We start from the raw sequence: 136,958 nt of genomic DNA, 5'->3' as shown, positions 1-136,958 counted from the left end.
CTGCTTAACGCTGTTTCACTTAGCACTATAATGCTCATTTTAAATTGATACCTGATTTCACTTGGCGCTCAGCAAGTTTTGTAATGTTCACAGTCACCATCTTGGGTCATTAAAAACACTTGCAGTCACCACCCTGAATTCTCAAATACTTTCAGTTTCACTTAATGCTTGTTTTGCTTAACACTTGTTTTTTCAGGAAGTAATTAAGAGTGCTAAGCAGGGGTTGCCTGCATTTGGTACCTCATGCAGTGAGGGGTCAAATTTTCACCAGATCAGCCATTTTTTAAGCTGTTTGCTACTGTGCATTTGTGTTTGGTCACAGCTATAAACTGCTTTTTTTGGCCAGATCAGGTGAAAATACAGGCAGTCCTCAGACTTAAGATGCTGTTTTCAGGAACTGTTTGTGTCATAAGTCAAGGCATTGTAACTCAGAATTTTCCTCATTTAATTTCCACCAATTTTCTCATAAGAAACAATGTTATAAATGGGGGATTGGTTTCTGAACTGAGGCCTATGCCTTATTTTCACCAAAAATACCCCAGAATTTTGTACCTAATCAATTCTAGATGAGTAATATAGCTACATTAATGTATTTATATTGTAAATAGCAATCATTGATTTGGAACAACTTCTTTGAGGTGACTGGACTTTTTGAAGGACTCTTGGCTGGAGTCATCTCAGGAGTCTTGGCTGCAGGTTTTTCTGGAGTTTTCTCTGCTTTCTTAAAGTATCCAAGGAAGTTTGGACAGATGAGCGAGGCAGCGAACTTGTTCACTGGTGTGGTGTTGCATCAGATCAAGCGTTGTAAACTGACATCATAAAGTTGAAACAGGGTGTCAATTTATAAATGTTGTAGGTGCAAAATGTTGTAACTCGAAATGTAAGTCAAGGACTGCCCGTAGTTGCTTTAGTCTGCACTTGGAGACTAATTCAGAGCCAGGTGAGCTTTGGTAGGCTACAGTCTTACTCTGATCCGATGAATGTCCTTGCAAAGAGAACTAAATAGAAAGGAATAAGGAATTTAAAGGAAGGTTGGGGAAATGAAGGAGCACTGCCAAGAAGAGGCAAAAGGGATAAACAAAGCAGTTAACACAGGAGAGACATAAGAGTTATAAAAGCTAGTCCAGGAAATGGGGTAAGAATCCAGAGTCTCTGCTGAGACCATACTTAACACAATCCAGTCTGTAGATGATTTCTTGTTCCACAGTGTTGCATTCAAGTTGGTTTTAGAGTTTCATTGTTTAAGAACAGCCTCTGTGAGATCACAGATGGAACGTCTGGGGTGGTTACAATGTTTTGCCACAGGCTTTTGTATTTTACTATTTCTATTCCTTTCTGTTTATTACCCCTCCTCTGCAAGTCCATTCATAGCTTCAGACCAAGTAAGCTATAACCTACAAAACAGGGGCGATGCATAGGGGGTGCATGTGCACCCTCTACAAAAAGGCACTGCTGAGCGCCTGCAGGCAGTCACCACTTGCCACCCTGCTACTGACACAGCTGGTGGTGTCTGTGGGTGGTCAGCAATTCCCCACTGGCCGCTGCCGCCACTGCCAGCAGCATCTGCAGATGACCACCTACCCCAACAGCGCTGGCAACAACTCAGCTGCTCTGCCCACTCAGCTACTGGGGCCATGCATCGTTCATGTTACAAAAGTTCATGCTTCTCTGAATAGGTTAGTCGATAAGATGCTATGTTGCCTTATGTTCTACCTAATATGTGATAGCCTAGCTTAATATGGTTAGTTACTGAATTAACCTATTTAAACTAACAGGTGACTAACATGTTATTGCAATGCAGGCCATCTGAAAGAAAATTTGACCCATTTTACACAGGGCTATTTATTGTTTCATTTCATTTTAAGGTGATTTTTAGTTAAACTAGTTCAATCTGGGGGCATAAAAAAATTACCAAAACCTCAAGTAATCAACTGAATAAACTTTAACTCAAACTTGGGGGGGAACCCACCTGCAAAGTTTTGGGGTTTTTTTCTTTCCCAAAATTAAAACAGTAATTCAAGTTAAAATAGCACAGGCTACTTTCAGGACTTAAACATAAAATAACAGCTTCACTTAACTAAACTCCTAGCAAATCCCTTCTCTTATGCAAGTTCTGAAACCTAGACTAAGTGATATGTGTAGTTTCTACCCTGTCCTGTTTCCCAGGACTCACTGTTTGGGAGATCAGGAAGGTACTTACTTCACCTAATCTTAAAGGACCTGGTCCTGAGGCTGTAATGTAGTTCATCCGTTGGTTTCTTAATCACTGGGGATCCTGGTTTTCTGTGACAAAAATATCCAAAATTGTCTGATTTAAAAAAACCCAAATCTACATTTTTCTGTTATTAAAATGATACAAACTAAATTAGTGGTATTTAGTTTTAATCGTGGAAAAATGTGGATTGGGGCAGGGGGGTTAAAATCAGAAAATATTGATTTTTTTATTTTTTTTTTTTTTAATCAAAGAAAACCAGGATCCCTGCAATAATCACTGCTGTTATCTTTGGACAGACTCCTCCTTCTGTCTGTGTCCAGGTATTTATTATTTGTCCTGAGGCCACATTATCTACAAAAACAAAACAGGAATTGGGTAATACAACTTAAAAGACTCCCCATATGACAGCCATAACTGCAGTGTTGCTGATGAGCACCCTGTGGCAGAGAAAAGACACTCACCTTAGAATATACTTACCAGAGGACACTGCGTGGTCTGAACAGTGGCAGGCAACTGAGCTGGCAACATTGAATCACAAGGGGGAAACCCCAGCCCCGGCCTGGGCACACTTTATGAGCATATGCCGATGCCGATTGAGTGGGCGAAACCTGAGTTGGGAGATGAGAACAGTCCAGAGGGAAACCCCAGAGGAATTGGAAGCGAGTTCCTGGGGTGAGAGAGAGAGAAGCGCAGGCACAGAGTGCCCCGGCAAGGGCAACTGGTGGAAGCCCTATCAAATGCTGGCTTGGAGAAGCCAGAGAACTTACCTGAAGTACTGCCCTGGCAGACAGGACTGGACGACAGGATCTGGGATGACGAGCCTAAAAGAGAAAACATAAGAGAGCATTAGAACCACAAGTAAATGGGGCACTGACCCATAGTAGCTGTTTGCTCAGCTCCTTTACTACTCCACAGAGTGGGGACATCATGGACAAGGGCACATACTCCACTTTTGCAGAAAGACTGCTCATTTATAGTTTTGTTTTGGGACATTGTGTTTTGCATGAACATGGGCCAGCAGTGTAGGGATGCAGTCAGGAAGGCCAACTGTACCTTGTCATGCATCCACAGATGCATCTCAAGCAGGTCCAAGGAGATGATAACCCCACTCTGTGTGGCACTGGTCAGGCTGCAGTTGGAGTACTGCGTCCAGTTCTGGGCGCCACACTTCAAGAGGGATGTGGACAATATGGAGAGGGTCCAGAGGAGGGCCACTCGCATGATCAGGGGGCAGCAGGGCAGACCCTACAAGGAGAGGCTATGGGGACCTGAACCTATTCAGCCTCCACAAGAGAAGGCTGAGGGGGGATCTAGTGGCCTGTTACAAACTAGTCAGGTGGGACCAGCAGACACTGGGGAAGTCCCTGTTCCCCCGAGCACTGCCAGGAGTGACCAGGAATAATGGTCACAAGCTGGCAGAGGGTAGATTTAGGCTAGATATCAGGAGGCACTACTTCACTGTCAGGGTGGCTAGGATCTGGAACCAACTTCCAAGAGAAGTGGTGCTGGCTCCTACCCTGGGGGTCTTTAAGAGGAGGCTAGATGTACACCTTGCTGGGGTCATGTGGCCCCAGTACTCTTTCCTGCCATGGCAGGGGGTCAGACTAGATGATCCACTCAGGTCCCTTCCGACCCTACAAACTACGAAACTATGAAACCTATTGGACAAGGAGCTTCAATATCAGGTTAGCCTTAGGCAGGGTGTAGGGGAGGCGCAGCCCCAAGGAATGGCACCAGGTCTGGCTGAGGACCGAAGTTAAAGGGTATGAGACCTGTCCATTGCCTAAGCAGCAAGTGTTAGCACATAAAAACCTAGGATTCTGGACTAGCCCAGGGATTGACACGACACCTTGTTTGATGAATGACAGAAAGGCTTTATTTACTACAAATATTTAAAATCAAGTCAAGTAAGCCCAAACCAAATCAGTCCCATAATTAGCTATAATGTGATGATTTCTCATCAAACAGGCGATGAAGAGGCTGTCTGTTTCTCTTCAACTTCTTGAGTAAGTTGGGCGCATCAGCAACTGGTGTTAGATTTCTCACTCTCGAAGCGCACGTACTGTTTGCTGTTTTACTGCCTTTTTATACCCTTAGTTTAGCATCTTCAAAGCATTCTTTTAGTTGTGTAAATCAAGAGAGAGTCCCAAGCAATAATCAACTGGAGGAACCTGCTTATTACTGGTTATCAGAAATTTCTAATCGGAATGAATTACCTTCTTCAGTAATAAGAGGTTATCCAGTTTGGAACATATCAAGAAACTGATTAACAGCCCGGAAAAACATACTAAATCAGGAGGAGACATCTATCACGTATGGAGAATGTATCTTCCTGCATGTCCCAGGAAAGGAGAGGGAAGAGATAATAATAAGTACTTATTGGCAGCAGGAGATGCAGCACAGCAGGGGCAGAAGGAAGAGCCAGTGTGGCTTGTCAGCTGCTTCTTTATTCAATTAAGGCCGGCCGGTGACGTCAGCCACAAGCACTGGCCAGCAGGGATAAAAATGGCGGCTGATGCCGCGGAAGGGAAGGAAAGAGAGAGTAGCAGGGAAAAGGGGCTACAGTTGCCACAGAGGAGGGAGAGAACCTTCCCCATGAGGCCCACAGAGCCTGACAAGCTGGGGGCGGACCGAAGCAGTGTGAGACAGAACATCCCGCTGGAAGCGAGAGAGGAAAGGTGGGTGAGCGGCAGGCACCCTGGACTCGAAGGAAGACCCAGAGATGAGTCAGAGGCTCGAGGAGATCCCAGGTGGAAGTACTGGGATGACCAGGGTGAGAGAGGAGCCATGCTGAAGGGGAGAACCCTAAGAAAAGCTCTAGGGGGGTTACAATCGGGGCGGGTACCACTGCCAGTCCTGGCTGGGTCAACAACAGAGTGGGACGAAATCACGGAGATGACAGGTAGCAAGGGAAGCAAAGGAGCGGGGTGTAGCCACGTTAGGAAGTGGTTCACCATTTAATGTTTTGTTGATGATTTTCTGTTCTGTTGCCCCGTGTGAAGAGGTTGAGGAGTAGAGGGTATAGTGAGTATCCCTGAGGAACGGGGCTGAGGGAGAGCCTTGGAGACTTTCTTTGTTTCCCCAGCAGAAGGGGTGGAGATAGGGGAAGTAGAGAGAGCAGGCCCACGTGGGCAAACCGTCGTAACAGGTGACAAGCAGCAGGACGCAACTCCGCAAGAAGGGACAAGGCCGACAGAGGAACAACATACACAAGGGTGCGATAGGCCGGGGGGTAGGGGTGGCGGAGCCCCGTGAATGACCTCCGGGTGAACTGTGGGCCACCAAGCAAACCTGACGACCAACCCCATCCACTGAAGAACCAACAAGTCATGGCGGAAGAGAACCGGGAAGGCGAGTCGAGGAGGAGACACCTGCTAGGTCAAAGATGCGAGCCCAGAGAACGCCCCACGTTTGCCACCAGGGCGAAGGTCGCTCGAGAATGGATATTTGAAGCCCGGCAGCCACACTGCACATAAACACAAGTTAGTCGCAAAAGAAACATTTACCATACTAACTAATCAAGGATAGACATTTCATATGGTTACACACCAGACAACTAAGAGTCTGCCTGAAATTATCCTGAATATAGCAAGATAAGCTGGAAGAGATACTTCATTATTTCTTCTCAGCTGGCCTTGCCATTAACTCACATCCTCCTGCAATATGCAGTTAGCATTACTATTCTGTATTTTAACTTTTGTGAGTAGGCCCAAGTTTAGCATGAGTTTCAGAGTCATCAGCGAGTATGGCTGGTCAGGGGGTGCACCAGCACTCTCAGAGGGTGCACGTGCACCCCCATGCACCCCTATGCATTGCCACTGTAGAACAGCATAATGTAGTCCCATCAGCCTTTCTTTTTGGAAAGGCAGGTATGAAGTTTGAAGTTTCTCTATGGTTTCCATGATCAGCTCAGGTAAAGTGTGTCAGCGTGATATAGTCTGATGACCTACACTGTATGAAGGCATTCAGTCAGGGCTACAGAAAGACAGCATCATTAAAATGTCACCCTGAGAGGTAAGCTCAATAAAAATTCTGTCCCCATGTGATAAAATGGGAGATACAATACTTTGCCACAACTAGTTTGTCTTGAGGCTTTTTTTATTGTTTCCATGTCTGATGCAAGAAAAGCATTTAACTGTTAGTCTGAAGTCAGGTAGAAGGTTGCCTTAGACAGTAACTGGTTCAGGAAGGCATGAGCTTTTATGTGCAACAACCTGTTTGGTCAGATGCTATACAAGAGTCCTTTAATAAATCTAAGTGTCCTTTCATAGCATCTGATGAAGTAGGCTCTTGGGAATGAAACCTCATACCTCTCTGAACCTGTTAGACTCCACCCATATTTTACACAAGAAATAATTTTCTCCTCCATTTCAGTAGGTTTGTTTGGCTTCCTTACCCTTTTCTCTGGCTTCTGGTTGTCTTTTATTTTTCTGCTGCTCTGCCCCATTCCCATTCCTGTCTGTCACAGCTAGTCAGTTCACTGTGATAGAGCATACAGGAAGCACACACAACAACATAAGCAAGTGCTGTTTTCTCAGATGAGATGAACCATGTATAACTGAAGTGGACAACTGCCATTTCGAAACAGATCTATCAAAACCAAGAAGCTGGAGCTGGCTTAAAGTCAGAAGGGCTGAAAGAGGCTGTTTCATTTGCACCTCACTCCAGGCTTTGAGAAAACGTGCAGAGACACATTTCTTGACAAGCTTTCCAATGGCTGTCAGGGGAAGAAGCAAGAGCACAAATGGTCAGTGTTTATTGGGGTAACATCACTCAAAAATCATAACAGGAATGTATGGAAAAGCCAGCACTTCATTCAGAGGCAACTGCAAAAATGAGGACAGACATTAGGTACCACGCTTCTGTAGTCTGATGTGGTGAGCACCTTTGGTGCCTGCCACTTTAAGGGCTTGCACAGGCTGTGAGGAGACTGCAGGTGTGAGCAGACCCTATCAGGCAGTCACATGACAGCCAGGAGGCTGCCTGATTGGAGTAAGCTTGGAGCAGCCTCAGTAGAAGAGGAGTAGGGCTAGCAGTTGCTGCAGGGGTGTTGCTGGGGTAATACTGCCTAGCTTGAGATCTGCTGCTCCCAGAACACCTGGAGGAGACGAGTAGGAACTATGGGGATGGAGGATGTTCCTGGTCCTGGGGCGTGCCCTGGAACTACACCTTGCTGGGGTTAGATGGAGAGTATGGGGTGCGGGAAAGCCTCAGCCCCCACTGCCTTGCAGATATCCTGTGGAGGGAAAAGGTAGGGGAGCATACCCTGAGAGAAAAGCACAGGGCCCAGGCTCATTGAGTTGACAGACACCTGAGGCCTGAGTGGGTCATAGCTGAGTTGGGGGCCCAGGTACATCGACAGATTCCTGAGGCCTAAGGCATGTAAGGCCCAGAAGCCCCAGTGAGGGGGACAGAGTAGTGGTCCCAATGAGGGGGCATGAGCGAGGCCCCAGTGAGGGGGAATGAGGCCCAGGCATGTCTAAAGGCACCTGAGGCCAAGTTGGACCCCAGGCAAAGTGCAGCCCAGTTAAGTAGCCAGGGGAGTAATAATGGGTAGTTATTTGGATGCTATCTGTGAGACACAGAACAAGGTAAAGGGAAGGTTGGAGCCGTGTATTACACACTTTGCATCAGGGCATTAAAATGGGCAGCCTCCCACCTAGGAATATCAATTCAATTAATAGATTCATAAATTGTAAGGCTGGAAGGGACCTTGGAAGATCATCGGGTCCAGCCCCCTGCACCAAGAATGAAAAGTAACTGGGGGTCAGGTGACCCCAGCAAGGTGACTGTCTAATCTCCTCTTGAAGATTTCCAGGGTAAGTGATTGCAGCACCTCTGGAGGGAGCTTATTCCACAGTCTGGACACCCTGACCGTGAAGAAGTTTGTCTTACAGTTGAGCCTGAATTGGTCTTCTAGGAGTTTGTGGCCATTACTCCTGGTTTTCCACTCGGGTGCCCTGGTGAACAGTTGCTCATTAAGCCCTTGATGTACTCCCCTAGTGTTAGCAGTAAGCTGCTACCAGGTCCTCTCTCAGCCTTCCTTTCTTCAGGCTGAAGAGTCCCAGATCCCTCAGCCTTTCCTCGTATGTCTTGCCATGTAAGACTCCGATCATATGGGTGGCTCTTCTTTGGACTTTCTCAAGCTTGTCCATGTCCTTGTTAAAGTGTGGTGCCCAGAACTGGATGCAGTACTCCAGCTATGGTCTCTCCTTGGTTTTGCTGGAGATGTGTTGTTTGATGTGTGCCAGAGTATTATTTTCTTTACTGGCTACAGCATCACATTGCTGGCTCATGTTCATACTGTGGTCTGTTATTATGCTGAGGTCCCTTTCATTCATGGTGCTAATCAGTTTGGTGTCATCAAGGCTGTAGGTGTGTTGGGGGTTGCTTGTCCTGAGGTGTAGTTTACATTTCTTGATGTTGAACTTCATCAGATTCTGATCCACCCAATTTACTAATCTGTCTAGGTCCGCTTGTATCCGTAGCCTATCTTCAAGTGTGACCATGCTTCCCCATAACATGGTGTTGTCTGCAAACTAGACCAGTGAGCTCTTCACCCCCACATCCAAATTGTTAATAAAGCTGTTGAAAAGTACTGGTCCAAGCACCAACCCCTGCGGGACACTGCTGCCCATTTCTCGCCAGGATGACACAGATCTGTTCACTATGACTCTCTGGGTCCTATTCTTCAGCCAGTTTCTCAGCCACCTGACTGTCTGGCAATTAAACCCATAATCCTCCAATTTTCTCAGGACATCGTGGGATACTAGATCAAAGGCCCTTTGAAAGTCAAGGTATACAATGTCAGCCTGCTCTCTTTGTCCAGCTAGTGAGTTACCTGGTCATAGAAGGAAATGAGGTTGGTAAGGCAAGACCTTCCCATGACAAAACTATGCTGGCTGTCATTCAGAATCTTACCTTCTGCAAGCTTATCACAGATAGACTCTGATGAACTTTTCTAGGATTTTCCCTAGGATGGAAGTTATGCTGATTGGCCTATAGTTACCTGGGTCCTCCCTTCTGCCCTTCTTGTGGATGGGGACAACGTTGGCCTCTTCCAGTCCTCAGGGACTTCTCTAGAGCATCATGAGTTGTGAAAGAGTTTCACCAGGGGTTCTGCAATGACTTTGCCTGGCTCCTTCAGGACTTTTGGATGAAGATCATTTGGTCCTGCTGACTCCTTTATGTCTGTGTTGCAGGGACACAGGATTGGGCAAGGGGGAAGCCTCACCCACAGGCAGACCCCAGACAAAGGAAAAAGGGAAAAAAAACCTTACCTGTCGCAGGGCTCTGGAGAAGAGAAGAGGTGCACCAGGGAAAACCGCCCAAGCTGTTTATAGACCACGCTTATCTCCAGCTGGTGCCTAGTGATGTCATGAAGAGGTGTTACCTGGCGAAGATAAAAGGTTTGCAGGAAGGAGGAGGCCAAGTGCTGGAGGAATGGTGGGGGACTGCCGGGCAGAATACATCCAGCCGCTGCAGAGGGCGGACGGGCCACAGCAGTTGGTGGCAGCAGAGGCTGCAGGAGATCCCCATGCCAGAGACACCTGGCGGAGATCAAAGGGGCTGGCAGCAGTGGTGGCATCAGGGTCTGCAAGAGATCCCTGTGCCGGAGAAGACTGGTGGGGATCATAGGAGCTGGCAGTGAGGCCGGCAGTGGCAGCAGCAAGAGCCAGCGAGGGAGCTCCTGCCAGAGGCAGTGGGTGCCGAGACCCTGGAGTGGAGGCGGAGCCAGGAGAAGATAAAAGAAACCCCGGCTGGGGTGAAAGTGCAGGTCCTGACTCGGGATGTGCTAGCCTAGGGGCATTAGCGGCAAAGGGAGCACAGGACTCTCAGCCCCGTGGTTGCTCCTTTTTCCTTTTTTTCTCTATATTTCATTTTTCCCCTCAAGTCCCTTTTTTCTTTTCACTTTGGGTCATTCCTGTTGGGTGAGGTTTTCTGGTGGTGAATGTTTCATTTGTGTTTTCCTCTCTTGGTCTGTTTTTAGTTCTCTGCCTAGAGCAGGTTAATCTAGTACACCTTACCAGGTTTGGGGGATTAGAGACCCCAATTGAAGAAGAAGGACAATGTGTGAACGCGGCAATGACCGGCAGCATCTGTCATAGAACACACAGGGCATCAAAAGAATGTCCCCAGACCCTCTGGGTCTGGTCAGAACCCAAGGCATCTGTATGCAAAGGAGGAGGACCCATGAGAACCGAGGAAGACATCAACAGGGGCTAGCTGCAAAAGATCCTGAGGCTTGTCTTGAAGGTTGGCTTATGGCTGGGGTGTAGGGGAGGTTGGAGCCCTGTGAACATCTGCCAGGACACGTGAGAACTCTGGAGACATGCTCAAAGGGGACCCCCTTCACTGAAGGACCATCTGAAGTTGTGGCAGGTGAGTTTAGGAGACACCCCAAAGGTGACTGAGAAACTCTCCAGGGTCTACACAAGGCTCCTTGGCGCATAAGACAAGTTGTCTGGGCAAAGGCGGCATGGGAGCAGATCATCGAGCTGAGATGGGCACAGTCTGGTTTTGTTTTTTTTTTAAATTGGTCATGCACCAATTCTACAGCAATAGTAGGAAGGCGATTTATTCCTACCATGCTCATCCTGTACTCTACCTGGCATTGTTTTCCCCTTGGTCCAGTGAAAGACCAAGACAAAGTAGTCATTCAGGAGTTCAGCTTTCTTCTGGATGCCAGTAACCAGCTCTCCTGAGTTGCTGAGCAATGGCGCCACACTCGCAATTAAATCAAAGGTGTGGCAGGTGAGTTAGGTGGGCAGACTGCCTTGGATAGGTGGGTGGGCCGACATTGTGACTGGTCCTGGGAATGGCCCCCTGTCACACCTAAATAGGTTTTTCATACTGGGGAAAAGGAAAACTGTTTCACAACCCCATTCACTGTAAAGCATGGTGGTATAGTATTAATTTCTGAGAAAAGAGACATGACAAAATATATACTGATTACCCAGCAAGCTCAAAGCTCTCAGCACTCCATGTCCTGAATAAGGTAAGAAAGGGACAGTAGCAGAACTCATGTCTTTATCCAGCAAAACTCCCAAGGAGAAAGAAAAGGGAAACATTATATATTGGGCCTTTTAAGCTATGCTGATGACTTGGAACAACCCTGTTCAGTTAGCAAGGCATTCTGGGGGTTGTAGGTCCTAGGGATCTGGAGGAGTAGGGAGCCTGTACAAGCAGGGTATGTTGGGAGAGGAGAAATACGGTATATGAACCACTTAGTTTCAAAGTGGTTGATCAGGCTAGTGAAAAATAGAGTTAAAAAACAAACAAACAAACAAAACATTGTGCAAAAAACCCCCACCGGACCAAAAAGCTGTGGGCACAGACAGCATGTAATTTTTATGAGCAACTGGACACCTAGAAGTGCTCTACAGCTGTGCAATAACGTGCGCAGCTGCAGAGCACTTTTGAAGTGGCCAATTGCATGAAAAATTAAGCCTCCTTAAATCAAGTATTGGATGAAGGTGCCCTGCTTTAAAGTGTCTTAAGTACCTTGTGTTCACTAGGATTCATTTTTCACATGATTGACACTGTCATCAGGGAAGGAGGGGGGGAAGGGCAGAAGGACAAGCCAGCAGCAGCAAGCAGCTCTTTCCACAAGCTGCCAACTTGCCTGGCCTGAGCTTGAGCTGGGGGAGGGGCATGGATCGGAGCCCCCCCACAGCTCCTGGCCTGAGCTGGAGGGGGAGGAGCTGGGCTGGGCCCACAAGGTAGGGGTCTCCAATCCATGCCCCCACCTCCAGCTCAGGCCAGGCAAGCAGGCAGCTTGTGAAAGGAGTAGCATGAGCTGCTGGCTTGCCCCTCCCTGCCTGATTAGAGCCCTGGAGCAGGGGGGGAGAGGAACTAGGGAGAGAGGCTCCTTGACTCATTAGGCAGACTTGATTTGTTTTCCCCCCCACCATCCAACAGGTAAAGGTCTGCTAGGTTGGGGGGTGCTCTGACTCATGCTGCTTAACATAAAGCACCATGAGTTAGTGTGGGGGGCCTGAATGTCTATCAGTGCCCTGTGAGTTGTTGTCTCCTGTATTTTTCTGCAACAACAGTTAAGGCTAAGTGTTTGGTAGTGTGAATTTTTGCTTAACTAACTGGGGAGGGATTGGCATGGCAAGAGAAATTAATTAAAATTATGTAAATTTGTTTGAATTGTTAGCTTAAAAAGGGAACAATCAGATTCTGAAGTTGCCTAAAATATTCTTCATTTTATTTCTCTAAATGATATTTTAGTTTTGATTCTAAGCAACTTTTTATACTAAAAATATCCTTTAGTTTAAAAACCTGCCATGTTTTGACATTAGAACCAAACATCTCATTTTGGTGCAAATGGAATACAAACTTGGACTTAAAACATTTTATTTAAAAGTTTTCAATATACCCCTAGTTTAAAGGTTTTCTTTTAGCTTAACTAGATGTTCCCCCTCACCCAGCATTGCCAATAAAACAGAAACCAGTGTTTATTACAAATGTTTAACCCTTCAGGAAAAAAAAGGGAAAGGGTGTATGGTATATGTGTTCCTCCCCAGATGGTGCATATATATACTCTTTAACACTGTTATAACACTCTTGGTTGTGGTGTTCTGTAACTGTGCCATCTCCAAGTAACGGGAATAAAAGTCAATAACAAGGAGGCAAACAGAAACAAGCCAGTAAGTTGGCTCCCAGCAACTGCCATGGATAATCTGGTAATTCAGTCATAAAACATGGCTCTACAGAGACTGGTCAGTGTTGAGCACAAACCTTCTAACTAGCCACCCAGTTTTGTTTGTCATTACTGATGGAGAGCCAAGCTATCTGACGAGCCTTGGCTTGACATCCTGTACCCTAATGAGCTTCATGAATCTTCTCTAGGATCTCCTGATGTAGAATGGAAGGTATCAGTACTCTGTTGTAGAACGTGGCTAAATCCCTGACAACATGGAGATTAAGTTTCTCTTGCCAGCACGCAGTCTTTGAATCTTACTTAGGGCCATCCAGTGCTTCTTTATCTTTTGACAGAAAGGAACAGCTTCTTGAGCTTCCTGGATCCTCATCTGTAATGAAACAGATATGGGTATCTCCTCTGCAATAAGTTCCACATAAACAGCAACATCTTACTCTTGGCAGAGTTTTTTCTGGAGACAGTGATGCCCTAGAAAGGCTATCAGCTGTCTGTAACTTTTCCAAGAATGTATACAATATTGTTGGTAAATTTCAGCATCCTGAGGCAAAACCTCTGAATTCTTAGTGGGAGTTTATCAAGAGGTTTGTCTCCTTACAGACAAGTGGCTTATGATCCAGCCAAGCCAAAAAAGAAAGTTCTGAGTTGCACACATATCCATGTAACTGCTAGTGCTTCTTTTTCTATTTGTGCATAATCGAGTTTCAAGTGGAGCAAATGCTCTTGACACAAAGGCAATAGGGACTCAATGGCCAGCTTCCTGACATTGCTGCAACACCCCCCTAAGTCTTCATAGGATGAAACATCTGCTGCAGTAGGTGTTTCCCTTGTCAGATCATATTGAGCTAGTATTAGGCATGAGCTGAGTATTGATTTGATCTCATTGAAGGGTGATTGTTGTAGTGGAACACATAGCCATATGTTCTTGTCACTTAAAAGCTCTCTTAAAGTTTTTGTTATTATTGACAGGTTTGGCACAAGATGGTCCACATGTGGCCATTCCTAAAAATCTGCATAATTCTGGGACATCCTTGTGTTCTGGTAACCCCTTAATAGCTGCAACTTTTGCTGGATCTGGTTGGATTCCTACTGCTACAATCCAATGTCCCACAAGCATGAGCTGAGAGGTAGCAAAAGTGCACTTTTCATCATGTGCAACTGGCTTCTTGGAGTTTTCTAAGTGTTGCATCTAATCTTGTATCATGTTGTGCTTTGGGGGTTCCAAAAGCCAAAATGTCATTTGCATGAAAAATAATACCTTCTAGGCCCTCCAGTATCTGTGACATCTGAAGGTGAAAGAATTCAGGAGCTGATGAGATCCCAAAAGTCAACTGTTTAAATCACTATCATCCAAGTGGAACAATAACAGCTGTTAGTTCGGACAATTCAGCACCTAAAGGAATCTGACAGAATCCTTCCCTAGCATCCAATTTTGTGAAGACCCTGGCTTCTGCAAGTTGAACCAAGGTGTGTTCTACAGAAGGATGTCTGTAAACACATGAAAGCATGTGTCTTTCTCAGCCTACATATTTGTTCAACTATGTGAGGTCAACACATTGTAATCATAACACTGGGTTTTGGCACAACCACCATCCCAGAACACCAAGAAGTAGGTTCTTCACTCTTTGTGATTACTCTCATTCCTTCCATCCGCTCTAGTTCTTCTTTTATTTTGTCAGTTAGTGGCAAGGGTATTTGTCTTGGTATAGTTAACGCTTGTGGGACTGCAACAGCTTTTAGATGCATCTTATATTCACCTAGCATTTTTCCAACACCTGAAAAAATGGATGGGCATTTGGTCCTGTAGTACTGCTTCATAGATTTCTGGTCCAGTATTTCATCCAGTCAGCTGACAAGCTGTAGTGCCTGTATGGCCAGTAAGCCAAGCAAAGGCACAGCAAGATTATGGATCACAGATCTAGTGGTCTATATAGTTCTCCACTTCAGTGTCATTTTTGGGTTGAAGGATCATAGTACTTTGAGGGTAATGTCACCTGGTCCCTGTAAACTTTTATTAGGAGGAAAGGATCCCATCCATATGTTGGCTGGAGTATCAGCTATAGCTTAAACTGCCACTCCTGTATCAATTGTAAATGGAATTGACTGTCCATTGAACGCTATTTCTGTCATCCAGACTCCTGGGTCTGATGAAGTCTCTGTCTGTTCTTCTAATAACATGGTACAATCCTCTGAGTCCTGTTCTGTGACTTCATGGACTCCTGTGGTTGAGCAACAAACTGAAGTGTAATGACCTTTATTTTTACATCATTGACATATCTCTTCCTTAGTAGGACACTTAGCATAATCATGTCCATGGATTTTACCACACCTGCAGCATTGGCCCCCTTTTCCACTTGGTTGTTGCTGTGGGCCCTCTCTCTTTGTTCATCGTGCATGTCAATTCTATTTATTTTTGGTCATAGCTTCTTGACAGTATGCATTGCATCAATATTGCCTGATGCCTGATAGGGCTTGGAATCTCTTCTGAGTTCCCTTTGTTGCTGCTGTAGAAGTAATTGGCTTACTTGACTAGAAAAACAGACAAAGACCAGAACTGCTGATACTGCTTAATTCAGTTAAATGTTCTGAGATAAGGAATCCTGCACACCTTGGGTTATCCTTAGACTATCTTGATATCTTGCCCTGTGCATAGATAGTTTGTTTAAGTAAACTTCCTAAATTTCTGTGTAATTTACTATTGTTTTGTTTCTCCAAGGTGTATTGTTTATCTCTTTCTCTGTCTTAAGTATAAATACGCTTGTAACCTTAGAGAGTCTGAGAAATCCTTTGAAACAGACAAGTGGGTGATTCCCCTTGCTGTATGGAATTCTCCCTGTGATCACAGTATAGCCTTAAATAAAGAAAAGCTGGCTCTGTCAGTTCTGATTCAACCACAGCGCGAAGTTTGATTTCTTCCACACTGCTTAACTAACTCTGGTGGGCTTATGTGACAGCCTTCTGGAGTGTTAAATCAGGGTCCAATTGTAGTCTTCGTGAGAGCTCTTCATTGTGAAGACCCACAACTAAGTGGTCCCTAACTAGTTCTTCCTTGAGCTCTCCAAATTCACAAGATTCAGTCAATGTATGCAAAAATGCAGTAAAGCTATCCACAGGTTCTGAAGGCTCCTGTTTACATGGATTAAATCTAGCTCATTCATAAATCACACTACTTTTGCCCCAAAAATGTTAAGATAGTGTCTCAACCACAGCAACATATTGCTTTTTTCTTTGCATTCATAAGAGGCATTGGGCACGTCTACACGTAATACTAATACTATATTTCTGTAGCAATGTGCTATGGCGATGTAACATCTGCTGGCAAAAAGTGACACCACAGCAACATTGCTGTAGTGATGCACTCCCTCATTATAGTGTGTTGCTATGGTGATGTAGTGCCTAAAAATAACTGTGCATGGTGTGCACGGTACAGGATGGGCTGTTACTGTGCAGTCTTTTAATATTTCTAAAAGGAAGTACTAAATGACTGACAGGGCCAGCCACCCGCCTCACTTTCCTGCCTTGCCTTGATGTAATAATAGTGATGTGTTAATTAGGCAGGAGGCTGCCCATTTTGAGCCCCAATGTTTAGGAGGGTATGCACAGCTCCATTCCATACCTATACTGCAGCCTAAGCCTCACAGATGGCATCTCAGGCAGCTACACTCAGCTGTACCCCTTCAACCATTAGCTGTGATCCCTCTCTGGGACCTTTGGCTCCCCCTTCAGCCAGTCGGGAGCCTGAGCTTTGTTTTGACCCGTCTCTGTGTCCTGGCCCCAGCATTGACCAGTCAAGTCCCTCAGGGCAAGCCTTGCCTGCTTTTACCTTCACAACTCTGCTGGAACAAAATGAACCACAGGTGTCTTCAAGCTCTCTCAGGTCTAGGATTTCCCCAGATAGGACTGTGTGGGGGCTGGAGTTTATTAGGCACCCTGACCCACCTTTCACCAGGGAGGTAATTGGCCTGGCATTTGAAGGGACTGCCACGCCACTGGCAGTCCCACCAGGCCTCCTTTCCTTGGCAGAGTGTAGTTTTAGGTTATGCCCAAGTCCTATGAGGCCTCTAAACCATCCCCATAGCCTCACCCTTACCTCCAAGGCATTCCTCGCACAGCTCAGCAGAGAGGTGTTTCTCCTCTGCTCGCTAATCATGAACTGCCCTCAGCAAGCTAGCTGGGACTTAAAATGACCGCCCTCATCAGGCACCTGCCCCTCCCTGGCCCAGTCCTTAAAGTGGCAGGCACTACCAGTGCCCTGTCACAATGATGACACAGTAACCTCAGCACCATAGTGGCACGTGTAGACATGCCCAGTAATAGAATTTCATCAGCCAAATTCTCTCATTGAGATTTACTTAGTACTTACTTGGTAAGGTTCAAACTTTTTGTCTAGATCTGACACTTCCCTGAAGCAGTTAAAACATTTGATCCATCTAGGCCACATTCCAGGGGACTAGAAATCAAGCCATTCTGGTGGTGTAACCTTAACTGGCTGCACTGTCTCTGTAGCTAGCCTCTGCCCTGAGCTGGACTTAGCTGCTGCTGGAGCTTGGTCGGTCATTTGGGAATCACCCAGTTGTTGACTGATATTTGGGTTCTGATTGGTGGCAGGATTCAGCTACTTCTGATACCATGTACTCTCTCGGGAAGAGGCAGGGAGATTTTTTGCTCTCAAAAGGGCTTTATTGCAACAGCTAACACCCCCCCCCCCCGCCCCCCCAAGATAGCTGAGAACTTCCTGTTGATGTCCTCATGTCAGCCCTCAGGAACACAGTTAACCCTTACTACTACAGCAACAAAGGGCGGCTGCAGTCAGGGGCAATCCAGGAAGGCATGGAAGAAAGTCTCCTCCATCTTGCAGAAAGGGCAGGCCACTGATCTCACTAAGTCAGAGAGAGAGAGAAACAGAGTGTGTGTGTGTAGTTGGCAATCATAACTGCAGAAAAGCTTGAATACAAATAAACATTAAACAGTTTCATTTAACTCTTGTGAATGCAATTGTCTCTCTAGCCTTTTTTTTAACATTATCATGTCCTCAGATTTTATGGTGTGCTTCTCTCCTGAACTATCTCCTACCTCATTATCCATGCTTTCAGTATCTCATTTGATGGATTCTTCTCCCTCCTAGGATTTTTCTTTGGCCTGAGGGGCATATAGTCTTACCTCCAAGCCTCTACTGTAAACTTCTCTCCTCCTTTGAAATACTTTCTCTGGGGACAGTAACTACTTGGTTGATTTACATTATAATTCCTGTGCATTGACTTGTTGCTCTAATAACCTGGTGTTGGGGCAATACTGTAGTGGGCCATGGGGCCTGGTGGCCCTACATCATGTGAGACTGGGCCATGAGGACACAGACTCATACAGTTCTGGCATTCAGGGAAGGTCACCCAATTCTTACCCAGTCTTAGTGATGAATATCTTTGTCAGGAGGTGGTCTATTCTGTTGCGTACAGTCCCAGATGTGCCAGGTTCAGTTCTTCCTTGGGGCTCCTACCTCCCCTTCACCCTGTCCAAGTGCCATCTAGTTGTTGCAACATGTTGTACCCTCAGCTCTCAATAGGCAATCTCCTTCTCTTCTTGGCACTTATGGGCCTGCATTTGTCCACCAGACGGCATCATGGCACTGCTAGGCCATAGGTTCTGTCTTGGGTAGGGTTAAATTTTGTGTCTCAATTTGAGGGAAAAATAAACCTCCAATAAAGACAACTCAGTAATGCATATTAGAGCTTTTACTTGAATCCAAGATGCAGGGTATTTAAAAAAGTACTTTTATTTTTTATTTTTTATAATGTATTCACTGGAATACAGTAATTTTAGATTTTTTTCACATCTTCTTTATTACCTGAGTATTTGTTTAGACCATATATTAAAATATAATAAAATGAATGCAACATGTAGGCTGATGAAATGAGTACTAAGTCAGCTACCCAATCTGGCTTCTCCTTATGGGCTCTTGCTGCCCTACCACGCCCCGAGTGCACCTGGCTCCGGTGGGTCCTCTGCGGTGACTTTCTTTCCCCGCACTCCAGTTCCGCCGCCTCCTGTCTGCCACCAACCTCCTGGCGTTGCCGCCGGCTCCTTGCCTCCGGCTCCTCCAGCTCTGGCTCCTCATTCCTCCTCGGCTGCCACGGGGTCTCCCCTTCCTCTTCCTCTGTTGGCGGACTTCCCTTTCAGGGCCATCCACCCCGATCTTTGCAGCTGCCGCCGCTTTTATCTTTGCCAGCCGGCGTTCTCCGCTGACTTCACCGGCCAGCTGCAGCTGTATAAAAAGCCGGCTCACAAGCCGCGCGGCTTTCCCTGGCGTGTCGATTCCTGCTGCTGGTAAGTTTTCGGGGTCACCCCAGCCCCCGGGACATAACCCCCCTGCCAGCTGCCTTGTGGCGGTTCCCCCAATCGTGCGTGTTCATTACCTGTGTTTTCCTGCCGGGTCGGTACCTCTTGTCATCTTGTGTCCGGGGCCTGCTCTTCATAACACCTGGACAAGAAATCCGCAGTGATGTTAGCCTTCCTTGGGCAATATAAGATATGGAATTTAAATGGCTGGAGAGCTAAGGCCCACCGTGTAATGCATGCATTCTCTACCTTTGCTGCATTAAATGGCACGTGATCCGTTACTAAGGTAAATGCTCTGCCAAGGAGATAATACCTAAAATACTCAACCCCCCATTTGATCGCCAGGCATTCTCTTTCAATTGCTGCGTACCTGGTTTCTGCGGGCAATAATTTACGGCTGGCATATGCCACCGGCCGATCTACTCCCGCATCACACTGGGTCAATACTGCTCCTATTGCTACCTCGGATGCGTCGGTCTGCAATGAGAATGGTTTTTTAAAGTCAGGGGTGTGTATAATCACCTCCTCACACAGTGCACGTTTTAAGGCTCGAAACCTTTGTAACCAAGCTTCTGTCCACCGTACCCCACCTTTTGGTGGGCCCTTTAGCGCCTCGAACGGAGGTGCGAACACTTCCGCAAACTTGGGCACAAGCCTTCGATAATAGTTTATGAGCCCTAGGAAGGACCGTAACTGTTTCATCGTTTGGGGAGCTTGAAATGAATGAATGGCCTGGACCTTATCCTGTAATGGTCGCATGGTTCCCTGTCCCACAAGAAACCCCAGGTACTTTGTATACTTGTGGGTGATTGCACATTTCTGGGGTGTTGCTGTCAGGCCTGCCCCCTTTAGCTCCTGTAAGACTGCCTGTAAAGCTTGCAGGTGTTGGTCCCAAGTTTGCGTAAAAATGACTATATCGTCGATATACGCTGCAGCATATCGCTCGTGAGGTGCCAGGAGTTGTTCCATTAGCCTTTGGAATGTGGCTGCCGCACCGTGCAACCCAAATGGCATTTTTATAAACTCATATAACCCCCACGGGGTCCCGAATGCAGTCTTGGGGCAATCCGCGGGTCTCAGGGGAATTTGCCAATACCCCTTGGCTAAGTCTAAGGTTGTGATACATCGTGCAGCTCCAATTCGTTCCACTGGCTCAACTACTCGCGGCATAGGGAAGGCATTGAATGTTGCTACATTGTTCAATTTGCGGAAATCCACACAGAGCCATAGAGACCCATCTGTTTTTCAGATAGGAACTAGAGCGCTCCTCCAGGGGCTCTGTGATGGCCGTATTACCCCTAAAGTCAGCATCTTCTCAACCTCGGCCTTCACTTCTTCATTCCAGTGATATGGCAGTGGCCGCCATCGATCTCGAACCACCACCCCCAGCGGGGTATGGATGGCGTGATGTGTGCCTCGTACCCATCCGGGTTCCTCAGAGAACACATCCTTGAACTCCCTCAGAACCCTCTCTACTTCCACCCACTGTGATGGCTCCAAGTCCCCATTCACTTGGATCGCTCCCGTGCCTTTACTATCTTTGATATTCCGCTCCTCTTCTTTTCTATCAAAGGTTACCCAGCCCTCCGGTTGTCGCCACTCTCTCAATAAATTAATATGGTAGATCTGCTTTGCTTTCAAATGTCCCGGGCGGTAGACTTCATAGTCCACAGGCCCCACTTGCCTTATAATCTCGAACAGCCCCTGCCACTGCGTTAATACCTTACTAGTGGAGGAAGGCAATAGGACTAATACCTTCTGTCCTGGCCGGAACTGTCTCTCCTTCACGCGAGTGTTGTACCTGGCTTTTTGCTGTTGTTGGGCTTGCTTCAGGTTCCCTACCGCCAGTTCTCATGCTGTCTGCACCCGTTGCTGAAATGCCTGTTGGTATTTCGACCAATTGGGGACGGTCTCCGGGCTTTGTTCCCACTCCTCCTTAAGGATTTGCAAAAGCCCCCAGGGCTGATGCCCCAGCACTAACTCAAATGGGGAATATCCTAGGGACTGTGACGGGGCATCTCACAATACAAATAGAACCAGCTGTAGCAACAAGTCCCAATGGCGTGGGTCCCCTTGAATGCACCGCCTCAGCACCCTCTTCATGGTCCCGTTTAGCCACTCAACTAACCCATTCGTTTGCGGGTGGTACACTGACGTTTTGAGCTTGCGGATTCGTAACGTCTGACAGACTCCTTGCAACACCCCCGACGTGAAATTCCGTCCCTGGTCTGTAAGGATCTCCTGGGGAATCCCCACGCGGGATATCCACTTCACCAATTCTTCTGCGATACGCAGCGCTGTCACTGACCTCAGGGGTACGGCCTCGGGATGCCGTATAGCGTAATCCACAAAAACTAGGATAAACCGGTAACCATTGCTGCTCCATGGTAAGGGCCCAACCACGTCCATTGCTATGCGCGAGAAGGGTTGATCTATAATGGGCATGGGTTGGAGTGGGGCACAGGGAGGTCTATCTTCCTGGGTTTTCTGGCACACCGGGCATTCAGCGCACTGCTGCGCAATGTCCCAGTTTCGGCCAATAAAACCACCGCGCGATTTTGTCCAAGGTCTGCTCCCAACCCAGATGTCCCCCCATGGGCGTGGCATGGGCCAGGCACCACACAGCCCATCTACATGCCTGTGGCACCACCAGTTGGACCCGCTGTTCCCATTCCCCCTTGCCTGAGGTTATCTGATAGAGAAGGCGATGTCTCACCTCAAGGTGGCCTGCCGCATCCACCGTTGTCGACGCTCGCTGGTCCCCCTCCGTCGCTCTGTTCCACAGTTCCTGCAACTCTGGATCTCCTCTCTGGGCTTCACGGAACTGAGGTCCACTGATGGTATCTCTCCATTCTTCCCTGGAACCATCCTCCTCCTCCTCCATCAGCTCGGTCTAACTACTCCCATCCCCAAGCCAACCTTCCCGAGACTTCTACTTCCGACGTGCCACTTCCACGTCTTGCACCCTGTCTAACACCTCGTATACAAAGGGACCCAGTCCCGCCCCAGCAGCATCTCACATGCAAGGCGCAGTGTTAACCCGACCACTAGCTCTCCTTGGTGCTCCATCACCCTCACCTGGGCCCTAACCTGGTGTAGGACTTGGGTGTCCCCTTGAAGGCAGGACACTCTCACCGAATCCTCTTGCCCGACGTCACCACCACCTGACATCACCTGACACAGGTCAGCCCTAATTACCGACTGGGCACAACCTGAATCTAACACAGCCCACACCGATTGGCCTCCTACCCATGCCTGCACCACGGGGCGCTCCCACACGGGACTCTCCTTCGCCGCCCCGAAGCTGCAATCCATCGGCTGTCTCCTACTCCAGTCTCTAGGGAATTCCTTCATCCCCTTGGGCATCCCCAGTGTATCACCTTTCCCCAAACCACGCATGGGACACTCACCCATGAAGTGGCCCCCTTTCCCACAGTGATAACACACCATATCACAGCTTTGAGACCAATACCCCGTCTTCCTACTCTCGGTGTCTCTCGCTGCCGGCATGCCCCGCACAATGCCCCTCTCTTCCTGGGGGTAGCACCATTCCGAGGTCGCAAAGGCTTCCGCCACCTTTAAGGCCTCTTCGCATGTCACTGGAGCATATTGCCGGACCCATTGCTGGGTTCAGTCATCCAAATCATTAACGAACTGCTCCAGGATGACCTTGTCCACCAAAGTCGCCATCATACAAACCGATAAGTTGACCCACTTAGGTCACGCAGACTTTGAAGGAGTACCCGAGGTCTCCTTTCTTCCGGTGCCTTGCGAGCTCGGAAGAGCCGCCGGAAGAGTTCCGGGTTCAGCTCCAGGCGGTACAGTATTGCTGCTTTCACCGCCCCATAATCTTGGGCCTCTTCCCGATTTAGGGACCTGTACACCACCTGGGCCTTGCCTACTAGCAGCGCCCCCAGTTGACTGGCCCACAGCTGTTTATCCAAGCCCATTGTAATGGCATGCCGTTTGAACGCCTCTATGAAAGCCTCCGGGTCATCCTCCGCCGACATCTTCAGCATCCCCAAGGCTGCTGAACCCTGCTGGGCCAGCCACCTCTGTTGTGACCCCACAATTTGGGTTAAGGCCTGCAGGTTCTAGGCCATCAAATCAGTGGGGCCCATTTCGGCTGCCTGCATCTCGGGTATCCCCAAACCCCCGGCTCCTGGCCAATGCACCAGAATCTGTACCCGCCGGGCTTTGCTCCCTCCTGAGGGTAAAATGGATGTTCTTTCACCTCGTCGCTGCCCTGCTCTCGCCTGCCACGTCTTGATGGATCGTCAATGGAGGGGAAGTTGTCTGACGGGTTCTCTTTGCCCGGGTCCACCCGACGGTTGTACACGGGGCTTCAGCCACCCCTGCACCCTGGCCTTACACCACCTTCTGTTGCTGGCCCTGAGGAAGTGGCACATGGCTCCTCTTGCCCCACTGCTGCCTTCCTTTGCCCCTTTTCCCTATCCTCAGAGCGTCGAGCCTCTATAGTTATGGATCTGGCTCCAGACCCTCAGTCCCTAGGATCTATGTTTCTCAATGGGCTTGGGCATCCGCAGTCCCCGCGATGGCCCCGCCCCGATCTGGTTTCTCCTTATGGGCTCTTGCTGCCCTACCACACCCCGAGTGCACCTGGCTCCGGTGGGTCCTCTGTGGTGACTTTCTTTCCCCGCACTCCAGTTCCGCTGCCTCCTGTCTGCCACCAACCTCCTGGCGCTGCCGCCGGCTCCTTGCCTCCGTCTCCTCCAGCTCTGGCTCCTCGTTCCTCCTCGGTGCTGCAGGGTCTCCCCTTCCTCTTCCTCTGTTGGCAGACTTCCCTCTTCAGGGCCATCCACCCCGATCCTCACAGCTGCCGCCGCTTTTATCTTCACTGGCTGGTGTTCTCCGCTGACGTCACCGGCCGGCCACAGCTGTATAAAGAGCCGGCTCACAAGCCGCGCAGCTTTCTCTGGCACGTCAGTTCCTGCTGCTGGTAAGTTTTCGGGCTCACCGCAGCCCCCGGGACACTATTGTTGCTAGTGTCATGCCTTTGTGGGAAAAGTAGAAGAAAATTTTAGTCAAGAATGAATGTAACAGAAGTGAGAAAACAGAAAAATGTCAGGAAAATGAAGGTCTAAGGATGGGAGGCTCACAATCTTGTGAGCCTCCAAATCAAATACTTTTCCTAGAGCTGTAAATGAGAGAGAACACAGCTTGACATAAAGCTCTATTCTGAAAACTGATATTATAGCAAAGCCAATTTTAGTTTTTGTTCTCTATCAGAGATGTTCAGTTGACAAGAAAAGTACTTCTTTTCTACTGGTTTTAGGCATTAGGCATTTACAGAACTTATAAATAAGCCTTTGTCCCCAAGAATTAAAGTTGCATAGCTCAAATCAGGCTTCCACTTACTTGTGAGCAATGGTTATACCAAAACTGCTCCTCCTGAATCATTTATTAAATGTGATCGCACAGTTGAGTGAATCTGTAGGGAAATTAAATGATGGACAAGAAAATGGAATCTTACTCATTTTCCCAGTGCTGATGGTTCTGCAATACTGTGATAAGTGAAGAGCTAGAGAAATCCATCTTTGACTGAAGTCGGTAGATCAGCACTCACTGGAAGCAGGCCTGATGAGTAAGCTGGTACCATTCTTACAACCACTTCTAAGGACTGTTAGTGTAGGAGGAGTGGTAATATCAGCTCTAGCTATTTGAATGAAACAGTTGTAACAAGTAAATACTCATGACCCTGATATAACTAAAAGCTGAAGAAAATTACTTTAGCCAATTGAAGAAACATAGATAATGTTAATGGAAATTAGATCTCTATGGGAAGTGAGAGGACTCAATAATGCATATTTGAATTTCAGAACTCCATGAAATAACGAAATAATATTTTTTTAGCAGGACCATGGCCCAGGAGTGGCCACAATGCCCCCTGGTGGCCACACAGCCTCTGCTTTCCCACTCTAGCTCCTTTGGAGGACCCTCCCATTTCCTTGTCTGCCATGCCTTGATGGTACTATTGTGATGTTAAGGGAGGTTTTCCTACAGTCCCAAAGTATTGTACTTTGGCTGGCTGGTACTCCTTGTACCTAGCTGGCCCCAGTCTTGCCCCTTGGGCACTAAGTTATGGCCCTCTAGCTCTATCAGTACCATAAGGCACCAGTTTCCTTAAGGGCTATATTCATGGCCTCCTCCTTCCTGGTAGCCATGCTCATGCCTTGTTACTTTAAGTTTTCTACTTGACCCTCTGGTCCATCTATCAAACTCCAGTTGGCCTGTTGAGCCCCTGGCCCTGGCAAGCCCTTTCCCTGGGCTTCTGGCCCTAGTACCTGTCAGCTTATCATGCTCCAGGGCTGGGAAGGCTCACTCCTTTCCCTGGGCTGTTGGGCCTAGTTTAGCTTCTGCCTCTTGCACTGGGTTTTAGCCCTCTCTGCTTAATCCTGGCATGGCTTCCACCTCACTGCCATGGCCTTAGTCCTCCTGACCATAGCCTAGTCTCCCCCATCCCCCACCTCCAGGGCCCCTAACCGCAGGCTAGGCTGCTTAAGTTCACTGACAGCCCTCAGCCTTCTGGGTCCCTGACCCTTGGCTAGGCTGCCTGACCCTGGTCTTAGCTTTCCCAGCTTCAGCTGAACGTAGTACACCAGCCTTAACAGCCTGAGTCCCTGGTCCAAGGCTAGGCTACCTGTTATTGAGTGCCCCTCCAGACATCCCTCCATGGTCTCCACACCTTCCCTGTAGCCACAACCCAGTTCTCCAGTATAAAGCTCAAAATACAACATAAATGCAATCAAGCTGCTTCAAAACAAAGTTTCCTTCAGGGTTAATGTTGCCCACAGGCCATACCTCCCTTGGAGCCCTCTCATCTCAGCTCCCCTATATGGCTCAGTTGCCTACCTGTCTTGCCTTCTCTTGTCTCTGGCAGCCCTTCTCTCCTGGAAGCTCCTGTCCCTGCAGCATGCAGGAGCAGACTGCCTGCTTGTCCTCTTGAAGCCCTACCCCTTCCTGTCTATGGCTTTCCAGTCACAAGCAGGGCTCCCACTTGGGGCTGACGGTCAATCTGCCCTCCTCTGATGCAGCAGCCAGTTGCTTGCTGCAGCAGCCAAATACTCTTCCCTCTTAAAGTGACAGGGGTCTTGGCCCCTGTTACAATTTTAACCACTTAAAATAAAACATGTTAAGTCTCCTGTTCACACTGCAAGGGGACAGGGGATGAAAAGCTGCACTCCATGTGTATAAAATTTTGTTTTTCTGATGCATAAATAAAAGTATCCTGCATATTTCTTTGAGGTATCCAAACCCCTATGAATACATTAAAGGAATATAGTTAACGGAATAGGCCTGCTTGCATGGTAGGGCAAACTTGCAACTTTGGTATTGCCCCTAACATGAGTTCCAGTCCTGCACACACACCTACTTAACTCACGGTACCTGGCACATTAATGGGTTCAGAAAATGACAGCTTGTACTATTACAACTGACAGGTGTATTATGCAGATTGAGTATTACCAGGGTGGGACCAGTTTGACTAGAACTAGACTAAGTCAGAAGAAGTTAATTTAGGTTAATGTTGTGGTGAAATCATACCCTCCTTAGTGGCCCCCAAATTTTATTTAGTTACTTAATGCATTTGTGATGTTATCAATTACAGGCTACAGGGGGACTGTGCCGTACCAGTTTTATGCGGGACAGAGCACAGCATGCAGTGATCAGTCGGTAAATTCTCCTTAGTAGGTGGTATGGGCACAGTAAGATCACGGACACTTTAAAGTTCTTAAAAATCACACCTCTGACCATCAGGGCATTTATACACATACTTGCTGGTCCTGCGATGCACCAGAGATCTGCCACTTTGGAGCCAACTCAGTCGAATCTGCTTTGCATGCGAGTTGTGTGCTGCATTGTGTGCAGTTGTATAAACAGCATAATGCGCATCAGCATGCAGAAAATGGCAGCAATGCACTTTTGAACTAAAGCACCTTCTATGTGTTTTAGTTCAAAAGTGCGCTGCCACCATTTTCTCAGTGCTGATGCACATTTTGCTGCTTATACAACTGCAAGCATCATAGGGCCAGGCACTTTTCAACGTGCCCGGCACTGTGGCATTTATCTGTGTAAAAATGCCTTCAGATTCTTTGCTCATTGTAGATTCTGATACTATTTTGATAACCGAGTCATCAAGGGCCTTGTCCAAAACTCTTTAAAGTCAATAGGAAAATTTCCTGTGACTTCAAAGGCTTCTGGGTTAGGCATCAAGATCCAATAGGTGACGACCACATTTAGGTATCAAAGATTTGACTCTGCATTACACTTAGGCTTCTGTCCTTTTGTGACTTGTTCTACAATTAGGTCAATACTTGTGGCTGGGATTGATGGCTATAAAAATCAGTAACTTACTGGATTTTTATGCCACTGTGACCCTAACTGTTGCTTTTGTTGAGGAGATCAAATCACAGAAAAAAAATCAACATATTTTTGGCTGCATTTACAGTTTTATTTGATAACATGATAGTGGTCTTTGATGGAGAATTCCTACTAAATCTCCAACATAACTAATGATGCTTTTACAGAAGATCTGGGCATATTTATGTTCTTGGATTCTTATGTACTTGGAAGCATATATTTGGCAAAACAATTTAGAAGATCCCTGGGTGCTGCTGGGACAAACTTCCTTCAGCCAGGCTTCAGTCCAGCAAAGCACTTAGTATGCACTTTACTTGAAACATCTGAGCAGTCCAGTTTTATCTCTATGGCATGTACTGCACAAACACTTGAGTGCTTCGCCTGATAGGGACCTGAGTATCTCTGCTGTGATGTAACCTGTCCTTTCTGAACTGTAGGTCAACTTGATTCTGGATAGTAAGGTATAGAATGCATTTCACTAGACAGTTTTCTTCATTCATCCCTTCTCATTTCTAAGCTTGTTCAGAGATTTCATAGATTTCATAGACATTAGGGCTGGAAGGGACCTCGGGAGATCATCGAGTTCAGCCCCTGCCCAAAGGGCAGGAAGTCAGCTGGGGTCATAGGATCCCAGCAAGATAAGCATCCAATTTACTCTTGAAGGTGTTCAATGTAGGTGCTTGAACCACCTCCGCTGGCAGACTGTTCTAGACCTTGGGGGCTCGGACAGTAAAGAAATTCTTCCTTATGTCCAGCCTGAAACGGTCTTGCAGGAGTTTGTGACCGTTCGACCTCGTCATCCCTTGGGGCGCTCTGGTGAACAAACGTTCCCCCAGATACTGGTGGTCACCCCTGATAAACTTATAGGTGGCCATCAGATCACCCCTGAGCCTACGCTTTTCCAGGCTAAAGAGCCCCATGGCTCTCAGCCCGTCATCGTAAGATCTGTTTTCCTGACCTCTGATCATGCGCGTGGCTCTCCTCTGGACTCTCTCAAGCTTCTCCACATCCTTTTTGAATTGTGGAGCCCAAAACTGGACGCAGTACTCCAGCTGCGGCCTCACCAAGGCCAAGTACAAGGGGAGAATGACGTCCCGGGATTTGCTCGAGAAGCATCTATGGATGCAAGCCAGCGTTTTGGTCGCTTTACTAGCCGCAGCATTGCATTGCAGGCTCATGTTCATCTTGTGGTCAATGATGACCCCCAAGTCTCTTTCTTCTGTAGTGCTTTCCAACGTAGCACTGCTGAGCCTATAAGGAAGCTGCAGGTTTTTCCTCCCAAGGTGGAGAACCTTGCATTTTTCAGTGTTAAACACCATCAGGTTCTCATCTGCCCATTTGCTGAGCTTGTTTAGGTCAGCCTGGATCACCCACCTATCTTCTGGCATGGATGCTTTGCCCCAAAGTTTGGTGTCATCGGCGAACTTGGCCAGTCCACTCCTGACTCCAATGTCCACATCATTAATGAAGATGTTGAACAGTATGGGTCCAAGGCCCCCTTGGCCTGAGAAACCAGCGTTCCCCGACGGCAGGCCCACTGCACATGCACGCAGTTTAAAAGGGCCCGCCAAACAGGGAAAGAAAAAAAAAAAAGCTCAGGCTCCGGAGTGGTGAGAGATGCGCGGGTGAAGCCTGCTCCGCCCCCGCTCCCCCGAAGCCCCCAAGACACCCCCTCAGCAGCCGCAGAGCCCCCTGCCGACCCCCAGCACAGCAAGAGGTAAGTGGGCTCGTGGTGGGAAGGGGTTAACTCCTCGCTCCCTGGGAGGAGGCGGCTGCGTGGAGCTGGGCCAGGTCAAGCCCCCGCCCAGGCCCCTACTTGGCCCAGCCCCCCAGGGAGCTACGGGACCAGACCTGCGCGAACAGGCTGCGTAAACAGGTGCTCGAGTTAGCGCGGAGTCTGCGCAGGAGAGTGAGCGGGAGGGCACGAGACCCTGCCTGCGACCCCCGCAGAGTAGTCAGCCCCAGCCGTAGCCAGCCTACCAGAGGGATGACACGCATGGGCACGTGCCGCACCCCGAGGGTCCCCTCGGGCTCTGCGGCCCCCCCATCGGGCACCTCAGAGACGGCCACCCAGATGGAGCCCATGGTTCCGGGCTCCATGCAGACGAAGCCCCTGGCTCTTGGCTGCGGGGGCTGCCTGTCCCTTTTTCAGGCTCTGGGGCCCGGGAGCATGGCCACCTCCCCTTGCGGGGTCTGCTCCCTACTGGGGTCTCTGGCGCGCCAGCTGGAGGAGCTCCAGGCCACAGTCCAGAGACTGTGTGCCATCAGGGACTGCGAGCAGGAAATAGACTCCTATTGCCAGGCCCTTCTCCCCCGGGAGCCACAGGATAGAGCACTTGTGGTTAGATAGATAGATAGATAGCTGGTGTTTCAATCTATCTAGCTATCTGTTAGTGGTGTTTTATTTTAATCACAGAAAAATGTGGATTTGGGGTTACTTTTTTAAAACCAAAATTTGAGATTTTTTTTTTTAAATCAGAGAAAACCAGGATCCCTGATGAAGACAAAGCCAGCAGTCTTCAGCAAAATGGAGATGTTGAAACCTACCTGTAAGTAGTACCCCCCATCTGTGGACATGACCCTTTCTGCAAAAGCACATTATAGCATATGAATTTCATCAGATGTAATACTTTCTAAGTATTTTTATTCATGGAAGCATTTAAAAGCAAGGAATAGCAGAATTGATGGAAAAGTTCTATGTGACCTTCTTCCAGCTAGTAGCAAAGATATAGAACTGGTTTGTATCCAATATGTAGTATTATGTAAAGCTATTAAACTATCCAGGATTTACAGAGATGGTTCTGAATTTTAGGATTGTATGTTGGTGTCCCTAAGGGCTCTATGAAATGGGACCTTCTTCCGAAATTTTAAAACTTGTTCCTCGATTGGGATCTGGCAGTATCCTGATCAGAAACAGCATTAGGGTAGGTAAGCTATCTAATAACATGTCGTCCAGCTGGTCAGGACCACCCAACATTTCAGTAGCAGTCATCAAAGTGACCAGCAGCATTTAATTTCACACCTACTGTTAGCATGGCCATTTGGTAAAATTAGGGCCCCCTCCCTCCCCTACCCAACCAGACAGAACAGATCCAGGAGCAGGTTTTATCTGCTGAACTTTTGTGGCACAATGTTGTCTGACGTGTTGGGAATACAATTACTTTACTTCTGGTTTGGGAGATAAATGTGAGCCACCTCTTGAACCAGAAATAACATTGGGGTTGAGACACAGTGCTGCCCCTCTGCCAGCTAAGTTGCCTTTCCTCAGCCCTGTGTGACCATCACTATTAACTCTGCCAAATGAGGTAGATCAAATCAAAAGCATCATAGCAGTGTTCACACAGTACTATGCCCAAGCTGATTAGCTCAACCTTATAGCAGAATTAATTATTCTGTTTGTGGTGCTGTACTCTAGTTCTGTTACTCTGTGGAGTGTCTGTGATTTAGTCCCAGTTTTTTTCCCCCGGAAGTCGGTTGCTTTTAAGTTTTGGGATAAAGAAGTGGTTAATAAATGATGTGCTCAAAGGAAAGTTAAATAACAAAGAATTGTGGTCAGAGTCGAAAGGAGTTCTTGTGCAAGTTACCAATCTGATGACGTACCCAAGTGACATCTTAAACAAACAATTTTTAGGGGACTTCCATCGTAACACTGCACAAGTGGTATTTCTAGTATAGCGAACATTGATAGATAGTTTGGGGTATCATGTAGCAGTTCAGTACCTGAGTTGTTTTTGCTTAAGTGTGCTGCTCCTACAATGTTTGGCTATCAAAAGCACAGCAACGGGGAAATACTGACTTTAAAAACCTGCAACCTTTTAAAAGCAATCCAAAGACCCTCAGTTAAGTTTTTGAATCCCTCTCCTGTTCCATCCCACTAAAACCTTTCCCAAGCCTCTGCTTATTTCTTATGCCATTCATGCCCACAACTACATTAATCCCATTCATGTACTAGGGATAGATTTTTTAAAAATAACATAAACTCTATTCCCACATGCTATTTTGTCCCTTGCCCAATCCCACCCAAAACATTTATTTCCTCCACATCCACTAGCAGGGCCTGTGGGTCTCTGTGGTATTGCAGCTCCATTGCAGGATTCTATATGCAATCCTTACATTTCATTTAATCTCAGATTATTATAAGAATCTAGTCACTGCATTTAACTGGAATAAAATCTATTTTATATAAAAATAAAATACAAAAGTAAAATGGGAAGCTGCCATCCTGAAATTTAAAACAAAATCATAGAATTCTGATTCCATCTAAATACATGCAAATATGGGGCCTTGCAAAGTACTTAGACAAGGAAACTTAAGTGACATTATTTCTACAAAATTTAGATTTTATTGATCATAATAAAACACACACTTTTAATGCTTATTTTCCTTCTCAATAAAGGGGAGGGATGCAGTTTTTTTTAATTTAAACACCAAAATGTTAGAAAGAATTAAGAAAGAGTTGGCAACTGAGTAGCACAGAAGTTTTGAGAGAGTGTGTTTTTTCAACTGGAATTGTTTCTTTTCATAGATAATCTTCAAAGTTGCTGAAGCCTTGCCCAAGGATGAATCAATGGACACTGAAGCTGTTATTTCTTTTAGAGAATAGCAGGACCAGTCTCGTGTCTTCTCTCATTGCCCAAATTAGTAAATACATGTAAATACAGAAGTTTTACTCTCCTTATTTATCTGATTTTGGCTCAGATTTCGGAAGATTGGATGAATGTTAGTTTTGCCAACAGCAGCACTAGAGGCAGGAAGAGTTCAAAATGGACAGTAAGTTAGACTTTCTTGAATACGGGTAGTGACCCTTTTCTTTCTATTGGAAGTATGAGTAAGATTTTCTTTTCTGACTTCTGCTGTAACTTGCTCCAATTGTAGGTTTTGGTTAGGTTTGGCATAGCTCTTACCGAAGCAACTTATTAAAGATATTACTTTGGTTTACTAAATAGCACCATCTACCCAGAGTAAAGACTGTAACAACGAGAAAAGAAAAGCAAGCTAACCCCTGACAGGACTTCTCTAATCCCTAACCATATACAATATACATGCTACCTTCAGACAGTTTCAAAATATTCTAAGCAAAGAATGTTGTGATGGGGTGTTTAGAAATTAGGGCAGAGAGGAGAAATAGTGGAGGAGAAGGTAATATAAATACCTGTCAAAAGCATTTCCCTGACATGAGCATATTAAATTTCTGTGGCACAAATTCCCTGGGCTGCTCAGTATGAAAAAGCACAGAAGAAAGCCTGTTTAATCCACTATCCTATTTGGCCTTGATCAATGGCAGCTACTGTTAAGAGAGAATTGCTAGAATCCCAATGACTAGGAAATGAAAAGTACTCAGTCCAGAGAGGCCAAGTTTATAAATGTTGATGGGAACATTTGGCGTATGCAAGGAATTTTATCCCACCTAAGGTCTATGTACTTATGATGAGTAAAAGTACATCCTCACTCTTGGAATTCTGTTAGATGATGACTACAGAAGCACAGCATAATTAATTATATGACACTTAGTAAAAACAACATTCCTCTTTTCAGTTTATGACCTTCACCTGTATTTTGTGGAGACATAAATAAAAACAAAGTCCTTGTAAAACCACAAGCAGAGAGAGGTAGTTGGCTTTTAGTCTGAATCAGGCAGAAGACAGGATAGATTTATACCCTATAATCCAGGGGTGGGCAAAATATAGCCTGTGGTCTGGATTAGGCCCACCAGGCCGTTCTATTTGACCTGTGGGGCCCTTCCAGAAAATAATTATTACCGGCCCTTGGCTGCACCTCTGAAAGCTGACAGGAGGCTGGCTTTCAGGTCACATGCCATGGGACCGGGCAGGCTCTGTGTTTCCACCTCCCTGGGCTCTCAGCACTCCAGCTGGGAGTCCCATGTGGAGGCACCAAGCACAATGGTGTGCAACTGGACAACTGGTGAGTGGGGAAGGGAGCTCCTGCCTGCAGTGCCAGAAGCCCTGCGTGGAGGCATGGTGTCAGCTCGGCTTGGCCTGGCAGCATGCACTCCTGGCTGCAGCGTCAGAAGCCCCACATGCTGGCATGGAGCTAGACCAGCTGGCTTGATGGTGCATAGCTTCTGGAAGGAGAGCTGGGAGCTGCAGCTGGTGGCATGGAGCCTGCCCAGCCCAATGGCATGTGCATATGTGGGGGTGCACCGTTGGGCTGGGCTGGGCCACTCTATGTCTCCATGTGGGGCTTCCAGTACTCAAATGGAGAGATGCGCATGGAGGCATGGAGCCAGCACGACCCAACCCAGTGGCACACACCCCTAGCTGCAGTGCTGGAAGCCCCATATGCTGGTACAGAGTCAACCCAGCTGGACCGATGCAGCATGGCTCCCAGAGTCAGGAGCCCCAGGAGGTGGCATGGAACCTGGCTGGCCCAATGGCACATGGACCAGAAGCCAAGGAGAATCGTGTGCCATTAGGCCAGGCTGGCTCTGTATGTCCACATGTGGCTCCCTGCTGGAGTGCTGGAAGCCCCACATGGAGGCATGGAGCTGGCCTGGCCTGGCCTGGCCTGATGTTGCGCAGCTCCCACCTGTAGGGCTGGGAGCCCCACATTCTGGCATGGAGCCAGCCCGGTCTGGCCTGAAGGTGCACCCCAGTGGTCTTTAGGCTAGATATCAGGAAGCACTACTTCATGGTCAGGGCTGCTAGGATCTGGAACCAATTTCCAAGAGATGTGGTCCTGGCTCCTACCCTGGGGGTTTTTAAGAGGAGGTTGGATGAACATCTTGCTGGGGTTGTTTGACCTCAGTATAGTTTCCTCCCATGGTGGGGGGTCAGACTAGATGATCTACTCAGGTCCCTTCCGACCCCAGAAACTATGAAACTATGGTTCTGTGCCACCACTTGCAGCTCCCGAGATAGCCAGAGCTGTGTGCCACCAGGGGGCTTTGCCTGCCGCAGGACAGGAGTACCCCAAGGGCCTGCTGCCCGTTGTTGCTGCTGCCACCACCGGTGGAGGCTGTGCACAATGGTGGGGGGAACCCTACACCTACCCACACACACTTCCACCCCCTCCACAGACCCTACCCACAAACCCCACATTCACCCACACCCCTTCACAAAACCCCCCACAAACCCCTTACCCCCCCCACACCCCCTCTCACACCCCCACGCACACCCTACACACAATATATAAAAGTAAGACTTTATTTTGAGTTATTATGCAACCACCTCTATACACTATGCAAATGCATGTAAATCAGGACAAAACATTTTTTGAAATAAAATTAAAATATAGTAGATGTTTGATTTTTAGTATATTATTTGTTTTTTTTTTCTAGTTCCAAGATGGCAAACTTTTGGAGGCAAGGTAAGGGACTTATGGTAGCAAAGGTCAGGGGTTGACAGCTCACCAAAAGTCATTAAAGGGCCCTCCAGCCAAAATAACTGCCCACCCATACTATAGACTAATGAAATCACAGATCTACAGCATGAGCTTTTGTGAGCCTGAGCTTACTTCCTCAGATGTGATGTCATCATCAGCATATGATGACGTGAACTTGGGCTCATGAAAGCTCAGTTGATACAGTCTCCGATTTAGTTAGTATCTAAGGTACAAATCTACTCTCCCTTGTAAGTTGTTATTTTTTAAGCTGCCTTCACAACACCGCTACTGCAGCCAGTCTCAATTTTTTTTTTCTCTTCTCAGAAGGAAGTGCACCCAGGCTTCTAATTACTTTAGGTCTCTGTTTCTCAAATCTTTTTTCTGCTATCACTTTTTGGAGAGGTGTTAGTGGATCAGAAGGTAGGTGCCTTGACTTAATGCCAGCGACCACCCTGGCAACCAACCAAAAGATAGAAGAAATGGAATGGTGTCACCACCCTAGCCTCTCTACATATTATACCAGAGAATATGGCCCTCTATGTTCATCCTTCTCTCATACCTCCTATAGGTTGCCATGAAAAAGTGAAGGAGATTTGGGGAAATATACTAAAATGCTAACCAGGATGGATTCATGTGGAGCTGCACAGTGCCATAGCAACAAAGTTTGGCGCCTGGGGCAAAGCCCACAGTGGTAGCCTGCCCTTGCCCTCTGCTTAGATCTGGGGGTCACACACTCCCCCACGCTTGCTGGGGGGGTACATGCAGTGGCAGGAGCCACGCTTTCCCCCATCCCCGCACCCTCCCAAATGAGCCACTTGTGGCTCCATCCTGCCCCAACCCCTATTGGCACCTCTTTGCTTTGGCACCCGGGGCGGTCATCCTGCTTGCCCCCTGCCCTGTTATGGCACTGGAGCTGCAAGAGGGCTCCACATTCACTTGGGGCATAGGTAAGTGTGTCTGTAGGAGCTGATGGCTGATGTTGGGGGAGAAGGGGAGCAGTCCCTGGGTTTTCAGTCAGTCTGTGTGAAAGAGACTGCCATATGAATAGCAGTGGGAGTCAGGGTAGGGTGTGGACTCTCTCTGTGGGGGAGTGCTGGTCAGACACAAGGCTCCTGCTGTGTGCTATAAGGGCTGCTAATCACTATGAAGAATGACTGGTGAAGTCTGAACTCTTCATTCCACTGGTGTGAATGACCCTCTCTCCTTTTCAAGGGTCTTAATGTTCCCCCAGTCAAGCTATCCTTTCTTCTGCAATTTAGCTGTCTGTTAGCTGCTCCTGGTAATCTTGCTCCTATTTCACAGACCTGCAGATTGTTTTTAACTCCAGTTAACTGGGATGTGGAAATAGCTTTTAGTGAGGCATTGGATGCATTGCCAAGATACTTAAGAAAGACTAGATGGTTTTACAAATCTGAAACAGAGATACACATTTTATTCCAATGGCTATAGGACCAGTGAATCAACATCTTTTTGATTATTTTTGCCTAGCTGGTTGCCTTTTTATACACAGTATAAGACACGGCAAATTAATGCACATTCCAAGAACGTTATATTCATTTCTGCTTTGATCTTCAGCTGACTAATACAGCTCCAGGCCCCTGGCATGAGTAAATCCTCTAGCTTAGAATCACAGAAAATGAGGGCTGGAAGGGCCTCCAGAGGTCCTCTATCCAACCCCTTGCTCGAAGCAGGACCCTCCTCAACTACATCAGCTTCTTTTGAACTGGGAAAAAAGGTTGTGTTGTATTATACATCCCTTAGGGTCATATAAAAGCAGGGCTGGGAGACCTCCAGAAGCCATCTAGTCCAATCCCTCTGCCTGGGGCAGTATCATCCTTATCCCTAACCCTGCAAACCATACAAACCCTAACCTTGACACAAAACACACTTAATACCTGAATTTATGTGTGCGTGTGTACATATACACACCTACATACATAGGTTCAGGTGTGTGTGTATGTATGTATATGTGTGTGTGTGTAGGTGCATAACACACGTACCATGGCAGCCTCTATGTGTGCATGTGTGTAAATAAATAAAGTGACGTATCAGGCCATCTGCCCCCCCGTTTCCAAACCCCAGGCCGGTACAGGCGCGCAGGAGGCCGGGGCGAGGCGCAGCGCCGGCCGGAAGCAGCTGCAGTTGCCGCGCGCCTCCAGGGGCCAGCGCAGCGGGCGGAGCCGCGCGCCCAGCGACACGTGGCCGCAGGCAGGAGAGAGGACGCGTGGGGGGAGGTCCAGAGGTGGCCGCTGAGAGACCTCGGAGAGGGTGGTGCCGCTCCGCCTCTCTCGCCCTTTGAGCTGCCACGTCAGTGCCACGTCCCGGCGCAGGCGCTGGCGGCGGCTTCCGGCCGCGGGGGCAGGGGGCGGGGAGCGGCCGCCGTCGCCGTCGCAGCCGAGCCGGGCCGGGCCAGGCCCGCAGCGCGGCTATGAACTTCTTGCGGGGGGTGATGGGGGCGCAGAGCGCCGGGCCGCAGCCCTCCGGCGCCGAGACGGTGAGTGCGGCGGAGCCCTGCCGCCGCCGTCGCCGTCGCCGCCGGCCCCGCTCCCTCCCTCCCTCCCCCTGGCGGTGCTGAGGCCTCAGCAAGGCGCCCTTTCCGGCTGGAGCCGCCTTGGCTCCCGAGCTCGGGCTGCCCGCGCTGGGCCGGTGCCAGGCCCGCCTGTCATCGTGCGATAGGCCCTGCCCTGCCGCAGCAGCGGGGCTTCCTCTCCCCGGCCGCGACCCCGAGGCGCTTTCCTGAGCCCCGCGCTGCTCGGGCACCGGCTGCAGTGGGCCTCCTGGGAGACCTGCAACCAGAGCAGGGCTTGGCCTCCGGGGAGGAAGGAGAAAAGTCAGGCTTTATTGTCTGTCCTTCCTGCTTCTTGAGGTGAAAGGGCTCGGCTGCAGTCGGATTTCTTAGGGCTAAACGTGCACCTCGAGTCCAGCAGGGTGAAGACAAGCCACTTCCCATAGCCAGCAGCAGGCAAAGGGTAGACACGGCCAGCAGTGCCTTTGGCTGCCCTGGACTCCCAACCTGGGTGCCCTGGACATTTGTTTTCAGCCCAGCTGATTGTGCCTAGCCCTCAGCTCACAAGCCCCTGCCTGAGGAGTCCCACGCAGCCAGGTGTCCGAGCCACTGTCCCAGAGTCTCCTTACATTATAGAGGAGGCTGTGGGCTGTGTTTGGTCTAGGTGAAAGTTTCTCACCTGAGCAGCTGGTTTCTAAAAAGTGAAGAACGGAGCATCTCCATATAGACTTGAGGCTCTGACTTATTCAAACCATAAAATGTGTGTGAAGTCACTTACCATAGCTTTTTATGTTGGAAATGAATGAAACGTTCAGTAAAATGTCAACGAACGTCCAGTTAGGCAGCTGCCTCTTCCCTTTATGGAACTGTTTTCTAAGTTTTTTGTCTGCATAATCAGGTCTACACCTTGATTGTGGTACATGGGTACCATGTTGTAGCCTTGCCTGGTATGGGGGATTAGATGATTTGAAAGCCATAAGTACTTTGACTAACAAACTGAGAATGGGAGGGACCTTGTGTATTTTAAACCACCTGCAGTGAGGAAGACATGGAATAGATGACACAGAAAGTTTGCAGATACAGGACAACAGAAAAGCTCAGCTTAGTTTGGTAGCCTATATATGCTGGTGTTGTATACTTTACTAATAGTTTTTTGTTTGGTTTGTTTAATTATCATAGTCCTTTTTTGGAGGCTTAGTAGCTCTTTTGTGATTGGGATGAAATTCTTTAAGCGTTTGAAGTAATTCTTTTTGCTCTGCAGACCTTCATAAGTTACCCATGGGCTGGTGGGAATCCAAGTGTTATGCTGAAGATGCACATTGGAACATACATTAGTTAGTTTTATTAAAAGCTAGTAACTTGGTAGACACAAGAATTCTCACAGCAGAGCAGTGGAATAGTTAGATGCTCCTTCCACAGATAGATAAGCTATATGGATGGGGAGGTTCACTCATATCTGAAGTGCCTTAAGCTCCTTTTATTTTTTTTATCAAAGAGTGAGCTAAATATTGCCCTGTTCCATTTCAAATCTAACCTATGGATGAACTGGTAACTCCAAACCTGAATAGCAAGCTGGCCATTGATGCTTTTGGAAAACAACTTTTCCCCCAGGAGCTGAGGTATTTTATATTCCCAGTGACTTAGAATGGCTTATTGCGGGTTATTACCTGTACACAGTTAGAAATGTAGCTCCCTTCTCTACCTTGTTTGCCATCCTGAAACAAGTTTCGCCGTGTGTAGATGGCTTATTACAGAGGTTTTCAACTGAGAGCACGCGTACCCCTGGGGGTACTTGGGAAGGCCTCTGGGTATTTGGCAGTGGGCGCTGCTGCCATTTCTGCTGCCAGCATGCTCACCGATTGCCCACCGGGGGGGGCACCCCCCACACTCCTTGACTGGCCACTGGGCAACTCCTTCCTTCTTGACTGGCCGCCAGAGGTACGCTGACCCAAAAAGGTTGAAAACCCCTGGCTTAATGCGTTTTTATTTCTCTCTTTTTTTTTTCATCCTTTTGTGTGGGGGGTGAGAATATGTAGATATTCTATAAATAGAATATATAAATCCATATAGCCAAATCTTGGAGTCCAGAAGAATTCTGCAAGTAATTACAGAGGCGGGAGGGAGGGGGGTGTCTCTGTCTCTTGTTCCACCCTGCTGTCTTCTGGCCATGCAGCAGTGGCGGCTGTCCCAGAGCTGCTGCTGTTGCAACCACTGCTGTGTGGTTGGAGCTGGAGCAACAGCAAACATATGCTTTGTGACTTGGGCAAAATTGGGGCTGGAGCTGGGGATTGGGAGCAACAGTTCCTGAGCAGGGGGTAAGGTTTGGGGGGGTCACTTGCCTCACTCTCTGTCCCCCTGCCATTGGGGGTGGGCATGAACGCAAGATAACTTACTTTCTAATAATTAGATTCTATACATGGAACAAACAGTTTCAATACTGCATAAAACACTTAGAAATTGGTAGTTTTGTGAACCTTTTGCATAACATTTACAAAGCTTAAACACCTAGGACTCCTTGGTTTATAAGGCGAATATGCAATTCTATTAATAACTATCTTTCGGATGAGTAAACTGAGATGTAGAATGACCATTGTCACATTGCAAATCAGCAACGAGGTTGGGAGTCCAAACTGCAGGGTTAGATGTGTGATTCTCTGTCCTTGGCTGATGGTCTAACACCTTCTGCTTAAATTTTATGAATGGTTTGTAATTGTTGGTGATAATCAGTTATCTGTATCCTGGTAAACCAAAGCTTCTTCATTTTGACTGAAGAAAAAGGGCTCTGTCAGTTTAAGGGGTAGGAGGGGGTTGTGCTATCTTGCAGTACATGCTGTGTTAAGTACATAGTTTTTCAGGTCCAACCTTTTTTAACAAGTATACCCCTTCTGAGAAACTGGGTGGCTGGAGGGTGCGAGGCCCTGTGGTGAGGGAGGGAGTGGGGTAGGGGCAAGAGCTGCTCAGCCAAAGTGGGGCGGGGCATGGAATGGAGATGTAAGCAGCTCATCCAGGGGACACGTGTGCACCCCGGGAAGGCATGGGGGGGTGCTCTGAGATCTGCATGGGGGGCAGATTAAGGCCCCAGCAGTGGGGGAGGGGGTAGGGCATGGGCTGCCCACTGAGCTCTGCGGGGTGGGGAGGAGGCAGCTCCTGTCACTACGTGCTCCCATTGGCTCCTGAGGTGAGGAAGGGAGTGGGGCTGGAGCAGGGGCAGGCACTGCCCTGCCCAGCAGGATGCGGCTGCTCTCCATGATGTGGCCAGGCTGCTCCTGGCTGTCTGCGTGCCGCGTTGTGGCTGCATGCACATGCACGGAATTCTGTGTACCGCCTGTGACCCAATTAAGTACCCCTAGGGGTACGGGTACCCTGGGATGACAACTACTAACTTGTATCACTGTCTTAGTTCTGTTCTAGTTGTACTTTTTAGCTATTTTCCTAAGGAGAGCTTAATTCATATGGGTTGATATATTGCAATTAAGACATGCTGATTTCGCTACTATGCTGTCCATTGTGGTACTTACGCTAACTTTCATGGTAGTTTACTAATCATGGTACACTGTAGCTATACCCCCTGTATTTAAGCAATTATATAGTTCAGCTTATACTAGGAACATGCATTTTGTTCATTGTTAGAAAATGGTGACTGATACGTGTTTTACTGAATAAAATAACTAAACTCTTACTCATTTGTGTCATGGTGCATAAATGTTAATACAAGTTGAAATAAATGCATTGGTAGAGCTTCTTAATTGTCTTATTTAGCTAATAAAATAATTTTAAGAGTTGTTAGTTTTTCCTTTTGGCAGTTTAACAGCTACACTGAAAAATTCTGGATAAGGTTAAGCAGAAGGCAAAAGTGAAACTAAAAGTAATCTAGGAAGAATCTTGTAGAACAGAAATTGAAAGCATCTAACATTTGGGGAGATGTAAATACTAGCATTCAATCTGTTACAAGATTGAAAACAATACAAGGTCCTATGTATGCAATGTGACTTGTGCCATATTTTCATCATGCATATGTTAAATGTTTTAAAATAAATTATATCAAATTTAGTTATAATATTTTATTGTAAACTGTAATCTTAAACTGACAGTGCTTTAAATTGGTTGTTTATTCTAAAGTTGAATTGAGACCTTTTTGGAAGGAGGGAAGACTGATTTTAATTAATGCTGGTTTTAAAGTTGTCATTTCCACTGAGTAGATGACACTTCCAGATTTAAGGCTGTAACTTGTTTCCAGCTTTCTTTTAACTTCAGCAGTAAAGGAAAGCTGAAATTCCTGGTAGCACAGCTTTGTCAGATAGTTTTAAAAAGCAGTTTTTGAGATGCAAAGCCTGTACTTGCTTTTTAAAGATTTGTTAACTGTCACGTGTTTGCCTTTCTGTCTCGGAAGAAGTGAAATTGCAACATCACAATTTAAAGAATAGGTGCATTTTGACACTTGAAACCGGATTTGGTGTGAAGATGGTACAGTGGTTTGGGGTTACCATTATTTTAAAATGAACTGGAGATTGAGTCCAGAGTAGGAAGGGATAAAGCAGCTGAAGTATGAAATATTTGTATTGGGGCAAAGGTGACCTTTGATCTTTGTCAAAAATGTTTATGCAGGGAAAACATTCATTTTTGCATGGAAAACTTTATTCTGGGGAGAGAATAGCTCCATTGTAAGACTTAACTTTTTTCAGCGCACCTGTAATTCAAACAGCTCCCCCAAACCTTGGATTTTTTTTGACTATAGAAAATTAATAGAGCAATTCTTCTGTTGCAAAGAACTCAGAAAGACCACAATAGGTCAGAATGCTTTCAACACTGTTGATTCCTATTGGAAATATCTAGCTTCATCTTGTGAATAATGTTAACATAGGCTGCAGCACCCTGGTTGAGAATCATTGATTTTGAGATACAGAGTATGTCAATTCCAATCTAATTTTGCAGATCAAGTATCTCTTCCAGTAAGTTCAAGCCATAAATGTGGATGGGAATAGGGCAGGGATGGGCAGAGTATGGCCTGTGGGCCAGATCTGGCCTGCGGGGCCCTTAAAAAATTTAGAAAATTAATATTTATCTGCCCTTGGTTCCTGTAAAAAATGACAGGAACCAAGGGCAGTAGGACCCAGGGGAAACCTAGCAGGTTCCCACAACAGCGGGCCCTGCTCTGCCCTGTCCATCCCCCCGTCCATCCCCCCCCCCTCCAGCTGGAGGCCCCAGCAGGGGCTTCTGGCCTGGGACCACATGGCTGTCCTGCACTAGAAGGTCAGGTAAGGGGTGGGGGAAGGGCAAAGGAAGACCCTGGGTATGGAAGGAGCCTGGGGAAAAGCTGGGGGGGGCGCGGGGAGCAGCCCCTTGCTCATGCTGTGGCTGGTGCTCCCTGCTGCAGCTGTTCACAGCCCACGCAGGGCTGTCTGGAGCAGGCACAGGCAGCCCCGCGTGGGCTGCAAGCGACTGCAGGATGGGGCACTGGCCGTGGGGCAGGTGGGGGGCCGCTTTTCCCCCCTGCACTCATTACCATCTTGAAACCCAGCCCCACAGCCAGCCTGGGTTGTATGCCGGTTCCGGGCCTGCCCATCGGGCCTGTGTGTGGCAACAGCAGCTGCGGCTCCCCTGCTTGCTGCCCCAGGCAGAGTTTGCCACTGCTGCCTGTGGGCTGCCCAGCACGTGAGCATTGGGTGGGCAGCACCAGCCAACGCTGCCTGGTGTGGCAAGTGGGGGGTCACAGCTGCTGCCGCCGGGCGAGCCTGCAGCTGATGCAGGGCTCAGGCTGGCAGCAGGGCCAGGTTACAAGCTGGTGCTGGGCATGGGGAAAAATGGCTCCTTGCTCACCCCATGGCCAGCGCCCCGCCCTGGAGCTGCTTGCAGCCCACGTGGGGCTGCCTGTGCCTGCTGTAGACAGCCCTGCCTGGGCTGCAAGCACCTGCAGCAGGGAGTGCCAGGCAAGGGGCTGCTTTTCCCCATGCTCAGCACCAGCTTCTGCCCTGCCGGCAAGCAGGGGGTTGGGGCAGTGTGCTGCCCCCTGCCTGTACTGCAGGGCTGGGGGACTCTGGGTGTGAGCAGGCGTGGGAGCCAGCAGGAGCATGTGGCCTGCACCAGTGTCCTGAGGCCAGTGCCGGCAGCGCCCAGAGCAGGGTGGCAGGAGCGTGGGGTCGCAACCAGCAGGGGCTCTATGGAGCTAGGCCAGCTCCCCTCTCTTGCTGCTGGTGCAGCCCAGCCCGGCTCCACAGACCCCTGCTAGCCTGTGCCCTGCTTTGCATCCCACCGGTGCTAGCCCTGGGACATTGGTCCCAAGATGGTGACCAGGGGGCAGGGCATCCCACATGGCCCTCGACAGCCTGCCAAAACTGGGTTAGTGGCCCTCTGCCAGAAATAATTGCAGACCCTGGAATAGGGACTGATATCAGCATTGGGCTTGTTCCAGGCTGAACACAAACCCAAGATTTTAAAGCAGTCAGGGTTAAAAGAAAAAAAAGATGGTAGTGTGGGGAGGTACAAGGGAAAAATCCTTACTTGCTGAGGCTGTCAGCTGTCATGCTTCTAAATGTTTGGATGTTGTCCAGTCATTGTGGCCCTCCAGCCTAGGTTAGGTTTGAATTTCTGTATGGTGGAGAAGGAACCCTGGAAAACTAATAGTAGAAAACTTTCTGAATTAAGAGGTAACTGTTGCATGGACCCTTGAATGATTTGGTTTGTTTCATGTGAGTATACAGCATAATCAGTTTCTTTTGTTGTCAGGATATCACCCATTACATGGAAAAGTAGTTATCACAGTGGAGTGACTCAATCAGTATTCCCTCAAGGAGGCACAGGAAAAAGAATGGGACTGCATGGAAGTAAGTCAGTATTAGCAGTCGCTCCAGCTCTTTGAGGTGTATCTGATTCTTAGTCAGATTAGTATATGGACTGGCTAGCAACCTGTCAAAATGGTGAATGAGGGCTTGAATGCTTCAGACCAACCAGGGATTATAGGCATATAACTAGCATCTGTCTCTGACACTGAGGAAAAGGATTTCTCTGCCCCTTTCTTTCATTCTCTTGTTTCTAAGATTTTGGGAAGGTGGATTAGGATGGAACCAAAGTGATATGAATAGGATCTAAGTTGTGTTGGTAGTATGACAAAATGTCCCATTTTTTCTGTGTATGGAACTGATGGTCTTCAGTCAAATCATAGTCTCTTCTTTCAAGAGAAAAGGTTTGGGAACTGGAGTTCAAAGTTTTTTTTTGAACTTTGGACTAAGTCAGTATTGATGAACACAAGGAAACCTTCATTAGAATGTATTGATTTTTGAAATGGGAGCTGCTTCAGACAGGCCAAAAATTTTGAGCTAGCTTCTTGATCTACTGCTGCTTGGGTCAAATACAGGAAGAGGCTTTTTCTGAAATGTTGAGTTCATGAAGGTCTCTAACAAAAAGCCAGGGTTTATGTACAAAACAACAGTAATTTAGAGGGAACCTGACCTATTGGGAATTTCTAAAAATAAAATAGCCTGCATAATAGAAATCTCTTGTTCCATTTTCAGGCCTTGGTAAATTTTGAGTCCATTTTTGTTTCATTCTGGATTTCTGTGTCTGTATCATTATATTCTACTAGCCAATTGCTTGTCAAAAATGATAGGGGGTAGCCGGGGACAGCAGCCTGCATCCGGGCCCACTCCCCCACCTTTGGGGCTGGGCTCACTCACCCTCTCCCCTCTGGCTGCTTTGGGGCTGGGGTTGGGCCGTTGCCCCCATCCACTCTGTTGCTGCGGCCTGCAATACTGGGGGGGGCATGGCCAGCAGTACTGGCTTTGCCCCACCCCCCTCCATTTTTGCAGCCTGCAGGAAGCAGGGGGAGCGCTGCTGGCCCCGCCCCTCCTCCAACCTCTCCGTTGCTGCCGCCTGCAGGGTCGGGGGGCTGGGGCCAGCAGTGCTGGCCTTGCCGCGGGGGGCAGGGCCAGCAGTGCTGGCCCATCCACTCTGTTGCCTGCCAGTGGGGAGGGGTAGGGATAGAGGCCTGGAGCCAGGCTCAGTCCCTCCACCCTCGCCCCTGCCATTTCAGGGCTGCTTCCCCCACCTGGGGAGCTGGCGGGGACATAGCTCAGCATCTGGCCCCGCACTCCAGCTCTGTCTTCTGTGTCCCTACCATCATGGTGGCACACCACCTCCTCCTGGCTGAACGCTGTATTTGCACTCCGATTGGTTGTTTTCGTTGGCCAATCGGAGTGTGAATAAAGCATTATGGATAGACAGACAGACTACGGATTTTATAAGATTAGAATTCCTGTTGGGGTACTTGCAGTGTCCAGGCAGCTAAGCATGCCATTCTCTAATGAGTAATCATCTTAACAGAGTAATAATTATTTGTCTTATCCCATTATTAAAATTAAGCTTCATGCAATAACTTTATAGCAGTTTCTATTACAGCCCAGGCCTATTGCAGTGGGCTTGTTTAGCAAACAGCTCTTTTCCTAATGTGCATGGTAGACCTATGAAACTGGCTGCCTATATAAACTACTGTCACAGTTCTGCAACAGTGTTAGCCTTATGGCTGTAGCACAGTGGTTCCCAAACTCTGACAGGTTGCGCAGCACCAATTTAAAATGGTACAACCTTAAGTACCACCAGGTGGTGTGTGAGGGGGTGTGGGTGTGTGTGTATGGTAGGGGTTGTGAGGGGCTGTGGCTGTGTGTGGGAGAGCATAGAGTATGTTGGGGGCTTGTGTATATGTGGCGGCAGGGTGTGGGTTGTGAGGCAGGGTGTGGGGTTGTGGGTTGTGGGGACCCCCCCCCATTCCCTCACATGGCACAGCAGCGGGTGGGGGTGGTCAGGGCACCCAATGAGGTACAGTTTCAGCCTGTGAAGGGTGCATCCTCCACCAGGCAGTCTGTATTACTGGCACTCCCCACACTTGCCGGGGCCAGCTGCATTTTGTGCCCTCCAGGAGAAGGTGCCTGGGGCTTCCCACCCATACCCGGTGAGTGCAACAGCTGCATATGCGCACAGGGAGTGCTGGCAATAGACTGCCTGGCAGAGGCTGCACCCCTTGTTGTGATGTGTAGTGCTGGCTGAAGCCGTGCCTGCTGGATGGTTGCCCTGATCACTCCCACATGCTGTGGTCTCATACCACTGGTAGGTGGTCTGTGCACCTCTGGTGGTACACCTACCATAGACTCTGCTGTAGCATAAAGCACTGGAAGGAATAAAGTTCTGAGATTAGCAACCATAAAGGTGACTGATAGCTGTCAGCAGTATTCTTTATAATGAGTAGGAGCAGTCAGTTTCACTGACTGTCACCTAATACACTGTCTTTCCTATTACAGATTCAGAAACTCTGTGACAGGGTAGCTTCTTCTACTTTACTGGATGATCGAAGGGATGCTGTTCGTGCCCTTAAATCATTGTCAAAGGTATGTGCGTAACTTCTAGAGGTGCACCGATGCATCAGTCTGATACCAGACAGCACCAACGTAAAGAAAATTTTCTGCATCAGAAATTGGCCTGATGCAGCGGATAAGTTGTCTGATAAATGCCCATTTATGTGTGTGTGCAGCCATAGCACAGCACCTAGGCAATGAGGAACAGAGCCTGAAGCGTGTAAGTCTGATGTGGTGGAAGGGGAGGTGGAAAGAGCATGGGGGTGCAGGTCAGGGCCCCTGCTGTGAGCGGATGTGTGGGGTTGGGGCTGGGGCAGGGGCTGCCCAGCCGGGGTGGAGGTGGGATGGAGGCGTGGCTCGTTGGGGTGTGGGAAGGATGTGGGGTGGACTTCCGCTGCTTGTCTGGGAGGGCATGTGGCGGGGGCATGTGCCTTCAGATCTGCGGTGGGTGGGCTGGGGCCAGGCTCTTCCTGGCCAGGCAGATCTAGGAACACCCCCCTCCATGCTCTCCAGTATGAGCCGCGGGAACTGCCAAATGAGCACCAGATGAGCCACGCACAGCAGCGGGAGCCACCCTGCATCTCTCCCTGCAGCCTCCTGACAAACTGTTCCTCAGCCCTGGCCCATGGCTGCAGTCCGCCCTGTGCTGCGCAGATCCGGGAGACACATGCCCTTGCTCCCTGGGTGAGCTGCTTGCAGCTCTGTCTTTTGTCCCTCCCCACCCTGCCCCAGCTGGTCAGTGCCTGCCCCAGTCCCATTCCATCCCTCACCACAGGGGCCTTGATCTGCTGCCTCCCCACAAACCTTTCCTCCCCTTCCACCACACCAGATCTGCCAACAGGACGCAGCTTTTCAAGCTGAAGAGCTGCATATTGGAAATGGGATCGGTATTGGCCAATATGTCTCCTTAAAAATCAGCTATCAGTATTGGCCCCAAAAATCTCTGCACCCCTAATAACTTCCTGTAGTCCTGTACAGTATACAGTGTTCTCTGTGGCACGCTTGTTTAGAAAGTGATATCTTAGTTTGTTGTGCAAACCTCCTTATTCCATTTTTAATTATTTTCTGGACAGAAATATCGCCTGGAAGTGGGGAGCCAGGCTATGGATCATCTTATCCAGGTTCTCCAGACAGACCGGTAAGCATATTCTACCTGTAAGAATGAACTCACCGTGGTTATTTTTCTCAAACTACTTCCTCTTCTTTCACTTCTCCCTGCTTTGAAGAATATTAAAAAAAAATCCAGGTCTGTAGGTGAATAGAATCCTAAAGTTATTAGTAAGAACAAAAATGCTACATGGGAGGGTCAGTTAAAATAGTCTTAAAGTAATGGCAATATAGGGAAGGGAAGGAGGAAGGTATATGAAATGAGTTGCATGAGACTCCTAAATGCACTGGGACAAAATACTAGTTTATGGATTGACTGTTAAAGTTGAAATGAATCTGACAACTTTAGATTGGTAAAAATATTTCTGTTGCAAGGAACAGTGTAAATACTGACATTGAATAGCTTGAATAATCTAACGACTGTGGTATGCTTATGTTGAAATGGTTCCTATTAAGGCAAAAATCGTTCACTTAGATTGGAAAGAAAAAGGTTCAAATAAAAGAAAAAAATTCCGTTTCCCCAGCTGCCTCTTCAGCTGATTTTATTTTTTTAATTTTTATTTATTTATTTATTTTTTGCATCTTGACCACCTTGTAATAGTTTCCTCTTTCCAGGTTCTGGGATGTATTTGTTAGCCATGTTGGTCTGAGACAAAAAGAAATGTAAAACTCTAGAACTTCTGGTTCAGAGATGATACCTTTTATTAGACTAACTAAGAAATTGCAAAATTATATTTTTTCTGCAAGCTTTTGGTTACGCGCACCCTTCCTCAGCTCAGGGAAAATTAAACTTGGTAAAAAGTCCCATAGATAGAAAATAAACTTCATTTATTAATGACCCTCTTTGCAGAGTCATGTACTTATTTGGCTATGTGCACATATTACTTTTGTATATTTGCAGTGATGGAGTGGGGGTGGATGTGCCACAAGGGTGTTCCTGTTTCAGACAAGATCTTTGTAGGGCTGCCTTTTGAAGTGCCATGGGTAACGTGTTGACACTTAACTGTAGTGCTACAAGGAGGTCTCTTAAACCCTCAGCATTTTGCAGTGCTCCTCTCTCCCCTGAGGAGGAGGGAGAGAGTGACTGGCTCCCTAATAGTTTGAACAGAGTAGAGCTGCAGCTGTCAGAGAGCTAGACTACCCTGCTTTTCTGAGGCATCAGTCAGCAACAGCTGATTGGAAGAGGCAGACTTTGATCAGCTGTTGGGCTGATCAGCAGCTGTTGCCGTGACAGCAACAGGTGATCTGCTGAGCCTGTCAGACTCACTAATAGGCTCCCCTGGGGACTGGGTGGGGGAGGGGGAAGAGAGAAAAGGAGCAATGTACTGTTGGCCTTTGGCTGATGAGTATGCCTTTTGGGGGCTTTGTAGTGTTTCAGTCAGGGGGCTCTGAATGTGCTCACACTCCAATAGCACACTATTTTTTGTAGTGACCAAAGTGCTGAGGCAGTATATAGTGCTACAAATGAACATGTGCACACAGATTCTGATGTCAGTGTCATGTGCTTTTCTTCTCATGCTACTTGGGGTGGGGGATGGGTCACAGTACATTCTCTCACAGGACTGGGACTGAAGTGATTGCAAGGTTATTCACCTTGGATTCCTGAGTGAAGCAAAGGAGCAGTGGCGGAAAGCATCTTCTCAAAGCAGACCAAGAAAAATAGGGCATAGTATGAATGGGGGCAGACCAGTGTCCAGAATGAGGTATTCTGAATCAAAGTGGACGCAGGCAGCTGCCGAATACCCAAAGGTGACTTCGCTTTATGGCTTAAGTTTTCAAAGGTTGAAGTGATTCTGATTTCTGAAGGACGGCAGCTTGTCATGCCCCATGTATTTGCTATAGTGTTTTTGACTTTTGCTTTCATTATACCTTTACCTCTGTTCTTTGTTATTTACTCTAAGTAGAACCAGCATGAGGCTACAGTAATATTTGTGGGGCAGGTCTGTTTCTTGCCTTGGGTAGGGTGAAGGAGGAAAGTAATTTGCTGTTTTTCTTAAAGTCTTGGATCAGTGCTTTAAGGATTGGCTAGCCCTTGGAAGGGAATTCAAAAGAGGCAGTGAAGCAGGTTTGGAGAAAATTAGGTTGGAGAAGAAAGGGTTCAGGTTTACAAAGTAAATGTCTAGACATAGACCTGAGAATTGGAGACCAGTAGCAATTAAAAATGCATGTAGCTTGAATTCTTACTTAAATGAAGAATCTCTCTCCTAGAATTATTTTAACGAACTAGCACGTGAGAGCCTTCTTGTGCTGCTGTAGTGCCATATCTCTTGAATTGGAATTCATAAGCAACTGCAGAAGAGTAGCATTTTATTACTTATTAGTAATTTGCAGCATGTACAAGCATATTTAACAAAAATATATTCTTTAGCACCAGATGGACATAAACCACCATGCAGCCAAAGGAAAAAAGCAATAGGTTGCTTCAGCCATTTCTTAAACCCATAAGAGTGGGTACCTGATTGTCTTGTGACTTGAGGGAGAAATAAAATCACAGGACTTGATTTGGATGATTTGTAGTTCCTGCAGTAGTGAAAGAAATCATCTGAAATTGACTCAGTGTTGTATGTTTATCATCTTTTATCTGTTGCTCACGTCTGGAATTGTATTGTCCAATCTCGGGTGAAAAATGAAATTGCAGAAATTTTAGTATAATACTGTTTTTGATTCTGCTATGATTAAGAGAATGAAGGTAGCAACAATGTACAGTACAAAATCTATATAATTCAGATGATTAGAAATGTGCTGAATTTTTCAAGCAATATTTCAACAATATTTCAATTGTTGCTTCACCTGTAGGTTAGTCTGACTCTGCGAAAACAACCTTTCATTTAGCATTGAACCAGCAGCAAAGCTATAGGCTGGGGAACTCCCTTCTCATCAGCACAGTGACTGAAAGGGATTTTGGAGTCATTATCGATTCCAAAATGAACATGGGCTGTCAATGTGAAGGACACAGTCAGTAAGGCCACCTGCACCTTAGCATTTGTTTAGTGACCATATCAGGATGATCCCAACTTCGAGAACTGGGGAAAAAAGTCAGGGGCCAGGGCTGTTTCTACTGAGCTCTTTCTGGGAGGGTGCCAGGAGCCTGGTCTGGGGGTGGGGTAGAGGGAGGGGCTAGCTGAGGAAAAGAGGGAGCCAGGCAGAGGTGCAAGGCAGGAGACAAGCAGCAATGGCCCCGTTCTGAGCCCCGAGTACGTAAGGAGGCACCAGGGGGTGGCATGAAGGAAGCCCTGGGGCTGTTGTGAAGTGTGAAGCGCCCTTTCCCTTGCCCTCTGTTAGTTTTTTGTTATTTGAAATTCATCCATCATTCATAGTATCGTAGTAGCTAGAGTCGGAAGGGACCTAGGTAGATCATCTAGTCCGACCCCCTGCCTTGGCAGGAAAGAGCACCGGGGTCAGATGACCCCGGCAAGGTGCTTATCTAACTTCCTTTTAAAAATCCCCAGGCTAGGAGCCTGCACCACTTCCCCTGGAAGCCGGTTCCAGGCCCTAGCCGCCCTGACTGTGAAGTAGCGCCTCCTAATATCTAATCTAAACTTACCCTCCGCCAGCTTGTGACCATTATTCCTGGTCACTCCTGGCAGCGCACGGGGGAACAGGGACTCCCCCAATACCCGCTGATCCCCCCTGACCAGTTTGTAGCAGGCCACAAGGTCCCCCCTTAACCTTCTCTTGTGGAGGCTAAACAGGTTCAGGTCCTGTAGCCTCTCCTCATAAGGCCTGCCCTGCTGACCCCTGATCATATGAGTGGCCCTCCTCTGGACTCTTTCCATATCATCCACGTCCCTCTTGAAGTGTGGCGCCCAGAACTGGACGCAGTACTCCAGCTGCGGCCTGACCAGTGCCGCATAGAGGGGGAGGATCACCTCCCTGGACCTGCTCGAGATGCATCTGTGGATGCATGACAGGGTACGGTTGGCCTTCTTGACTGCCTCCCCACACTGCCGGCCCATGTTCATCGTGGAGTCAATGACGACTCCAAGATCCTTTTCCGTCTCCGTGCTGGCAAGAGGGGAGTTCCCCAACCTGTAAGTGTGGTGCCGGTTCTTCCTCCCCATGTGCAACACCTTGCACTTATCAGTGTTAAACCCCATCCTATTCTCATCCGCCCACCGTTGCAACCTGTCAAGGTCAGCTTGTAGCCTATTGCACCCTTCTAGTGCACCCACATCCCCCCACATCTTAGTGTCATCAGCAAATTTGAACAGGGTGCTTTCTACCCCCTCATCCAAGTCACCGATGAAGATGTTGAACAGTGCGGGCCCGAGGACTGAGCCCTGCGGAACCCCACTGCCCACGTCCTTCCAGGTCGAGAAGAACCCATCCACTACCACCCTCTGGGTGCGGCCCTCTAACCAGTTGGCGACCCATTTGACCGTGTGGGCATCGACACCGCAGTCTCCCAGCTTTTTGATGAGGACAGGGTGAGAGACAGTGTCGAAAGCCTTCCGGAAGTCCAGAAAGACTACATCCACAGCAACCCCTGCGTCTAATGATTTGGTGACCTGATCGTAAAAGGCCACCAGGTTGGTCTGACAAGACCTGCCACTGATGAACCCATGTTGGTTGCCCCTGAGCATGCATTCCCCCGCAAGGCCCTCCTGGATGTGTGCCAGGATAATTTTTTCAAAGAGCTTACCCGGGATTGAGGTAAGACTAACTGGCCTGTAATTTCCCGGGTCCTCTTTTTTTCCCTTTTTGAAGATAGGGACCACATTGGCCCTCTTCCAGTCCTCCGGCACCTCACCAGAGCACCACGAGTGCTCATAGAGCCACGCCAGGGGTCCCGCAATGACCTCGGCCAGTTCCTGTAGAACCCTAGGGTGAAGATCGTCCGGACCAGCGGACTTGAACACATCCAGCCTCTCCAGAAGTACCCTAACTAACTCCTCGCTAACCCCTGGCCCAGGCGTGTCTCTCCCGGGGCCCGAGGGGGGCCCAGCAGGGAGGTGGCTGAACTGGTCCCTACTTAGGAAGACAGAGGCAAAGAAATCGTTAAATATGTTAGCTTTGTCATCTGGCGTGATGACTAAGTTGCCCATTATGTCCTGCAGGGGCCCCACATTACCCGGGACCCTCTTTTTACCCCCTATGTATTTGAAGAAGGACTTATTGTCCCCAATCCGGGAAGCTAGTCCTATCTCCATCTCTGCCTTGGCCCTCCTGACTGCCCCCCTACATCCTCGGGCGACTGTAACATAGTCCTTCTTGGTGATGACCCCATCTCTCCATTGGGTGTATGCCTCCCTTTTAGCAAGGAGACATTCCCGGATGCTCTTAGTGAGCCATGGGGGTTTATGTGCCCTCCTGCTCCCTTTTACCCTTGTTGGGATTACCTCCCTTTGGGCATGGAGGATCGTCTCCTTAAGGAGCAACCACTCCCCTTCGACATCTGATTCCCTTCCCCTCTGGGTCCTCAGCGCTTCCCCAACGATCCTCCTTAGCTTGTTGAAGTCAGCCCTCCTAAAGTCTAGGGCTGTTGCCTTGCTGCAGCCCTTTGCCACCTTACGCTGGATGGTGAATTCCAGCAAGCGATGATCACTGTCTCCCAGGTGGCCCATCACCCGCAGCCCCCTCACCAGGTCATCACCCGTGGCCAGCACCAGGTCCAACATGGCGTCTCCCCTGGTGGGACTGTGCACCTCCTGGGTTAGATGGAGGTCCTGCACTCTGGCTAAGAACCGACGTGAGCGATCAGACTTGGCTGACTGCTCCTCCCAGCAGATGTCTGGGAAGTTCAGGTCCCCCATGATGACCACATCCTTAGCCCTCACTGCCTCTGAGCTGACCTAAGAATTCCTGGTCGAGCTCTTCTCCCTGGTTGGGAGGTCTATAGTAGACTCCCACCGTTAAGTCTCTCTCCCCTGGACTGCCTTTTACTCTAACCCAGAGCACCTCAGAGTGCCCCCCCCCACCCCCTTGCTGATTAACGAGGAAGTATATTCCTCCTTGATGTAGAGTGCTCCTCCTCCACCTTTCCTTCCTATCCTGTCCCTCATTCTTAACAGGCAATTTGCTAGTGTCAGAATAAGATCTTTAGAGAGCAGGGGTCTGGTCTGTTTGCTAACATTTCAGTTAGTGATGCCTGCTGAGGGTTTGGTTTGGGTACCATTGATTTTGATAGGGTGTGGTTCTCTGTGATAGAACATCTTGTGCATGGATGAGGTTGCTTATTGGCAGCTTTATTCTTTCTCCCTGAAATCTTAGAGTAGCTGCGAACAGTTGCTTTTCCCGAAGAGCTCTGACATATGGGTGCCATTCCATTGCCATCCCATTCATGTTGAAATGGATACAGGAATTATAAGAGAGTTTGTGAATTGGTACAGTGATGTGATCTCCCAGTATGTTGATGGGACTCAACTTTGCATTTGTGTACTCCCACCTGGGTGCATTTTGCTGCCCCAGCCAGTGTCTGCTGGGTATTAGGGTATGGAGGAGAGCACACTACATAACCCAGACAAGATCGAAGGAGTGGGTTGGAGGAGCAATGAAAGGGGAGATTCCAGGCTTTCTTCATTTTTGTTTTTGTTGTTTTTTGTAGGGGTGCACTGATAAAGATTTTTTGGGCTGATAATAATCAGCCATTGGTAATAAACCATATTGACTGACATAGATCCGATTGCTGATATGCAGTCTGGCAGCTTGGAGAGCAGCATTGGGTTGTAAGTCTGTTGCGGGGTTGGGGAGGGAAGGGGAATGTGGGGGCAGATTGAGGCCCTCATGGTGAAGGAAGGAATGGGGCTGGGGCTGGGGCATGGCAGCTGTGGTGGGCCATAGAACAGAGCTGTGAGTGGATGGTCCTTGGGGGTGTGGGGGGAGGGGAGCAGCTCCTGCTGCTGCACGCACCCTCGGGGGAGGTATAGGGGGCATGTATCCCTTGGATCTGTGCACGGGGTAAGGGTGGGTTGCCTGCTGTAGGCTGGGGCCAGGGACAGTGCTGGGCTTTTCTCGGTGGTGAGCCTGAGCCAGGCTCTTGGGGCAGGTGGTGGCAGCACTGGGAGGAGGGGCTTGGGGGGGCTATGACAAATTTTGTGGTGGCTGTAGCCCTCTTCCCCCACCCTGTAGCCCAGCTCTCCATGTTGCCACTGCCTGCCCCAAGCACAGCCCCAGTCCAGCTCCCCAGCCTGGAAGAAGCTGGCGCAGCCCCTGGTTGCAGTCTGCTCTTGCCCTGCGCACAGATTTGGAGAACGTGCCCCCCATGTCTCCCCTGGGGGTGCGTGCAGCAGTGGGAGCCCCTGCTCCAACTTCCTTCCTGGATGAGCTGCTCACCGCTCTGCCCCACACCCCATCCTGGCCAGGCAGCCTCAGCTCCACTCCCTCTCTCACTGTGGGAGCCTCAACCTATCCCCCTACACACCCCTCCACTCCCCTCTGTTCCTTCCCTCCAACAGGCTTACCGGCTGGACACTGTTTTCCAAGCTGCTAGGCTGGCCGCGTGCATGCTGTGGCTGTGCACATACATACGGCTTTTACCAGCGACATTATTGGCCACATCAGCCAGAAAAATCCGATTGCCAGTAATGTCAATTTTCCTTTTATCTGTGCTGATACTATGTAGACAGCTATATCGGTGTATCTCTAGTTTCTTGATGAAGTACATTCACCATTAGTTGCTTGGGTGACATGTTGTACAGGGAGCTATATCCTAAAATCATTTCAGGACTGCAACTGGTACAGAATACATGGCCTGGCTCATTGAGAAGTGCATCTTGCTGGGAGCATGTGACACCAGCATATGGGGATCTCCAGTGACTGTCCCATGGTCTCTCGAGGGAATTCAAAGTAATGCTTTGAATTAGAAAGCCCTAAATGGCCTGAAACCAGCCTTCCTGAGGGAATTTTTTTACTAATACTGTTGGAGCTTCTGCAACCTTGGAAAATAGTCTGTTTTTAAAACCTAAATAAATAAATTCTTGTTTATGTCATGAAGTACAAAATTATAAATCTTGGGATTTTAAATGTCCTGCATTCTCTTTGAAATACTTTGATTTCTTAAGTAAAGTTTTTATTAACTCGTGCTGTTGGCAGTTTATTTTAAAGAGACATGACTCAAGATCAGTATACCTGCATCAAAGATCTATCCAGTATCATTACCACAGTGAACATGAAAAGAGCAAAATAAATTATGCTTTGAAGTGATCAGTTTGACCTTAACATACAGTTACTGGAAAAATTCTGGGTAGCTGGAATGAGCCATGAAAGAACAGACATTTGGAAGTATCCTTGAGCATTTTGGTATGGACTTTTAGCTGCATGAATGTAATCATTTTGGGGAATGGAAGTAGAAAAAATATTTTAACTTATTTGGTAACTGGATATTTTCAGATTTTTTATTGCATCATGAAAAGCAAAACCATTCGTTACATCTGACCTTTTTACATACTACATTTGTCACTGCAAATATGGTTGTAAGGAATGTAAGGAAGAAACCATAATTAAGTTACTAATATGGTACTTTTATTTACAGTTCAGATTCCGAAATAATTGGCTATGCTTTGGACACCCTCTACAATGTAATATCAAATGACCTAGAAGAGGAAGAACAAGGTAAGCTTGCTGGAGCAACTTTTCTGCATTTACTTGATAATAATAGTTTGTGCTCATATTAAAAATGTAATAGTTTGCAGTTTATTAAACACTGTTTAGATAATGGGATTTATCCTATTATAATGCTAGATTTATGTTAATGCATGGTATCTTGAGTATAACTGGCATGAAAATAATATTAGCTTCTTCAGTTCATTTCTTGAAGTACTTATGCACAATTTTTTAGGTTAAAATGAGGTCTTTTTACTGAAATAAAATCTTCAAGGAAAAGTTCTGACATTAGTCAAACAGCTGACCCTGTAGATTAATCGCTGTCTGCTATTTATGGCAAACTGTAAAAACATGTCCTTTATTTCATGGTAGCCTTTTTGATCACTTAACCAGTAACTATTGCTTAAGATATTGGCCCCTTAAACAAACAAAAAAATGAAGGTTGCTTTGCAAGTATGAAAATAGTTTGTCACCAGTTCTGTTGTCTTCACTTAAAAAAGAAAATGCATTTCCCTTTTTGCCCCATTTACTTTCATAATTGACTAAATATTTTAATAAATTTGGTTGTGAAACATGAAATTTTTAAGCTGGTCAGTTTTTCTGACAGTTTATATGACAAGAATGGGAACAAATGGTTGGTAATAGGAGGATTGGGCATCATGATGAGGGTTCCCAGTTGTTAAATTCATGCATGTCAAGTGATATTCTCACATGCGGCATTTGGGCAATCATGGGCCTTTGAAGACTTTTTCTTCATGTGTAGCTAAAATGGGCAGTTTTTAAAATATGAATTTAAAGCACATAGTTCTAAAAATGATCCCTTACTTGCTTGACATAAACATTAAAGGTGTAAAGAGAACCTGCTGTGAATTATTATAAGCAAATTTGGAGGTAATGGACACTTTGCATTAAATACTATGTACTGTAAACTTGGGTTTTTACAGTTATCCAGTAATAGACTAGGTAAGACTCATTGCTCAAGATGTGTACAACAACTATTCAGTCAAGTGAGATTTGTTTTCACTAATTGGGCAAAGACAATGGGGAAAAAAGGTTAAAGTGAGGGCCCTCAAGTAAAATAGAATTGAGATGTTAGAGGGGAAAAGAGGGAACAGATCTATCTGATGGTCATACAAATAATGCCTTGGAAGAAGAATTTAGAATTTAGGAAAATGAGAAACTTAAATATAAAGCCATTTTCCAAATAAACATAACATATTTAAATATCCATGTGTTCTTAATCTCACCATACAAGTCCCACCAACTTTACAGGTAACTTAACAGCGCTTAGACATTGCTTTTAGTCTTTCACTGTGCATACCATTGATTCTATCCTGCCACAGATTTTGTGTTTTGAAAAGCTGGTTAATGTTGCCATTTCCATTTGGATGCATTAGACGTTGATAAATTCCTTGCTCAAAGATGTGTTTTCAGAAAAGTTGCTTAAATGGGTAAGGTGTAATACAAGTCTTGATGGAAAGTAGCTGTTGGTTGACTGGTGGGGGGACATAACCCTTCTCCCTCTGCCCCAACATTCCTCTCCTGGGTAGCGGCAGGAGAGGTGGAAGCTGAGGAAGGAGGGGGAGCCCAGAGACCCTGGCTTGAGCAGCAGCTAGGTGGGAGCCTGTGGGCTGCAAATTAATGCCTCATGGGCCACATGCAGGCTGCCAGTTTAACAGTCTTCATGTTATAGTCTCGGTCTTCAGAGCCATCTTTATGGAGGATAGTAGGCATACATGTTTAATACTAAAGTTGAGACTTGGCCCATGGTTTTACTAGAGCAAGTAGGGGACTATTTTATTAAGACCACTGCCCAAAAGAGGATGTTTGTAAGTGCAAGAATGTTAGTTGCAAAAGACTGTTAGGGATTTATTAGAGTGTGTATGTCTGATCAGAAGGGTCAAAGTTGAAGACAGTTGACACAAGCAACGAAAGAATAGTTGTGGCAGAATTTGAGCATGGCTGCCTCTTGAAATCTAGGCCTTAACTTTATTATTAGCTGTGCTGTTGTACACTGCTGTGGAAAACTGATCTATTTGTGAACCTTTCTCTTCTTTCTCTTTCTCTCTGTTTCTCTCTCTTTTTTTTTGGCTACCTTTGCAGATGATTCTGAAGGTAAAAATCCTGAATTTGTTTGCATGGAGCTCATTTAGTCGTAGTTGCTAATTGTAAATTACTACATACTGTATCTCTTGGCTGTTAAAAAGGACACTGTCAAGGTTTCTATAATACTTTACTGACGATTTTTCATAATCTCTTCTTTATATTTAAAATTCAGTTTCTCAAATTTGTTTTATTACCTGAAATGCATATTTTCCCATTACCCACAATCTGACCAATATATATGTATGTGACTCAGCCTATTGATGCTTAGAAAGCTTACTGGCACTCTTATACCTTAAGTTAGGGGTTGTCAGCTGGGGGTATGTATACCCCACAGGTTACTTGAGAAGGCCCTAGTGGGTATGCACGGGCAGGAATGGGATGCCTTTACACACCATCCTGTGTTGCCGTGCAGGCACTGCCCACCCAACCAGACTTGGGGGGTCGGGAAAGCCTGCATATGGTGGCTGCTGCTGTTCTGCATTCAGCCTCACACACCCCTCTGCCCCACAGTCCGTGTCCAGCCACCAGGGGTACATGGATCCAAAAAGGTTGAAAACCCCTGCCTTAAATAATTCTCAGTTAACTACTCTGTGGTATGGTAGTGTTGAGCAGCAGTATCCAAATAAACAAGTGGGCATACACAGTTTTTGCATTGTGGAAAAGCATCAAAGTAAGTAATAACTTTGAGTACAGAAGTCATAGTCATGCTTCAAGCCTTCTGGCTTTTTGCAGTGTCCTTTTTCAGTAATGCATGTTAAGGATATGGTCTTATTGCTATACAAGGTGTAATAGGGCACCCTATGGGGCAAGCTAACTTAGACTAACTGGTGGATTGATAAGCTTTATTGATTATTGAAACATCTAAAGCTAACATTCATAAACAGGAATTCCTTTAACTCCTCACTTGCATGCAATTTAAAATTTCACTGAATAGGCTATCGATCCTATAACAACATAATTTGGTAGTATGTGAACTCGCAAGATATCCTTTGTTGTATTTTCTGCTGTTTCCTTTTAAGCTTTTATTTTCATTTTAACTTTTCTGTTTGATTTTTATTTTTTGTATTTTTTTCTACCATGAACTACCATATGATATTTTTGTTCGTTTGTATTTTATTTGGCCTTTTATATATAATAGTTCAGGACATAGTAAATAGGAACCAAGCTTAAAGAGTAAGCAGAACTCTTGGCACACTGATAAAAAGCAATTGGTCTTGCATTGCATGTATTCAGCACGGACTTCAGCATTAAAACTCTCGAGTTTTGGTGGAAGACCGAGTGTCATGGGCTAATATGGATCTGTTAATAAATTAACTCTTTTCTTTCCCCTGTGAGCTGTGGGTGGTCTGGAAGCTGTAAAGTTTTGCTGTCCCCTTTTGTGAGCTATGAGAACATCTTGCATTTACATTGGTTCAGTTACAGAATTTACTCCTCAGGATTTCTTGACTGTTCTGCTTCATATACTCTTTCCCTTTCCCCCTGTAGACAACTTTGCTTTACTTTTCACTTTAGGAAGCTTAGCTTCCTAAGCTAACATTTCAAATGAACCTATCGACCTTAATTAACTTTATTTTTCCAAATCACAGGCTTCATATCCAAGTGACTGCTGCACAGAAGACATGTAATTTGTATATAGTAGACCAGTGATGGGTGAAATACAGCTTGCAGCCTGGTTCTGGCCCACGGAGGGACTTTGTCTAGCTCATGGCAGTTCCTAGGTCCTACCTGACTGGGGTGCTGTCCAGCCTGTGTTGCGTATTGCTGCCCCCTGGACACACAGCAGGACTGGGGTAGCTCTGCAGCTGGACTGCTTTTCTAGGGTGGCCCAGAGCCAGTGGTGGTGGAGAGGAACCACAGGGCAGCCTGGGCACATGTTCTGGGTGGCTGCAGCAAGAAGGGCCCAGCAGTGGTGAGGGGGAGGGGCCACTTTTCCCCATGCCTAGCAGCACTTTCTGCCCAGCTGCTGCTGCTCATTGTGGGCAGGTGGTCTGGAGCAGGCATAGGGTAGGCTGGGTTCTGGGCTGTGTATGTGGGTTCTGGATGGTTTGCTCTGGCCAGAGCGAGTCTGGGGTGGGCTGGGGTTGGGGCTGGGCTGTGCACTGTTGGCTATGATGGGGAGGAACCACAGAGAACATGGGAACCACAGAGAACATGGGCTCTGGGTTGTCAGTGGATACTGACTGACCTACAGCAGCTCTCCCAGCTGTCTGTGGCCTGTGGACCCAGGTATTTGCTCACCTCTGTACTACATCATTGGTGTACAAGCTTTTCATCTTGTGGGTCAGATGAGCAGTGCCAGGTCCTTCTGCAGGCTGGATCTGGTTGCAGGGGTTTACACAGCTTGACCTCTGTCTGTCCATCTGGGATGGAAAGGTATGATGGAGTGGCCCCAATCTGAATGCATGGGGAATGGGATGGAGTGGCCCTGATCCGGATGCAGGCTGCTTGTCCTGGTCTGGATGTGTGGGGTGTGGGTGGGGCATGGAAAGGCAGGGTAGCCCCGATTCTTGCCATGGGGATAGGAGGTGAGATGTAGATCAGCCCTGATCTAGACTCATCGGGGGTTGAACAGCTTGGCCCTGATCCAGATGTGTTGGGGGTGAGGGGTGGGGTGAAATTGGATGGGGTGGTCCTGACCTGGATTTGGGGGTGCACAGGGGAGCATCCTGGCCTGATCTGGAAACACATGGTGGGGCCTGGTTCTGATCCGCCTTTGCTGCATTGGCCTTGGTGAGCTTGGCCTTGGCTGTGTAGAGCTTTCACAACCCTTTTTATGCTCAGTTACTACAGAGTCTTGCATCTCACTGCTCTGCTAAGTGGCCTCTATATCCCCCTTTATAGCTACATCCATTCTGTTGGTTGTTATCAAGAAAGCATTAATGATACTTTCCTTCCACTCATGCTCATAAAGTACAGAACATAAACTTTGCCCCCACTGGGTCCAAAAAGTACCAAAGAAACAAAAACCACTCAGCTCACTGCTGCTGTGATCCCTGCATCTTTGGTTCTGTTCCCCATGTGCCCTGGGACCTTATTGGTCTGCTGCTGGGCTGTCTACCCTATCCCTCCCAAGGGTCTGAAATGGTTCTGCTGATGGGCCTTTCTTCTCTCCCCCAGTGCTCTGGGACCAGCTTTTATGTCTTGAGGCCCTTCCCCTCTGCTGGTACCTGACCCTGTCCAGTCAGGCCATCAGAGGATTTTCTTGCTAAAGCCTTGCAATCTCTGGGTGGGGTGAGTTTGCAGCTTGATGCCAGTTGTCTTCACCCCTCTGGCCTGGAAGATCCTAGCCTTGCAGCTTTGTCCTTTTAGTCTCTCCAGTAACAGGGGTGAAATCCCTTGTTATACCCACTCCAATCCATAAACCATTCAGAGGCTTCCAGATCTTATTTTGGGAACCACTGAACTAGAGCATTCAGTCTCATGCAGTAGCTGCATGTATCATTGTGGAAACGGGTATGGAATGTAGGCTGGGCTTGTTTTGTTAAGGAGAGCCCTGGCTCTGAGATCATGTGAAGCAGAGGAGCAGATGGGGGGAGAGAGAGAGAGAGAGAGAGAGAGTGAGTGGCATGGAAGAAGAGCACAAGAAAGTGAGTGAAATTTTGGTGAGGGAGGGAAAATGGACATTTTGCTGGACTGGGCAAGAAAGGCAAGGTGCGGGAATTGGAGGAATGAAGTTAGAGCACATGACTCCATGGACAGATTCCCTGTCTTTGCGCTGTGCAGGATGCTCCAATATGCATCCTGCACCCCCATTGACACCCCCCAAATGTGGTGCCTGTGGTTCCACCACATTATGTTGTGTGCTATATATTGATGGTGAAAAGTAAAATGTAATGGGGCATAGTGAGTAGATATAGTAGAAAATGGGGAAGAAGGAACTGTATGGTAGAAAATTAGATGGTATGAAGAACAGGGTTCTATGAAGGGAAGACAGTGCAGCTGTGGGGAAAAGTATAGATTTCATAGACGTTAGATTTCATAGACATTAGGGCTGGAAGGGACCTCGGGAGATCGAGTCCAGCCCCCTGCCCAAAGGGCAGGAAGTCAGCTGGGGTCATAGGATCCCAGCAAGATAAGCATCCAATTTACTCTTGAAGGTGTTCTATGTAGGTGCTTGAACCACCTCCGATGGCAGGCTGTTCCAGACCTTGGGGGCTCGGACAGTAAAGAAATTCTTCCTTATGTCCAGCCTGAAACGGTCTTGCAGGAGTTTGTGACCGTTCGACCTCGTCATCCTATGGGGCGCTCTGGTGAACTTAGGGCTGGAAGGGACCTCGGTATGCAGGAAGGAGACACTTGAGGCCTGTAATAGTAGAGTGGTTAAAATCTAAGCATGGTGGGACTTCTGGTTTTGCTTTTGTGTGCTTCAGCTGGCCCCTGGGGGATTTCTGGCATGCATTGTCTTCTTAGTAGCATGCTGAGAACTTGCGAAGTCAAAGATTTTTGCCTTGATTGTCATGAATACAAATGTCTTCAAAAAGCTATTTTTTCTATACTGTAGTGTAAAGCTGATGAATGTAGTTCTTTTTATTTCTAAATTTCCCCAGTGTGCTTAGGTATGCCCAAACTTTAAGAGGGTTAGCTCGTGTGCATTCACCTCTTCTGTATCTAATGGAACTAGTGAGTAAGTTTTATTCTCAAACTGATTTTTATGAGAGAGTAACCCCTCCTACCTAATGGATGGAGAAGCACACTGCCTGTTTTGTGACCTCAGTGAAACATGCATCAGGGATGAATTTCTGTGGCTATTGAACTGCATTGGATTTGAGCCAGTGACAAGTTTATCTCATGAATGATAGTGCATTTAGCTAAATGGGATTCTCTCTAGCTCCATGAATAACAGTGACTATATCTATATCACAGCAGGACTGTGCTCTGGATGAGATGCATGCAAGTGCACCTCATGCACCCATTCCTGTTGATAAGCCTCAAATATGAAAATAATATTAAGGAGGCTACTCTGGCTTTTCTCAGAAATGCTGGAGATGGATCCTAAGAGTGACTATAGAGTGGCCTCACAGGCATAGTTATTTTGTGCATGTAAGGTCCAGTGATCAGGTGTGGCATGGTTGGGGTATATTCTTGGCAGTCCACATTGGGGTAACAAAGGACATGGCCCTGGTGGCAAACTCCATGTCAGCCTACAGATTGACATCACTTGGCAAATTCCTCCAGTGAACATTCCTGAATTATCCAGAAATGTAATATCTAACCCTAAGTATTTGCTGTAAATGACTACCTTTTTGGGTTGTCAATATAAACAAATATGCATGATGCAAAAAATAATGTTGATGTTTCCTTTTAGACTGTTGGAATACTTTTCTTCCATCATTAATATTTTTACAGTCCTATGCATCACATACATTCCAAATAAGAGGTAGCTCCTTGTGCATCTTGAGTAAGTTTTTTGAAGGCTAGGTAACAGGATGATAGTGAATTACACTTAAGGAATTTGCATAAATCCGGATCTGAATGATTTGCAGTAAATCCATTTGAAAATTGCTACCCTTTTTTGATTCTTTTGGGGTTTTTAAGCATGGAAATGAAAAAGCAATCCCTTCCCAAGAGCAAAGAAGCTGCTTGCACTTCCAGGTTTAGATGCTTTTACCTGTGAACTAAAAATCTGTAAGTGTGAACTATAAATCTGCTTTTCCTTTGCAAGTAGTATGTGTGACACCCTCTTAATTGTTGACTTGACTTTAACTGTATACAGACTGAGTCACTAGAGCTTTTTTTCTTTCATTTGAAAAGGAAGACGCTTTCTGCTCTGAAAGCAGTTTTATTACTTGAGACATAAAATTACTAGCAATTTTAGCACAGAATCATAGAATCAGTGAGTTGAAAGGGACCTAGACAGATCATCTAGTCCGACCCCCTGCCATGGGCAGGAAGGAGCACTGGGGGAGGGGAGGATTATAAGACCCCAGCCAGGGTCTTTACTTGATAGCGTGTGGTCCTGCAGGTGAGAATTGGTATGTCTGAACAGATGTGACCAAAACAATTTCTGGTAAAATATTTAAAGAAATATATTTTAAATGATTTCAACCTGTGAATCTTTATTTTCGATATTGGTCGATGTTGTCTTCAGTGGAAGCTGAATTGGGTCTTTACTTGATAGATTCTTGATTTTTCTGTTATTTAAGGTAATCTAGCTCCTCATTTACAGTTAAGACTTCTGGAACAGAAATACTTAATTCTCTACTGCAGAGCCATGGTGTTTTAACACGACTTATAGATTTTTTTGAGTCTTCATTGTCTTTGTACCTTACACAGGGTGTGTGTGTGCTTGCTTTCTATAACCTCGCAAGAGAAGTTCTACAACTACATTAATCCTACCTTGTAACAAGTTGCATTTGAATGTTACAGAAGAGAACTCCCAAAAACAAGTTGATGATTTGGGAAGTCGGTTTACAGAAGTTTTCATTAAACAGTCAGAAAACATCACCCTCCTGTTGACCCTTTTAGAGGTGAGTTAGTAGTGAGGTGCTTTAATTTTTTTAATGTTGTCTTTGTGTATATCAGCAGTGAGAGAAACCTGCCAGTGTTCCTGCACAAAAGGGTATCTTGCATCAAGCTTTCAGTTATGATCCATGATTTTCATTCATTGACCATAACCTGTCTGTAGATTCTAATTTCTTACTACAAATAAGGTCTTTGTTCTGCGCATCATTAAAACCTTAAGTAACTTGTACTGGCAACTGTAGTAAAACCATGCTTCATCAGTTTATTGTCCAGATGAAATTATGCCATTAAAATTTATATGTACTCAGAATTCAAAATATTTGTCATTTAACCTAGTTGAAATTTTATTTTAAGTTTTATAAGATTTTTAGCATCTTGCATAGAAGTATCAGAAGTACAGTCTTAGGGGTCCTAATCACTCTAGATTATAGTCCAAGGGTGGACAAAATATAGCCTGTGGGCTGGATCCAACCTGCCAATTGATTGTCTGCAGCCTGCAGATGCCCCTGTGGCATTCAGCGTGGGGCTGAGCCCCACCTGCTCCTGCTTGGGGTAGTCTGCACTACGTTCCCACCCTGCACCTGCCAATGGCTCCGGCCCTTGCCAGCATGCACAGCTTCCTGGCAGGGCTGCTTCTGCTGCTCCTGCAGCTGTCTAGGTACTGTTTGGCTTCCCCCATCTCCAGTGGCTCCTTCTCCTGTTGCACTACTCCAGGCAATAGGTAGTGCAGGGAAGCAACAGTGACGGTAGGGATGTATGGCAATGATCACGTGTCCAGTCAGGTGTGGGGGAAGCTGCACCTGGGTGTCTCCTGCCCCAGTGCGTGAAGCTCCAGCTCCCACTCAGCTGCCTTCAACCCCCTTGGCTGCCTGTGGATTGCTGCTTATCACTTTGGTGGGTGGAGTGCATGAGAAGTGGCTGGGAGTTGGAATTAGAGCCCCATGCACTGCAGCAGGAGTCGCCTAGCTGCAACTTTTCCCTGTGCCTAGCTGCGCTGGGCTTGTGCTGCTTGGCACATGTCCCCATGGCTGCTGCCACTTCCTCACACTGCCTGCTGTTCAGAGTGGTGCAGCAGGGGTAGTTGGCAGAGGAAGAGCTGGTGACAGTGGGCAGAACCAAGCAGTACCCATGTGGCTGCAGAAATAGTGGCAGCAGACCTGCTGGGAAGCTGTGGGTGCTGGCCAGGGCTGTGGCGGTGTAACAGGGGCCTTCTCGGGGCCAATTTACCTTTGGCCCGCCCAAACTGCCCACCTTCTCGCCCGCCATGCCTTGGTGATATTTAATTAATAGTTGTTAATTAAGCAGGAGGCTGCCCCAATGCCAGGGGGCACTATCGGCACCTCCGTACCTCCCCTATACTGCAGCCCATGCCTTGCAGATGGCATCCAGCTGTTATCCACATCACTGGGCCCCAGAATCCTCCTATCAGAACCCCTCTGAGATCTCTCCATTTAGGCGGCCTACCCTGCCCTCATTCAGGCTAACTAGCTCCTTAAAACTATTTTCCCCACTCAGGTGTTGTCCCTTCCCCCGGGACCTTTGGCCACACAGGCCCTGGCCCCACCTCCAAGGCCAGTTGGGCCCCACAGACCCCCCAAGCTCTGAGTGTCCCTCACCATGGGCCCCTGGCCCTTCTGTCTGTTCTGGTCCTGGCCCCAGCCTGGACCAGTCGAGGGTAGTCTTGATCAGGTCGGAGTCTCTAGCCCCATTCCCACTCCTGGGGTCTGTCCTCAGGACCCTACCAGCGGGTGACCCACCCGGTTGTGGGAGCTGGGATTAAGGCACCCCGACCCGCCTTTCACCAAGGTCGTAACTGGCTTGGCATTTCCTGGGGGCTCCCATGCCACTGAGAGCCCCACCAGGCCACCTTCTCCTAGCAGGGTGCTATTTTAGGTCATGCCCAAGACCAGGAGCCTCCTGATCATCCCTTACAGCGCCTCCCTTACCTCCAGGATGTTGCTGCTTGCTTGCCAGCAGCGAACTTCCCTGTTTTATACAGACAGCCAGAGCTCTAAAAAGGCTGCTTGGCCCAAGGTCTTAAAGTGGCAGGCACAAACTGCCCTGCCACAGGCAGTGTTGTTGGCAGGCATGGGCAGGAGTATGCCACAGGCTGCCGCAGGCAGGGCTTGGCCCTATGCAGAAACGTACCTGTACCACCTGGGCAAGCTCTACCGCATGTGCCCCTTGCCGCCCCCACCCCCCAACTGGCTCCCAGGACCTAGCACATGGGTAGCTCTCCCACCCCCATGTACACACCTACCTCCCTACACACACAGTATACAGGATTAAGACTTTTCTTTGAGCTGTTATGCAACTGCTTCTATATACACTACTCAAAAACAAGTCAGGATAAATTATTTTTTGAAATAAAGTTAACATATGTTACAGTTATGGGGGTTGGTAACTTTTTGGGCAGAATGCGAAAAACACCCACAGCCTCAGCTTGTAAGATATTGGCATGCCAGGGGTGGATGGTGGGGGAACCGCTTGGGGCCCAATCCTTGTTGTGACAGCACAGCTCCGGCCCCTTTATGCCATCTTCCCTGAGGCGTGCATGCCAAGTGAAATGCCTTGGTGTGCCATGCTCTGGCACCCATGCTGGAGGTTACCTACCCCTGTAATAGTAGATGTTAGATTTATTAATTTATTAATGTATTTTTAAGTATGATTTGTTTTTTTTATCTATAACTCGTTAAAATGATATCTTCTGAAAGATTTTATACGTGCAGCCCTTAACAGCTCACCAAAATTCATTAAGTGGCCCTCCAGTTGAAATAATTACCCACCCCTGTTTTAGTTTCTTATTGCAAATTGGGTCTTTGTTCTGCACATCATTAAAACTTTAAGTAACTTTTACTGGCAACTGTAGTAAAACCATGCTCCAGCAGTTTATTGTCCACATAAAAATATATGTAATTTTAATGGCATGCATTCATCTGGATAATAAACCACTGGAGCATGGTTTTACTTCAGTTGCCAGTAAAAGTTACTTAAAGGCTTTATATGTAGAACAAAAACTTAATTTGTAGTAAGAAACTAAAATCTACAGAGTAGTTAGGGCTAAACCCCTAAGACTGTAATTCTGATGCTTCTGTATAAGATGCTGAAACTCTCTTCTAAAAATTAAAATGAAATTTAAATGAGGTTATAAAATTTAAACTAGGTTAAATGCCAGATATTTTGGACTGTAAATGCAGTCTGATTGTTATGGTACTTTAATTATATAAACATTGCAGCAGAACTGAGAGAACACTTATTAATACACATTTCTTAAGTAGGGTTGAATCTTAAATCTACAAGTGAGCCCAGTTGATACAATAGTCTGTTGTACCTCAGTGCTACAGGTTCAAGACAGCAAGGAGAAATGTGATTAGCTGCGCTTAATGTATAAAGAGCTTAGCGCCCAGTTTATTGACTCCTTGAATGAACCTGACTTTCTTCTTCAGAGGGCTCACAAAATCTACCTTAAATATTAGAAGTTTCAAATTGCTGGCTTTGGCCTGAATTATGTGAGAATTGCACATTGCATATCTTACTTTGATTTCCTATTCAACTAAGAAAACTTAGAGATCGTAACTTCTTAGACTGTTTTGGTAGTCTCTTATGGTTCCCCTGGCACCGCCCCCCTCCAAAAACAAAAACCCATCTAAACCGATTGTATCCCTCTTGTATACTCTGCATCTTTCCTGGACATTGAAACAATTTCTGTAATAATTTAAATGCCATTGTTAAAATGCATTCCTAATAACATTTGTAGATGCCAAGGAATAAATACATTGAGATGGGCACTGATGTACCTTCTTAATGGTCTTTGACAGTATCTGAAACCTGCTGATGGGGCCATGTGACTATAGAATTCAACTTCTATACAAAATGTATATGCTACTCTACATACGAATCCTGCAAATACCATGAAAAGTTGGAAATACTCCATTGTATGTTCAATCCTTTGTAAAGTCCATCCAATTTTTTTCCCCCTTGTGTTGCTACTTCCTGCTCAAGGTAGCATCTCGCTGTGCCCTTTGTCAGACTTTTTGAAGTATATGGACATCAGTTTTGAAAGCACTTTAGGAACTCTCTAGTGTGTAGGTGGTAGAAAAATAAGGCTAAAGTTTTGTCTAAATGAGAGAGTTTCACCAGTTAACTTCAAGTGGAATTTTAAATGGGCTGAGTGACAACAATACAAAGGCTTATATCAGCACTCTGGTTTTTTATTTAGTTTAAAATGGTTGAGTCAGTTTTAAGCTGAACCGCAGTAGGTTTATTTAAATTTATGTGTAGATTGCTTTAGATCAAGCAGTTTAGCCTTCTCAATTAGAAAAGGCCTAACAGGTGGACAGAATTTGCTGAAATAACTTTTCCCCAGAGGCTGATCCTGATGGGCAAGGATGAGTAGGATACAGCAGTTTTCTACATACATCCTGTAGATTTAGAAGTAGGACCTGTTTCTTAGAGACTGGAGTTGTAGCTGGAGTTGAGGAGGAGCCCTAAGAACAGCTATCTCTGGTAACAATGACAGAGCTGAAGTGACTGGCAGGTCATGTTGCTGTTAAAACAAAAATGAAAAATTGACCACGTGCTGTAGTAGAAGAGGTTTGGAGAGGCACCTGCTCAGCGATGAATGTGTTTGTATTTGGGCTGTTTGGCACCGAGTCACACTGCCTAATTATGAAGTCTTGTTTTAGGTTGCTTGCAGAAGTGAAAAGCTGGTAGGTTCATTGCTTAATATTGTCCTTTGTGACCTTGCAGGAATTTGACTTCCATGTTCGCTGGCCTGGAGTGAAACTACTTACATCACTGTTAAAGCAGCAAGGACCTCAGCTGCAGCAGATAATTCTTGTCAGTCCCATGGGTAAGGAGTTTGGTTTGCCACTGGCTAACTTTAAAACTAGAAATCCAGTGAAATATCAAGGATGTGGAGACTCTTAATAGAACGTTATAATAATTCTGAAAATGGCTTTCAAGTAGGAAAAGGTTGTTCATTCTTATAGTTCATAAATTTTATTCATGTGGCTACTCACTTTTTCAGGGGTGTCAAGACTCATGGATTTACTGGCAGACTCAAGGGAGGTTATACGGAATGATGTAAGTACAGAGCAAAGAGATTCCAATTGTGCCCTTACCTCTAAAGCTGCTTATCCTTTATAAGTAGCAGCTCTTCATTAAAGCATTCCTGTAATGCTACACTCAACCTTTTATGTGCGTGTCTTCAAAAGCTGCATTTCAAAGAAGTTTGCAAGGTCGGGAAAGAATGGGATGTCATGTTCCTCTCATGTATGTGGTCTTGGTGCCAATTGGTCTATTCTCTGATAGTTTAGTGCCACAAAGCACCATGTATGCTACAAAGTGCATAGTGTTGAAATACAGCATACCTAAAGATGACCTGTTAGTGGTAAGCAGATGATCTTTCCTTCATAGTAGTATATCGGGAGACCTGCGGAGCAAACTCTTGTGGTTTTAACTCTTGGCAAATGCAGTGACTCTGTATTTATAACATTTGCTTCTGGGCTTCTGTTTACACTTGCAAGTTAAAATGGACTGCCTCACTATGGATGGAAGACCTTTAAGAAATCACAATTTTTGTAGAGTACAAGTACGTAATTTTCTTAAGCAGTTATTATTCTTTCTAGAGTTCCAAGTTAACATGCAAGTGAACTGCTTCATTCACTATGCAAAGATGCTCACCTCTAGGGTGCAGTATGACTAGCAGCCATATTACGTGATGGTATATGGAGTTATTCATTTCTTATCCTCTTGAAACTAAGAGGAAAGGGGCATTTTGATCAATCGATGCATCTCTGTAGAGGGACATTAATTCTTTAGTTAAGAACAATAAGTTCTTCAATATTGTGTCCATTGAAATTTTCTAGTTTACTGAAGCAATTAAACTGTGCATGTGGATGTAGTATTGATGAATGTAGTAAATTGCACTATTCAGCTTTGTGTTCAGTGATTCCCACTATGGTTGGAGCTGTTAATGTGTTACAGTTCTTATGGGGACCTTTCTTTGTGAAGCTAATGGTTTTTCTTTTAATACCGTTTTAATTTACTGCTCTTTTCTTTTTCCTAAAGGGGGTCTTGTTGTTACAGCAATTGACAAAAAGCAATGCAGCCATTCAGAAAATTGTTGCTTTTGAAAATGCCTTTGAGAGACTTCTGGATATCATAACAGAAGAAGGGAACAGTGATGGAGGTATGGTACAAATGTGAATGCTGCTTTGTGCAGCAGGTGACACTAATGATTAAACTAAGGCTCTAGAAATGCTTCTTTCAATCAGAGAGTTGCTCTCAAAGCTTTTGTAGTTCTAGAAACACTAGAAAATTATGGGCTGTTCCCATTCAATTTCTTTTAGAAGTTATTGGTGACGTGGGTAGGTAAAAGCACTGAGTAAGCAGCTAGGATTCTTGTAAAACAAAGTGATACAAATAAGCAACTTCCAGAATATTTTGGGATTCTAGTCTGGGTACTTCAAGTACAGATGTCAAAGATTAACCTCTTTTTAGTGTGTGTCAATGTGAGTCTAGCTGTTGTTGTCCCTGCACATAGTCAGCTACTAGAAAAAGTGTGTGTCAGTGCTGTGCATGCACTGTTTGCCACAGTCTTTTGCGTGTAGTGGCTATGTCCTTTCCTCAGTTCAGCCTTACCTCCCTGGCAGTAAGAAGGAACCTGGCATATCTGACCTGCTATGCTTCCCTGAACTTGAAACTCATCCCTAGGTTGTTTTTTGAAGAGTCTTTCTTCAAATCCTTGCTGCTTTTTTTTTTTAAAGCTATCCCCAAAACAGAGCTGGAAGGAGTATTCCCTCTACTGTAGAGCATGGTACTTCTTGCCATTTGCCGTGGTAGACCAGAGCCATTGGTACATCCAGTTCCATAGCCAATTTTGGCAGCATTGCTGATGAGTTTGGTTCAAGCCTTGATACTGGCTCTGTCAGTACTGGCAGGACAAACACTGGAGCCAGTGAATCAACTCGGGAATAAAGCTGAGAGTTTTTTAAATAGTGGCAAGAAAAGGGAAAAGGAATACCTTTCTCACTAATTCTGTGTGATACTGAGTGGAAAGGCACTGCAGGTACTTGTACTAGCACAGATGCTGATTTATGGAACCCAGGTTTACGTATCGACATGGCACTGAGCACTGAAAGTGGAGCTGAGATCTCTTTTTGGTACTTTTGTTCAAGGAATACTGTTCTAAATCTCTGTTGCTGGTCTACAACACTGAGCGGAATGGCCTCCTCCCTACCATTCACAAGCAACTATGGGGCCTCTGTTAGAGATGTTCTCCATAGGGCAGTGGTGCTCAAGCTTTTGGCCCCCCAGGCCAGATGAGCAGTGTGGGGCTAGTCTGCTGGCTAGATTGGCCCCTGCGTGCCCTGATTGGGCTCTGGAGCACAGCCCTGTGTGCTGAGACTAGTACTTTTATCATTTTTGGTATGTTTCAGAGAGCATGTGTATTTGCACAGTTGTCTCTTGGAAATGTTTCAAAGGTATTTGAAATGTTTTGGTTGTTGCTTCTGTCTACACTCAGTCATTTGGACTTGTAGCATTAGCTGCTTAGTTGAAACAGGGCATTCATATGTGCACATTAGGATGAGTGACTGATTAGAGAGATGCTGTTGTTGTAAGAGACATCAACAAGTTGAGGCTGCCCACTGTCTGTATTTAACTAGGTCATGGGGGCGCTGATGATCTCAGCCTCCAGTAAAAGTGTACCTGTCTGACAATAGATTCTTGCTACTATAAAGATTCTTTAAGACAACAACACAAATATTTGTGACATTACAACATGCACAGCAATACTATGGCAAGTGTTGGTATACATGTAGGTAATGCTGTTTGGCATGTTTTGCCTGCATCCTCTTCAATTTTTCTTTGGTGAAATATATCCAGTGAATGGAAGGATTGCAGTACCATGACCAGGGATCCTGTTTTCTGTTTAAAAATCGAAAATCCTCCAGTTCTAAAATTCACCACTGCCACCATATTTAAGTGCAGGGATGCTTTTAAGCAGAACGGAACAGGGCGAGGGTGGTTGCAGGCTGCCTGCTGTGGGCTTGGGGAGCTCTGTTCTCCTGCCTTTGTCCTGGGAGCCCTGTGCTGGCTCATGCCCCCTGCCTGCCCAGCAGCGGGAGACACAGATCGCCACCTGCATTACTGCCAGGTGGGCAGGGGTTGTGTAGCTCCTGAGGGAAAGGCAGTAGAGCAGAGAGCTCCGAGCCCACAGCGAGCAGCCCATATCCACCTCGTGCACAAATCTGAGGGAACATGTGGCCCTCCCAGGGGGTGTGCATAGTAGTGGGGAGCTGTCCCCCCCCCATGCCTCTTGGGTGAGATGCTCAAGGCTCTGTCCCCTCCCCAGGTCCCATGCAGCACCCCAAGCCCCTTCCCCACTCTCCCTCAATGTGAGGGCCTCAATCTTCTTTTCCCCCACGCCCCTTCCCCTCCATAGACTTACCTGCAGAGAGCTACTTTTCTGTCTGTCCAGCTGTATTCCTGGCCATGTGTATGCATGCACCACCCCCTGTGTCTCCTGGCAGCCCCCAGCAATACCATTTGCAGGCTAGAATACTGCCTGCCTGCCTGCCTGCAAAGGGAAACCAGCTGTTTTCCACGGAAACCCAGGCATCCAGGGGCCCCAGCTCCACAGGAGAGAGGGGACCTAGGTATTATTGCCTACAATGGCCAAAGAAAGCTGATAGCCGATAATATCATTTCCCCTTTTATCGGTGCCGATCTGATAGGCAACTGGTATATTGGTGCACCTGTTCCTAGGAGTCGAGGACAAATTGGCAGACTCCTGAAGAAGCAGTTGGTAGCCAATTACAAATGGTGGTTTTGCACCCTAATTGCAGAAATGCTGCTCCATCTGGTGCCCCCTAAAATTCTACCCCCAAGGACAGTGAAAAATATGAAAACTGTGCTCCAGTGGAGGCCTGAGTTACAACTCTGTTATTTTCCTGTTGTGGCATAGAGGCTTGCTGGTGTACACCATACCATAAACCATTGTTGTTAGGGATAGCTCCATAGCAGCTGAGTTGGTTCTGGCTCATAGAGCTTTTCCAAATGTCACTTCAGCCCCCTCCCTAACTCCTAGAACAACTAGATCTGATCTCATGGCACTGGGGCCAGATGGTATATCCAGATCTAAAGTTACTGCACCTCCTCACCTGGCAGCCCTTTTCCTGGCTAGGTGCCATTTAACTGTGATTGCTCCCTGTTAATTCTAAAAAACCTTGTGACAAACCTGATAAGCATTCTTTTAAGCAGACGTTCTTTATCTGGGTAGCCCAAAACAGCTTATAGTAACAGTGGTTTTGTGTGGTTGGCCATGACCCACCTTCCTTCCCCACACTTAGGAGTTATTTTTTTACCACACACTTTGAATTGCAGGGGAACTGAGGAAGTGTTAAGACTACTTCACTCTTCAGGTCACTGAGAGAAAATGAGAGGCCCAGGATGGACCTGTACAATGCCAGCAGATGCTGTTGCTGAACATATTCTCATTTTGTACACACATAGTCAAATCTCCATTCAATACAATATCATGAAGACTTGGGATACTATAGGGTAAATAATTGTTATTTTCTGTGCTGCTTGGACATATGAACAAGCTGTTGCCTCTGTTTTATTATAAAATAGGTTGTGATGTTACTTGAGTGCTGCCAGTATAAAAGCTGGAATGTATTATGGGTATATAGTGAGGGAAGAGGAAACACTTTCTCAAATAGCTAGTTTGTGAGATTCTTTGGGCTTCACTTAAATTTATGGAGCTGAGTGAGCATTCAGTGAACAAACTTGGTGTCATGTACAAAATAAAATAAGGCATGGCTGAAAAGGTTTCAGCATTAACCATTGAATTTTCTATGTGGCCCATTACTTACTGTATTGAAAACAGCTCATCACCAGGGATCTGGGTTTTCAGTTCCCCACAGAAGAATAAAAATGTGGCTTTTCCCCTTTATCCAAAGAAAATGTAGATTTCTCATTTTAACTGAGAAACCCACAGATTTTGCAATTTTGCAAAGAGCTTTTTGCAGGCTGGGGGGAGCAGGAGGAGGGCAGTCAGGCAGGGGGTGCCATGTGCATGTACATACACATGGCTACCAGGTAGCCTGGAAAGCAGCTCCCATAGGTAAGTCCTGTAGGGGAGGTGGGGAGTGGGTTGGAGGCCCCCATAGGGAGGGAGGAAGTGGGTTGGGTAGGGTAGGGTAGGGGCTGAGGGGGTGCGTGGGGCTTGGGACTCAGGGGCAGAATGAGCCACTGCAGGGCCCCAGCGGGGAGTCACATGGGGCCATGGGCGGCTCATCCAGGGGGGTGGCACCTCACTAGGGCTGCGCGGCAAGAAGCTTCTCCGCCAGGCCCTGCAGCACTGGGTCATACCTGCCGCCCTGGGACTGTGCACAGCAGTAAGGAGCTGACCCCTCTGCCTGAGCCTGCAGCAGGGAGGGAGGAGCTGGGCTCTGCACTCTGATCCACTGCAGCAGCCACTTCCTCCTGCAGGCAGCAGCCAGGGCTTGGGTGATGCTGTGGGGGGCAGGGGGCTGCAGCCCTGGGTCCCTCACCCTATAGCGCTGGCAGCTGGGGGCCCACTCTGGCAGGGCTGTGGGGGGCAGGGAGTTGCAGATGAGGTGCACCAGCAGGGCTGGGGGGCTGTGGCTTGGGAGTGAGAGGCCTAGACCTATGTTCTGTGAGCTAAGGGGTTAGGGGGAGCTCTGATATTTTTTCCATGATAAAGAACACAAAATTAAATCCCAAAATGTATAGGTATTTAGAATTTATTTTATCATAATGATTGAGGCACTGGTAGGCTCCCAATTGCTTTAAACCTGTAAATATAGCAAGAAAGCATTGTGTTTTTATATATATAAAAAACCCCAAATCAGTGATTAAAATAAAAGGTCACTATTATACATATAATAGTGACCTTTTATTGTCATCACTGATTTGGGGTTTTTTAATCAGATAATTTGGGTGGGGGGGTTATCTGATAATTTGCAGTTTTTTATCAGGGAAAACCAGGATTTCTGCTCATCACAAACTGTTGGGGGGTGATAAATTGTCATTGTTATTGAGTCATAGGATGGAGCGTGACAGAGGTTGAGAGGCCATTGCTCAAACAACTGCATAATAAATATATCATAATGGAAATGTCAAGTACATTTTAGGCTTAAAGAGATTAAGCAGATAAATATGCTCTGAGAAATTTCTGCTATAAGGAGAAAATTGAGAGCTCCTTGCAGAGTCGGTACTTAACTTGAGAAGCACAGAATGTTCTCTTAATTCATTCCTCTTGCCTCTCCACTTCAAATTTGATATTTGCTGTGATCTAATGGTGGAGAACTGGTGAGCATGACTTGCTGCAGCATGGCAGAGAGGAAAGCTGTCAAACAGCTGGTCTGATCTTACTGATTCTTCTCCCTGACCTAAGGTTTTGAATCTTATAAGCCTAAGGACTCTGTCTCAGCAGGCCAGCAATGAAGTGACTGAGGAACAAAAAGGGAGTGAAGGGTTTTCACCTTTTGTTCATATTCTTTGACAAAATTGCCCACTCAAGGGTTTTAAACGTACTTCTTTTTTTTTCCCTCTCGGAACACAGATTATAAGCATATGGTTGATTGTGTCCTTGGCTCTCTGCGTAGTGTGAAGAGAGGTTGTCACAGCTCCAAGGCATTCACATAACTTTGAAATAACTTTGAAATGAGGTGTGTGTGTGGGGGGTGTTACTATTAAAATCTTAACCAGTGAATACAGAATTTGTGACTTGCCCAGTAAGAAGTGTTACACAAGAGTTCTAACCTTGTATCATGCTAGTACTCTTTAAGAACCATTTCATTTTTGCAGTGGGAGAGAAACCTGGGAGGGCTGGTCCTAGAAGTGATGCATGGTTCAGACAATTAAACAAGATGCTGTAGATTTTTTCGAGATCCCCGTAAGCTATTTTTATTGAGAACATGGTGCACGTTCTCTTCACAAACACGTTTCATTTTATACTTGTGGAGAAATCATTTGAAAACTAACCACTTTAGAAGGTAATGGCATTTAACCAATGTTTTCTATCCTTGGAGATAGTGATGTAATTTGTTCTTAAATATTGCTGGCTATTAGGTTGCACACTCTGAAATCTTGGCTTTCCATGACTCTGTTGCCAGGGAGCTTAATTCAGCACTACTCTACCTAGAAAGTGTTACTAATCTACATACGGGGTACCTATATTGTCTCGATTAACCCTTGACTTGTGTCTTTCCAGGAATTGTGGTGGAAGACTGTCTTCTCCTTTTACAAAATTTGTTAAAGAACAACAATTCCAATCAGAATTTTTTTAAAGAAGGTTCATATATTCAGCGTATGAAGCCTTGGTTTGAAGTTGGAGATGACAACTGTGGTTGGTCAGCACAGAAAGTAACTAATCTTCACCTAATGCTGCAGGTAAAACTCTTCATAACCTACTCACAAAAGCAACACGTGTATTTCTAAAATGCTGTACATTTTTCTTCATTCTTGGCAAGCTTTTACCTTTTTATTTTTTCTTTAGAGTGTATTTGAAGTGCACACCTCCTCTCAGGGCACTCTTGACAACTTGTAGGGTTTGGAAATTACACGTCCCTATCCTCAAATTTTCTCTCTTGTTTTTCATATCGTGTGTGGTACTGTGCATGCAAGTCTATTAAATGCTACAGTAATCTGGAAACACTTATTTTAATAGTTCCAATAGAAGTAATGTGGGGTTTCACTTAGGAGCAGGATGATTTTTAGGCAGTTTTTATTTAAAGTAATTTTAACCCAAATTATAGGGACTTTGTCTAGTGAATTTTTATTTCACAACACAGTTTGGCTCTTACAAGAGCTCTAAAAAAAATAGAAGATGGTATACAAACTGATTTTTGAGCCGTGTGTGTTTGACCTCCAGTGGTTTGGGGGCTGGGGCATGTGACTTCTGAGGAGAGGCTGAGGGAACTGGGCTGATTTACTCTGGAGAAGAGAAGGCCAAGGGGATTTAATAGCAGCCTTCAGCTCCCTGAATGGTGGTTCCAAAGAGGATGGAGCCAGACTTTTCTCAGTGGTGGCAGATGACAGAACAAGGAGTAATGGTCTCAAGCTGCAACAATAGAAGTTTAGGTTGAACATTAGGAAAAATGTTCTCACTAGGACAGTGGTGAAGCACTGTAACAAGTTACCTAGAGAGGTGATGGAATCTCCATCCTTGGAGGTTTTTAAGACCTGGCTCGACAAAGAGCCCAGTGCTGTTGTTGGGGATGGTCCTTGTATGAGGAGGGGATTGGAGTAGATGACCTGCTGAGGTCCCATCCAGCCCTAATTTTCTATGATTCTATGACCTTTCATGTGACATTCATATTTGAAACTATATGAAGAGTTAGAGGTCAGCATGTTTACGCTTAATTTAAAATTGATGCGAAGGACATGGCTATCAACACTCTGGAAAGATGGATGCAGTTGTTTGGGATTCCTGCACAGTATTTGTCTCCATGCATATTTATGATGCCTTTATAAAAGGTACACAACTTTTTTTTTTTCTGGTGCATTCATAACTAGAAGGATTCTTTAATTGTTGATTTTTGTTTTCATGGAAAGGTACCAATTAGGAATTTTTTTTTCTGGACCATCACTAAAGGCTTCTCTTTTAAGAACAGTAGAACTTGGGTATTTTTACTCTGAGGACATGCTGTCATTTGAAGAGCAGCTAGATGCTATCAGTGAAAGAACAGTGTGCACAAGAAATACAGCTGTTGTACATTGTCCTGTATAGCTCAATTTCTTCATGTAATTTTAACATTTGCAAGGAGCTTAGCCATTTCATATTCTCAGAAGAAATCTTGAGCATTGAGTTTCACCAAAATTCTAATGAAATGGCAGCTTTATAAATGAGTCTCAATAAAGATGCTGCTCACTTGTGTTAAAGGCCTGTTTTTGAGAGTAGTTTACTTCACGTCCTCACTAGAATGCAGCAGGTGGTGTAACTTTCTGTTGAATCTTGTTCCACAGCTTCAGTAGCGCTTTTAATTTTCTCATTTACCATATGAGCTGAGCCTTTGACCAAGAAAAAAATCACATTTGACATAGCTGCCATCCTGTCATTTTCCTGCATGCATGAAATGAGTCGGTGCCAAAGTGATTCTTTTTTCTGCCTCCTGCGCAAACAAGGCTCTCTCTTCTTTGCAGCTTGTGCGAGTGCTGGTGTCCCCCACAAACCCTCCTGGAGCCACCAGCAGTTGTCAGAAAGCAATGTCCAACTGTGGATTATTACAGCAGCTTTGCACAATCCTCATGGCAACTGGAGTTCCTGCTGACATTTTGACAGAGGTAAGAAAGAGGAGGGGTATCTAACGGGTGGGGGGGAAACCCACGGGATTAGCTAGCTGGCTGTATAGGCAAAAGCCATCAGATGAATTTAATACTTCTCAGGTTGATTTCAGAAGCTTGAGAAATGGCAGCTTTCTTCCTTCCAGCCAGCAGTGTCTAGTTAGAGTGGTCCCTGTATATTAAAATTCTGCAAAACTGTAATAAACAAATTTCACTTTATTCTCAAATCCAGACTGTGGTGTGTCTATGTATATTTGAAACTTAGAGAAGGTAATTATTGTCATGTTGCTTGTCTGGGATTTAAGCGATTTCCAGAGTTAGTTCAGATCCACCCCCTGCATGATTTTCACTGACAGTAAACAAACCACGCTGGCCTTGCACAGCTCCAATAATAGAGGTATTTTTGGCTTCTGGGAAAAGTCCCTTACTATTTTGAGATGAGGGCAATTAATTCTTCACCAGACAAAACTAGGTAGGTCAGGTGGAGTTAATCAGCTCTTGTTTGACCTCCAGTTTAGCAGTTTCGTTAGATATCTTTGAAATGGTAGTGCAGTGAGGTAGTTAGCTGTGTTTGAAGTCAGGTAGAAAGCAGAGTAGATTTGTACCTTGACAGATTGCATCAGAGAGAGAGCGCACAAGCTTTTATGAGGCCAAGATCACTTCATCAAATGCTGATTTCGTGAAATACTGTTAGAGTACTTCCATTTCTATATCTAAGTAGCTGTAAGCAGTTCTAGTTTGTTTCTACTTTTTAGAGAACAAGCGTAATAGCCTCTGTAGTTTGTGAGGACCAGTTTCCTTTCAAAAGATGAATATAACCATATGTAACTTCAGCAGCCTCTTTCATCTTTTCCCTGTTGTAGACTTGATTTTGGTTTTACACGCAACTCAGCCCAGTTTTTAGTAGTAAGCCACCTCAAGTACCCGAGGCTACAGAAATACCATATATAATAAATGTCACAAGACATCCTGCAGTAGCTATTCCATCACATGTAGGCCCTTAACAGAGGGAGGCTTTCTTTCCTGATTTATGGAATTGGTCACTGCTGTCTGCATACCATAGTTCTCACAGATTGATTCAAGCCATAATTTCTACTTTTTAATAAATATCCTTTGTTTTTAATGCTTTTAGTTGGTGAGCTTTTGTTTGGAATAATTTTCAAACTTCTTAGTTTGTCCTTGTATCTTCAAATACCACACTAATGAGAAGTTGCTATGTCAGCATTGTGAAAACAGTGCTTTTTGCTACAAATGAGTCTTTTGCTTTCCCAGATTAACATTTTTTTTAGTTAGTGATTCTTATGATATAACTGTGTGGTTTATATCTCCCTTTTCTAGACCATTAACACAGTGTCAGAAGTTATTCGAGGATGCCAGATGAACCAAGATTATTTTGCCTCAGTGTATGCACCTTCAAATCCACCAAGGTAGGAGAATAAAAATGCTAAATTGTTTACCTAGCAGTGGCTATGTCTACACGTGTGGTGGACTGCACAGTTGTTACTATGCAGTCATTTTGTACTTGCTTATGCAGAACCATTGCCATAGTTTTTTCCCTGACGCTACTGTGTGTCATGTAAACATTGCCACAGATGCATTGGTGTGGGTAACAGTAGGTTACTAGAGTCCATATCAAGAGTCTGAAATCACAAGAAGTGTTTTATTTAATATCTTAGTGTTACCATATGTGGAATCAAATTCAAGCTTTGTAATGGCAGGGCAATCAGGTTAACATTAGTTGGAGTGTATAGGAATTACTAGGAATGCCATCGTCAGGTGTGGGAGAGAAAAAAAAAGTATTGTTTAATGAAATTTGTAGATGCCAAATTAAGAGAAACTGCTACCACCCATGAGTGAACAAAGGGACGGAGGAGATTAGACACGTAGGTAGAAGATGACACCTATTTAGATTAAGGGTGATATGTGAAACCCAGGGGAAGCTATTCCACAGAACACATGCTAAGTAAATAAAAAAATAAAAAACCAAAAAACCCCCTAAGAAAACAAACCTTGTGAAGCAGAACTGTTGCTTTCTAAAAGGAATGGCAAGTAATAGAAAAAACCACTTCTAAGACGTGAACTGACATTCTGTGAGGGTTCTCAGAGCAGTTTTCTCCTTGCTGGTTCCAGTAGTTGTGCTGTAGTTTTTAATGTGTCGCTAACCAATCTAGATATGGGACCCTCTGGCTTTGGTCTTTTGCATTCAAACTGCTAAAACAGCCTGATGCAGTGTTTTATAGACAGGGCTGATGTGCATTAGCTTATTGTGATCATAAAATGGAGAGCCACTTTTTATCAAATTAATTACCCCCAAAACATTGAAACTTTACAAATAGAAATTTTACTTTTCAACTGACACCCTTGAAGTTGCTATTGTCACTTAGGGATTTTTTTTGTTATCTTGAGAGGATGCACTTCTCAAATACTAATAGTATTGTTAAACTGCATTTTCAAAAGGAATGCGTTTCATAGATACTAATGTATATTTCAGCAAAGATGGAACAGTAAATATAAAGTTCCTGACTGTTTTGTGATTCATGTGTGCCTTGTGTCAGTTTGAAGTTGCACTGAATTTTGTTTGCTATTTCTATATGTAAGCAACGCCTAATAGTGTTTCACTGCAGTCAATACATATTCTTATATCTAGGCTCTGTATTCTTGCTGATCCAGTCATGAACCCTATTTTGTAGGCAACTACAGTTGTTTGATCTGTGACTTGCTTCTATTGGTCTTTCTCTTTCATTTCAAAACAGGCCTGCAATTGTAGTACTTCTGATGTCAATGGTAAATGAAAGACAACCGTTTGTGCTGCGCTGTGCTGTTCTTTATTGTTTCCAGTGTTTCCTGTACAAAAACCAAAAAGGACAAGGAGAAATTGTCTCAACGCTTCTACCATCCACCATTGATGGTAAGTTACTTGAAAAATTTAAGAAACTGGGAAATTCTTCATTGGCATATAGTTGTATCACATATGATACTCTAGGGAGTATGCAAAGAAAGGGTTTCTTAGGGTGAGTAGTCAGACATGATGAAGACATGTCTTGCATTTGAAAGTTTCTTTAACTACCCCGATTATGCAGTTGGTCCAATAAAAGATAACACCCTAAGAAAACTGTGCCTTTTCACATGTATACATTTTTTTACATATATATTTTTTTCTTCCTGCCCCTGGGGCAGGGGGCTGGACTCAAAGATCTTCTGAGGTCCCTTCCAGCCTTAATGTCTGTGAAATCTATGAATATTTGAATGCATCATAAGGTTTCTTCTGAAACACTACTTATTTAGGTATCACACTGAATTGAGATATAAAATGCTGCCTATAAAGTGATTTTTATGATGCATGAAAAGAATGTTGTAATTGCCGTTCTTGAACTGAACTTAAGGGGGGCAGAATGGATATTAAAGCTACAAGACCACAAGCCTCAAAACTTAGATGTCTGTTTTAAGTTCTAAGAGTTGGGTCTGGTAACAAAGTGGTTATTTGTGCTTAAGTGTCTGACTCTAAAGCTCCTGAATGGGATGTCTATTCATTATACTCCATTCTAAACTATATCAAATCACTTTTGCCAAAGAAGCAAAGATACAGGTAGTGTTTTGTATTTTTAGCAATTTTAAGGTACTATCTTTTAAACCTTAGAATTTCACAGGTATTTGGGGAATAGGGAAGGAACAGTTTCCTATTAAGACTGAATTCTTAAGAAGCTGAAAACTAGATTGCTCAGGATTTGGAGAGAGACGCAACATCTTGGCTAGGAAATGGCACAGATGCATGTTCTTTTGTACAATATGTCAAATAGCATTGACTAGTTAGAGAAAAATCCTTGATCTTACCCTGTTACTGTTTTTCAAGCATGCCGAAAATACTCATGCCTCTCGGACAAAGGTAGCCTTCCTGCTTCAGAGGAAGGGATGTACCAGTAAAATGGTGGGAGTGAAGTTAAACTCTTTATTGATTAATGCCATGCCACCCCCCTCTTCCTGTTCTTGTTCTTTAACTACTCGCTCATGCCATTGGTCACTGATCTGTTTTTGCATATCTGGTTTTGTGCTCTCCTTTTGTCATTATAGACATGAAGCTGAGCATGAGCAATTTACTAATTTGAAGGATTTTTAAATATGTATAACGAGAACAGTATTTTAAGAAAAGATAAGAGCTGGATATTTAAATGCTAATTGAGCCAACACTTGTTATCTGCCTGTCTAGTGTCAAGCTGTTACCTGGCTGAGTTGCAGGACTCATTAATTTCCAGGAAATACTGTCTTACTAATTTTTAATTAAATAAAGTTAGTTTTCTGGCATGCCCAATCTGTTTTCACAATATAGCTTTTAATGCTTAGAACTGTAAACCTCAGAGCTTTTTTCCCCCCAAAGGTATCAACCCCTTTTTTACTCAAGTGGAACCAGATGCAAAGATGTTTAAATGACATTTCCAAGGTTGTAGAAGTCAGAGGTGGTGGAAGAGCTGGGGCAGCGCTGGGTGGCTGGTGGTGGCGCTGTTGGGAGTGGAGCAGTGATGAAATTTGAGGTTGATGCAGCATCCTCCCATCGCTGCCGAAGTCTGCTCCACGCCCTGCCCTGCCCCACAGAGATCCAGGGGGCACATGCCCACTGCCCCCCCCCCCCGTGCCCTCGTGAGGTGCTAGCAGAGGTGGTAGCTGCCTGACCCACCCAGGCGGTGCCTGCCCCTACCCCCTCCATTACCATGGGAGGTGTTGATCTGCCCCCACTCCCCTTTCCTCCCTCTCCCCTTCTACCACACTGGACGGACCAGTTGGAGGCAGCTGTCCACACTGCTGGCTCTGCTCCTCTCTGCTGGAGTGCTGCACTGCACTAAAGTTCTATGCAACTTACTGTCAAGACACAAACTTGTCTTCAGATGACCTTATTGTTTCAGTCAGGTCTGTCGAACTGGTGGCCTGCAGGCTGTATCCAGCCCCTAAGGGGTTAAGACAGCCCCAAGGCTCCTGGTCTGGACATCACTTCCCCCACCATTCCTGCTGCTGCTGGTGCTGTCATTACCAGAGTCTCTGTGTTCCTCCTCCAGCTTCTGATACTTGACCTGCTCCTGTGGATGAGGTGGCATAGCATGGTGCGGAGGAACCAAGGGAATCTGCAACTGGAGAATTTGGAGGAACTCGGGCCTCCATAGGGCATGGAAGCATGCCATGGTGTGTGTGTGGGGTGGGGGGGGAGGAGGCACCTGGTGTGCACTGGGGGGGGCCACACAGAGCAGGAGGTGGGGCTGCCAGTGTGGTATGGGGGGCATCCACCGCACAGTGCGGAAAGGGGATGGTGCCTACAAAACACCGTGCCATGCTGTGGCATGCAGCCCAAGCACCATGCTGCACAGGCCCATGCTCCAACCTACCCTTCCAGCTGCAAGTGCCCAAGGTTCCTGTGGCCCCTAGCCACTGAAAGGTTGGACAGCCCTGTTTTAAATTATTGTTTTGCTGGGGTAAGCATCGCATGTATCCAGTATGAATTACAATATACCTGCTCAGGGTATGATTCTGCTCAGGGCTGAAATGCTTCTATATCAGATACTCTGCAATTTCAGTTAGGGCTTACTTTTGTGTAACTGCAGCTGTTTTGCTGTTTTGGTAGCTACAGGTAATTCAGTCTCAGCTGGCCAGTTGCTCTGTGGAGGACTCTTTTCTACAGACTCTCTCTCAAATTGGTGTGCTGCTGTGGCCCTGGCCCATGCTTTACAAGAAAATGCAACTCTGAAAGAACAACTGCTAAGAGTTCAGCTTGCAACAAGCATCGGTAACCCACCCGTGTCTCTGCTCCAGCAGTGCACCAACATTCTGTCACAGGTAGCGTGTCAGTTTTGTGTCCTTCACCGACAATAGTCTGTTCACTTGAGAAGAATATCTGGTTTGATATTGATGGTTCCAAAAAAAAAAAAAGTTTAATGTTTTCAGCACAAGTGACAAGGGTCTTCAGTTTCTCCTGGTGATGCTAATCTGGTGATTCTGAAAATGAAATGATTTTTGCAGTAAAAAAAGAAAAGTTAGCAGAACTGACCTACCAAGAATTGCTGTTAGAAGTTGCCATCCACTAACATAATTCAGACTCCTGTAATTTGAAATTATAGTATTTTAATCTGTTTCTCTACTATTATGAATTTAAGTTACTAAAGGAGGCCAATTTTAAAAATAAAACAGGGGAAAATATTTGGGAAATTGTTACAGTTGTAACAAGAAATGGTTCTGCCAAATAGAAAGAAACAAGGGAAAATGCTTTGTTTAAGTTTACTTAACATTACAGAGTGTTGTCACGTGATTTGCTTCTGTTGGGTCTTTAATTTTTTTTCTGTTACTGCATAGAGGGTCTGACAGGCAGATGTAGCACCTGGTTTTTAGTCAGCTTTCTAAAGACAGTCCTTCACATTAATAGTAACTGTTTATATGATAGTGCCACTTAAAAAGGATGTAGTAAGAATACAGTATGTAGACTCAAGTCTGTGCAAAATCAGAAGTACTTCCCATCTTCTCATGTTTTCTTAAGTCTGTCTGAACTGACAGGTTTTACCTCATTATTACTATTCAACCTTTCCATACCCATCTTCAGTAAAACACATGGTCATACCATTTCCTCTTGCACTTGGTTTCTGTTTGTTTATATGCTATCCCTGTTTGTTCAAAGATTATTTTTCTTGAAAGATTGAAGTATGGGGAAGGTAATTTCTCAGTGTAATTAGGCTAGCCTACAAAAAGGATTATAGCTAAATGCAACTTGTATATGTTGGCCTGACTGAGTACTCCATGTTCTGAAAATTAACCAGAATATCATCAAGTTGCCCATCCTTTCTCAGCCTTTGAGACCCAATAATAATTTTAATATAATTTCCAGTAAACCTTCCGCTTTACATTCTTCTAGAATCTTAAGATAGTTTTGAGATTTATTTCTGAATTTTTTTCTGCAAACAAATCATAAGTAATAAGTTTGAATCTTTTAATGTATAATTTACAGGGTGATAAGATCGACAGACGGGTATGTATTTCTTGTCATGAGCAGGGCCTTTTTCTGTTGTCTTGGGTTTTGTTTTGTTTTTTTTTAACTGCTTTTTGAAGTGTTTCTATGTTGCAGGCAATTTTTATTTCTAGCATAACAAGCTCTCTCCATACGTTTCCGTGGGAATCTTCAGCGGTGTTCTTGGGACCTGTGGGATGAGGGTCTTGGGTGACATGGGTGCTTTCTTTCCATTCATTGGGTGCACTGCACATCCAACAGCTGCTCTGTAACTTCCTAGAGTACATTAAAACATTTTGATTCTGATTCAGAGATTTGGCCACCGAATCGGGTTGAATCTCCGCTGAATCAAATCAGCGACTAAAGCTTTGAACAGCCCTACTAGGCGAGTCATTTAACCAAGCTTTACATGTTTGGTTCCTTAATTAAGCATTCCTCATTTTCTGAAGTCTCAAGTGGAGATGTTGAGAGTCCGGCCTGGAGAAAATTTGAGTTTAAAATTAGGGATACACCGATAGATTTTGAGGGCCAATACCAAAAGCCGATAGTTAAGGAGGCATATTGGCCAATACTGATCTGATATCCTATGCAGCTGCCTCCAGGTGGTCAGGTGTGGTGGAAGGGGCATGGGGGGGCAGATCAGTGCCCCCAGCGGTGAGGGCTGGGGCAGGGGCAGGCACTGCCCAGGCAGGGGTTGGGGATGGGACATGGGATGGAGGTGCAGCTTGTGGGGTGGAGGCAGCTCCTGCTGCTGCATGCATCTCAGGGGGGTAGGGGGGCATGTGCCTTTGGATCTGTGCAGTGCGAGATGGGCAGCACTTGTGGAGTGGAACCGATGCTGCATGGGGTTTTTTTTGCCAGGGGCTGGGCTCTGAATGTACTACAGCGGCACTGGGAGGAGGCTGTAGCCACCCTAGATTTTGCCGCAGCTCCACTTTTCCTGGCACTTGGGTGGTTTTGCCCAGTGCTTGGGTTGAGATGGGGCATTCAGCCAGGACTGGGACGGGTGGCAGTGCAGGACTGGGAGCAGAACTGTGGCGAAATTTTGGGGTGGCTGAAGTTTCTTCCCGGTGCTGCCGGAGCCTGCTCTGAGCCACAGCAAGAAAAGCCCTACACAGCACCGGCTTGGGCATCCATTGTGCAGCTGCAGCCTGCCCCATGCCATGCATGCATGTGCCCACTTGCCTCCTGGGGTGCAAGCAGCAGCAAGAGCTGCCCCCACCCCATGAACTGAGCATCCGTCCTGTGCTTCTCTCCCACCCCAGCTGGGCAGCAACTGCCCCTGCCCCTTCTCTTGCCATGGGGGGCATTGATCTGCGCCCCTGCAATGCCCCTTCCCTCTCCTTTCCCCTCCCCCCGCCTCCCTCCCCTTCCAACTTACCAGCTGGAGGCAGCTCTCCATGCTGCCATCTGCATGCTGTGCTGCGACTGCACGCAGCATGGGCATTTATCAGCCCCAGGATATAGACGATTTTCTTTGTCGGGACCGATCCGATATCAAACCGATGCATCGGTGTACCTCTGTTTAAAACTGCAGCTGTTATTTTCTGCACTGATGCATTGAACATATAAAGGGCTGTGAATGTACTTTGAAAAATCAGGCCTGTGTCAAGCTGGGTACCCAAAAGTTTAGTATTTGGTTATGATTTTAGCCTGAGTATTTGCCTCAGTTTTCTATCTGTGAAATGAGGATGAGGTTATCACAAAAGTGAGGTAAAGAAAATGTAATATTGATAAAACATTCAGATATAAGAAATGCCAGGAAAAATGAAAAATTTTTCAATTGGCTAAGGGTTTGAATGATGTAAGTTAGGTTAAATAGGACAATGAAGGTGGAGAATAAAACATGCTGTCCCTTACCTTTTCTCTAAATGAGGTAAGGGTCTTGATCAAAAACTTGTCAGTAGCCATGTATGCATAACAAGTTATAAGGTACTTGTGTAGAAGGCTGACTGCAGATGGTATGGATTTCCCTACAGCCAGGCATGTTTGACCTGCCAATCATAATACATTATTTGTTTGGATCTTATTTTTACTCTGTTCTTCTGCACAATGAGGAAAACGCTGTCTTGGTAACTGTAATTGTAGTGCAGTGAGTTTGTATCAACTTGATTTGGCTGATAAAAGCCCAAGTGTTTTTTTTACAGGAGTCTGGAAGCAGTATTGATTGGGCAGTTATTGAAGAATCAAATTTAGGCCACAATGTGGAATTTAGCTAGAGATAATGTGACCCATTGTCAGTGTTTGCTATAAAAGCCATTAGAAGATATGCTGGCCTTCTGATTTTGACTCTTGATTATTTTGTTAAATGTCATGTTGAATAGACATGGAGAGGAGACTTCCCTTGCCATAAGTTGAACACAATATTTTATTGATATCTTTACAATCTTAAAACAATTTGGAAGCCTACCAGTACCTCAGTCATTATAATAAGATACATTTTAAGTACCGATATATTTTGATGTTTGATTTCCGGTTTTTTATCATGAAAAATTGGAGCTCCCTTTGCCCCCTTCGCTCATCATCAGGGCTCGTAGTTTTCCGTTTCCCACAGAAAAACAAAAAAAAGAAAAACCTGTGGATTTTCCCTTTCACCCAAGAAATACAGACTTTTCATTTTAAGAGAAATGCTCAGTTTTTTCTCTTTTGCAAAGAGATCTCTGTAGCCTGGAAGAGTTCCTGCTTGCGGGGGGCTGGAGGGAGCCAGGAGGAGGGTGGTCAGGTAGGGGGCACCATGTGTATGTACAGACACGTGGCTTCCAGGCATCCTGGAGAGCAGCTGCCATAGGTAAGTCTGGGAGGGGGAATTGAGGTCCCCGTAGGGAGAAAGTAGGGCAGGGCTGGTGCCCAGCCAGGTGGTGTGGGGCTTTGGGCCTGGGGCCACAGTGCATGGCTGCAGGGCCCCTGGTGGGGTAGTGGGACAGAGCTGTGGGCGGTTTGTTCGGAGGCTGGGGGGAGGGTGGGGCCAGCTCCTTGCCACTGTGCGTGCTCCAAAGCAGGCAGGGTGAACAGGTGCGCAGCCCCAAAATTCCTGTGCCACAGCAGGGCATGGAGCTGTAGCCAGGCTGGAACAGCTCTGGGCAGGAGCCACCTCTGTAGCCCAGCAGGTGGGATCCAACATGGGAAAGAGTGCCACACCACCCTGGTTGTCAGGCTGAGGCACCCCTGCCTACCCAGCAGCAGCTGGGGGCACAGCTCTGCACCACTGCTGCACCTCACCTTGGCAGCTATGGCAGTGTATTGCTCCCTTCCATGCTGGGTCCTGCCTGGTGGGCCACAGGGGTGGCTCTTACCTGGAGCTGTTCTGGCCCGGCTGTAGCCCTGCACCCCACTGTAGCACAGAAATCTGGAAGGGGGCATGTGCCCCCATCCCCCCAGTGCATTGCCTGTGCCCCCTGCCCTGATAGACTTACCCACAGGGAACTCCAGGAACTGCTCTCCACTACCTGGCTGCCATGTGCATGAGTGTGTACAAACATGCATATGGCGCTGCCTGCATCCTGCTTCTGCCAGCTCCAAGCAGCCCCTTGCAGGCTGGAACTCTGCCAGCCTGCAAAGGGAAACTCATGGTTTTCTGCATCTTTCTCTCTCAAAGGAAAAATCTGTTGTTTTCTCTCTGAACAGAGAACATTTAAGTTTTTCTGTGGCAAACGGAAAACCCAGATCTCTGATTATCACTGAAGGGCTTTGTGGGGAAGTGTCCTTTTTATAAGGTGGGATTGGAAAGTATTAGCGCAGTAGTGGGCAAAATACAGCCTGTAGGCTGAATGTGGCCCATCAAGGCATTTTGTGTGGCCTGCAGCAGGTCTCTTCATAGTTTCATAGTTTCTAGGGTCGGAAGGGACCTAAGCAGATCATCTAGTCTGACCCCCTGCCATGGCAGGAAAGAATACTGGGGTCAAATGACCCCAGCAAGATGTTCATCCAACCTCCTCTTTAAAACCCCCAGGGTAGGAACCTGCACCACTTCTCTTGGAAGCTGGTTCCAGACCCTAGCTGCCCTGACCGTGAAGTAGCACCTCCTGATAGCTAACCTAAACCTACCCTCTGCCAGCTTGTGACCGTTATTCCTGGTCACTCCTGGCGGTGCTCAGGGAAACAGTGACTCCCCCAATGCCTGCTGATCTCCCGACTAGTTTATGACAGGCCACAAGATTCCCCCCCCCAGCCTTCTCTTTTGGAGGCTGAACAGGTTCAGGTCCCATAGCCTCTCCTTATAGGGCCTGCCCTGTTGTCCCCTGATCATACAAGTGGTCCTCCTCTGGACCCTCTCCATGCTGTCGACATCCCTCTTGAAGTGCGGCACCAAGAACTGGACGCAATAGTCCAGCTGCGGCCTGACCAGTGCCGCGTAGAGGGGGAGGATCACCTCTTTGGACCTGCTTGAGATGCATCTGTGGATGCATGACAAGGTGCGGTTGGCCTTCCTGACTACCTCCTCACACTGCCGGCCCATGTTCATCTTGGAGTCAATGATGACCCCAAGATCCTTTTCCACCTCCGTGCTGACAAGAGGGGAGTTCCCTAACCTGTAGGTATGGTGCCGGTTGTTCCTCCCGAGGTGCATCACCTTGCACTTGTCTGTGTTGAAACCCATCCTATTCTCATCTGCCCACCCTTGTAACCTGTCTAGGTCTGATTGTAGCCTGTTGCATCCTTCCAGTGTGCCCACGTCCCCCCACATCTTAGCATCATCAGCAAATTTGAACAGGGTGCTTTTTACCCCCTCATCCAAATCACTGATGAAGATGTTGAATAGTGCGGGCCCGAGGACCGAGCCCTGCGGAACCCCACTGCCCACGTCCTTCCAGGTTGAGAAGGACCCATCCACTACCACCTTCTGGGTGCGGCCCTCCAGCCAGTTGGCGACCCATTTGACTGTGTGGGTGTCTACACCACAGGCCCCCAGTTTCTTAATGAGAACGGGGTGAGAGACAGTGTCAAAAGCCTTCCGGAAGTCCAGGAAGATTATATCCACTACTACCCGTGCATCTAATGATCTGGTGATCTGATCGTAAAAGGCCGCCAGGTTGGTCTGACAGGACCTTCCACTGATGAACCCATGTTGGTTGCCCCTAAGCATGCAGTCCCCTGCTGGCTCCTCCTGGATGTGTGCCAGCATAATTTTTTCAAACAGCTTGCCTAGGATTGAGGTAAGCCTAACCAGCCTATTGTTTCCCGGGTCCTCCTTCCTCCCTTTTTTTGAAGATGGGGACCACGCTGGCCCTCTTCCAGTCCTCCAGTACCTCACCAGAGCACCACGAGTGCTTGTAAAGCTGTGCCAGGGGACTTGCAATGACCTTGGCCAGTTCTTTTAGAACTCTAGGGTGGAGATAATCCAGACCGGCTGACTTGAATACGTCCAACCCCTCCAGAAGCTCCCTAACTAAATCCTCGCTAACCCGTGGCCCAGGTGTGCCTCCCCCGGGGCCCAAGGGGGGCTCAGCAGGGAGGTGGCTCTGCCTGGCCCAAGCACCGTGGGCCACCCAGGCTGTGGCACTTGTGGTCAGTCCTGCTGTCTGTGGGCACACAGCAGGGCTGGGGTGGCACAATGGCTGTGGCTATTTCAAGCTGCTGCCAGCCTTGGCCCCACTGCCTGGGCACCCTGACCTGTCCACCCTACACTCACTGTCAGGAATGGGACCTTCAAGGGTATGGCATGTGACCTGAGTGGATGGGATGGGGCTGTTGGTGGGCAGGGAGTGGTGCGTGGGATGGGAGGGCAGGGCAGGGATATTGCAGGGCCAGGGCTTGGGGTAAAGCTGTGATTCATTGCCCATATGATCCTGCAATGGGCGCTGGTTCCGTGAACAGGGGCATGCCAGAAGTGGGTTACAGCTCTGTCCTGGGCCCTGGCTCCATGCCATCACAGCCCCATGATCCTGGGCCTGGCCCTGTTCCTACCCATCCTACTCCTAGAAACTATTCCCTGCTTGCTGACAGGCCCATCTGGTCCTCCCAGTCCCATGCCCTGCTTGCACAGGTCCTGGCCACTCTCCAGGGAGACCTTGGCATTGTCAGGTGGTTACAATGTAGGGCTGGGGCCCAGGGCAGAGCTGTGATACCCTGTCTGCATGCCCTTGCCTGTGGAACCAGCGCCCATTACAGGAACATGTGAGGAGTGGATTGCGGCTCTGCCCTGGCCCTGCACTGTCACCATTCTGAGATCCTGGCCCTGCCTGTCCTGCTTCCACTCCTGGATGCTGCTCCTCATTCCACCATGGCCCCATTCCCATCCATCTGGCAGCAGCTCGGGCAGAACCACTTAGGAAGTTTTGGTGAACTGTTGAGGGGAGGGATGGAGTGGGTGTGCTGACCAGGTCTATGACAGCTTACTAAATCTCCTTAAATAGCCCTCCAACCCAAATAATTGCACTCCCCTGTGTTAGTATCTTAACATGCATGGTAGGAGCTGGTTAAAAGTGTTTTGGGAGGAACAGCTTGACTAAAGAAAGCAGCAAGAGTTGGATAACAAAATGGTCTATTAAGAGGGAAATGTGTGGAATAGCAGTGGCAGGAAGAGTAGGAAAACTATGGAGAGAGAGGCAGGAGCAGAATGCAGCTTTTGTCATCCCAACCAATTCCCTACTGAAATGTAGTGCAAGAGGTGAGCAGAAGCCAGTATCAGTTTGGATAGGGTGATGTGGGGAGAAAAGAGGAGAATCTCCAGAATACTGCTGCAAAACTGCAAGCAAATTTAGGGTGCATGTGAACGGGTGGACTAGTTTTGAGACTCTCTCAAGTAAAAACCCAGAATGGGGTAGACATCACAGATATTGTAGCATGTATTGGTTGCAAAGAAGTAGGAAGCCAGACACTTTCTGTAGTCTGGTAATGGTGGTTTGAACATTGCTGGACTGGGATAGCTAGTAAAGGTCACCAAGGGTGTTCTTTTTACACATGGGCTATTCTACTGTCCGCTGAACAGCCTTTCTGGTCGGGGTGCATTAATAAAAATTTTTTGGGCCAATACCAATGGCCAATTATTAATGAACTGTGTCGGCCAATACCGATCCGGTTTGTCGATTTTATGCAGCTCGGCAACTTGGAGAGCAGCGTTCAGTTGGTAAGTCTGTTGTGGGGGAAGGGGCAGCGGGGAGGGAAGGAATGTGAGGGGGGTAGATTGAGGCCCCTGCAGTGAGCAAGGGAGTGGGGCTGGGGCAGGTCCTATCCAGTTGGGGCAGGACTTGGGATGGAGCTGTGAGAGGGTAGTCCGGGGGCACCCAGGCAGGGAGGAGGTGGATCCTGCTGCAGCGCACACCCCAGGGAGCCATGGGGATACATGTGCCCCCTGGACCTGTGTGTGGGGCGAGGGACAGCACCAAGCTCTTCGGGGCGGGGAGTCCAGGGCTGGGTCAGGGCTGTACTCAGGCCAGGTGGCACTGGAAAGGGTGGCTACGGGGCGGGCCATCTCAGTATTTGCTGTAGCCCCCGCCTCCCCCAGCTCCACTGCTGCCTGGCCCAACTCCTTGCCAGGAAGAGCCCAGCACTGCCCCTGGCCCCAGCCCACAGTGGCAGCCTGCCTTTACCCCAGGCATGGAATCTGGGGGGGCCCAACAGACTTACCAGCTGGACGCTGCTCTTCAAACTGTTCAACTGGCTGCGTGCGTGCTGCGGCTGTGTGCGTGCACCTGGCATTTATTGGCGACATTATTGGCTACATCAGCCAAAATAAGCTGATTGCCAGTAATGTCAATCTTCCTTTTATTGGTGTTGAAATGATATGGATCGATGTATCGGTGTATCTCTACTTTCTGAGAATGTTCTCCTTTGTAAATTGTGAGGAGATCTATTTTGTTTTGTTTTTTCTCCCTCAGTGATGGTGGGGCCTCACAGCAGCTATTCAGACTTCACAACCCTGGAAGAAGCAGCAAGTTACTTCAACATAGCTCTGCAACATCTGTCTAAATCGGACACTTCAGTGGGACTTTTGTGCTTTTATCTAAAGCTGAGTCAATCACCTCTTGGATAAAAGCACAAAAACACTCCCACTAAAGTGCCTGATCTATATAGATATTAGGCGAGCTGGGTCCAGCTAATGTGCTGCCTCTTCTGGGAGTGTGTTGAGTTTAAAGTGCTGCTTTTTTAACATCTGCAAGCAGCCCTAAGTGACCTTGGTTCAGGCTAGAGAGAAGTAGCAGCAGGAGCCTTTTAGAAAAGGAGCCCTCTTACCTGCCCCCTGGCTACTGTTCTGCCTTGCTATTCCTAAAGGTGAATATGGATTTATTTTAAGGGCTTTTAAGTTCTTCTACTACTGATCTAGGGCTTAAAGCAACACCTTCTCCAGTATAATGAACTGGAGTAGGGGGTAGAGATAACTCTTCTCAAGTACAAGCTTAGGTTGCTAACAGAACAAGGCTAAAATGCTACACAGGCTTAAACTGTCCTTTGAGGCTGGCTAAATGTAATCCTTTGTGTTTGGTGTGTACGCTCCCTTCGTTGCCCTTTTGTAGATCAGAACCTTTGTATGTGCCTCACTTTGTCCTTCAGTTCCATTTCAAATCTTGATTCCTATGCCTGATATACTTTGTGATATTTTTTTAGCTTTTTTTGCAGGACCTGGAGAAATTGCTTGGCTGCTGTGTGTGAGGTTTGATTCGCTCATAGAGGTGCATGCCTTCATCACATGGCATTCAAAAGCCCATTGCCATAGCCAATATAGATGGGGAAGCCAGAGAATTGTACAAAAGTTTGGATTTTATAGACCAAGAAAGTACCTGTTAAGTTAGATCTGTCTCTGTGGCTTAGTACTAGAAAAATCTTGTATTTTATGTAGTGTTGGGGGTGATGTAGCCATTTTACTTTTAAGTAGGTTAAACATCAGTTTAAGGAACCAAACCAATATTATGGACATCTATTTAAACTCTAAAATGGAGGGGTGGAGATTTGTTGAGAGAGTCAGCAGTATCCAAATAAGCTCTTTGCCAACATTCAGGGATTCAAATCCAAAATAATTGCAACTCAGACTCCTTTTTGTTAAAGGAAGTCATCTGGGCAGCACTGTAGTACATTAATGATTAGTGCATGTCACCCAATTATTCAGAAGTTAACTTTCAGTGTTAATAAACAGAACAAAAAGATTACTTTGTGTACAACATTTCACTTGTCTCTTTAATTTGTCCTGTGCGTTTCTCTGCCTGAAAAGGAAACTATCCTGCAGTACTCAGATTTTACTGTCAAATAAAACTTCAATCAATTGTAAAATATGTCAGTAGGAGATGCACATTATATGGGCTGAAAATGAAGTTGGCTTTATTGCTCTGCTTCTTTAAGCATTTGCAACTTGGTTGTGATAATTGAGTACATTTTGTTCAGAGTTGTGTCTTCTCCCTCAATTTTTTGCATCTTTTTTTTGCACTTGTAACAATATTGTTATCCAAGCACTAATTGCTGACTAATTTTGTCATGATTTTATTCAGCTGCTAATATGTATGGAGTCATACTTGACATTAGTCTTGTTTTGACATGCACTGAAGGTTGCTAGAAATATGTGTATGACTTTAATGGAAAAAATTAAGTACTAAATTAGGTGAGTAAACTAGTGAGTGTATTTTTTTTATATTGAAAGTAGATGAGTCTTGAGAGAAATATAACTTTGATTATATGTAATATTGTGTAATAAATGGAGAAATTAATGTCATTTTTCCACTACAGGGAAGCAAGGTGCAGACAAGAGTTGGATTACTAATGTTGCTTTGTACCTGGTTAAGCAGTTGCCCAATAGCTGTCACACACTTTCTCCACAACCCAGCTAATATTCCATTTGTATCCTTTGTTTACAAAACAAAGTTTTGTTCTGAAAAAGCTTAAATGTGCAACATAAAAACTGTATGATGACATAAGTAAGTTTGCAGGAATGCTGGAGAATATTGGAAGATCATGAATTTGGGGTGCAAAATGTTGCTTCTTTAGTGTTGAACAGACCCTGACTAAAGCATAGCCAGAAGCTGTGAACTTTAAACCATTGCATATAAATCTATAGGGAAAACTGACAAAGTGGGACTGAGTTCACAGGAGTGGGCTTGCTGTAACTCCTCCTGCCTGATTTTTATCCTGTGGTAAAGGAAAAGTGAACTGGGACAGCTGCTTTTTGAATGAAATGAGGCAAACTCCCAGTGTAGCATTTGCCTAAAGCAGGATTAGGGCAGGCAAATGGACAATTACTGTATGTCAGATGCTCTGTGGTAACTCCCAGTCTGCTATAAATTCAATATAATTATATTCATCCCTACCCAGTGTAAGAGTAGGCAGCTATTGGCAAAATTGCCCCTAAAAATATTCTCCCAGCGTACCATGTCTTGTAGCAGATCAGCTTATTGGTGTTTTAATGCTATCACTCTTAATGTTTGTAATATCACAGAATTGGAAAATATCTCCTAATTTTGTTGAATTGTAATGAAATATTTTCTTCAGCAGATAGCATAATTTACTGTCCAGTCAACAGTAGATGTTATCTTAAGAAAACTTGCAGAGTAAAAGTGTGCAAGAAATATTTTGGAAAAAACAAGTCCATTCATTGCAATTTCAAAGGCGTATCCAGATAATGAACTTTAAATGGCAAGATACATAAATTGCAAACTAGCTGTGATGTAGTATACTAATGTTGTTATTGAATTTTTAGTTGATAAAGGATTTTGTGTTTTACATTTTGATATGAAGCTTCAATAGCAAATTGAATCTAAAGATGACCTATTGTAAGGGTATGTTGTTTGTATTTTATTTAATGAAATGGTCAGACATCCTTAGCAAGAACTTAGCTTACAGGACAGATAGCTGAAAACCTTGGAGAAGAAGAGCATTTAGTCCAAGGCTTGTCCGCTCTTCTGCTGGGTATTTCCATTTACTACAACGACAATTCCTTGGAAAACTATAGCAAGTAAGTGTATTGTAGTCATAACCTGAGACTTAAGGCAACATAAAATTATGTAGGCAACTGATTGGTTCCTAAATTAATATATTAAAGATGGTTTGTAAAGGAGGAATAGTACAATTTGGATGCAGAGAGATTGTAATTTAACACTGTTCACTTTTAATGTAACTTGTAGAGGTAGAAATGCAGGTGGCTGGAAAATACCAGAGGGCTTTGCCATTCTGATCAGCTGGAAAGCTGGGTATTCCCTGAAATTATAAGTACAGTCCTTCTGAAGTACAACTGTTAGACTTATTTTGCCAAGGATTAATGTAGATATTCTTCCTTCATATCTCCTGTTGGATAGGCCTTTTCACCTGTGAAATCTTGTCCTATGAAGAACAGACAATGGCAGGCTGAAAATAACCCTTTCCAGTGCTAAGAAAAGCCCTTTACTTCATAGGAAGAAGGGGAATTTGTTACAGATAATTCAGACTGGCAAAAAATATAATTTGGTTCAGAGATGAGTGAAAGATGGGTTTTCAACTTCTCTTTTTTTATTTGGTCTTTCATAAAATTCAGTAGTAATTTTTTTGTTTTGTTTGTTTTTATTTCTTCTAGAGAGAAACTAAAGCAACTGATAGAAAAGAGGATTGGCAAGGAGAATTTCATTGAGAAACTAGGCTTCATTAGTAAACATGAACTGTATTCCAGAGCTGGTCAGAAGCCTCAGCCTAGTTTTTCTAGCCCAGATCACATGATGTTTGACCATGAATTTACTAAACTGGTAAAGGAATTGGAGGGTGAGACATGTTAGCTCATTATTTTTAGTTTGTTATTTTTGGATGCTGCTAAACTACTGCATGCCCTGAGTTAAGTCTTTTAAATTTCCTTCACTTAAAGCTTTAAGTTTACTCACACTGTCAGCAACTTGTTACAACAGCAGGCTGGAATAACCTGACTTGGGTCCTGCTTGGGCCAGTGCTAGGACTCGGCCATGGTTGCTGCTTGTTGCGTAGCTACAACCATAGGTTGCTGACCCATGTAAGCAATGTGCAAGATGTTGTGCCAGAATCATGGGCAGGGATTATAATGCATGTAGCTTGCAGGTCAGATTTTCAGCTAGAATCATAATAAAGTAGGGCTGGAAGGGACCAGGTGGATCAGTCGTATCCAGCCCATCCTATACAAGTCTTTGTCTAACCTGTTAGTAAAACAACATAAACACAATCACAACCACAAGGTATAATGCCCTAACATGGCACAAATAAAGTTGGAGGGAGGATGGGTGAGGGAGAGAAGATGACAAGGGTGGCCAGGGTTTTGCTGTTGTAGGAGTTGCTAAAATTCACTTGAGAGATCCAAGGAAGAGGGCAAGTCTTCCTTCCACCCACCACTCCTTCCCCAATTACAGAGGAAGACAAAACCCCACAGTCTACCGGTCTGGCCAGTGCTTCAGGGATCCAATTAGAGCAGGGGTGGGCAAAATGTGGCCCGTGGGCTGGATGTGGCCCGCCAAGCCATTCTGTCCAGCCTGCGGGACCCCTTAAAAAAAAAAAAAAAGAAAACCCCCCAAAAAATTAATATACATCTGCTCTGGGCTGCCTGTCATGCAGCCCTCAATGACTTGCTAAGACTCAGTAAGTGGCTCTCCACCCAAATTAATTGCCCGCCCCAAATTAGAGTATTGGGGGTAGGGGGACGGTGTAACATCATCTGGCCTCGTAAGACTGTTAAATTGACAACTGACTGTATTTTCTGTAAAAAAAAAAAAAAAAAAAAAAAAAAAAAAAAGGATCTCGCTATTAGTAGTGATAATCAATGAGCTTGTTTTTTTGTATGGTACCACGAGGCTTATTTCTGAAGACAGCAACCAGAAAGCCATCTTTCCTAGCGATTTACTATGCATTATTTATCCTTACAAATTATGTGCGAGAGAGTGGAGTTTGTGCCCTCTTTGACTGCTTATATGGAATAAAGGAGATCTGAAAACCATGTTTGGGAATATTTGGGTACATTTTACACTAAGAAAATTACGGTAGGGATTAAAAAAAAAAAAAGCCTTCAAACTTTCTTAGTTTCTTGTGAAAGGGGTAGAGTAGTTGACACTGTCAGCTTCCCAGTTGGTAATACTAATTGAATTAAATGGGTATTGGGGGAAATAATAATTTTTATTCCTAAAGAATTATTTGTTTTAGTAGGCATAAAAATAACTAATCGGGTTTAACTTGCATGGCTTTACAGCAGTTCCCAGCCTTCTAGCTGTCCATATATGTTGTCAGGAAAGGATGTGTTAGTGAATATCTTACGCAGACAGAACATATATTTGTCAAGAAAAGGGATAGATAGCAGTATCATTTAAGACTCATAAAGTAGCAAAAAGCTCAAGTGTTCTGATGGCAGTTTTTACAAACTTCCTTGATTTTTCTTCATTTTAAAGAAGTATGAGTGACTAAGAACTTGAAAAAACAGAAGCTGTCTCTTTCCAACAAAGTAATGATTTAAATTGAGGTTGTGGGAATGTTAAAAGAACAGAAAATGTGCAGACTGTTCTGAATAACAAATACTCAGTGTTTTTTGACAGGTGTCATAACAAAGGCTATTTACAAGTCTAGTGAAGAAGACAAAAAGGAAGAGGAAGTAAAGAAGACATTGGAACAGCATGACAACATTGTGACTCATTATAAACAAGTCATTAGAGAGCAGGTAAATATAGGTTTATATAAATTACCAAGGATCTGTGTTTTCCGTTTGCTGCAGAAAAATGCGGATTTTCTCCTTTAAAAGAGCTGCTTGGAGCTGGGGTGTGTCGGAGGAGGGCGATCACAGGCAGGGGACACCACATGCACACATGCATGTAGTAGTCAAGCAGCGTGGAGAGCAGCTCCCTCCAGGTCGGTTTAAGTGGGGGATGACACAGATTAAGGCCTCCACGGAGAGAGGAATAGGGCAGGGCTAGGCCTGGGGCAGGAATGCAGGGCCCACCTGGGTGCCATGGGCAACTCATCCAGGGGGCTGTCTGACTATGTTGCCTGCAGTCCCAGGGAGGGACACGTGGGGGCAGATCCAGGCTGCCCTCTGTGGATTCAAGGCTCCCTGCCCTGCTGCCCTCCCCTGGGGGTCTCCACAGTCCAGTGGGCAGGACCTGGCACAGGAGCAGAAGGGGTCAGGCAGGCTTGGTGCCATAGTTGTAAGTTCCATGCTGGCTGCGCCTCCATGGCAAGGAGCAGCTTGCTTGCCCAGCAGCAGCGGAGAGCACAGCTGCATGCTGCCACCAATGCTGCCATATGGACAGGGGGTCCTGCCTGCTGGGCTGCAGAGGCCCTTGTGGGTGGGGGGCAGCAGGGCAGGGAGCCTCTGGGCAGCCACATTCTCCATTTTCCCTCCCCACCCCCACCTTACCCTCCCAAATGGGCTTTGCTCTGGTTGTGCTACCTGTGGGCAGGGGTGGGGGTAGGGGCACACTACACTCCACTCTGGTTATAGCAGCTGCTGCCTCCTGCAGGTGGCAGCCAGGACTCAGGGTGCGAGGGTAGTGTGCTGCGGGCCCTGGCCCTATGGCCCTGGCAGCTGGGGGTACCCTCTGGCAGGGCTTTGAGGGGGGCCCAGGGGGCTGTGGGTGGGGATTGAGGGGCACCAGCATATCAGGGCTTCTCAGTGCCAAAAAGCAGCAGGGAGCAAAGCTTCAGCTGGACTAGCATCCTAGAGAGTGAAGTGCAGAGAGAGCTCTGATTTTCTGTGATTAAAAAAAAAAAACACAATGCCAAAATATATAGGTATAAAAATGTATCTTATTATAATGATTGAGGCACTGTTAGGCTTCCAAATTGCTTTAAAGTTGTAAATATATAAATAAAACATTGTATTCAGTTGATACCTGTACAGTGACTATTTGTTTTAATTGTGGAAAAATGTGGATTTTTGGGAGATTTTAATCAGAGAATTTGCAACTTTTAAATGGAGAAAATCAGGATCCTTCTATATTACACTTATGCAGTTGGGGAGGTGATATTAACTAGGTTTTGGGGCTCTGGATTGTAATTTCTAACCAGCCATTTGAAAATGTAAAAGAGGGAACCTGAGGAAACAAAAGGATTTTTTAAAAATGTTTTGACCAAACATTCCTGACTAAATAGTGGTGCTGAGAGAGCTTAATTGCTCCTTTTATCTTTTTCCCTTTCAAAATATTGCTTTCTCAGAGCAGTAGTATAGACTTGCAGAATCTGCCATCCTTTCCTTTAATATTATGTTTCATTTAGTTCTTTGCTATGGACTCAAACCTCAGAAAGTACTGGTGGCCAAAGTAGAAATCGGAAATGGATTTGTCGATCAAGAACAGTGGACCAAATAATGATATTGAGGGAGTCTGTAACCCAAAACTGTTTGGATTTCTAATATATTTTCTCCAGTTGTTTTTATAAATCTAATTTCATTAGTTTTTATAGCTTGGACGGAAGCTTAAGTGAGAATTATTGGTAACACCATCTTATGAAGCTGATAGGAAACTGAAGCAGAAGGTTAATTGGGATGTAGTTGCTTTGAGCTAAATGAAAGAAAATAGTGCCGTGATCATAGAATCATGGTTGTAAGGGACTTCAGGGATCACTTGTTCCAGCCCCTGCATAAATACAGGGTATGTTATTGTTACACTATCCTAGACAAATATCTATTCAGCCTCCTAGAAAACCACCAGTGAAGGAGATTCCACAACTTTCTTGGGCAACTTGTTCCACTCTCCTACTCCTCTGCCAGTAAGGAAGCTTTATTCCCCTGCCCCTCCCCTTCACGGTATAATCTTAATCTGTTTTGCTGCAGTGGTCTCGGCATCACTCCGTTCCTGTTCTCAGTGGCAGGTGGTTGGGCTTGTATCGTTTTAAAAAAACCCCACAAAAAACAAAAACTTGATTTAAATGGCTTCCTTCTGTCTGCCCTTAACAAAAATAAAAATTGTTGCTTGTACTTGGGAAACACAAGTAGCAGGAGTTGAAACTGAGAAACTAGTAGCAAAATGCCTTAATGCACCGGCTTCATTCGGATAATCTTTGAAGGAACATCTTTATGTGGTGGGAACAATCTCTTTTTAAAGTGTAGTCTTTCCTGCTTCTGAAGAAATTTTGAATTTTAAAGGATCTGTTGTTTGTTATTTTTCTACCTAGGATATTTGATAATGCTGACATTTAAAACTTGCCGCATAGTATGTATAAAGCATCCATGAAATACATTACAGGCCATACTGTTCATTCTTAGTTCCCTATGCATTCAGGTGTGGGTTCATGGGTAGTGGTCCATGGAATTCTCTGTCAAATGTAAAACGGCTCTGTAGGTAAGGCTTACGGCCTTTACTTTTAAATGCTTTGTTGTCTGCAGTGCTGTTTTAACATTTGAGATGGAAAGTTGAATGCTCAAAAATTTTAACATGCCAGAAATAAGTTGGTCCATGAAACCACAAATTGTGTTTATTTTGTGCTTCCATTATGGCACCCTTTAAATGACTACATGCTGTTCAGTGCTCAGAATGGCTGGCGTTCACTGAGCAACAGGAGCCCTGTGGCAGAGGTAGGAATCGAATTCAGTTCCCTTAGGGATTCAGCTCAAGCGCCTTGGCCACTGGACCATCCTTTCTTTTCTGTTCTACAGTAATGGTAGTGGTAATATCCAGCTTCAGTCTTCCTCAGCAAATGAGACAGAGGTACTACAACAATATTTGCACATATTCATCCCCAAAGTAGATCCATTTTGTGTACCGAGGCAAGTTGCTTTGGGAAAATTGTGAGAGATCAGGTACTGAAGACAGTATAATTAAAAAAAACAAAACAAAAAAACAAACACAAAAACCTGAATCCCTTTATTAACACAACTGTACCTGGGATATTATGATCCCAGCACTCATTCCTGCCCATGGCAGGGGTCGGACTTGATGATCTGTTCAGGTCCCTTCTGACCCTACAGAATTATGAAACCTCTCACCCTCTTTTCTTCACCCACCCCTAAAAATCCATTTTGGGCTATAAACTCTGATAATGTACACACATGTTTTAATGACTTCCTTGCTCACTGTATGTTAGGTTTTGCTTGGGAGGAGGACAGGACTGAATCTCATTCTATCTTCTCATTTTTAAGAGACTTACTATAGCAGGTTGGGGATTTGCTTAGCTCAGTCTTTCATTGCTTGCGGTTGTTGTTTGTCTCTGCCTCCCTGGGGCAAACTCCCACCCGGCAAGAATCAACATATAGCAGTGTAACAAACAGGTAGCATGTGGTCTTTTCCCAGACCAACGAGAGTGCTTGGGCTTGTGAGTGCCCAGGCTTGAGTGCCACCGCCAGCTTGCATTCTTTTATCTCTGTCAGTTTCACTCTAGTGAGTCCCAGTCTCTCTGTAAACTCAGTCTCTCATCATCTTTCTGGGTTTCTTCACAGTGTCTCAGACCCATGGAGAGAGCTCCCTCACTCAGGCTTCTACCCCCACTCCATGGCCTCCCTGTCTCTCTCCCCTGGGCTCTCTCTGGGAGCCTTTTAACTCCCATGGAGCAAGCTAATTATCTTTGTCAGCAGGCTCAGTCCTCCAGAGCAGGCTTGTAGATGCAGCTCCTGCCATGCAACCTGCTATACTTCTCTCCACATTGCAGCGTTAACAGGTACTTTTCTTTTATAGTCCTCTTGTATTGGATAGTTGTACTAAGGCAACAAGTCCTCATACCTGTCTTTTAGTGAATAAGATAGCTTTTCCATAGGGAATATGTACTATATTCTCTTTTTCCGTTCTCCCTCATTTGGTAGGGTTGCCTATCTCCATTCTCTGGTTATCATGTTTACAACTGCTGAAATGAGATGGATGCATAGAGGTTTCTAGTAAACCACAGCTGGAAACTTTGGAAATAACCCAAGAAGGAAAATTTTGGGTGCAAGGGTGAATTACCTGCCAATTTACTATGTAAATATTTTTTTTCCTTACAGACACCTGACTTGAGCACTATTTAAAAAAAAAAAAAAAAAAAGATTGCAGAGACATTATATGTCGTGCTATAAAACATGCTGCATCAGAAGTTCCTGTTGTGCTGCAGAAATATTTCTATAGCACTGGTGCCATTTTAGCAGTTTTGTTGAGGGCATGAATGTCTGTTCTCTCAACTTTTATACCAGCACAGAGGTGTTTATATCACTACAAATAAAACACCTGCCCAGGGCTCTTATTTTCTCACTGTTCTATGTTTCTGCTTCGTCCCCACCTAGGCTTCTACTCCAGGTCACCTGCTGTTAGCTGTCCAGTCAGTTGCTTATTGTCATTCTCTTTAACCAGTGCCAGTATGTTCTCACCCCTTGACCCTAGCCTTCCCATGCATTTTAAATACCTGGCTCCCACTCTATATTTCTGCCTCTTCCGCTGCAAGGGTATGAACAGATTCAATCGTTGAAGTGTTCCAAAGGTAACTCTGAAGGAAGTGGGTACTATTTAGAAGCAGTTCAAAATAAATTTCTCCTGTAACATGTAAATGCTCTACATAGGACGACAAGGGATCCCTGGGTCCTGTAGCATCCTGCAGTAATCTGCTTTGTGCCCCTTATGGCAGGGAATGTGGGACACTCAGTGATTGCTTTCCTGTCTGCTCTACCCCTGCACTGGAGCATCTCTTCCATCAGTACCTTGGAGACCCCAAAACCAAGGTTCCTGCATTTCAGTCCCCAGTCCCTATATATGTTTCTTAATGGTCTTCCACTTCCAGTGGGGAATCCTATTTCTGATGTTGGGGTCCCTAGTCTCTCAGTTCTGGTAGGGAGTTGCTCATTGATGTTGGCTCCACTTCTATCCCTGTCCACTTCTGTCCCCTTCTCCCTCCTGAGGTGAGGATGGGGTTGTGGGGTAAGCAGAGCTTTACTTTCCAGTGGTTTGAGGTGATGGGGGCAGAGCTGCAGTGCTGGCTGGAGAGGGCATGCAGCCATGGAAATTTATGAAGTGCTCCAGATGGAGGGGTTGAGGGAAGGCAGTGCAGCAGGGGGGAATGTACATCTGTCAGCAGCTCAGGTGTTCCATTTTGGAAGCACTTAAAATGTCTGCCCCAATCACAAATCTGTCTGCCTAGACAGTTCTAGTTTTAATCTCCCTTGCCTTTCCCTTTGTCTTAATCTGGTCTCTTCATTCTCTGCAAGGTGTGGCTTTCCCCTCATTGTGCAGATGGGCGTTGAAAATACAGCAAAGACAGGTTTTCTAGGACCAGGACCTGCTGTGGCCTGCATCAGTCTAGTGCTGTGCGACAGGCTCAGGCGATCCACCCGGCATCTGATGCCCCCTAGCCGTCAGATCTGCCTGCCCATGCTCCCCAGCCTCCCCTTATCTCCTATTTCTTTCCTGCCGTGACTTGATTTTTAACTGAGAAGACTGCCTCCAGAGGCTGGCCTCTTGGCCTTTCCTCTGTATGCTGTCCTTGGGGTTCCTTTGTCCCAAACTTTGGGGTGGGTTTCCCCTTCTAAAACAGCCCCAGTTGTGCCTTTGGGGCAATAATCATGACCTCCAGCCACCCCCATAGTCATGCCCATGTCTTGCAGATGTCAGTCAGTGTGTTGTGGTGTGGTAGGAGAGTCAAGCCCTGGCCCTGATTCTGCACTCAGTCCTTCAAGCCTTGAACCTTTGTTGGGGCTTCTACCTTTTTGGCTTCAAACCTTTTCCTCTAGCTGGACCCTGAGAGCCAAGGTTCACTGTCCCAGACCTCAGCTTCTGAGCCCCAGCCCTGTCTTGCCCTCTTGGGGTCTAGGGCCCTTGGCTCTGGTCTCATGTGGCAGCCCTTAGGGTCCCTGACCTTGGCTAGACAGTTTGTGTGGTGTTTGGCCCTGGTTTCCTTGACCCTGGCTGGGCAGCTCTGTATTGGATACCTCTCAGGCACCCCCTGTGGGTTCCTTTCTATCTCTGTTAACCAAACTTAAGTATAACAAAAATGTAAACAAATTGCTTCCACAAAAGTTCTTCCCCACTCTGGGTCAGTACCCCACCACAAGCTATACTTGCCCCTTAGCTGTCTTGTTCTTGCTTTCATGAGTAGCATGAGTGTTTCTGGACCTGTTTGCTGCAGCTGGCTTTGCTGGCAGGCTCCTCACCCTAAAGTATGCAGTACCAGATTGTCTGCTGCAGCTCAGGCCCTACACTTATATGCCTTGAAGCTCTGCCCCCCTTGGTGTCCTGTGGTTCCCCAGCCACATGCAGGAGTTTCCCCTTTTACTTAAGAACAAGCCTGTGCTCCTGCTGATGCAGCCCCAAACAGCCCGTTTAGCCTGCTGCAGAAAGTAACAGGAGCCTCTGGCTCTATTTTACACACTAATTTCAAAGATAGTCCTTTCTAGTTCTGGACTAGAATGTACCCAGTGCTAATGGCGACCTTCCTGTGCTCTGGTAATTATTTTTCCCAAGGTCTTATAAATTTTGTCAGATTTGGGCATATATTCACAGAGATGGAAAAACACTACCCTCTGTCATATTTTTATGCATGGAGATGCTAGAACTTATTCTCTGAGGCTTAACATGAACAAATAATGCATTGTAATTTCTGTCCCTAGCTTTGTTTTCTGAAATGACCAGACCATTTTGGACAGAATTTTCCATAGTTCAGTGAAGGTTTTTCAGATTGAAACTTAAAGTTGCTAAAAAGCTATAAGCAATTAAAGTGAAATCATCCTATAGAAACCTAAGGTTGAAAGGGTCTGAAGGGTCATGTAGTCCAGGGATGGTGAATCCATGGCACGGGTACCATAAGTGGTGAATGTAACCTCAGTGTGTGAGATCAGGGAGGCAACAGGTAAAGGAGCAGCAGAAAGCAAAGCAGCAAATCAGTCAGGGAGCACAGAGAAAGAAGCCAGAAAGCGGAACACAGCATATCACACTGGGAGTAGAAAAAGGAGCAGATTGGACAGTGGAAGGAGATTGGCATGACACTTTGGGCAGGTGTGGGGCTAATTTGTGGCACTGCTGCCGAAAAGGTTGCTTCCTGCCCCCCCCACGGATGTAGTCCAGTTCCTTGCACAGATACAGGATGTTCTGTTTATAAATTATCCCAGTCAGGTGCATGATGGGAAGTGCTGGGGAATCTTGATAGGCATTGGTTCTTGTTTTGGAAGTATCTGTCTTCCAGCTTGTACTTGTAAGCAGTCCAGAAGATGTTGGGGAAAAATAGCTTAAAGGTTTGGTAAATGTTAATTCTAGTGCATCAGTTTTATTGCTTTATGACACTTTTCCTACTCCTAAACAATTTTCCACAAGTAATTAAACAGAACTATAATTTTTTATTATTATTATTCTTTCACAGGACCAGCAGCTTGAAGAATTAAAGCAACAAGTTAATTCTTTAAAATCTCAAAATGAACAGCTTCAGGCAACACTTACACAGCAAGTGTCACAGATCCAGCAGCACAAGGACCAGTATAATCTCCTTAAAGTACAGCTAGGTATACATCAGAAAAATCTAAATCTGTCATTGTTCTGTACCACCTGCTGAAGGCCCTGTGTTTTTCACTGTAAACGACCTACTTTTTTGCAGCAAATAATCTTTTCCAATTTCAACAACATGTTGCTTTAAATTCTAGAACTTATGAGATGTCACAGAAATTAGTGGGAAAAATGTTTATTTGTTTTCTTAAGCATTAAAAAAGCCTGCTAGAAAACTATTTCTTCCAGTATATAACGTGTTACTTTTACATAAAATGTCAACATTTAATTTGCTTTCTATTGCCTCAAAACTTCCAGTTATTGAAGATGGATTTTTTCATAAGACAAGTTTGTAAGTATATTAGTAAAAAAGAAGCGTGGAATTTTTGCCTTTTGGCACACATTTGAGAGCTGGAAAGAGGCAGAAAGAAATTTGAGGCTTTAAGTACATTCTAGCCTGTGATTTAGGTACCAATGCCCATGAAGAAACATGGATAATAAGTATAGCCTAGCCTGTCATTCAGATAAATTCTGGCTACTGGGATAGCTAGGGGGCCCATTTCCTGCTCCATTGTCCTCCTTACTGCCGTATCTAAAGGAAGAAAGAGCCTACAAAGCAGCATACACCACCACTCCAATTGGAAAGAGCCCCTGTGGTGCACAGGGTGGGCTGCAAGTTGTTCATCACACTCTACCTAGGATCCCTCATTGCTGTGTCCTTTGGTACATACAGGAGTTGCTGGTAGGTCTCAAATACCTGAAGGGCTTCCATAGAGGGAAAACATCTTTTCTCTCTTCCTACAGAGAGCAGAATGCAGAACAGTGGCTTGAAGTTGCAGCAAAAAAAGTTTAAAATGGATATCAGGAAGGTTTTTTGACTTCCTCAGAAGCATTGTGTTTTGGCTGCAGCCAAAGGCTGGGGATTTTGGCTGGGATGTGCCAGTGCTCCTCCTAAGACTAAAACCTGGAAGTTCCTGGCTAGAGGGACACGTAGAATCAGACCAGTTACCATATTTGGGTTCAGGAAGTAATTTTACCCTGTGGTCAACTACATATGGACTGGAGGTTTTTTCCCTTCCTCTGTAGCAAGGAGCATGCATGCCCGCTTCCTTGAATCTCTCAAGCATATTTTAACAACTCTTGCAACAGTAGAACACTGACCATAATTGTCCCCCTTATTTATATGTGGCATGTGTGGATGTTATGTTTTCTGATTGTCAGGGTTGACTGTAGTTTTAATAGGTCAGATAAGGGCTTATGTAGGATGGTTTGGGTAAGTATGATCCTACCTCTGGCGGAGGTTAGACTAGATGACATTTGAAGGTCCTGTTGAGCCCTTTTTCTCTGATTATATGGTCTTTGGGAGTTTTATCTGCTATAGGAGCTCCTTTCTCTGATTGGTCCAAAATAACCTATCTGCCAAGGTTTAGGACATGGAGACTTTGTTGTCTGAGTTGAAGCTTGGAGGGCGTGTATGGGGGGAGGGTGGATGGAGGCTCAGGTTCTTCTCATTGGGGAGGATTAGTATTTGACAGGTACTCGATGGTGTCAGGAGATTTTAGTGCTTGCCTTGCAGAGGGGTAGTTGTACGTATGCACTTAGTTACAATTGTAAAAGCACTTTGGTCTTGTGATGTGTGCTTTTGAAATGGAGACCATTTATGAAACACTGATTCACATTCTAGGTTTAGGTCTAAGTGAACGATTCTCTTTTCTCAATAGAATGAACTGGAATATTGCTTTCTGCATTGAATATTTGATGAGATCTAGACTTCCATCTCCTGCCAGAAGCTTGGACTCCTGGCTCCTTCATTGCATGACCAAGGACCTAAGAACTGCTATTTACTTGGTCAGAACGTAGGTCCATCTTGCCCAGTATCCTGTGTCACACAGTGGATGCTGAAGGGGAGAGTGAACATGTATGATAAGGGTTTTTTCCACTGTTCCTCTTCCACTTGCAGCCTTAAGCATTTGAGGTCTAGGAAGTTCTGATACAGAAGCTGTACCCCAAACTCCCATGCTCAATAGCTACTGATGCCCCTTTCTTTCAAGAATTTGTCCAATCCCTTTTTGAATCTGGCTACACTGTCTGCTTCGACAGCATCTTGTGGCAATGAGTTCCACGATTCAGTTACACAGTGTGGGAAAAAAACTTCCTTTTAGTTTTAAACTTACTGTCTACTAGTTTCATTTTGTGAGTCCTAGTTATTGACTTGAGAGCTATTTAGTTTCACTTCATCATTTCGTATTTTGTAAACCCTTATTATATCTGCTCTTAAGCTTCTCTTTTCTAAACTGAATAGGCCCAGCCTCTTTAGACTGTCCTCAGATAAAAGCCTTTCCATACCACTGATAATTTGCATTGCCCTTCTCTGTATCTTCTATTTCTTGTGTACCCTTTCTGAAGTGAGGTTCAAGGTATAAACAGAATATGGATTTATAAAGGGGCATAATACTTTCCATTTTGTTTATTATTCCTTTCTTAATACCTAACATTGTTTGCTACCTTGAGGGCTGCTGAGCACTGAGCTGATGTTTTTAGCAAACTGTCCACAATGACTCCCAGATCTTTCCTGTGTGGTAACAGCAGATGTAGAGCCCATCATAGTTTAGGTATAGTTTGGATTATTTTTCCAACGTGCATCACTTTATATTTATCTGCATTTGAATTTCATCTGCCATTTAGTTGCCCATTTGCTCAGTAGCACCATATCCTTTTGTAGTTCATCACAGTCCGCCTTGGTTTTACCACTTTGAATAATTGTCTTGTCTGCAAATTTGGCCACCTCGCTCCCCCCTCCTTCTTCCAGATCACTCATGAATATATTAAATAGCACTGATCCCAGTACATATCCCTGGATGGGGGGAGGCTGCTTTTTCACTTCTGAATGAGATAGTTGCACAGACTTCCTTTCTATAAAGAACTGCACATTTCTGAGGTTGATTTACAGTTACCAGTGGATTTTTTAACATAGTAGAATCATCGAAACGTGAATAACTTGTAATAGCACTTTTTTTTAGTTGGAGGGAAATGTGCTATTGTTGAAGATCATTACTTCATATGAATGTCTCAGCTACTGTATAAATGAGATAAGTGTAATTCCTAAGCCGTCTACTAATTTTGCAATGTATGGCCTATAGGAAAGGATACTCAGCATAACAGTTCCCACAGTGATACACTACAGATGAATGGCATTCAGCCTGAAGAAATCAGCAAATTGAGAGAGGAGGTAAAAGAATGGAAAAATAAGCATGACCTGTTGCAAGGGCAGCTGAGAGAAAAGGATTCTGTGATTGAGAAATTGGTAAGCAATTAGTGACTGCTTCAGAAGAACTTTCTGTACACAGTTGCAGTTTCCAGCAGAAATGGGGAAGGTTTAGGCCATTATGCCAGGTATTGGTGAGACCTAAACTGGAATATTGTGAACAATCCTGGTCACCTTTTGCTCAAAAATGAACTCAAACTCTAAAGCAAGTGCAGAGAAAGAGCAGTGTGACATTCAAGGAAATAGAAGGTCTCTCTTGAGAGAAGACTAGAAATGCTTGATTGATTTATCTGGCAGAATAAGGGGTGGAATTGGGGATAAGATCATCTATAGAGACATCATCATGGGTAAATCCAGTGGAGGGAGAAGGGTTATGTAAATGAAAGGATCATATTTTCATAAGAACAAATAGCTATGAAGTAGCTGTGAATGTATTTTAGTGCCCTAAGAACACACATGTAGTGTTACACCAACATCATGGTTGGGAGGCTGAGCAAAAAAAACGAAAAAAGAAAAGTTTCGGGCTGGTTACAGGAAAAGTGGCATGTGGACAAAAGCACTTAGGGGGCTTACACAAGTTTTTTGTGAGATGAGGCCCCTGAAAGTGCTCCACAGCTGTGATGTAACACACATACATGGCTGCAAAGCACTTTTAAAATCACCAGTCATGCAAAAAATTAACCCTGGTCAAATGAGGTATTACATTAAGGCACTCTAAAGCAGAGTGTCTTTGGGAACTTTCATTCCTTCAGGGTTAATTTTTTCCATTTTGGGACTGGGCTGGTGCTTGCACTGGTGAACACCAGCCCAGCCCCATCCCCATCCCCATCCCAGCGGCTATTGGAGGGAGCAGGGAAGGAGGGAATATGAGCTGGAGCAGCCAGCAGGAAGCTCCTGGTTGCTTTGCCTGGCCAGAGCTGGGGGGCAGGGCGGGTCAGGCAGGGTGGAACAGAGTCTTCCTGCCTTGTCCCCCCCAACCCCCCCAGCTGCAGTACTGGGGGGTGGGAGGCAGGGTGGGAACAGCTGGGCTGGACCTGAGACAAGGGGGGCTCCCATCCCCCACCTAGGCCTCCTGACGGTGCCAGCATGGAGCTGCCTGGCCAAAGCTGGAGGGATGGGGTAGAACTGTGGGTCGGGAGGGGAAGCACTAATTCATGGTGCTTTATTTAAAGCATCATGAGTTGGAGCAGGGCCCTAAATGTCTGTAGGCACCCTTAATGTTGACTACTCTAGTCAGTGGATTCAAACCATATTTAGACACCCGGAGTTGTGATTTTTGAGCCCTATATAGTGAATGTAAAGGGAGCATAGCTGCTTTATTGATACTTAAAGCCTTCTTTGCAAGTTGAACTCTCTAAACATCTACATCCAAGACTCTTGGCATGAAGAAGACCTCTGGTGACCTCCTGAAATATATATACATACAACCATGAAGGCAGGGTTCCAGGTGGGGGAGAGGCACATCTCCCAGCAAGTAATCCTTGCTTTTCTTTGAAAGGCTTCTGAAGTTTTTAATTTATTAGGATGCATTGGTGGGATAGCTTTCCAGAGGCTTCTACCAATCCAGACTAAGCCCCCTGCCAGGGACTCCTTTTGGCTCTAAACAGTCCTGTGGGGGTATAAAACAGACAAACAGACACAAAAAAGCTCCAAATGCCTCCACTGCCTCCCTCACTTCCTTGGAATGCAGGGGTTATTTTGATGGCTCCAGCAGGAGGTGTTAGGACTTTGTTTGTTGTTAGCTTTAATAAAATTTCAGTCACTTTTCTTTGCATTAGGTAAACTGAGTTTTTTCTGAAGAGTAAAAATCCTTGAGCTGTCTACTGAGACATAGATTTGCAGCTATGCTGAGTGTGTTGCGAACCCCCTGGTATTCTCTATCTCAAATACTGGTGCCTGATGGAAGCATGGTGGAAGGGTGTTGCTTCTCCATTTCACATCAGTGGGAATGTGCAGAGGCCACTCGAAGACTAAAGCAAAGTTATTAGTCTGTAATAACAAGGGTTGTTAGAGAGCTGTCATGCTTCCTGTCTTTCAAGTCTGAGCAATCTAGATTTAAGTTGGGAGAGAAGGTAATGGGAGGTACTGAGGTGGCTGATGTATGTCATCCCCTTTATCTCCATGCAGATTGGATTATTTGGTTTGTTGATTTTGGGGGGTGAAGTGAAAAATGGGTTTCTTTACTGTTATAGATAGATTCACGCAGTACTGTTACTGCATTCAGCCTGAGTGTAAAAGTGCAGAAGCTTTATCAAAGAACAGTTCTGATAACAGGTGAGTAATTATTTGATCAATGTGTAATGTGGTAAAACTTTTTATGGTTTTTTGGTTTCTCCCCTTATAGAAGTCTTTGCAGTTAGAACCAGGAACAGAACAGTCTTCTCAGGCAAATAAATATGGTGGTTTGGAGCATGATAATGACTTGCAGAAGGTGAGAATTCTTGCTACTTTATGAATAGCAATCAGCCTTTCTTTTGTGTAGCTTCAGAATAGTTGATTTGCAGTCACCAGATGGGCAATTATTGATAGTATTCTAGGATGGAATGGAGACGGTTTTCAGTTAAACTTCAGTTACCTTCAAAGAGAGCAAAATGGGTTACAAAGCATGTCAGTTTGTTTTAGGGACCTTACCTTGCATACTGATTTAAATTATTCTGAACACAAGAAATCGCCAGTATTGCTTGTGTTGCAGTGAATTGAGTTGGTGGAGAAACTGAAAATTCTGACAATGGATTGTCTATTAACAACAGTTGCATAGCACAGCACATCTCTTAAACTGATATACATATGGCATTTTGAGTCTTTTTTTTTTTCACATGAGAAAAGACCAATTCAGGTATCTTGTCTGTTAAGTGACTGAGTTAAACTATCTTTTGCCCCTGAAAGAATCTCACTCTTAGTTTTCTCCCAGTTATAAAGCAAGGGAATTGTTGAAGAATTTGAGTTGATAAATGTTTTGCTCTAGATAATTTGCACTGGAAGATTTTTCAGGAAAAAGAGAACATGCATATGAGAGCCTGTTCTGCTTGCTATGCTAATTGAAACAAGCCTCAAAGAAGAGGCTGTGAAGTTCTGCATTTTATTAAAAGTTTTGTTCCCCCCCAAGAACTACTTGAGGCTATTAGCTGTGCTAAATATTTATTACATCCTTGAGAGTTCTTGCTAACATGTCTAGACAGTTGGTTGCTCTGTTTTTAGTAGACATGCTGCTCTCTTTCCACAGCTATTCTGAATAAGTGTGATGCAGATTCTGTAGCCCGTACTAGCAAAAAAGGTAGCTTTTGTCTTTGTTTACTGCTAAGAGTTTTTAGAGAGGAACAGTAACTCTTCATTTTTACCATAGGAACTAGAAATGTTGCGGATACAAGTACAGTCACAGTCCACAGAAATATCTAAACTTCACACTGAGAAGCAGGAGCTGCTACAACAAATGGTAATCCTATTATCCTTGCTTTACTGAGTAATACTGACAGAAAACTGTCTCTCAATATATGTCTGTACAGACGGATAGATGTATCTGTATAGGGAGGGGGCGTATGTGTGATGATAAAGAATATATTTAGAACAAGCCCTCATTTGATGCAACTTTGACATCTGTGGAGTTATTCCTGATTTATACTGGGGTCTCACTTTTCTTTTCTCTCACCCAACATGATATTGACTAAAAAGATGTTATTTAGTAGATGTCTGATGAGAAAAAGAAGAAATTGTTCTTACAGAACGGATGTATGTATGGAATACTGCCTTTTTATCCTTTGAGCTTAGAGAGAACTAACTTTCCTTTAAATCATAAACTCTTATCAACAAGGCCTGTTGACTGCACAGATAGATAATGCTAAAGGGTACCAGTCCATGAGACAGGATGAGTTTCATACCCCTGGTCCAGTGTATTGACTGCCTGCTTTTCCTTGTGCTCAGGTTAGCATGCAGGGTCAATAATGAGGTACACATTTGACGCATCTGCCTTATGGATAGTTCTCATGGAACCCAAGCAAGTCTGTCTTAAAAATCTTTGTTGTGGGTTCGAATGCCTATAAATAAAAATAATGCTGTTTGGAGTGCTGTCACATGGCAAGGGAATAAAATAATTGGTGTAAATTATTATACCAATAATTTACACCAATACTTTTGGCTTGATATAGAGTATTTTGGGAAAACTTTAATGGTGTGTGATGTACAAGAAGTTGGACTAGATTAACTAAGTTTATCTTCTGGCTTTAATTGGTATAAAAATATTGTTTTTCATTTGTGCTTTCTGTGCCAGCATGCCTTCAAATACACTTTAAATCAGGGGTGGGCAATTATTTGGGCTGGAGGGCCACTTGAGGAGTTTTGGTGAGCTGTTGCAGGCTGGGTCAGCATATTGTGCCCCATCCAGCTTCTCACAACAGCTCACCCAAACTCTGCTCCATGCTCAGCCTGACAGCTGGGACCATATCCAGACAGGGAGCAGCATCTGGGAGCAGGATGGGTGGGCAGGGCTGGGGCTGGGACTGTGGGGCAGTGACAGTGCAAGGCTGGGGCCAGGGGCAAAGCTCCAATCTGCTCCTTGTACAGCCATGTAAGGGGCACTGATTCCACAAGCAGGGGCTTGTGGGGAGTGGATTGTGGCTCTGCCCCAGGTCCCAGTCCCATACTCTCACAGCCCAGCAATCATGGGGTCTCCATGGAGACCAACCAGGACCCCCATGGCTAGGGTGCGTGGCCAGGTGGACAGGATGGGCTGTGGACAGGAAGGGAGCTGGACGGGGCCAGGATTCTGAGGTGATGACAACACAGGAAAGGCAGCTGCCATCTGTAAAACAGGTGCACAGCTTTACAGTGTTTCTTGAGATTACCACAGCACAATGTGGACGTCTGTCCATTGGGTCATGCAACGAGGCCCAGGGCGGAGCTGTGATCACCTCCCCACACACTCCTGCCCGTGGAACCAGCACCCATCACAAAGATGTGCAAGTAGCAGATCATAGCTCTGCCCCAGACCCTGGCCCTGCATTGATGCTGCCCCATGATCCTGGCCGTACCCATCTGTCCTGCTCCTGGACAGCGCTCCTTGCCCGCTTGCAGCCCCATCCCATCCACGTGACCATGCACTCTGCCTTTGTGGGTCCCACCCCTGGCAGTGAGTGCAGGGCAAATAGGCCAGGGTGCCCAGATAGTGGAGTCAGGCCTGGTGGCAACAGCAGCCACAAGGAGCTGCTGCTGGGGCTACTGGAAATTGAATCCAAATGCCGTGCTGGCTCAGTCCCACTGTGCTCCAGGGGACAGCGAGACAACCCATGTGCACCATGGCCTAGGCTGCCCTCCTGCGCCTGTCTTGGGTGGGACTGAGGGGACCCACTACAAGCCAGACAAAATCCACTGGTGGTCTGGTTCCAGTCTGCAAGCTGTATTTTGCCCACCCCTACTTTTAAATGTGTAATGGGCTGAACGAAATCTTTAACTTGTGAGAGCGTGGGAGATTACCTGCTTCTGGAATTGAATTTTCTTTCCGCAGAACACGACTACAGTTCCCATATTGGGAGATGGTGCTATGCCAGCAGCAAAGAACACAGATTTGGAGGGAAGATTATCACAGGAGATAAAGGAATTGAAGGTCAGTCGCTACTGAAATAGGATGCAGACAGGTGTAGCAGTTTGAACCCCTCCTGAATGTCACTGTTAGGAAACTGGTTCACAATTGTGTGTGAAGTGCTGTGGCTCTGACACCTGGAGGTGAGAGTGAGCACCCAGTCCTGTGTGCCTCAGTAGGCAAGTAGGAGGGAGGGAGTGCTTGTGGTGTCCCGGGGTGGGTGGCCTGTAGCTGGGGTCATTTCCATGCTTTTGTTTGTCCTTCTCTCCCGAGTTCAGTACATTTCAGTAGCCTGCAATTGACTTTGGGGGAGCAGAGTTGGGGTGGGAACACAAATGCTTGGCCCCATGCTTTTGGGTTCTTGTGGGCTGAGGGTGTGAGGTCACAATGAACTGATTCAAAAGGGTACTTGATTTTTTTTTTTTATTTTACTTTATTTTATATTTTATTTTATTTATGTAAATATACTTTTGCACTGTTTGGCTAAAAAGAAGTCAGGTTTATCTTGGGTCTGATTGTCCTGGGCTTTGACTTGCATCAGAATAGATCTGGGACAGTCATTTACACACAGCTTGAATGGCAGATCAGTAGCCATATTGTCCTGGGGGAAAAGGGTTATCCCAGTACTTCACAGGTACTTAGTGAGGAAAATGGCCCTATATAACTGTAAGGATCCCAGAATAAAAAGTCTTTGCCTAGGAAGTGGGGGTGGGGTGTCTGATGTGTTTTTAGCTTTCCAGACAGTTTTAAACTGGTTTCACAGGCTTGTGTGTCTGTCTGCTTCAGGTTTCAATGTCATTTAAATTGGTCTAAGTGTTGTTTGTGTCCATACCTTCAATAACAGAGTATTCAGTTTGATTACTTATGTGAAGTACTGCAGTCTTAAAGATGATCTGCCAAATTGAGGAATGATTTTGGGGATACTTGACTTCCCTGGAATACATTGAGAGAGCTTTATTTTTTAACTTTAGAAATGTTAGGTTGGAAAGATTTTGGATTTCCAGTTTCCGTTTAACTCTTATTTTTCTGAACATATTTAATTTTGGTGACATTTCGGATACAGAAAGCCTTCATGAAGGGCATTATAACTCTAATGTTAGAGTATTAACAAAACACTACTTCAAAATGTTTATCCTGAGGCGTCCAGAAAAATCAGAATAGATCAGAATTTGCATTCCTTGTTTTCCTGTAGCAGTGAAGAGTGGCTGTCTGTTGGGGAGGGGTGAATCTTCCAAGCCTTCCTTAAAGACCATAAAACAAGAGAGGCCCAAACCTAGCTTGGAAGCATTCTTCAGATTAAGTTTTTACATGTTTTGAATAGCAGGGCTAGTTGCTGCAGTGGCAATCCTGTGAGGATTTTCTGCTTGGATTCGGGCCAGGATGTCCTTGTGTTAGTCTGCAGGATGTCCTTGTGTTAGCAAGCTACATCTTTGAGCCCTCTCTCTGGTCTGCAAAGAGCACCCTCCTCAGATGTTAAGCCTTTTGCCTTCACCTGTCATGGAGTAGAATCCCCTGTTTTTCTGCTCTGGCTGGGCTCTACCTGTATATGATTTTTCCCTTGAGGAGCTGTGACTGGAGGGGAATAGTGACCCTTGACAGCAAACTTGAAGCTAGACTTTGAGCAGGGTATAGTGGCAGCTATATAGAGTTCCTAGGCACAAACAGTGTTTTCTGTTGATCAAACCAGTCTGCATTTAGAATGATCTGTGGTTTGCATGTTAGTGACTTAGCTGTTTTTGTGATTACTGCCAGAATGAAGTTAAAGCTCTCTCTGAAGAAAAAGCAGCCCTGAAACAGCAGCTGGATTCATCCAACAGTACAGTTGCCATTTTACAAGATGAAAAAAGCAAGCTACAGCAAGAAGTGGCAGAATCAAAGAAAGAACAGGATGATCTCTTGGTGCTTCTGGCTGATCAGGATCAGAAAATAGTTAAACTAAAGAGTACGCTCAAGGAACTTGGTGAACCGGTAAGATAAGTGTTCAGTAAAGTAAGTCTTTGTATGGGCATATAATTCAGCATGTAATAACTCCAATTACCCTAGCAGCAAAGTAGCAATTGATAAACCTTACCTTACCTTACCTTACCTCTTGATAAACTGCTGGCTGCAGAAGCAACCAGAAGAGTCAGCAGCACTTGTCCTCTGTCACCTGAGGAAAGGCAGCTGCCATCTGTAAAACAGGTGCACAGCTTTACAGTGTTTCTTGAGATTACCACAGCACAATGTGGACGTCTGTCCATTGGGTCATGCAACGAGCCACATCTTCCCTCTTCTTTGTGTTTTGTTTTTTTTAAACAGAAAACTGGGTTAGGCATGTGTACATGCTATGGGCACTGCATTGTGTCCTGGGTCAAACTTGGCTTTCAGTGAAATGGAGGCAGTCATCCAGCCAGTGCAGTTCTTGGGAGGTGTATCTCTTAGGTTTCCTGCCTTCTGACAAGCTTCATAATGACCTGTAACAGGGACCATGACTTGAAGGTGTATAAAAATACCTATTGTGCTACATTTAGCATGCAACTGTATCACTCCTTCAATAAGAAAGTTTAACAGGCAATTTTTAAACTCTTTTACATCTTAATACAAGTTCAGGCTTTTATGGCATATGCTACCTCATTGGGGCACATAAGCCATGTTTGTAAAGTTCTAGACAGTTAAAAACGTACCCCAAAAACCTGTTTCTGCCAAAAATGGATATACCAGCACCTTAGGAAGCTTATGGTCCTCCCAGCCACTAAGCAAGTATGGCCCAAAGTGATTTGAGACGGTTCCTAATCTGCTTTTGTACATCAATGGACTCAGTGGCCATGACTGATAGTGTTGTGTCAGATCTCAGGAGTGCAATGCTAATATGTGTCCAGCTTCTTCATTCCCACAGTTCAACTGTGGGCTGCTTGATGGTAGTCCAAAGAGCAAGGAGAAAAAACAGTCAAAAAAACTGGCTCTCACTTCCTGCAGCCTGCAGATGCATCTTTGATATTAGCCAGTGGAGAATCCCCCACCTCCTTTCCATTTAGAATACAGAGGGCTTGCTCACAAGCAGCATTGTCAGACAATGCAAGGAGCTGCTTCTGCTGAAAGTACTAGGAGAATAACTGCAGATATGGAGGTGATGACCAAGAATGCAGAGTTGCATCCCAGCACCTTCAGAAAGAGTTCCTAGCACTCTTTCTACTAGCAACTCTGCAGGCAAGGTGACTACACAGCTTTTGGTACTGGACTCCAGACACACAGACTCAGCATACCTTGAATGATAAGTTAAGATTTGGTCTGGACTCAGAGCTGGCGCACAGGACTTCTCTCACAGCAGAGAGGGTGGAACTTTGTGCTCTGGCAGGTGCAGGCAAAGGGTGGGGGAGAGAGAAGCAGCAACACTAGGTGACATGCTTGAATGCTTCTTTTTTTTTTCATCATAGTCTTAGTAAGCAAGAGGATTATGATCGGGGAAGTACAGCCAGAAGTGCTTCTCAGTATCATGCTAGAACCTCAAAGATGCCCTGTTTGGCATGGCAAATCTTTGGTGTGTTCACTAGAGCATATATTAATTAGTGCACAAATGCAAAGGAGAGGGAGAGAGAGAAATACAGGCAAATGGACTGGCACGTTTCCTTTTTGAAATGCAAGCCAACTTCCATTCTAGGTATCTGACCAACCTTGGGTTACTAGGCAGCTCCACATTGAATTGTGTTAGTCTCTGCCTCTGCCCGTGGCAGTGTTCAGATACAGCAACTTGCATGTGTATCAGGGACAGTTCCTAATCTGTCCTGCACTGCTTGCAACTGGTTGGCATGTCACCATAGGAAGATGATGGCCTGCTGCACCTGGTTATCTTACTAGGAAAATACATAAAATGGTCTTCTAGAGTTGTGCTCTGGCAGCCTGTCATAAGTACCCCTTCAGTTAATCATGGAGCCAGCCAACTTGGGCCCCATGTAGCAAGCCCAACAGTCTTGTGCCATTGGAGGAGCCCAAGCTTCTCCCCTCAGGAGGTGCAGGCTCTCAGTGAGTTCATGACAGAGCACTTTGTCAGGGTGGTGTTCTGTACAGAGGGTAACCATACTTCTGGATTTTCTTGAACATGTCCTTTTTTGGTCCTCTGTCCTCCATCTGGGCAGGTTTTTGAAATACAAACAAATGTCCAGAATTTTGCTCTACCTCTGATTTTTGCCAGTGCTTCTAGCTTGCCTGAGCAAGGAGCTGCTTGGGGCTGGGGGCAGCAGGGGATGATTACTGAAGGCCGGGGCTTCATGCGCTCTGCGCGTGGGCCCTGGAAACTGCAGCCAGGTAAGATACAGATCGAAACTTAGTGTGTGTGAGCTTCATGGGCAGCAGGGCTGGGGGTGGGCAGGGGGCTACAAGTTGGGAGTGAGGGGCACCAGCAGGGCTGGGGGGGCAGGAGGCTAGGGGTCCAGGAGTGAGGGATATCAGCAGGGATGGGGGGGCTGCAGGTTGGGAGTGAAGAGCACCAGCATGGTCTGGGGGGGTGAAGTATTGTGGATCAGAAGTGAGGGGCAGCAGCAGGGCTGGGTGGGCAATGGTATGGGAGTGAGGGGCAGGGGCAGGACATGGGCATATCATTGTGTGTGTCCACAATCATATACCCCTTCCCCTTCTCCTCCCCTTCCCTTCCCTCCCTCCCCACAGGGGACTCTTTTTTTGAAACTTGAAATATGGTAACCCTATCTGTAAGGATCTTCACTAGAGCAGAACTACCTTGGGGCAGTCCTGCAGATCTTGAATGGGTATTGCATGGATGTTGAGTCCATTAAGAAAAAGTGGAGGGACAGTTCATGGTGGGCAAAGAGGAGGAAGAATTGGCTAATAATGTTTTTTGGGACCCTGTTGCAAGCTGTTGCCTTCTTGGTTAACCTAGATGGGTACTTTGCGTCAATTTTTCACCAGTCCTATGGGATGGCCCTGCCCCCTATGGGTCAGGGAGGCCTGGGCGAGGGAGATTCCCTGCCCTCCATTGAAGCTGACCTCGTGAAGGAACACCTTGACAGGCTGGATACTTTCAAGTCAGCCGGCCCTGATGGGTTACACCCAAGGGTACTCAGGGAGCTGGCGAGCATCATAGCTCAGCCCCTGGCACTGATCTTCGAGAGCTCTTGGCGCTCTGGTGAAGCGCCTGATGATTGGAAGAGGCCCAATGTGGTGCCGATCTTCAAGAAAGGGAGGAAAGTAAATCTGGGTAACTACAGGCCCATCAGCCTGACCTCTATCCTGGGGAAGGTTGTGGAAAAGATTATCAAAGAGGCCATTCTTAACAATATCCTGAGGGATACCCAGCATGGGTTTGTTGCAGGTAGGTCTTGCCTGATCAATCTCATCTCCTTATATGACCAGGTGACTTATCACCTGGACAAGGGGGAAGAAATTGACATTGTATATCTTGATTTAAAAAAAGCCTTTGATCTGGTATCCCACAATCACCTATTGACTAAACTGGCTAACCACGGCCTCGACCTCACCACGATCTGCTGGCTGGGGAATTGGCTCCGCAGTAGGACCCAGAGGGTAGTAATCGACGGGAGCCAATTGTCTTGGTGCACTGTGACCATTGGGGTCCCTCAAGCCTCTGTCCTAGGGCCTATACTGTTTAACATCTTCATCAATGATGTGGACATTGGTGTCAGAAGCGGACTGGCCAAGTTTGCCGATGACACCAAACTCTGGGTCATCTGTCTTGAGGACAGGAGGGCGATCCAGGCAGAACTTGACAGGCTCATGAAATGGGTGGATGAGAACCTGATGCTGTTCAACGCTGAAAAATGCCAGGTTCTCCACCTTGGGAGGAAAAACCTGCACTGTGCTTATAGGCTTGGCAGTGCTACGCTGGTTAGCAGTACAGATGAAAGGGGCTCGGGTCATGATTGACCACAAGATGAACATGAGCCTTCAGTGTGATGCCGCAGCTAGTAAAGCAAGCAAAACGCTGGCTTGCATCCATAGATGCTTTTCAAGTAAATCCTGGGACGTCATTCTCCTGTTGTACTCGACCTTGATGAGGCCGCAGCTTGAGTACTGCGTCCAGTTTTGGGCTCCGCAATTCAAAAAGGATGTGAGAAGCTTCAGAGGGTGCAGAGGAAAGCCACACGCGCATGATCAGAGGTCAGGAAAACAGACCTTATGATGAGAGGCTGAGAGCAATGGGGCTCTTTAGCCTGGAAAAGCACAGACTCAAGGGGGATCTGATGGCCACCTATAAATTTATCAGGGGTGCTCATCAGGATCTGGGGGAATGTCTGTTCACCAGAGTGCCCCAAGGGACGACAATCGAACGGTCGCAAACTCTCTGCCGCAACCGATTCAGGCTGGGCATAAGAAAGAACTTCTTCACTGTCTGAGCCCCCAAGGTTTGGACTAGACTGCTGCCGGAGGCGGTTCAAGCACCCATTTTGAACATCTTCAAGACACATTTGGATGCTTATATTGCTGGAATCCTATGATCCCTGCTGACTTCCTGCCCCTGGGGTAGGGGGCTGGACTCAGTGATCCTCCAGGTCCCTTCCAACCCAAATGTCTATGAAATCTGTCAGCTGCAAGGTGTTACATGGTTCAACCCCACTGAGATCTATCTTAGTCCAGAAAGGATGAAGATGACAAGATCTTCCTGTTTGTCTTGTATGTGCAGACACTTTTCGAGATGACAAGGACTTTCCCATAACGCATGTGGATGAGAGCAAGGCAATAGATTTAAACTTCATGTTGGCAAAAAGCAAGAATTCACTTCCAAATATAAGTGGCCATGCCCTTTGCATTCTGCTCTGTTCTAAAGCCTACCCCCAACTCGCTCCTCTTCTGGTTCCCTTCACAAGCCACTCCTTTTCTCTTTCCAGAAGAGCATATGTCACTAGTTGCAAAACCTAATTACTGGTCTGAGCACAGTGAAAAACATCTGGTCTTTGTAATACTTGCACCAGTCATGTGCCTCTCTGTAAAACAAAAGAAATAGTTTTACACATTTTCATTGAACAAGGGGAATGATTGATAAATGAAGACCTGTGCCCAGAAGATGGCAAGGCCTGTGCCAGGCCAGAGTTCTGACAGCAGGGAGTGTCAGACAGGATGTAAAAGCCTATATTGGGGTTTTCATCACGCAAAAGGTGGCCAGGTGGCAGGCCATCAAGGCCATATGGAGGAATGTGTGTAGGGAGTTGTCTGGTCTTGAGCTTTGCCGTGAGAACATCTGAATACATTGCAAGATGTGATGGTGAACACCAGAAGAAGCTACATATTGCTTCTTGTGCTTTACTTCAATGAATAGCTGATGACATTGCGTTAGTGACAGCAACATGTTTGCATTTGACTGAGGGATTGTCTGGACCAGTTGGAACAATGTGGGTTGAGTGGCAGTACTATGGGATAGATCATCTTTGGCTAGCAGGGATGAGGCTACTGCCACTCCTGTTGTGCCGGCTGCACTGGGGAATGTGCCTTGATGCCAGGGCAAGGAGCCATACCATATTAAGTCCAGGTAGGAGGTACTATTCCATTGTCCATATTGGGGATCAGAGCATGCTACAAAACCTCTGGAGACAGTTGAGGAATTCCTGACCAGGGTTATCTGCTATACTGATATGAGCACTGTACCCAGGACATCATCTGCCATGCGAAGACGGTACCAGCTCTTGTGGATAGAGGAGTCCTCATGTGATGTACTGAGAGGTGAGGTATCAGGGCTTCATGGTCATTGACACTCCAGACCACCTTGATTTTTGTAGGCCACAGGTTGGCAACCTACAGGCTGGAAGCATTTCATCCAGCTCGTAAATCATAAGATCATAGAAAATTAGGGTTGGAAGGGACCTCAGGAGGTCATCTAGTCCAGCTCCTTGCCCAAACCAGAATCAGCCCCAACTAGATCATCCCAGCCAAGGCTTTGTCTAACCGGTTCTTAAAAACCTCCAAGGATGATGATTCCACCACCTCCCTGAGTAGTATGTTCTAGGACTTTATTATGACCCTCCTGGTGAAAGAGTTTTTTCTGTTACCTAATGTAAACGTTCCTTGTTGCAACTTGAGACCATTGCTCCTCATTTGTCTTCTGCCACCACTGAGAACAGTTTAGATCCATCCTCTTTAGGACCATTCTTCAGGTAGTTGAAGGCTGCTGTTAAATCCCCACCATAGCCCCCTCATATCTAGACTAAATAATCCCAGTTCCCTCAGCCTCTCATCATCAGTCATGTGTCGCAGCCCCTTAACCGTTTTTGTTGTCCTCTGCTGGACTCTCCAATTTGTCCACATTTCTGTAGTGGGGGTCCCAAAACTGGACACAGTACCAGATGTGGCCATACCAGTACTGAATAGAGGGGAAGAATCACTTTCCTCGATCTGCTGACAGTGTTCCTACTAATGCAGCCCAGTATGCTGTTAGCCTTCTTCACAACAAGAACCCCAGCAAGGTTGCGGGGCTTCAGCTGCTGGTGCATTTCCCAGGCCACCACAGGGGCAAACATCCATCTGTTTGCCCATGTCTGACCCAGGGTGGTTCATTCTAGCCCACAGCTGGAAAAAGTTATGTACCTCTACCCTACACTGTTGCACTCCAGGAGGTCAAATTAGCAGCTATCAATGCCATAAGTACCTTCGGCTACCTAGAGCTGGCCCTTTTGGTTCCAGTGGGGCCACACAGCATAAATTCACTATGCATGGGAAAGAGTCTGTGTATGTATAGCAAAAAACTTGGGATCAAATTTGGGAAAGATGAAAGCCTGTCTATGATCAGGACCTCTTCTGCAGGCTTAGATGCAGAACTAGGGTACAGCTACAGTTCCCTTAATGCTTTTCTATTTAAACAAAATTATACAGTACAGTTATAATGCTCTTAATTATCACCACCCAGTCAGAAAAGAGGCAAGAGACAGAGATGCAGCCTGATTCTTATTGTCACACTCCAGAAGCAGAAGAATAAATACTTATTCTGTTGCCTGTCTAGCTACCTACAATAGCATAATGCAGATTATGTATACCTGCTGGGGAGCCTCAAGAAGAAAGTGATATGCAGTTTGGCATTAGGTTTTCCTGAATTTATGGATTTTTTTTTTCAATTTTCTCTGTAGTTGACACTTTCTATTATTTATGGATGGCTTGTTGTAATATATTAATAAAGATTCTCTGATTTGGTTTTATTCAAATGTATTTGTCACAGAAACTTCTTATGATGGTGAGGTGTCAATTACTCGGTCTTTATGTCCCTGTAAAAGTTACAGTTCTGGAAGAGAGGATTTCTTGTCTCCTTCCCTCGCTATCATGGAATGGTCCTTGCTACCATTCTGTTGTTCTTTTCATCTTGGTTTATGGCCTTCACTGACAAGGCTGGTTTGTTGGTATGACTTCCTTAAGAAACTTAGCACAAATATAGCCATTATAGCAAAATTTATATTCAATGTATTTGGTTACATCAATCACTACATTAACATTTTCAAACTAAAGTTTTAATACAGTATATTTGGATTATCTCTTTTTAAAGCCTCTTTTTTCAGGCTTTTTGCTCTCTACAGTTTAATCTGGTTTAGCACAATTTGTTAATTTCCAGGGCTTTTTTCAGTCTGGAAAGGGACTCTATACTCAAACAGGTTTTTAGTGTCGTCTGCTTGAGCCACACATCTGTAGCTTGGTGTAGGCCCTTTGAAGATGTCCAAGACTGGCAGCAAGTGATTATATATTTCCACTTTCCCATATTTAGCAAGAATACACTATCATTTAATAGGATTTTCCACATTTTCAGTTTTTTTCCAATTGACTTATTTATATTTTTTTTCTGATTTACTGGATTTTTTTAATTAAAGTAAGTTTTTACTGATTTTACACCTGGGTTTTAGTTCCCAGGTTTCAAACTGGATTTGGGGGCGGGGTGGCAGTGGCTGCATGGGGGCCGGGGTGGCTGGAGCCACTGCTGGAGGGGGCGGGGCTCCTGGCTCTGACCCTAGGAGGGGCTGCGGGAATTGCTCCCAGGGTGGGCAGGTCCCAGTTGCACCCCAGTGGCTCTGACTGCAGCCCTGCCCCAGGTGCTGGGAGCTGCAAGCCGTGCTACGGGTGGCAGGGACAGCAGGTGGGAGAGCCTGGCCCTGCTCCCTGCAGCAGGCACTGCATCTATTGGCTGTTCCCAGGGCTGCTGCAGCAGGGGCTGGGATGAGTGAGAACAAGTGGAACCTCAGGGGGCACGGGACACAGCACAGCATGTCCTCACTCACCCCAGCCCCTGCTGCAGCAGCCCCAGGAGCAACTGATACCACCTGCCTGCACCATGGCATGGCACAGCCCAGGGACCGAGGGGAGTAGGGACAAATGGAGGCTTGGGGGGGGAGGGGTGTTGAGGGCACAGCGCAGCCCAGCAGCTGCAGGCAGCTGGTGTTGGTTGCTCCTGGGACTGCTGCAGCAGGGGCTGGGGTGAGTGTGGAGAAGCTGCACAGTGCCCTGTGCCCCACAGGGCTCCACTTGGTCCCACTCACCCCAGCCCCTGCTGTAGCGGCTCCGGAAACAGCCGATGCCAGCTGCAGAAGGAACTGTAAGTAGGTGCGGGGCATGACTCTGGGGGCAGCCCCACAGCCCTCCCAGGGGGCATGTAGCAGCAAGAGCTGTGCCCCCCTGCCCTGCACGCGCTGACTCCCCTCGCTTTACTCCGTGCTGCAGCCCTGGGAGTGGCCAATGGGCTGCAATGTGCCCCCCCCACCCCGTGCCAGCCTTACTCCCTCTTCCTCACCGCTGATTTTCCCCCCCCCTTTTTATTTTTTTTTCTTTTCCCCAATTTTAAACCTATTTCCCCTTCCCCTCCCCCAAGTCCTTTCATCCCAATTTCATCCCAGTTTTCAAAGATAAACCCTCAAAATTCCCAGATTTTTTAAATAACGGAAAACGTGGAACACTTGTATATAATTCTTTCTATTTTCTTTATCCAAAGACACAAAATCCAGGTGCTACAGTGGTTGCCTTTAACATCTATTAGTGTTTTCCATAAAGGAATCATGTGAACCTGCTTGAGTTACTGCTGGCCTTGACTAGCAGATTGTTTTCTGCTTTCCCATGCTACTGCATATTGATTTTTATGTTGAGCACTTCTGTTTATACAAGCTGAAGCACATATTATTCCTAACTTAGGTTTATACTAGGTCCCCAGTCTGTACCTGTCACGGGGTGTTTCAAGAGTACTGTGGCCAGCAAACGTGTTACATGACAAGCGCATCACTCAGGCTTCAGTAATACTGGCCAGTGGCCATATTTTACCACCCATATCCTGGATCTCCTTAAGAGGCTGGAAAACACCTACTTGACATGATTGATGAAGACTGTAATCTCATGTATTGCAGCTTATCCTATGTATGCTACTGCTGCTGGTACTATGTAGAAGGGAGTTGCTGTCATTGCTATTGTTTACTTTCACTGTTTCCTGAAATGAAAAGTTAATACCACCTGGAAAATCACCTTTTTACGATCTGGCCTGTTAACTTCCAGTGCATAAGTTGTTGCAGCTTCATGTTGCCAGGGCAATATGAAAATATTCTAAGTTAAGTGTACTTGGGCTCTTCTGTCTCCACCATCATCCTGTTTGCATGTGGTGGCCAGAAATGCCTGGGTGTCTGAGCAACTGCCTGTCAGGGCATACAGATTTTATCTTTTTTGCCCTGTCTACCTTAGGCTTCCCGCGGAGAAAAGAGGGGATACTGTCTAGTAAAGAGGCAGACTAGTTGTGCAGCTATATTGTGCAGAAGGCAGCAAGCTAGGAAACTAAAGTAGACTTTGCTGGGTGTCCATGGTAGTGTGCCACCAAATGGATGGAGTTGGTCACCATGTTTTCTGAATGCTTATGACTCTCTCCCGGTTAACCTGGTGCATGACTTTGTGGTCATGCTTATAACTCAACCGATCATCACTGATGAGCTGATAGCAATAGTTGGCAGGGGTCAACAAGGAAAAAACAAATGGGAGGCAGTGGGGCGACTGCATTGAGAGTTTAATGTGTTGCAGGAACACCTGTGAAAAATAGCGAAGTACCACATTTATTCAAATATTGTTACTTCAACCACATTGTTCATGCTACAATATAAGACGAGTTTCTCCCTGTGGCCCACCTGCCAACCCCCCCCCCCCAGTCAGCAAGGGGGGAAAGAGAATCTCTTCATTTTATAATTGCATACGAGGAAACAATATTAAATACATTTCTGTTGTTAAACTGCCATCCAAAAGCAGCATGTGCTGAGTAATAGAAACTAACAATGAAGTTGATTAAAATGTAGCCATCACTGAGCATGATTATAAAACACATGGCCCATAATGGGCAATAGGAACTTCTGAAGGGCCACACACAACCCCTTCCCCTCCCCCCAAACCCCAAAACAAAAAACCAAAAACACCCCAGCACTTGCTCTCCCCATAGGGGAGAGTGAGCAGTAGGCTTTAAGTTACTGCAACACTAGGCCGGCACTTGAAGAGGCCAGAGCAAGCTCTGACACCCTTCCCTGGGCCCAAAATGCTAGTAGTACTCCCACCTTTTTAAGGAAAAATTTTTGCATCCCAAGTCAAATCAGCCAAATCAATTCCAAATCCATGTAAGTCATTTGAGAACCATATGTGCCCTTACTACCAGCAAGCATCCTCCATCCCTGCCTGGAGCTTCAGATGCTTCCAAATCCTTTGGGCATCCTGTGTGCAGGCCCAAGCCCAGAGGCTTGGGGTTCGGATGTCCTCAAGTTTCGCTTGCCCTCGGCTGTACGGTCATGGGAGCAAGCTAGGGAGGAGTTTCCTACTTCCACAAAGTCAGTGTGTAGCTGAGATCTTCCCACTGGAAGTGAAAGTGGGAAGCTAACTATGCATTATCTCTGTCATGATTCTACCTCTTGCTACATCCATGGTTTTCCCCAGCCAGTAGGAAAACCACATTTGTGGTCATGGTAGTTATCGTGCCAGATGGTAGTGACCTAGCACAGGGATAAGACAGTGGAGCCCATCTAAATAATATATATGGTAGTACCCATTGTGTGCAGCCCCCTTCAGCGCAGACTTTAACTCATGGTGAGCTACTACACTGAATGCATTTAGACCTCTTCACACTCACAGCTAAGTTGCACCTTTCCCAGTTCCAGTGATTCCTGTTTCTTCACCAGCCTGAAATGTCTGTCAGACATCACCAATGGGCCCCCAAACAGTTCACCCAGAATCCTGCTGTCACACCCTCTCTGAGCCTGTTATATGATTAGTGCAATCCAGCCCAGATGGAACCAGACCAAGTTTTCCTGAACTACTGCATATAATTTTTTTCAGAGGATCCTCAGACCCATGACAAGGAACACTCAGCTCTAAGTCATGAGTTGTGGGGGGGGTGGGAGTTGCTAATTAGCACATGAAGCTGGGGGGTGGGGGGTGTATATGGACTACATACACATACTGAGTGCTCCTGGGGCCCAGCCCAATGAGCTTTGTAGTAAATCATGAGCCTTTTGGCTTTGATTGTGTGTAGTCGCTTCTCGGCCTCTTGTGGGCTCAGATCAAGTGTATGTTTTATAAGTAAGTACAAAAATGCTGCTTAAAAGTAAGTTTGTGGAATAGCTGTGCTAAAATTTGTATCAGTATCAAAAGTGCATGGGGGGTGGGGGAGATAAAAATGTCAATTCAACCATCAGTATTTGCAAATTTGCCCTGTCCTTCCATGTGCTCAGGAGGGAGAACAGGGTCTGAGAGTATGTTGGGGTGAGGGTGGGGAGGATGAAGGGGCTGCAGGGGAAGAAGGTGGTGGGACAGAAGGTAAGGGAGGCCATTTGATCCACTAGGTTTATTTTACCCTGCTGTAACAGTAGAAGGGGAAAAAAATCAAGGCAAATCTCCAATAATTAGATCTTATACCTGAAAAATGATAGCGAAAGTACAAATTTTCCATATATAGAATCTAATTCTTGGGGGGTTGTCTTATAATCAGGGTCACCTTATTTAAATAAATATGGTACTACTGGTTCGGCTGAGTTTGTCTGTTCATTTGTTGTGGTGTATAACCCTAAACAGCTAGCTGTAAACATAAATGAATTAGGATAGTAATGAGGCCTGGACACTACCTGTATACCTAGCAGGCATACCAGCACTTCCCCTGCACATGCAGTAAGCATCCAAGCGGGAGTCAAAACAATTCTTTTAGGCTAAGTTACAACCATGTAGTAGATAAATTAGTTAGGTGGTGTTTTGAGGGATCTGGAACTGCAGATTAGGATCTCTGTAAGCAGACCAAGGGCTAAGAACCATGGAAGTACTGGTGCAAAGATGTCTTGGCGGCCAGATTGGGATCTTCAGTGGTGCATTTCAAAACGTTTTTCACATGTTAGGTTTCACAGAGTTCTGTGAGGTAGATGAACATTATTTAACTTTACTGAAGGAAGAAATTGAGGCACAAATGAAGTGACTTGTTTAAAGGCACAGAGCAGAAGTGTCTGTGCTAAGAAGTCTTACCAGATTCTCTGCTGTTACCTTGGACCAGTCTTCTCATTCCCAAAATCTAAATAAGTAAAAGTTAAAAATAAAACCCGGAAGATAGGTCTTCTCAACATTGATTCGAGAAACACTATCACGTTCTGTGATGCCTGATGCTTAGTTAAATATAATTTGAGCAGAAATTTTAGATTGGCTTTGTTTTTTGTTGCTGTTTTTTCTCTCTCAGTTGAAGACAATGTATTAAAGTACACTGCTTCTTTAAGTCTTTTTTTTTTTTATATTATAATTTTTTCAGGTTGAAGATGAGGATGATATTGAATCTGGAGACCAAGGTGATGAAGATGAAGATGAGGATGGAGAAGAGGAAGAGCAAGATGAATAGTGCTTTAGTATTTCACCATCAGAAAACTAGAGATTGCATTAATATGAAAATAAACTAATGCTGTTGGCTTACAAACAACAGCTACGTTATTTAAGAAAGCAGGTGGGAAAATAACTACAGGACTAGTTCCAAGATACTGAAGTAAAGCGTGGGAAATCTTCATTATAGCTGAAATTTAACATCACTTAAAATTATACATAAGCATCCCAAATTGAAAGAATTTAGAAGCTGCTTTAGACGCTGTTTAAAGCACGGGGGTAACAATGCTACTGCCTTAGTTCATTGTCATTTACAGAAGTTCTGTGCATTTGTCTACATTTTACTTTCTTTTGGAACTCAACGTAATTAAATACATATGTATTTGGTTTAACATTTGGTGGATGGAATCATTGCTTCTGCATTCAGCAGGGAGCTCATCATCATAACTCATGGCTTTTGTTAAGTTAAATGGCTATGTTGAAGGGGCAGGGTGGGTGCATCTGGTATTGTACACACCATTGGCTACCTGTTGAACTGACTTTAAAAATGAATGGAAGCGTACAGTGTAGAGTGCCTTGACACCTGAAATAGCTGCATTCTGTACCTCATTGAAGAAACTCAAGGAAATTGCAGCATTAAGCTGACAGCATAGAGGAGGTTTCATGGAAATCTGCAACAGTGTGGTAGCATTTTTAAGCTGAACGTCTTTGCTTTGTTTTTTGGTTTTCTCTTTTTAAAGCATAAGAGATTTAATGTACTACCAGGTCATCATATAAAAACAAATCTGAATATTTGAGTCAGAAGAAAACACATCTATGATTTATATAATTTATTGGCTCGTTTGCCGAACAGAGATAAAAGATTAGATTTTAAAAAAAATCAAAATGATTACACTTAATGCATCAATTCATGTTTTGGTAATAAAAATAGTTATGATGTTCATTTAATTTTGTTGTCCAGTTTCAGTTAAGTGTATTTAATTACTCATTTATATTTGAATCAGAGCTACTTAAACATCAAAACTGGTTAAATTAAGAGGATGCTATCAAATGGTACTGGACTCAGATCATATCAAACCAACTTGCCCATGGAGGGCAGGGGAGGTTCAGTTGTCATTCTTTTGACTTTACAGAATGAAAGTGTTACTGAATTTCCTCCAGTGTGTTTTTGGAGTCCCTGGCAATGTGTCTTAAACCAGCCAGGTAGGATTTCGGCTAGTGAATTCAATGGCTGGTTGTTTGATAAATTAGTTTAAATATTCTTTTTCATTTGTTGATTACATAGTGAGCATAGGAGTAACAGCTGATGAAAAGGCTGAGTTGAAATGTTCCTAACTTATAATGAGTTAAAGTAAGATCTGTTTCTTCAGTTAGCCTGTGCATAAAATTGACTGAAATCAATGGAGGAAGAAGAGAGGGATCCAAGTCTATGGCAGTCAAATTTAGGAATTTGGGGCTATATTGATAAAAGAGAGCAGCTCTGAAAGGTTTTCTTGATTTATATGAAACTACAAGCCTGCTACGAACAACAGGCTAGGTATGCACTGGGCCTACAGTGTAAAACAAATTCTATATAATACTCCACCACAATGTTTAGTAAACTCTTGTTTCCATTTTTGGGGGAATATTTTCCCTTTGGGCTGTGATTGGTCAGCTTGATTCATATTTAAGTGATGCACAATGGCCAAGCTTGATTTTGGTTGATAGACAAGTATGCAAGAAGTCATCTTCTAAATATACACAGTGTAACATATGTGGATAAAGCCACTGAGAGACCTTGCATGTAATGGTAGGTTTGTGGTAATTACCAGGTAATGATAGTTTGGTGCCAAGCAGAAATCAAAGGCTGGGATTCAAAGGAAGGATGAGGGTCAGGGACAGCTTGAATGAAATTGAATAAAAATACATCAGAAAAAGAAGCAAACTTGAGCAACAGCAAAAACTAATCATAAATAATCTGCTGTTAGCTATGTCAGAGGATTTGAGTGCAACATCAAATTAAAAATGCCTTGTAAAGCATGTGTGACAGGGTGGCTTGTGCACCTTTCCCTTTAAGAGGGCAAGCAGCCTAATAGGTGGCAAAGGGGACTGATTGGAGAGTCACCTGACCAGCAGAGGGCCTGGCTGGACCTATATAAATCCAAGGCCTCATCTGGCCAGGCAGTCTAGCCCTGGCAGCCATGAGGTGAGGAGCTCCTGGCAGCAGAGCTCCTGAATTGATAGTGGATCTGAGTAAGTCTGCTGTCTCCAGATATCTACTCTTCCAAATCTGCCCACAAATAGGTGGGTTTTTTCTATGCCAAAAAACAAAACAAAACCAGACAAAAAAACTCACACCTTGATGACCATATTTGGTCCTCTGGGTCACTAGTGTAACTTACTTCCAAGAAAAGCCACTCTTACTCTGATGTTAGTCCATCTGAGAAGAGTTAAAGCAATATACAAATATAACTGAAAAATCTGTGTAGGCAAGCTCAGGTTGTTGGACAGATTGGCCAGTTGTAGACTGTTGCAATGTAGCCTGAGGGATAAGCCAATACCAGAGAGGTAACATGATCTTTTGAAATATATGAAAATGACCTTCAGGAAAGACACATTTGTAGTTGAAAATGAGGAGTTGGAAGTAAATTATGCTGCAGTGGCCCAGAGGTGTATTGTATCTGATTCATTAGACTGCTTAGAAATACATGGTTTCATATCCTCAAATGTAGAGCTATGCTAGAGAAAACCGGAAACAGATACCTGCCATCCTTGTTTGGTTTAAAATAAGCTGAATACTTTTACAAAAGTTCTTTTCTTTTTGGCAAGCGCTTACACTTGATTGAGAAAAGAAGGTGCAAAACTTACCAAGAACTCCATTATCACAGAGAAGGCTTTAAATTTGACATAAATGTTAGAAAACCTTCAGTTCTTTTGGTGGTCAAGGAACACGAGGTCTGTTGCTCTAGTTGGCAGCCAGTATCAAGCATAGTGCCCCAAGAGTTAGTCTTGTGGCTAGTTTTGTTTAACATCTTCATCAGTGACCTGGAAGATGGGATGGAGTGTACCCTTAGCAAGTTTTCAGATGACACCAAGCTGGGGGGAAGTAGTAAATATACTGGAGGTTAGGGCTAAGATTTGGATAGACCTAGATGAGTTGGAGGATTGGACAAACATTTTTTCATAAAGTTCAGTAAGAACAAGGGCAAAGTCCTGCACTTAATACTGAAAAATCCCATGCACCAGTATAGGCTGGGGATCACTTGGCAAAGCAGCAGCTCTGCAGAAAAGGACCAGGGCAGTTACAGTGGACAATACACTGCATATGAGCCAACTGTGTGCCTTTATTGTGAAGAAGGCTAACGGCATACTGGGTTGCATTAGTAGAAGCGTTGCCAGCAGATCAAGGGAAGTGATTATTCCCTTCTGTTAAGCACCTGTGAGGCCACATCTGGAGTACTGTGTCAGTTTTGGCCCCCCGCTAACAGAAAGGATTTGATGAATTGGAGAGAGTTCAGAGAGCAACAACAATGGTAGGGACCTGGGGCATATGACTTCTGAGGAGAGGCTGAGAGAACTGTGCTTATTTAGAGTGGAGAAGGGAAGGCTGAGGGGGGATTTAATAGCAGCCTTCAATTACCTGAAGGGGTGTTCAAAAGAGGATAGAGCTGGACTGTTCTCAGTGGTGGCAGATAACAGAACAAGCAGCAATGGTCTCGAGTTGCACCAAGGGAAGTTTAGATTAGATATCAGGAAAAACTTTCTTACCAGGAGGGTAGTAAGGCAGTGAAACAGGTTACCTAGAGAGGCTGTAGACTCTCCATCCTTAGAGATTTTTAAGTCCTGGGCGGACAAAACCTTGGCTGAGATCTAGTTGTGATATTCCTGCTTTGAGCAGGGGGTTGAACTAGGTAACCTCCTGGTTCTTTCCAGCCCTAATTTTGTATGATTCTATGACTGTGTATCCACTTTGAATGCCTCTTCTCTGCTGCTTTTCCCCCAGTTTGGAAGTCTTCATGCAAAGAAACAGTGGGATCTGGTGTGGATTCATTTGGTGGCATGCTTGTCCAACAGGAAGAGGCAAGGATTATCTCGCTAGGGCTCTGAAAAGCTTTGCATGAAGTCTATTAATGTGAGTATAGATCGGGGCTGGCAATTATTTCCACAGGCAGGCCACTTAATGAGTTTTGGAGAGCTGTTGAGGGCTGCAAGGGTAGCCCTGTCCCTTGAAAGGTGCCCGGCCCCCAGTCTCCATCTTGGGACCTGAAGTCCCACCCCACTGACCCCCTGACCCTTGCCACCAGAAGTCCACTCCCTTTCCCCCCATAAGTACCCCTTTTGGAAAGGGAGTTTACCATCTGGGAATTGGAAAAAAAAACAAACCAAAAAACAAATAGAACATATTAAGAGTTATGAAACAAAAGTGACAAAGCCATAAGGGAAATAGAGTGCCTGAGCGAGGGACTAACATAAGAGGGATGGGGGTGAGGAGGGGAGCGCAACCAGGTTACAGAAAATACAATGTTAATCAACTGAGCTCAGGGGTAGGGAAGAGGAGTGGGAGGGGAGGGGTTATGACACAGAGAGAAAGAAGATAGATGCAAACAAACCGTTACAACAGTCCGCAGTGGTGGAGGGGGTAGATTGAAGAAGTTACTCAGTCCATAGAGTCCTATTGCAGGGGTCCTTTCCAGGTGGACTGGAGTGGTCCATGGTTGAAGAGCAGCTCTCAGGGCCCATCCCAGGTACCTGTTGGTCCGGTCCAGTGGCGGTCGGTCTGGTGGGGTTGGTGTATTGGCGCTGGCCCGTGATGACCTCAACGTAGATGTCATGGGACCCCAGTGGATGATGTCAGACACCATGAGGTGCCACATCAGCTTGGTGTAGTGGCAGGAGATGCAGCAGGCACGCAGGACACTCCCATTGCTAGGGTCCCAGGCTGCAAGCATTCCCGTGATGAGCATGTTGACTGCCGTGTCATAGCCACGGCACCTCAGGATGTTGGCCAGTGGGGCTTGCTTCTGCTCGCAAGCCTGGGCGTCAGTGAAGGCTTGGCACCAGTTCTCAAAGGGGATAGTGATGTCCACAGTCATGATTTTCTTGGCCTCCTCATGGTTGATGAGTATGTTGGGGTGCATCTGGCTCTCACTGCCTAGGATGGCACAGTTTGTGGAGATGTCCCCTGCTGTGGCTGGGATGGCCTTCACCAGGCGGTCCTGGACAGCATTGTGGCAGAGCTACCAGGCTCTGATGTGCAGCCTGCAGCTGCACAGCACATAAGGGAGGGTCTCTGCCTCGTAGCCACACCAACGGCACTTGTCCTGGTGGCCAAAGTAGATGGCCCCGTTCAGAGGCAGGCAATTGGGGTGTTGGAGGAAATGCTTCTCTGTGAAGCTCCTGCTGGGCATGAAGTGGTTGCTGAAGTCCTACTTCGAGGTGACATCGAAGACCTTGCCCTGGTTGGGTTTGGCACTCAGGTCACTCACGTACTTGTTACGGATGGTGTCCTTCAGGAACTGTTCCAGGAAGGTCTTCATGTGGGGCATCACGGTGACATGGTCGGTGTGTGTGGCTGGCAGCAGTGAGACTCCCAGCTTCTGGCGCTCTTTGGTCCAGGTGCAGTTGATGTGCTGCCTGAGGCAGCGTGTGGCATTGCAGGCTTGGCTCCACAGCAAGGCAAAGTCCCCACCATCTCTGCTGAACTCCCTCCAATGAGCTGCTGAGGAAGCTGGCTAGGTCACATCTGGTGGGTTGCCTCACGATCCTCTTGCGGGTGGTCTTCTTGATGGTGCTGGCAGCAATATTTACCATTAGGTGC

The 136,958-nt window shown here is 45.8% G+C and overlaps 1 protein-coding gene across 5 annotated transcripts; it reads left to right on the top strand.

Annotated features, from left to right (window-relative positions):
• Window positions 1-37,269: 37,269 nt before the first annotated feature.
• USO1 (USO1 vesicle transport factor) lies at window positions 37,270-132,109 on the top strand. Of its 5 annotated transcripts, none has more exons than XM_090031916.1 (26): window positions 37,270-37,428; window positions 46,728-46,814; window positions 47,855-47,919; window positions 56,359-56,438; window positions 58,533-58,544; window positions 64,902-65,002; window positions 69,747-69,849; window positions 70,027-70,082; window positions 71,070-71,190; window positions 77,245-77,423; window positions 79,176-79,316; window positions 80,655-80,743; window positions 82,070-82,224; window positions 84,922-85,133; window positions 86,293-86,313; window positions 95,947-96,057; window positions 97,050-97,168; window positions 97,763-97,944; window positions 99,726-99,847; window positions 107,431-107,569; window positions 110,690-110,853; window positions 113,159-113,245; window positions 114,158-114,247; window positions 116,312-116,410; window positions 118,139-118,354; window positions 131,097-132,109. In XM_090031916.1, the coding sequence occupies exons 1-26, from the start codon at window positions 37,363-37,365 to the stop codon at window positions 131,181-131,183; spliced, it is 2,904 nt and encodes a 967-aa protein (XP_089888042.1). In that variant the 5' UTR covers window positions 37,270-37,362; the 3' UTR covers window positions 131,184-132,109. The 5 variants fall into 5 exon arrangements, with proteins under 5 accessions (XP_089888042.1, XP_089888043.1, XP_089888044.1 ...); XM_090031920.1 differs by lacking the exon at window positions 37,270-37,428 and adding an exon at window positions 44,164-44,261; XM_090031917.1 differs by lacking the exon at window positions 58,533-58,544.
• The last annotated feature ends 4,849 nt before the right edge of the window (window positions 132,110-136,958 follow it).

Source organism: Crocodylus siamensis, chromosome 2 (assembly GCF_052110815.1).
Source record: "Crocodylus siamensis isolate JL-2025a chromosome 2, ASM5211081v1, whole genome shotgun sequence".
Classification (NCBI taxonomy): domain Eukaryota; kingdom Metazoa; phylum Chordata; order Crocodylia; family Crocodylidae; genus Crocodylus; species Crocodylus siamensis.
The sequence above is the reverse complement of the archived record's forward strand: the minus strand, read 5'-3'. Positions and strand labels throughout refer to the sequence as shown.

Excerpts from the sequence above, each read along its gene's own strand:
- USO1 (XM_090031916.1), top strand. The coding sequence starts at position 37,363 with ATGAACTTCTTGCGGGGGGTGATGGGGGCGCAGAGCGCCGGGCCGCAG. Across the intron at positions 65,003-69,746 it reads TCCTGTTGACCCTTTTAGAG|GAATTTGACTTCCATGTTCG; the intron begins GTGAGTTAGTAG and ends GTGACCTTGCAG. Across the intron at positions 70,083-71,069 it reads GGGAGGTTATACGGAATGAT|GGGGTCTTGTTGTTACAGCA; the intron begins GTAAGTACAGAG and ends TTTTTCCTAAAG.